The 144179-nt window shown below is 37.3% G+C and overlaps 6 protein-coding genes and 1 long non-coding RNA gene across 12 annotated transcripts in view; 3 read left to right on the top strand and 4 right to left on the bottom strand.

Annotated features, from left to right (window-relative positions):
* spg21 (SPG21 abhydrolase domain containing, maspardin) overlaps positions 1 to 1218 on the top strand; it is a 5126-nt gene extending 3908 nt beyond the window's left edge. Inside the window, exon 10 of one of the 2 annotated variants that reach the window (XM_067445161.1) lies at positions 978 to 1218. In XM_067445161.1, coding sequence (XP_067301262.1) covers positions 978 to 1195 — 218 coding nt within the window. In that variant the 3' untranslated portion in view covers positions 1196 to 1218. Of the gene's footprint in view, positions 502 to 977 lie in introns of those variants that run through there. The other variant, XM_067445162.1, reaches the window with a different exon arrangement.
* Positions 1219 to 5517: 4299 nt separating this feature from the next.
* ankdd1a (ankyrin repeat and death domain containing 1A) lies at positions 5518 to 22958 on the bottom strand. 3 transcript variants are annotated; one of them, XM_067445160.1, is made up of 15 exons: positions 22768 to 22958; positions 22139 to 22242; positions 21176 to 21274; positions 19179 to 19277; positions 18884 to 18988; positions 13565 to 13663; positions 13259 to 13357; positions 13088 to 13186; positions 12897 to 12995; positions 11693 to 11791; positions 11505 to 11603; positions 11302 to 11397; positions 10537 to 10738; positions 8839 to 8970; positions 5518 to 8500 (listed from the first exon to the last, which is right to left on the bottom strand). In XM_067445160.1, exons 1-15 carry the CDS (start codon positions 22805 to 22807, stop codon positions 8439 to 8441), a joined length of 1533 nt encoding a protein of 510 aa, XP_067301261.1. In that variant the 5' UTR covers positions 22808 to 22958; the 3' UTR covers positions 5518 to 8438. The 3 variants fall into 3 exon arrangements, with proteins under 3 accessions (XP_067301261.1, XP_067301259.1, XP_067301260.1); XM_067445158.1 differs by having other exon boundaries at positions 5518 to 8970; XM_067445159.1 differs by lacking the exons at positions 22139 to 22242; positions 22768 to 22958 and having other exon boundaries at positions 5518 to 8970; positions 21130 to 21188.
* Positions 22959 to 27146: 4188 nt separating this feature from the next.
* Positions 27147 to 44682, bottom strand: plekho2 (pleckstrin homology domain containing, family O member 2). Of its 2 annotated transcripts, XM_067445157.1 has the most exons (7): positions 44409 to 44682; positions 37889 to 38038; positions 34793 to 34915; positions 30989 to 31093; positions 30694 to 30792; positions 28404 to 29992; positions 27147 to 27192 (listed from the first exon to the last, which is right to left on the bottom strand). In XM_067445157.1, the coding sequence occupies exons 1-6, from the start codon at positions 44415 to 44417 to the stop codon at positions 28406 to 28408; spliced, it is 2073 nt and encodes a 690-aa protein (XP_067301258.1). In that variant the 5' UTR covers positions 44418 to 44682; the 3' UTR covers positions 27147 to 27192; positions 28404 to 28405. The 2 variants fall into 2 exon arrangements, with proteins under 2 accessions (XP_067301258.1, XP_067301257.1); XM_067445156.1 differs by lacking the exon at positions 27147 to 27192 and having other exon boundaries at positions 27720 to 29992; positions 44409 to 44681.
* Positions 44683 to 53487: 8805 nt separating this feature from the next.
* On the bottom strand, positions 53488 to 70199 carry arih1l (ariadne homolog, ubiquitin-conjugating enzyme E2 binding protein, 1 like). Its single transcript, XM_067445155.1, has 14 exons — positions 69760 to 70199; positions 67820 to 67887; positions 67105 to 67249; positions 62447 to 62539; positions 62293 to 62348; positions 62141 to 62207; positions 59884 to 59990; positions 59517 to 59559; positions 59345 to 59416; positions 58844 to 58974; positions 58705 to 58762; positions 56944 to 57204; positions 56622 to 56734; positions 53488 to 55701 (listed from the first exon to the last, which is right to left on the bottom strand). The coding sequence occupies exons 1-14, from the start codon at positions 70066 to 70068 to the stop codon at positions 55617 to 55619; spliced, it is 1608 nt and encodes a 535-aa protein (XP_067301256.1). The 5' UTR covers positions 70069 to 70199; the 3' UTR covers positions 53488 to 55616.
* Positions 70200 to 73017: 2818 nt separating this feature from the next.
* On the bottom strand, positions 73018 to 136489 carry dagla (diacylglycerol lipase, alpha). 2 transcript variants are annotated; one of them, XM_067445152.1, is made up of 20 exons: positions 135728 to 136467; positions 110173 to 110274; positions 107249 to 107460; positions 105944 to 106045; positions 103267 to 103405; positions 95634 to 95721; positions 95411 to 95545; positions 95245 to 95322; positions 95041 to 95165; positions 94281 to 94434; positions 94010 to 94093; positions 92986 to 93063; positions 92804 to 92884; positions 91510 to 91652; positions 89859 to 89927; positions 89714 to 89786; positions 84142 to 84350; positions 83110 to 83236; positions 76970 to 77133; positions 73018 to 76159 (listed from the first exon to the last, which is right to left on the bottom strand). In XM_067445152.1, exons 2-20 carry the CDS (start codon positions 110265 to 110267, stop codon positions 75034 to 75036), a joined length of 3282 nt encoding a protein of 1093 aa, XP_067301253.1. In that variant the 5' UTR covers positions 110268 to 110274; positions 135728 to 136467; the 3' UTR covers positions 73018 to 75033. The 2 variants fall into 2 exon arrangements, with proteins under 2 accessions (XP_067301253.1, XP_067301254.1); XM_067445153.1 differs by lacking the exons at positions 73018 to 76159; positions 76970 to 77133 and adding an exon at positions 79351 to 80773 and having other exon boundaries at positions 135728 to 136489.
* A 359-nt stretch (positions 136490 to 136848) lies between these two features.
* LOC137076275 (uncharacterized) lies at positions 136849 to 140597 on the top strand. The gene is made up of 2 exons (XR_010905262.1): positions 136849 to 137426; positions 139036 to 140597. It is a non-coding gene; the product is annotated as an uncharacterized lncRNA (long non-coding RNA).
* Positions 140598 to 142757: 2160 nt separating this feature from the next.
* Positions 142758 to 143885, top strand: polr2l (RNA polymerase II, I and III subunit L). The gene is made up of 3 exons (XM_067451946.1): positions 142758 to 142869; positions 143379 to 143490; positions 143582 to 143885. Exons 2-3 carry the CDS (start codon positions 143396 to 143398, stop codon positions 143688 to 143690), a joined length of 204 nt encoding a protein of 67 aa, XP_067308047.1. The 5' UTR covers positions 142758 to 142869; positions 143379 to 143395; the 3' UTR covers positions 143691 to 143885.
* The last annotated feature ends 294 nt before the right edge of the window (positions 143886 to 144179 follow it).

The raw sequence follows: 144179 nt of genomic DNA, 5'->3' as shown, positions 1-144179 counted from the left end.
TGATTACATAGTTAGGGCTTTCATAGAATGCCATATTTTGACCCGGCTGCCTTACACAATATACATAAAAACACACACTTCTTTGTTGAATTAAGCACTTTTTACTTCTTGAAGTTAATTTTCTGCCTTTTGTATGCTGGTGTTATATTCTGTTTTTTTTTTGTTCTTGTATGAATGTTGTCAGCGTCCTTATCTCTTTTGGTTGTTGGAGTCATGCACTGATATAAAATGAAACCCATTTCAACACCAAATTGTATAAATCTTATAAATCTTTCACCTATCAGGAGCCCTTGATTTGGAAACAAATCAAAATGTGTCATCATTTACTTTACATGATTTAAAGCTGTTTAACCACAAAAGCCAGATATTGATCATTATTATAGATTTACAACTATTTTAAAAGACTATAGGTCAGTTACAAGTATTGTGTTTGCTAAACTTATCAGTCATTTATATATTTTTTAAATGTTCTAATAATAAATTTGCATGAGCACAAATCTGCCTTTCAGTGTTTGAAGGAACATTTGTAAACCCAAGTATACAGTTATAAATCATAAATGATCCACTACTAAAGCATTACACTGTTATGGCTATACAGTATTAACTATTCAAGTCATATCAGAGATTGTTTACATGAGAATCAGATCAATGAATTGGGATTTTATGGCATGCAAACCAATTTAAGTCTATACCCCAGTAATTTAGATTCTTGATCATATTTGTACAATCATGTTTTTTGGATAATAATCATCTGAATACTCTGGTATATGAATATAGTATTCTTTTAGTACCATGATATTATCATCTGATATGTCACAATATTTGAAGCCAGCACATTAAAAGACGGTATGAAATCAAAAACAAATCTTTTTTTATGAAATATTGCAGTTTATTATAAATTATTAATCTATGCACATCATTTTTTTTGTTAATTTGCCTTCATAATCTTTAATCAAAATAACTTCTTCCTCTTACAGCGTCATCTCTTCTCTTCTCTGATGATGTGTTTACTGGCGTGAGGGCGGGACAACCTGTCACTCACATGAGATTGACCAATAGCGAACCACAACCAATCATCTCCCAATGGACAAAATCAAGTCCTGCCCTACATTTTGTCTTGTTCAAGAACCCGTTTCACTCGGATATACGTTACAATAGGGAAGGAAAGACTATTGTAACTTCCGTTTCATGCTGATTTTTACTGCAGTATATGCCATAGATAGAGCACCGTAGGCAAGTTTAATACTCATGACTAGGGGTTTGTTCAAAACCTTAATAATGAGTAATGGCTTAACAAACACCACTAATACTTCTTGGGGGAAAACTTCTAGCAGCAAAAATAAAGAAAAACAGATTTTTGTTTATTGAGACACAATTTTTTGTTTTGCTTGGACACGGTTTGCAACATCGTTCTAGAAGAAAAAAGCTGCCTGGTTTTCAAATGCAGTTGGTGTTAATTGTAGATGGAATAAGAACAGGGGTCCATTAAATTGCTTAAAGGGACAGTTCACCCAAAAATGTCAATTCTGTCATTAATTACAAACTTTATTCTAAACCCATAAAATACTTTTGTTCATCTTCGGAACACAAATGGTGATCGCTTTATATTTTGAACAGATTTAATTTTAGTCTTTTCTTGGTGAAGCTCTAAAGTGCTGCGTAACATGAGAATGAACCTCATTGGTTCTTGCTGAAGCTCAAACGTGCTGCGTAACGCGAGAATGAACCTCATTGGTTCTTGCTGAAGTTTAAACGTGCTGCGTAACATGAGAATGAACCTCATTGGTTCTTGCTGAAGCTCAAACGTGCTGCGTAACGCGAGAATGAACCTCATTGGTTCTTGCTGAAGTTTAAATGTGCTGCGTAACATGAGAATGAACCTCATTGGTTCTTGCTGAAGTTTAAACGTGCTGCGTAACATGAGAATGAACCTCATTGGTTCTTGCTGAAGTTTAAATGTGCTGCGTAACATGAGAATGAACCTCATTGGTTCTTGCTGAAGCTCAAATGTGCTGCGTAACACGAGAATGAACCTCTTTGGCTCTTGCTGAAGCTCAAACGTGCTGCGTAACATGAGAATGAACCTCATTGGTTCTTGCTGAAGTTTAAACGTGCTGCGTAACATGAGAATGAACCTCATTGGTTCTTGCTGAAGTTTAAATGTGCTGCGTAACATGAGAATGAACCTCATTGGTTCTTGCTGAAGCTCAAATGTGCTGCGTAACACGAGAATGAACCTCTTTGGCTCTTGCTGAAGCTCAAACGTGCTGCGTAACATGAGAATGAACCTAATTGGTTCTTGCTGAAGTTTAAATGTGCTGCGTAACATGAGAATGAACCTCATTGGTTCTTGCTGAAGCTCAAACGTGCTGCGTAACATGAGAATGAACCTCATTGGTTCTTGCTGAAGTTTACATGTGCTGCGTAACACGAGAAAGAACCTCATTGTTTTTTTCTAAAGCTAAAACGTGCTGCTTAACATGAGAATGAACCTCATTGGCTCTCGCTGAAGCTCAAACGTGCAGCGCAACATGAGAATGAACCTCATTGGTTCTTGCTGAAGCTCAAACGTGCTGCATAACACAAGAATGAACCTCATTGGTTCTTGCTGAAGCTCAAACGTGCAGCGCAACACGAGAATGAACCTCATTGGCTCTCGCTGAAGCTTAAATGTGCTGCGTAACACGAGAATGGACCTCATTGGTTCTTGCTGAAGCTCAAATGTGCTGCGTAACACGAGAATGAACCTCATTGGCTCTTGCTGAAGCTCAAACGTGCTGCGTAACATGAGAATGAACCTCATTGGCTCTTGCTGAAGCTCAAACGTGCTGCGTAACATGAGAATGAACCTCATTGGCTCTTGCTGAAGCTCAAACGTGCTGCGTAACATGAGAATGAACCTCATTGGCTCTTGCTGAAGCTCAAACGTGCTGCGTAACATGAGAATGAACCTCATTGGCTCTTGCTGAAGCTCAAACGTGCTGCGTAACATGAGAATGAACCTCATTGGTTCTTGCATGTCAAGCAAACATGCTTGAGCTTCCGTTTGCCACAGGGGTGTCTAAACTTGGTCCTGGAAGGCCACTGTCCTGTAGAGTTTAGCTCCAACTTGCCTCAACACAGCAGCCTGGAAGTTTCTAGTATGCATAGTAAGAGATTGGCTGGTTCAGATGTGTTTAATTGGGGTTGCAGCTAAACTCTGCAGGACAGTGACCTTCCAAGAGTATGATTGGACACCCCTGGTTTACTACAACTGATGTGTAAGTTGATCAATGTTTATGTGAATAAAAGCCTAAATTCAATCTGTTCATATTATAAAGCGATTGTCTCTTCAGAAACTTTGGACTAAATCACTCAATTTAATTTTATAATCTCTTTATGAATATTTTGAAGCATCAATCAGTTGTGTAGCTGTCAACGGAGTGACAGGAAGCTCTCAGAACACTCAGAGATTTCATCAAAAAGATCTTCATTTGTGTTCCAAAGATGAATTAAAGTCTTAAAGTTTTGGATTGGAACAACATAAGGGTGAGTAATTAATGACAGAATTTTCATTTTGGGTGAAGTGAACTAATCCTTTAATACATCTGATATAATTTGACAGATTTTAGATCTTCTAATCATGAAAACTGATCACTAGCTAAGTTGACTCTTCAAAAGAGTTTGTGGATTTTATTAAAATCTGGAAGTTACTGCACATTCTTGTGTTAATTTGAAAGGTAAGATATATCGATACTCGTAACCATGATCAACAATGCAGAGCAATGTAATAACATTAAAAAAGAACATCAAACGTCTGACGAAAAACTTGACACATTTCTGGACCTTTTTAAGAAAACAGCCAAGCGACTAAAACGACATAAAAGTTATAACAGATAAATGAAATGTGTACTACTGATTATTTCCTTTAATTCACAATTTCAGTGTTGTAATTAGCATTAATTCAAGTTATCTGCATCTTCTGTGTTGCATCAAGCCATAATAGATAATGGATAATGTAATTATTACTATTATTATTATAATAGCTGTCACTGTTCAAAATAATGCATTGCACGGCATAGGTTAACTGTACATCATGTGTGCAAGATTCTACTAAAATTATTAGGTAATTATTCTTTCATGAATAAATCTTTCAATGAGTAAAACCGACTGTGTCTATATTATGATAGACTACAACATTATAAAATAAGGTTACACTTTTATTCTGGTGACTTATTGGTTACATTGCACTTACTCAAGTAAGCACTGAGTAATATTAATTTACTACATGTCCTTACTATAGAGTTATGGTTAGGATTTTGTTTAGGTTTAGTTGCTTGTAATTTTGTGCATATCATTTGTTGTTATTACTATAGTAAGTACATGTAGCCTAGTAATTACGTCACCTTAAAATAAAGTGTTACAGAAAGTAGAATTGGCTGAGACAGACTTTAAGTATCATCTCCGCTTAAAAAGACACATTCTACTCCTGTTTGCATGAAATAAGCCTGCTCCCGAGCAGGTTTGATCTTACGGACCTCTCTTGCTATGAAAGAAACTCCAGGGTGAGCTTTGAAGAACCTAAAAATCCTGGATTGTGTCAAATCGTCAACAGTAAAATCCAGATAAAGGAGTAATCCACGTACGAAGAAAAGTGTCAGTTTTAAAACTGTTAACAGTGGTGCTTTACGACTAGGTGGTTTCTACGACACCTATCATTTGGGCTTGTGTACATAATGGCATTTGTAAAACCCGAGAACCACAGGTGTATGCAAATTTGCATCTTATCTCAAAAACATTTTCATATGTCAATATTAACTTTTATAAAGACCTGCTTTAGTTCAGCACTACATTTCCTGCTCAGTCACAATCCACTAAAATACTTTTTTAAGCCATTATACAGTATAAACAACCAAGATAACTGCCATTTACAATACAATTTTATTTTTAAAAAAAACAACGTCATGCTGCATACTGTGACTCTGCCAATACTTTAAAACAAGTACACTTACAAATCAAACAGTTTCAGTAAAACATCACAACATACACTTGCATCTCTTGCTTAGGCAGGCTGAACATATCCAGAATATTATAATGAATAATAAAACCCCACGATTTACTCACCCTCAAGTCATCCTATAGGTGTGTATGACATTCTTCTTTCAGACAAATCCAATCAGTTATATTAAAAAATGTCTTTGCTCTTCTAAGCTTTATAATGGCAGTGAATGGCTGTTTCTGTTTTGAAGTCCATAAAAGTGCTCCACACTTTATAATATAACTCCGGTTGTATTAGTCTGAAAGAAGTTTGTCACACACACCTAGGATGACTAGAGGGCGAGTAAATCATAGGCTAATTTTCATTTTTTGGTGAACTATCTCTTTAAATGAACAATTGAATACATCGGCTTTAGGGCAAGGTATTGACACAAATTTTTTACGATTCAATTCTATTTTGATTTCAGTTCGGAAGATTGTGATTGTTAATTTTCGATCTCGATTCGACATTGCGGATATCAGATATAGTAGCCCAAATCAATCTCAAATAAAACCAGTGTTCCTCAGATCCGGTCCTCGAATGCCACTGCCCTGCAGAGTTTAGTTCCAATGCTAATCAAACAGACCTGAACAAACTAGTCAAAGACTGCATCCAAAATCGCCCCCTAAACCCTCATTCACTATTCCCTATCCTAGTCCACTAATACAGTTTACTTGGAGTGAATGAAAACGAGTGAGTGCATTCAGACAGCCATTTTATGTACATTGGCTGTACACTCTTTATTGTGGAATTGAATGAGGACACTCAATAGCATCCACTATGGTTTTTGACACAACTACAAATGACTGTCCCCTCAAATAATGCCCTATTTGAGGTTATAAGGGGGCGATTTCAGGTTCAGCCATGGTCTTCAGAGTTACTAGTAAATTGCAGGTAATTGAGTTTGATCATGGTCTGAGCTAAACTCCTCAGGACATCAGGTTTATATTAATGAATGATTTGTGTAAATGTAACATTATGTGACATTATTTCCAAGCTGTTTTATTGATGTCTTTCCGCTGTTGAAACAATGATTGAGCGATTACATGAGACGTACATTTTTGTAAATTCTACTCAGGGCTGGAAATGGCCAGATATGAGATTCACTGAGGGGACTTTAGTTGGGAAGATTTTTTATTTATTTATCTTTTTTTAAAATATATTTTCAATGACTTTTCAGGTGTATTTAAATATAAAATCTTCTATAGGCCTAATCTGTATTAACATTAAACATATTTAATATGTCCTCCAAATAAAAGGTTAAAAGAATGTATGAATTTTGTGTGGCCACAAATGCTTTATTTAACAGAATCTTTTCTTGTAGAAAATGATCTGTGTTGTGTAAGAATCTGCATATGTGGTACATACAGAATTTAACAGGTCACAATAAATGATTAAATGACTCACTCAAAAAGACTGCACTTGTTTCACTACTGGATGAATCAGTAATTTTGAACAAATCTTGTGAATAAATGATTATATGACAAATACACTATTAAAAGTCACTTGCGCCCCTGTGTTACCCCCCATTTCCAGCCTTGGTTGTACTGTATCTTTCAACGTACCTTCTGATGATCGGTTCATTGCTTGACAATCTTTCATGCCACATTTAAGAGTGCCAAACAGTATCTACTGTTTGAATTTCATCAACAGTAAATAGTGCTTAAATAGACAATTTGATAGCTGAGACTTTTTGTATTAAATACAAATTGTGATCTATTGGATGTGAGGCGCGCTTCAAATTAGTGAATGGATATCAAAATGAGAATTATTAAAATCAAACCGTATAGTTAACCGAGGCATTATTTGCATTACTTCTTCTTCTCGCCACAGGAGGTCACACGCCAGTAAATAGAGAGGGTTGTGTCAGGAAGGGCATCCGACATAAGATGTTTGCCAAATTCATTATGCAAATCACGAATATGACTTCCATACCGGATCGGTTGGGTTAAGGTTAGAATCATTGGAGCAGGGTTTAAACTTTTATAATGGTGTGGACAGGAAGAAAAATGGAGTTGGAGTAATCCTGAAGGAGGAGTTTGTGAAGAATGTTCTGGAGGTAAAGAGAGTGTCAGGTTGATGAGTCTGAAGCTGGATACTGAAGGTATGATGTTGAATGTTGTTAGTGCCTATGCTCCACAAGTAGGTTGTAAGCAAGATGAGAAAGACAGATTCTGGAGCGAGTTGGAGAAAGTGATGCAGACTGTTCCCAGAGGTGAGAGAGTAGTGATAGGGGCAGATTTGAATGGACATGTTGGGGAAGGGAATAGTGGGAGACTGGCGATGAGGACGTGATGGGCAGGGTTGGTCTTCAGAAAAAGGAACCCAGAAGGACAGAGGTTCCACATTTAAACACAAAGTATGTGTGTTCCCCAGTATCATGGGCAGTGCAGCTGTGTTAGCATTAGAATTGCTTCTAGTCTTAATAAGCAACTATATTAGAAGAAAAACTTGAATCTACAAATAAATAAAAGGACAGTAAGGCATGCAGAATGAATCAGAAATTCATAAAGATTTCTTCCAGCATGACCAAAAAGTTTACATGTTACCGTTACAGTGCATGACTGTTCCTGTTTTGAAGTCTATGACAGGCAAAGGTTTTGAAGTCTATGATGTAAATGCATAAAAGTCATCATAAAAGTTCTCCAGACGGCTCTGGGGGGTAATAAAGGCTCATCTCATGAATGAGCTAACTGTTACCTGCAAACTATTTTTCTAACACAAATGCGCCACTTCACTACAGAAGGGCTTTATTAACACCCTAGAGAGAATGGAGCACTTTAATGATGGATAGATGCACTTTTACGGACTTGAAAATAAAAACAGCCATTTACTGCCATTATAAAGCTTGGAAGAGCCAGGACAAATTTTAATATAACTCTGATTATATTCATCTGAAAGAAAGATGTCATATACACCTATAGGATGACTTGAGGCTGAGTAAATCATGGCTAATTTAAATTTTTGGGTGAACTATACCTTTAAATGAATGAATAATGTATTCATTCATTCATTCATTCGAAGAAAAACTGCATCTACAAATAAATAAAAGGATAGTAAGACATGCAGAATGAATCATAAACTTTTTTTAAAAATTCTTCCAGCATGACCAAAAAATGTTACTGCTTAGTGAGTTTTCCGACTAAAAAAAGCAACAATATCTACCTGTTCTCCTAAATTTGTCATTGGATGCATTTTTAGATGCATTTTTCCATATGAATGGTTCCACAAAAGCATATAATTTTAATCCAAAATCTGGTTTGCTGTGTATAAGTGCTCTTGTTGTAACAGGCAATGTTTTTTTAGTCACATCACTGAGGTTGTATTTTAGGCAGTATTTGTGCTTCTTCAGTTCTCTCTTTCAAACGCAATCTCCTGGTTGGTTTGCACTCAATCCAGACTTATCTCAATGAATCTCCCATCACATTGCAGAGCATTTTTTAGCAGAAGACGGATCCGCATTTGCCTGCCGACGTATGCTTTCTTTTTTGGAAGAAAAGAAAGTTATAAAGGAGGGAAGGTGAAAGACAGTGAAACTTTACATCCAAGACATAATCCAAGTCAAAATGGCATGAAAAACTTTGGTTGGTCCAAATATGTCTATATTTTCCTGTCTAAGTTGTCAGTCCTTTGATAAAATAAAAATACAAATGAGGCAGATTTTGTTTAAAATGTGCATACAAATTCATTACAGTGCATTCTTGGATTGCCTTCCAAAAAGACAGAATCCTAAAAGAATCGGCAGATTGAGTCTGAAATGCACATATGATGCTTTAAAATTCTATATAGGTTATACGCATGAACTGTAATGATGAATTTACCTGCTAGATCGATCCTTGAGATTCCAATAAGACCTTCATACAAGCCCTTGATGGGGTTTTCTCCAGCGGTAATCACACCATGCAGCCAGATGAGCAGCATTCTGTGCCCGTGCTCCTTGTAGCTCTTTGTACCTTTTAAAATTCAGAGCTTGTCATCAATATGGCAGATATCTGTCACATCAGACACATTGAGGCTGCCTGCTCTATGATCCTAGAACAATGGTGGAAATTAAACTTTCTATAATCCATTTAGTCAGAGTAACAGCAGTGAGGAAGACTTTCAAGCAATGTCTATTTAAAATTCCAAACCTCATATAGTATTTAGAGACATTTTGTGCATATTTTAAAATTAAGATACTTGGCATTTTCAGTAAACCATTTGTATGCATTATTTGAGAATATGTACAGTTTGTTTTTGATTGTCAGTTTCTTCAATCCCATTATGCTATGACATTTTAATTGTATTTTTTATTTGAAGATTTATTTATTTTTCAGACACATTTTTTTATTTACTCGTCTTCAGTGTCACTTGATCTGCAGAAATCATCCTAATATGCTCATTTGGTTCTCTCAAACATTTCTTATTATTATAAATGTTGAAAAGTTGTACTGCTTAATATTTTATCAGAAATCGTGATGATTACTTTGATGATTAGAAAATTAAAAAGGCAGCTTTTATTTGAAATCAAAATCTTTTGTACCATTTTAAATGTATTTACTAGGGATGCAACAATACAGTTAGTCCACGGTTCAATACATACCTCGGTTTTTAACCATGGTTTTTAGGTTCGGTTTTTTTTTTTTTTTTGCTATTCTTAGGAGACAGAAACAGAAAAAGGTTAAGGAGAAAATGTTTTTATTGCAATACTCTTTCTTTATTTTACTTAAAAGACTTGAAAACCCTTAATTAAACTTAAAACTTTACTTAAAAACCCTTGTAAACATTTCCAGTGTATTTTATAATATAAAATAAATAAAGATTTACAGTGGCAGCTCAAAGATGTACAGTAGCATTTAAGTATGAAATTGAATGAATCAATGTAGGCTAAAATTAAACTTACATAGTCTTCAATATACAACATTGATTAAAAGCAACTATATTAAAGGTATTTTAAAACATTTTTTATTAACATCATTTTAAGGTGAATTGTCCCTTTAAGGACAAGCAGTTCACTAGGCTGCGCTGCTGTCAATTGAAGACCTGGTCACATCTCCTATATAGACGCACACGATTTTACTTTCACTTTAGATATAACCGACTGTTTTTATATATGTTAACCTTGTGTGTATTTGACAGTATTAGCGCAGTAAGACTAGTCCAATAATCACGTGTGTTTGACAGACATTTATTGCGCGCGCTCAATGCAAAACAGTGCATAGCACGCAAATGAAATGTTTAAACGGCAAGGCTTTAAAACACGGGTAAACACCCCTTAACTTTAGTGCATATGATTGGATATTTGCTCATATCAGCATGTAGACTCACAGGCACACTCGAAATAAACTGAGAGAAATATTTAAAATGGAGAGAAATGGAAATAATTAATTAAATGCAAAACCGAACCATGAATGCGGTTCCGAACGGTTCAATATTATAGAGTATTGTGGCATCCCTAGTTTTTACTGTCAAATGCATCCTTTCTGAATAAAAGCTCTAATTTACATATCAGCAGCAGATCACAGCATTAGATGGTGTACCTGTCCACTGGTGCTCTATGGCTCGAATATGTGCTTCAGAGAACTTCCAGTGCCGAGCCAGTGTTTTCCACTCGCCTGGTTTGAGATACTTGGTGGAAAGTTTCCATAGGATTGATCGGATATGTTGTGTCTCCTGTTGATGGTCTTGCTTAAAGGTAAGACTTGTTCCCACCAGAGAGTCAGAGTCACTCGTCACATTTTCCTGGAGGGCAAATTAACACATAGCACACAATCTTTAATTATGATAGATAATTAAATAAAACTAAGCTTAAAGGCATAGTTCACCCAAAAAGTACAATAACCCAGTGATTTACTCACCCTCAAGCCATCCTAGGTGTATATGATATTATTCTTTCAGATGAATACAATCAGAGTTATTAAAATATGTCCTGGCTCTTCCAAGCATTATAATGGCAGTGAATTACAGCGCAAATTTTTTATTTGAAAATTGAATACGGAAGGCGGTCCACCAGAAGCTAGATATTTTAATTTATAATGTGTTAAATATGGATACTTTTCTTACAAAAACCCATCGATTAGCTTCAGATGGCTTTTAGTAACCCTCCGGAGTCGTGTGGATTACTTTTATAATGGATGGAGACACTTTTTCGGTCTTCAAATTTTGGACTGCCATTCACTGCCACAAACAAAGCTTGGAAAATAACAAAATGTCATATACACCTAGGCTGGCTTGAGGGTGAGTAAATTATGGGATCATTTTCATTTTTTGGGTGAACTATCCCTTTAAATGTGCATTGAACATACCTTTTCCCATTTGTAAAACCTGTCAGCTTTGATAATCATGTCAACAACATTCACATGATTGCCTCGTGCTGCAACATCAAGTGATGTCTTCCCCTGCTGTAACATTTAAAGTAAACATCTTTTGTTGAATTGTTTGATCAGAATTGTATTACAATATAAAAACATATCGTCCACACCCAAGTATGATAAAAGGAAATTTGCACCTTGTCGAGTAGATTGAGATTGACTCCAGATATCAGGACCATCTCAGCAATGTTCTGCCGTCCGTGTTCTGCTGCTATGTGCAAAGCAGTTTGAAGCCGCTGTAGCGAACAGTTGTTGATTAATTAAGAAGACAATCACTGAAATCAACATTATTTGCATTTGTAAATGTGAAATGAACCACGCTCACATTGTCAAAGATGTCCAGGTCGCATCCCGCATTTATAAGATCCTTTACTATTTCTGTGGAGTTGTTGAGTACTGCCAGGTGTAGAGCTGAAGTATGTTGCTAGCAAGGAATAATCATAATGTATAGAATAATGAAGTACTATGGGAAGTACGAAGCAGAATCTTAAAGTGCAAAGTGCATTGTCTTGTCTCAAATGGCATACTTCATGAGGTCAAAAAAAAAAGTAGTTTTGTGATATCTTTTATACTTATTTGTTATGTTTTAGCACCACTAACCACAATTTGCACGGCACAATTCCTCTTTACATGCTCCACATTGTAATAACCTCACTAATCTTACTCAAATTACTTGTATCTCTGTATTTTGTCCTGAAGATAGGAGTGTCAATTGTCTGAATGTGGGGATTATGGAATATGACCTGGAATGTATTCATGTGATTTTTATGATTTTTTTTTTTTTTAAGTCAGCAGTACTTACAGCAGTACTGTTATTTTACAGAGAATTTGGCAAAAAGATCTGATTCCATAATAAAGGATCATAATGAACGCAGCAGAACAAGAAATATAGAGTTATATATGATTTAGGCATCTGCCAGATGCCCAAAGTGACTAAGGGCCTTATTTTAACGATCGAAGCGCATGGTGCAAGTGCACTTAGGGCTTATCAAAATCGGCTTTTGCTAGTGTAACAACGGGAAAAATGGTCGGCGCGCCCAGCACATGGTCTAAAAGGGTTGTCCCCATTATCTTAATGAGTAATAGGTGTGTTTTGGGCATAATGTGCAATAAACCAATCAGAGACAGTCTCATCACCCCTTTAAAAGCCAGTTGCGCTCGCACCATGGTGGAATTTGCGAGTGGAAAGAATGAATGTTTCTCCAGAGAGGATTCCTTTTATTTTTAATATTTAAAAATGTTTGCTTGCTGCAGCATGTCCCTGTGTGTGTAAGCAGGGTGCATGCGCGTTGTGGACCCACCTATAGCCACATATTACTAATATTTAAATAACACAAAAAATACTGCGCCTTTGACTTTAGACCAGGGTTTTGTGAGGTCCATGAATGTGCAAAAGTGTTAAACCATAATGAATTTGGCCCTCAAACATTCTCTCCTGCTCTCTAGTAAATGTTATACTTCTTGATAGCTTCTTGAAAAGCAAGCATGTTGTGGTGTTGGACTGTCAACTGAAGTTGTTTAGTACTCACTGTGTCTACTGAATCCAGATTGATCCCAGCCTGTACCAGCAGTCTGACCTCTCTGCCCGAGCCATGCTGGGCCACCAGATGAAGAGCCGTTCTGTTGCTCTGTAAGAAAACACATTGCCATGTGCTGTACTGAAAACAAGTTCTCATTAATTATAATGGAGACTGCTGATAATATGAAACATTGTACTCACATGAGTAAGTTCATTGACATTGCAGCCGGCCTCCAGCAACAGTCTGATACACTCGTAATGACCCCCTTCAGCTGCCAAATGTAAAGCTGTCATGCCATCCTGATAAAAGATCACAATGTGAGGCAAATAAACAACACCAAATCAAAAGAGCTCTTACAATTGGAAACATACAATGTTTCTTTCATCAATGTTCTCCCCGGTCTCCATAATCTTCTGAAGGACATCGCTGTGGCCTTGCTTAGCTGCCAAAAGGAGTGCAGTGTTCTCCTCCTGCAGTACATGAACATCATATTAACGTTGCATCACACATGGCAATGCTCATGTCTTTGACCTCATATCATCACCACAGTGTCACACAACTTAAAATGCTGTAACCTGAAAAGGGGACATTTCTTTTTTTGAGTTTAGTAGAAGAGAAAATCTAATTAGCACACACTGAGGGGTGTCTCTGCATCTGTGACTCGTGCTGGTCCTCACCTTGTCCTTGAGATCATGAGCACAGCCCATACCAATGAGAAACTCCACCACCTCCAGGTGGCCATGCTCTGCGGCTAAATGAAACGCCGTCTTACCTGACTGCAGATAGAGACACTTTAAAAAGAACATAATGTACTACTTTGCATAAACATTATACAGCTATTAACATTACATTCCAATAGGCACTTAACAAGTTTTGATAGAAAGCACACTGAAACTTCTCCAGAGTATTGATCATGTAATACTGGTATTAATGATTTAATTAGCAAAACATCTGATAGAGTACAAATCTCATCATAAACTTGTAATGAAAGAAATGCATAATTAATAACATATAAATAAATGGAAACACTTAAACCTGTTTTTAAAGACAACATGATATCAATTGACCCTGACATTCATAATAAAATGTCCCACAATCCATTTTGACTATGCAAGATTAATTTATTTTCTTTACCTCTGAAGGTTGAAATTAATTTTTCTGTAACAAAGGCCATGGAGTGAATCAATCAATATTACTGATTGATATTAGCAATCCAAACAAGCATTCAACCTACACCTAATGGATAAAATGTTGTCATGTCCTACTATTGATGAACCACACTGGACAAGAAATAATTTTTTTGTCCTTTTTGATGCTTAAAAGCTCCTGTCTGCTTTTTAAGTCAACAAACCTCTTCCTTGAGTCAATCCCTTAAAGCCTTTCCTTAAAAATGTTTAACTGATATTTGCACAATCATTGTGCAATCATCATAGTAGTTATCACTCTCAGATGAAAAACAGCTCTCTTCTACTTTCAGGACTTGAATCGATTCATAAACCTGAGCCTCAAAATACTTTTAGCACTTAAAACATAGATCAGAGAATGCTGAAAATATTTGTTTTAAACGTGCAGTCTGTAGTATTTATGAGGATCTATTGACAGAAATGCAATGTAATATACATGACTGTTTTCAGTAGAGTATAAAGACCTTACATAAGGAACTGTTATGTTTTTATTACCTTAGAATAAGCCATTTCTATCTACACACACCGTGGATCCCCTTACAGTGGAGTAATGTTTCTACAGTAGCCCTAAACGGACAAACTGCTCTACAGAGCACTAGCTACTCTCTGCTGTCTCAGACGACAATATTTTTCTTTTCTATGTGCTTCGAAAGGGAGGGGTTTAGTGGCTGCAATTCACATCCTCACTGCTAGATGCTGCTAAAATTTGCACAGTGAACCTTTAAAGGGTCTGCAAATACAGTATTTTAGAAGCAAAACCCAACATTTTGCAAAACTGATCATGTCACGTGATCAAAATATGAGAGCTTTTTTTTGGTCAAACTGAACACCTCCTTTCACACCCACAAATCTGATCTTCCACAGTCATATAAGTCAAATGCTTTTCCAAAATCGAGGGAGTGATCGAGGGTCTGGCCTAGAGATGTGTGATGTGTCACTAAACACTTGATAGTAACACGGTGTCGTGTGTTTGGATTTTTGGAGGTATCACATACCCCTAACATGCCAGGAGTGCAGTAACATTATTTGCTCACTTAACCTGGCTTTAGTGTTAATTTCGTCAGACGAAACGAGACGAAATATGTTCGTCAACAACCTTTTTTTCCATGACTAAGACAAAACGATGACGAGACTGCATCAATGTCCAAAAACGCTAAGGGTGCTTTCACACCTACATTTGGTTTGGTTGAATCATACTAGAGTTCGTTTCCCTCTTTGGTGCGGTTCGTTTGGTCAGGTCTGAAAGCAGCAATCGCACTCGGGTGCGCACCAAAAGCGGACCAAACAAGCAAACCGAGACCTCCTTGAAGAGGTGGTCTCGGTACGCTTTCAAACGAACTCTCGGGCGGTTTGTTTGTGGTGAGAACGTGATACGACCTCGAACCGAACCAACTGCAAATGTACTGATCATTTTTGGACTAAACCAGCTGCCGTAGTTAGCTGCGCTGACATTGTGTGCATGACATTATTACCTGATAGATCGTTGGAAATATTTTCGGGAAGATGAGCATGTTATTTAAGAATAATTAATGCATGCCTCCGCTTGAAGTGACGAGTGATGCTCGCTCGCTGTCTGCAGTGCATTAGAATGATGTTTTCACGTCGCATCGGCGCTTCATTATAGAAATGTATTGTTTGCATACTGTGGTAAATACACACAGTGTAATAGATTATGGCCAGGGACTGGCCCGCGCTGGCAACAATGTATAATTGTTTGCCGTTGGTTCGGACCAAATGAACCGAACTAGAGATGTGAAAGCACCCTAAGACTAAATTAACATGCATTATTGTTGACGAAAAAGGACGAGACTAAAATGTTTTGCATAAAATAAAAACTAAGATAAAATCTTACTACCTCTTACTACCTCACACTTCTTACTACCTCACACACACACAAATCTGGCAACCAACTTGACCTCATCTACATACGCAACTGCACTACAGAAAACACTTTGGTCAAACCCTTACACTTCTCGGATCACTACTTCATCACATTTAATCTACATCTCACTACTCATATGCTTCCACCTCCTCTACCTGTAACTTTCAGACGAAACCTGCATTCTCTTTCTCCCTCTCACCTCTCCTCCGTTGTGTCATCCTCTCTTCCGTCACCCACACAATTCTCCTCTATGGATGTCAACACTGCAACAGACACTTTATGTTCCGCTTTAACCACTTGTCTAGATACTATCTGCCCTCTGTCTTCTAGGCCAGCTCGCGCTACTCCCTCTAACCCTTGGTTATCTGATGTTCTTCGTGAACACCGGACCAAACTTAGGGCAGCAGAGAGAAAATGGCGCAAATCAAACGACCCATCTGACCTGAGTAAGTACCAATCTCTGCTCATTTCCTTCTCACAGGACGTCCATACAGCTAAATCCGCATATTTCCACAACAAAATCAACAGCACCTCAGACTCACGCACACTTTTCAGAACTTTCACCTCTCTCCTCTGTCCCCCTCCACCACCTCCCACCACCTCTCTTTCTGCAGACGATCTTGCCCATTTTTTCACAAACAAAACCACACTCATCAGCAGTCAGTTCACACCTCCACACACACACACTTTTGAATCAGCCACATCCACAACCAAACATCTTCTCTCCTCCTTCTCTACACTCACTGAGGACGAAGTATCTAAGCTTCTCCTCTCCAGCCATCCCACTACCTGCCCTCTAGATCCCATCCCCTCACATCTCCTACAAGCCATCTCCCCTACACTCTTACCAGCACTCACACACATCATCAACACATCTCTCTCCACCGGCATCTTCCCCACCACATTCAAGCAGGCTCGGGTAACCCCACTGCTTAAAAAACCCACATTAGACACATCACTTGTAGAGAACTACAGACCTGTTTCTCTCCTACCATTCATTGCGAAAACACTTGAAAGAGTTGTTTTCAACTAGGTCTCATCTTTCCTCTCACAGACTAATCAACTGGACGTAAACCAGTCAGGCTTCAAAAAGGGCCACTCAACTGAGACGGCATTACTGTCAGTTACTGAAGCCCTGCGGCTGGCTAAAGCTGCATCCAAATCATCAGTCCTCATCCTCCTTGATCTGTCTGCTGCCTTTGACACTGTGAATCATCAGATTCTTCTGTCCACCCTCTCATCACTGGGCATCACAGGGACTCCACTCCACTGGTTTGAGTCCTATCTCACAGGTAGGTCTTTTAAGGTTGCCTGGAGAGGAGAGGTATCCAAAACACATCAACTGACCACGGGGGTTCCTCAGGGCTCAGTGCTTGGACCTCTCCTCTTCTCCATTTACACTACATCATTGGGACCCATCATTCAGGCACATGGTCTCTCTTATCATTGCTATGCTGATGACACACAGCTCTACCTCTCATTTCAACCAGATGATCCCACAGTAGCTGCACGAATCTCAAACTGTCTGGCGGACATCTCGGCATGGATGAAAAAACATCACCTGCAGCTCAATCTAGCAAAGACTGAGCTGCTTGTTTTCCCTGCTAACCCCACCATACAACACGATTTTACCATCCAGCTAGGTTCATCTCTGATTACTCCTTCGGGGTCGGTCAGAAATCTTGGAGTAATCTTTGATGACCAGCTGTCCTTCAAAGACCACATCTCGAAGACGGCTCGGTCATGCAGGTTTGCATTGCACAATATCAGGAAAATCAGACCGTTCCTTACGGAGCATGCAACACAGCTTCTTGTCCAAGCCCTGGTCATTTCTAGACTTGACTATTGCAATGCGCTTCTGGCTGGACTTCCATCTTGTACAATCAAACCGCTGCAAATGATCCAGAACGCTGCAGCACGTCTTGTATTCAATGAGCCCAAAAGGGCTCATGTCACACCTCTATTCATCTCTCTGCATTGGCTACCACTCGCTGCCCTGATCAAATTCAAAGCCCTGACTCTTGCTTATGGATCTTCCACAAGCGCAGCACCCGCATACTTCGACTCACTCCTACGCGTCTACACACCCACCAGAAGCCTTCGCTCAGCTAATGACCGAAGGCTTGTGGTTCCATCACAGAGAGGCATGAAATCCCTCTCTCGAACTTTTTCTTTCATTGTTCCGGGTTGGTGGAACGATCTTCCGTCCTCCATACGCACAACAGAATCACTCACTTCGTTCAAAAGACAGGTAAAAACTCATCTCTTCCATGAGCACTTAATCTTACATAAAAAAAAAAAAAAGAAAAAAAATTATTTCCCCCTCTATTTCTCCTTTCTTCTTTCCTTTTCTGGTCTTTGCTACTCTGAGCAGTGTACAAATCTTAGTATTTAGGGCACTTTTTGTGTTTCGTTGCCTCTTCTTGACGGATCGCTTCCTGTTCTCCTGAGTTGTAAGTCGCTTTGGATAAAAGCGTCTGCTAAATGCATAAATGTAAATGTAAATGTAAATGTAAATGTAAAATCTCTCTTAATTTTCGTAAATTTATGTAAAATGAATTGCACTCCTGACTCTTGGTCTTCATTTTTCACTACTGGTCTTGGGTCATAATCATAAACTGTTAACCCCTAACACAACATATTATATATATATATATATATATATATATATATATATATATATATATATATATATATATATATATATATATATATATATATATATATATATATATAAACTGCAATATTCTGTAAAAAAAAAAGAAAAGAAAAAAGATTTTATGGTGACTTGTAGCAATACATTGGTAACGCAACCCATTCAGTCCCTTAACTTTGTCTGGACTCCAATGTTTGGCATATATCCGGGAATATTACAGGGAAAGACATTACACCATAAGATCATGGGTATTATTGTAAGAAAAGATTCTTACCTTGTCGACTTTATTAAGCCGTACGTTTTCCAGATCTTCCATGATATACTCCAGAACACTGATGTGACCCCTCTGGGCAGCACAGTGCAAAAGATTCAAGCCATTCTGAGGACAATAGAAATGAGACAGTTCAGTCACTGAGATGCATTGAAATCAGTGTTGATGTCTGTATCTAGGGCAGTGCACAGTACAATCCCATTTGTATCGTGAGTGAGCAGAGCACATCGAGTGAGATGCTACTACTGTCTGTATAATGTATCTGAAAATTGTCAAGGATTTTTACCAAGAGACTTACTTTGTTTTCAGAGGTCAGCTTTGCCCCGGTTGAGACAAGAATCTTTAGGATTGAAAGGTGACCAAACCATGCCGCCAAGAGCAGAGCATTCATACCAAACTGAAAAACAAGTAAGAATATCTATATGGTCACATGACTTTTGAAAAATGAAAAGTAGCCTAAAGCAGGGTTATTATTACGTAAATCTAATACCATAAAAAAAACATTTCCATTCCTTGAAATAAAATACTATTAACCAAAATAAAATAACTTATTTAAGTTTATAGTTGGAAAAAATATTAAAATAACAAACTAAATAATCTCAAAGTTAATAAAAAAACTATAGAAATATTTAAAAAATATATAAAAAAATATATTTATAGTAAATTACTAAAACTAAAGTAAAAGTAAAAAGAAAGCAGAAAATAAGCAAAATCTAATACGAGATATTAACTAAAACCATAAACCATAAAAAAGATTAAAGATTAAATCTTTAAGATTAAATTTGCATACTTTACCTTAAAGGTGCAGTAAGCAATTTCTGAAAATCATTGTTGAACAATTGATATTTGAAATCAATCAACACAAACACATCCCTCCCTTCACTACACCACCCCCAAAATACACAAATGCACAATGCAAGAGTCAATGTCTCTTTATCATAGCTGAAGCGAAGCTAAATAAAGCTTGATGAAAAATATTTATATTCATTTTATTTTCAAATAAAAACAGCATGCATTATAATTAAATTAATAAAGACCTCATATTACTTAAAAGGGGTGGTAAAACACGATTTCACTTTTCTAACAAAGTGACTTTAAAGCAAAGCGAGATATTTGCTTTTAAAGAAATCAATTTTTAAGGACTACAGCAGGCTGGTTGGGAACTACAGCCTTTTCCTCCAGACTTGCTGACATCAGCGGGTTCAGTATTTACATAAACGCCGAGAATATTAAATAAGGGGGGGCGAGGTCATTTTTTTTGCTGTGGAAAAGAGTAGGCTGGAGTGTGCTAGGCGGTTAGCAAATCACAACACAGCTGGGCCAGCGAACCAAACTAAGCCCATTGTGTATTTTTGAGGGGCCGGCTTCATAGAACCAGGAAGAATTATCAGACCATTTTTACAAGGAGAGACAGAGCACAATAAAGGTAAAATGTATGAAAAATAATGCTATTTCTTTTTAAAACGGAGCATGAACACATTACAGTGCACCCCGCAAACACAATCAAGCCTTCGAAGGGGTGTTTTACCACCCCTTTAAGGGAAAAATTGTACTTATGTACTTAAATGAATGTCACTCCAGTCCAGACTATTTATGTGTACTGCAAAAACAAAAGGTGATTCTTTTTTTTGTGGAATATTTAGAGCAACAAACTGCTCTAAATTAACTGGCCAGTTGATGTGATATGTTAAAATTTATCTAAATTATTTTTTATTTGTAAACATCACTTTTCAGATAATTTAAAGTTCCCTTTCTAATTTTATAGAATAATTTAATTATTCTGCACACAGTTATGACCTCCTAGTACATGGGCAATTTTTACTATAAAAATAAATTAATTGTCACCGTCAGGACTATTTATGTGTGCATCAAAAAAAAGGTTATATAAAAACGTTGACCAATTACAGCATCTAATCACTTTCTATACACTATCACTTTACATTGAATATACATTTTCATCTAAACATTTTTATGTATTTTTATGGGGAAAAATCCCCATCACTCACCAAACTACTCAATTATCTAAAAATGTTTTGACTTGCATTTCATGGCCACTATTTGTCTCTTGAATTATTGTTGTTGGTGCAACAATCTCATAGCCTCCAGTAATTTACAGGCCACATGGTGAATGAACAGCAGCCCATTAAATATTTACCAAGTGGGGCAGTATTCCTCTTATTTGTGCTCATACAGTAAACTAACATGAAACTTTATAAAATATTCAGCCTAAAATATAACTGAATTTGAACCTGTTACAGTTTGGCAGCATACAGACGGAATGCTTTTGACACGTACACTGTCCATGTCATCCAAATCCATGTCGTGGTCTAGCAGCAGACGCAGTGCCTGTTCACTGCCAGCTCCAGCTGCCCAGTGCAGGGCCTTACGGTCCATCTGTAAAATAACACAAATCTTTTATTAAATAAAAAAACACTCACACTAACTCGCGAGCCAAGCTTAGCCTTAGTTTTGGGTGGTAAATAATACTGTTGTCTGGGGTAAAATAAGGGTCATATCCTGTGCTGAGGAACACAACATGTGTGTTTCCGACACTCTGGAGTATATCTGGGAAAAACAAAACATTCCAGCCGGAGAAATTGGCATGGTGAATGGCAACATGACTTCCTCCCAAACAGCTTCCTGTACAATTTGTTCAACGTGATTTGCTGTGTCACCATGTTCAGAAGTGCACACCATCGTTTATTTTTTTCATTTGTATGAGCATGTTTATCTTATTTTGGCCAAATCTTGTTAGGAGCACACATCATGAGGCATTTATAAACATCTTTTATAGAAGTAAATACATTATATTGCCAAAGTTTTGGTACGTCTGCCTTTAAATGCACATGAGCTTTAATGACATCCCATTCTTAATCTGTAGAGTTTAAAATGGAGTTGGATTGCCAGTCAAAGAAGCATGATTGGTCACTCCAGAGAACACGTCTCCACTGCTCTAGAGTCCAATGGTGGCGTGCTTTACACCACTGCATCCAACACTTTTCATTGCACTTGGTGATGTAAGGCTTGGATGAGCGTCTCGACCATGGAAACCCATTCCATATAGTTCTCATTGTTCTTCTTGAGCTAATCTGAAGGTCACAAAAAGTTTGGAGGACTGTAACTATTGACTGAATGTTGACGGCTTCAATAGTGCATAATGCACAAAAACAACTATGCATGTGTCAGTCCTCAACCAGTTCCTGTAGATTTGCAATGTTTATGTATGTTTCTATTGGTTAAATATTGGCAACATCTCACCTTATTTTTGACTTTTATGTCCACCCCTCTTTTTATCAGCTCCTGCATTCTGTCAGTGTCATTTTTCTTCGCAGCATCATGAAACTCCTTCTCTGAGCGAAGCACTAGAGCGAAAATGAAAGTGGAAGGTGACAGGAGTTATAGGTGTATGATGTATACATTACCAGTACAAACATTATCAGCATACATTATGTCCACATGCATTAAGACAATTCATATCTCATATTTCTGTTCATTTTCATCTCTAGCTATTAGAAATTATGTTAATTTTAAACATAAGTAGAGCTATGTGCTTATTGAATCACTCAACTATCATCCAAGCGGGGAATGGATTCATTGTAAAGGTTTAAAAAAAAACGGTCACAAAATATTCATATTACATTTTATGAATACTATTAGAAAATAACCCGGTTGTAATTAACAGATCAGCTCAGCCCTACTAATTCTCATTTGTATATTATAGTAACATTTAATTAGTAACTATTTAGTAGCCACAGTTAGTTTTATAATACATTGAGATGATACATTTTTAGCCACTGAATATTATTTAACGTTAGCTCACTTGCCCCAGTTTGTGTCTGTACCGCACTACAAACACTGTCACTATTCTTTCAGTTTTTAACACTCACATATATCGTCTTCGGACACCAGTCCGTCTTCCATCGTCATCGATTGATGGTGTGTTATGTCTCCAATGTGGCCATCTTCTGATATATGTCTACATTTTCATATTTTGATGTGATGTTCGTCTGTGTTTCTGTGTGATCCTCACTCAGCCAAGCTCAAGCCTGCCGCTTTGGGAAATGACGAATCCTGCTGAAGCGAACGAAGGCTCATGAATATTAAATACGACATGCTGACGTTTCTTCGCGTCCCTCCTATGGCGGAGGCTGGGATTGTGAGTATAAATATTAATTACATTGTGTACAAGTTAGTTAGAATTGTTAGGTAATGAATATTAAATAAGTTGCGTAGACGTTGCTCTGTGACGTTCCAAAGACAAAATGTTAGTTAGTTACACAGAGAAAAAAATGTGTCAAGATCGTAGGCTAGGCCTACCTAGGAGTAGGCTATGGCACAGCTTGTCAGTAACCTTCAAGGGCATCTTTGTACCTTTTTTTGTTTTCTTTGTAGGCCTACCTCCTTAAAGGTGCACATTAGGCGATTACCTTAGACTACAGTATAAATACGTACTTTAAGGGACAGTTCACCCAGAAATTAAAATTATGTCATTATTTAGCCGCACTCAGGTTGTTTCAAACCTTTAACTACAAATGCCGTGCTATAGCATTTTTATAGGCTCTTACTCTTATACTTTATTGTATTATTCATTTATGAGATCTCATCTTTTCATTTTCTGTTCTTCTCCACATAATTAAACCCAGAACATTACTCACAGAGTCTTTTCATTGAGAGCTGATTCTTCATTTATGACGCATCTATTTTACTATCCGATTTAATCTTTGTTCAGCTACAATAGGCAATTGAGCTTTTTTGTCTCCCTATTGGCTTTGGGTAAACTAACATGAATGCTGGACAAATGTTGACCCGTTTTAACACAAAGAGCTGAGACATTATCGTGAGAAACCTCCACTAGAGAGAGCTGCAGACTCACAGCTTTGTGTGTCATGACAGGTTTCTAGCTAGCTTTACTTTCAAAACTCGTTTCTGGCCAATTTCATTTTCCATGCACAGCTGTTGGGGCTACTTGTGGGTCACAAGTAGAGAAGCGTCCAATGTGGACAAAGGGCAAGTGGGAATGCAGTCATCAAGGTTTTGTTTAGTGATTCAAGGTAAAATATTTACAAATATTTAACATTTGAGTTTTATATGTTGCAAATAATAATAAAATGTTGTCTTACTTATAGCAACACTGTCCATAATACACATTTAAAAAGCTTTTAAAAAATAGATTGTCAAACAGTTTGCATGCAGCATTTAATAGCCTATAAGCATGATGTACGCATTCAGTTATCATCTCAAAAACATCAATGCTTTTTGCTTATATTTATATATATACACATGTATGTATGCATTATGTATGCATATATATATATATATATATATATATATATATATATATATTATTATTATTATTATTTTTTTATTTTTTTTTTTACAAAAAATAAAAAGGTATGACAGTATGATGTTGTGTACATTGTATTGTGCCAAAATGTCACTAGGGAAACAAAACAGACTTTGTTCCAAAAAACAACTCCTATCATGCCAGCAGAGGGAGATGAGTGAAACTCAAAGGCCCAGTTTCACACACAGGGCTTAGATTAAGACAGTATTAGGCCTTAGTTCAATTAGGGCATTTATAAATGTGCCTTAGAAAAAAACATTACTGGTGTGCAACTTGACACAAAACAATGGCACTGACCTATTTTAATTCAGTTAAACCCTTGTCTGTGAAACTGGGGGTTAAATAGCTGTTTAAACGTCCCTTCGAAAAATGACCTTTACTTATGTACATCTCGAGACAAAACAATGGCACTGACATATCTTTAAATATGCCTTCAGATTAGCTTTTCAAGTTGCTTTCAGTTAAAACTGGCCAAAGGCCTGCTATCTACACGGCATTTTGATACCATAAAAGGAAAAGGACAAATACAGATCACTTCTATAAATGGAGGAAATAGAACATGCTAATATGTATAACAAAACATTATACCAGCTTGAATTAAAGTTTCTGGATAAAGTGCAGGATCATATTGGTCAACAGACCTACATGCTCCTTATTTCTTAATGTTACAGTTTCAGACTTTTGACATTGCAAAGCAACATTAAAGCGTCACCTTAGAGCTGTTTTAATGTGTGAAAAAGGGTAGTTTTAGTCTGTGTAGTTGTGGTATAAGTGGGCAGCGTTATGTTGACCAGTTCCACATTTTGAAATTTTAAAGCATGATGCGGAACTGATTCTTTATAGGCTAAAAAACGGAAACCCTACCCATGTCTACATACACGCCAGACTAATTCTTATGCACATTTACTATATTTATGTAATCCATTTAATGACATCACACACAAAAAGAACCCATAAAAGCTAAAAGTTCTGTATATAAAACACTTCCTGTTTTAATCAATTTTAAACAGACCAAGTATTTGTTTCTGTAAATGTATTCAGCTCGACCACTGCATTAGTATTTCCTATGTTGCAACTCAGTTGATTTCATTAGAAATAGCAACGCACTAACATTCAAAACAGTGTTTATAAAGAAAGAAATATAAAAATCTGTTGTATTAGAAAATCAAACATTTGGAGAAACAGAATATATCATTGCTTTGAAACATTTTTTTATTAATTTAATGCAAGTGATAAAAGTACCAATTTCTTTCAAATACATGACAAACTTTTCAACGGTACTGCATATAACATTCAATATATAAAAACAGACGGATAAAGCCACAAAGACTCCGACAACATGGTGAATATTAAAGACACTCTGTCTTTATTTAGACATGCTTTGCAAAGCAACTATTTCCCATTTTTGCACATTTAATATGCATTTAGATAAAAACATTAGTCCAGTTAGTGAATGCAATTAACAGATACTGTAAGACAATACAAACATCATCAGCCTTCAAAATTCAATAGTAAACATTTAACAGTAAACAGTAATTCTAAATTTGTTCTTAAGCTTTGTTTTAGACAGAAAATAAACATGAATATGTCAGAACATTAATAACTTAAATATTAAGCATTTCACTGGCAGCAGTGTTATTTACAACAATGTTCAAATATTCACCAAGCATTAAAAAATGATACAGCTCGAAACGTCAGAGGGAAATTAGGAAAATAAACGGCAAAATAAATGTACTGCGCAAAGGACAAAGAACTAAGATGAATCTCATTATCAAAGACTATTTACTTTATATCAAGGACTATTTACATGTAAGATTATATCTTACAAAATGGTACCATAAAAACACTTTTCATCGATTCTGTTAGGCCTGGAATAAGTTGAAGTATAGCTAACTTAAAGGTTATCATCTCCTACACAGACACTAAGTAACCGTTTACCCATGTCAACCAAATTTATTTATGTTGTGCTAGCTCTTTCTGTGTAAAAACACTAAAGGTGACATGCAGATTCGGCCCGGCAACAGGAAGCTATCTGTAGATTATTAATAGACTGTGTGAAGAGTGAACCGCTCTGGTCACACAGCATCAGTATGACAAAGATACACAAGGGACAGACTATATACCAACAGTGTTTGCATGAGTATGTGTCTTTTCACAGTGCTACATGTGCAAACACTTTGGTGAAGCTTCAACACCGTTACAATTTAAAGTTGTAACTCCTTCACTACTTATTAAAAAGTCTGGGGTCAGAAATGAATGCTTTTAATTGGCAATGACGCATTAAATTGATCAAAAGTCAAAGACATTTATAATGGTACAAAAGATTTCTATTTCAAAGCACTTCTGAACTTTTAATCAACGAATCCTGAAAAATAAAATCTATGACGACTTTAACATTGTACAACTGTTTTTTTTTTTTTACATTGATAATGTCACATAATATCCATCACAAGAAAAAAAATAGAAAAGTTATTTTACATTGTAATAATATAATAGTAATAATGAATAATATTTTTAAACAATATTACTGTTTTCACTCTATTTTGATCAAAGAAATGCAGTCTTGGTGTACCAATACCAAACTTTAGAATGTTACTGTATTGGTGAACATTTTTTTATAGTAATGTAATATTCTTTAGATTAGGTAGTCCTTAGATCATGGTAAAATGGTTATTCTTTAACAATGCCGTGATTATTTACTTTTACTACGATGCATTTAAAATATCACTGAATCAGTCAGAACTGAATATTCTTCATGTTAACACAAAACTGTAAACTCTGGCCTGCACTTTCCACAACAGACATGGACCAGGACCTTTTCATATGCTATATATTTTGTTTTATACTGTGATTAACTATTATTTATTATAAAGGTATTTTATGATTAACAAGGTTAAAAGGTGCTGTATTTTTTCTCTCTTTCTGAAATGGGTCTCTCAAGAAACACACTTGTCTCTTTGTCTTGGCTCTGTAAACAGCAAAAAAATAAATAAAATATTTGTCAGGGGAGCAGCCAATAAGAGAAATAGCCAGACAAAAAAAATCTCCCTGTGCACATTCGGGTTGGCTGAGAAGGCTTTAAAGGGCGGAGTTTTGGAGAGAGGCCGTGTTGTTAAAGGGACGGGTGGTCGAATTCATTTTAGTTAGCAAAATGGCTGCAATAGCTTATAGTAAGTGGGAAATTAGGGCTTGTGAACAGTACATACAAGTACAACTTTAAAAAGCACTTCAGTATCTCTCCTTATTGATTTACATATATTTTTTAACTAACTTGGGACCAGATTTACTAACAGCTTGCGCCAATGTAAACTCTCTTTTGCCATTAAAAAACTACTGTCAGGATTTACTAAAGACACGCAGTGATAAATTAGTGCTGAAAAGGCACAGACAGAGTTATTTTTGCGGCTGATCTTATTCTATTTGCATTTGTATGCATATCCAGATGTTAATTTGCACATAGATTGCATTAGCCATTATGGAAATGATACAGCTACGTCAATAGATCATGCGGCGAACTTTCCACTCCCATCTGCGCTTTTTTGGAATAACGCTCGCTCTCACACTATTTTCCCCCTTTTAGTAAATCTGGTCCTTAATGCCTGTCACTACACGCATAATTTTAAACTCCTTTTTAACACAGGAGTTACAGTGCAAAGTTCCAAATACAACATAAACCTTTCAACAAACATGTTAGCGTAAAAAGCTAGCTTCCTAATAATGGTTATGTGCACGTCATTTATGGGGGTTTGTCATCTGACACAGAAGTCACACATTTTGTGTACAACAAATCTTCAAATCTACAGAGCAAAGTCCAAAATCATTAGGAATTTATAGAATAAAAAAAAGTGAGACTGAAGCAAGCTAAAAACAAACTTGACATTACAGCAGGTGAGCTAACTGACTGTTTCTCCATCAAATAAAATGTACAAATTTAGCTCAGAATTTTTACTTATTTTGGAGAGAAAATTGTTTGTCAGCTTAGCAACAATACACAGGCCTGCAGTATCATCATCTAGTGGCTTTGTAGCTACATTAACAAAACTGTAAGGCATCTTAGCCATGCAAGGTTTAAATAGTAGCATGGCGATTTGAAAATGGGCGGGGGAATAATTACATTTGATCATTTGAATACATTTTCAGCATAGATCATCCCTATAGGTTCTTTCCACCAACACTTACCATTACCAACTTAATCTGTTGATTTTGTTACGATCTTTAAGACTTCTGGCTTCCCGTAAGAACTCATCAGCTTGCCTGAGCTTCTCCATTGCAGCAGTGAGCAAGATCTCTGGTCTCGCTTCCACCTTCATTTCTGCCTCTCCACTCTGTCCAGTTGCGATAGAATTCAGCAGCTCTCCTGTAGCTTCTATCTCTAGAGACACTTTACTTTGCAAGTCCTTCATGTCACTTTGATGCCGTTTAATTTGTTCCTCTTTTCCCTTGCTTTCCACCTTCTCTGCGTTCTCCACAAGGAGGTCTCCTAAGGATGCGGAGCGAGCCTTGGAAGAATGCTTGAGAGGCACAGTGGGGTAGATGGACTTGTTGGCACAATGGCTTGGGGTTGGATTTGCTTTGAGAGCTGAGGTCTCTGGGGTGGTGGACGGGGTTTTTAACGATGGCTCCTTCAAACTCTCGGCTTTGCTGTCGGATGGTTCTAGATCATCCTCGCTGATCTCTAAATCTAGTACCTGGGAGCTTCCTTTGAGCTTTGCAGAGGATGGCGTAACTTGGTCACCAGACTCAGACTCTTCCCCTGAGTGTTGACCACTGTCTAAAGACTTCTCTTCCAAATCTTCGATTGACACATCACCAACAGGCTCAGTTTTGGGTTCTGTAATCATCAATTTGATGTCATGCTCCAAGACCTTTTCCGAAGATAAAATGGCAGTGTCCGTAAGGACTAATGGGTCTTCCTTTTTGCCAGGTGTCTTCAACGGCTTCTTTTTGGGTGGAGCAGGGGGACCAGGACTCTTTTTTACAGATTCAGGGGTCGAAAGTGGAGTAAGACTAAGTTGGTGAGGTTCTACTGAGGTTGCCACTTCTCCAGTGGTATCTGAGGCTTTCTTTGATTTTTTCACTTCTTGTTCAACACTAGGGTCTTTTGATGGCGAATCCCACATCACTACTTGGGGTTTCAATACCTTTTTGGATACAGCAAAGGTTTCTACCTCCTCTGACTCGTTCTGGCCTTCCTTCTCATTTGAAGCTCCATCCACTTTGGTACCTTCACCATTAACCTCCTCATTTTTCTCTTGAGGATTTTTTCCTTCTGTTGTGACTGTGGCTGGTGTTACCGGTTGGTTGGGTTTTAAAATTTTGGATGGAGGAGTAGGGGGTTGGACACTCTTGGTGGAAGGGGTTTGTTCAGAAGAGTCATCTGCTTTAACCTCCCCTTTACTGTCTGAGATATTCTCCTCAACAGCAGCTCCATCAACAGATATGCAAGGCTTCAATTCTTTTGATGGAGGCATTGGTGGCGTAAGAATCGTCTTTTGTGGTGCAGCTTCCTCATTTTCGGGCTCATCCTCTTTATGGATTTCACTGGGTTTGCCGTCTTTTGATGGTGGCATGGGAGGTTTTATAACTTTCTTCTGGGGTGTGGATTCTTCACTGATGTCCTCCTCTGCAATACTGTTCATTGTCACAGTTGGCTTAGAAGTTTCAGTTTGTTTATCCCCTTCTGTATTCAAGCAATGAGTTCCATTCTGCATGGCAACGTCACCATCAAGGTCCAGTCTCAAAATTCCATCACTTGAGACATTTGCAGCCTGTAAGAACAGACAGAATAGTATATTTATATTTATTATGGTTCTCAGGGATAAACATACACTACCATTCAAAATTTTGGGATCAGTATGTTTAAAAATAAAATAAATGAACACTTATTTGGCAAGGATGCATTAAGGTGAATAAAAAAATTACAGTAAAGACATTTATAATGCATTCATATAGATTAAGATTTCAAGTAAATGCTATTCTTTTGAACTTTCTAGTCACCACAGAATCAGTTTCCAAAAAAAAAAAAAAATGAAACAGCAACTGATTTCAACATTGAAAATAACGAGTAATAATGAGTAATAATGTGAAAATTCAGCTTTGAATCTCAGGGGAAAATGCATTTTAATATATAACACAATAGAAAATAATATATTTGAAAAATACAGTTATAATATTTCTAATATATGTTCATTGTTCAAATAAATGTAGCCTTGGTGAAAATAAGAGATTTCTTCAAACACATTAAACAAATTTCAATATCGCATATTTAATTGTGCATGCTCATTTCATTTATTACCTTATATTGCATTATGATGTTGTGATGCCCAAATTAACTTAAAATGCATTTATTAATTTATCAAAAGCATTTATTTTAATTATCAGTATTTTTAAAAATAGTCAAATTATGCAAATTATGTAAATATTTATGCATCCCTAATTATTCTCCAACAGGGAAACAATTATATCATACCTCCTTCATGTGTATCCTTGTTGGTGGTCTTCTTCCACGGTTCCCCTTAGGTCGGGTCCGTGTAACATGTTCTAATGAGCAGCTTTCATCAACTTTTACCTGAGATATAAAACATAAAAAATAAGTAGCTAGCTTGATATAAGTAATTGTAATTATGGCCATTCATGCAACACAATGTAAGGATTAGTACATTTCTGTTTTTTGTTTTTGTTTTTTTGGCATGGTATAGTTTTATTCATACAGAAATGTCTTCAAATATCACAGTAAAATTCAACGGCTGAACAATGAACAGTACCTCATCAAAAATTTTGTTCTTTGCCTTATTGATCCCTTCACTGAGTGCCTTGATCCAGGCTTCTTTCTCCTCAGGAGTTTGTGCCTGAAGTTTGACATCTTGGACCTAAAATGAACAACAAATTTACATTAAAGGGGTGGTAAAACACAATTTCACTTTTGTAACTTTAGCTAGTTTAAAAGTTTAAAGCAAAGTGAGATATTTGCTTTTACAAATATATATTTCTAAGGACTACAGCAAACGGCCGGTAGGGACTACAGACTTTCCTCTAGGGTTGCTGACATCACCAGCCCCAATATTTACATAATATGTCTCCTCCGAGAATATTAAATTATGGGGGCGAGGCCATTTTTTTTATTGCTGTGGAGAAGAATTAGTAGGCTGGAGTATTGTTGCCACAATGGTGATGAAACGCTGTTATTTTCATCCCGATTGCAGGGGGCTGCACTTTTTTCAGCCTTCATAGGGACAGGGGAGTTAGGAATCAATGGTTAAAATTTAAAACTCGGTCCTTCATAATTATTACCCAAATCTCGCTCTTTGTGCTGCATATAAATCTTCAATGCAAATTCAATCAGGACAAAATTCAATGCAGGATTTGCACAATGACTTGTTCTGAAAAATGGAGCAGTTCCAACTTTAAAAACAGACCACAACCCTGTAAGTATGATTTATTTTTCGTCTTTGTTTTCCTGTAATAGTTTGTATTGTTAAGTGTACGTTGTAGCAAGGAAGTAAACAAATGACAACGCTGTTTGGCTCTGCAAACCAGTTTTTTAAATCCATACTTGCAGTTTTTTAATCCATACCATACTTAAAGCTCATTCATACTTAAGGTTGTCCGCCATTCAGTAGCGATCACTAGATCCGCAGTCTTTACAGACTACCGGTAAAGGTAAGGGTTTTCCGAAAAACGTGCACTAGGCGGTTAGCAAATCGCAACACACTGGGCCAGCTAACCAATCTGAGCCCATTGCGTATTTTTGAGGGGACTGGCTTCATAGAACCAGGAAACCATCAGACCGTTTTTACAAGGAGGAACAGAGTAGTGTACAATAAAGGTAAATTATATGAAAAATAATGCAAATTTTAAAAAACAAAGCATGAACACGTTACAGTGCACCACACAAACACAATCAAGCCTTCGAAAGAATGTGTTTTACCACCACTTTAAGTCATAAAAAGTAGTATATGCACGCACATGAATGGAACATTGAAAAGCTTCATTTGCACATGGTATTCCTATTTTACTTTCTAAAATACCCCTAGCTGGATTCAATGTCTACCCGCAGATCACATTTTAACAAATACATTCAGTACTTTATAAAGGTTTTTATCAAATATTCAGTTTCTGTTTCAAAATGAACATCCCTAAATACTGGAAAAATGAAACAGGAAAATACAAAGTGATTTGTCCGTAGGATGTTTGTTTTAACGTCTCATTGTTGAGCTGTGTTAGCTTTATATGAAGTGTGTATAGCATCCTGTATTTTGCCAGGCTCAGCATGAGCCTCCGAAGTGCACTTCACCCTTAAGAAAAAATACAAATGAAAAGTTTTATGTTCTTAGAGTAGGGTGTGCCTAAAATATTCATAAAAAAGTGTAACAGGAGGGTTTGGAATCTCTCAAATCTTTAAACTCTTTTCAAGAACTACAGTATGTGAGGTTTAATTATAAAATAAAACACTAGGCTGTGGTGTCTGACTCATTCAGCTGGCTGGTCACAGTATTCAGGAGAGGAAAAAGTGACATGCTGGTCTGGCTGTTCTTTAAACACACGCGCACACACACACACACATTTTCTCTTCTAGAGAAGTCTCTTGACATCTGCTGAGCTCTTTGCAGTTCGCCAACGCTTCACTCTCATCATCTGTTAGTAATAAAGCATATTTCGCCTGTTAGGTATCTTCCGCATTTCTGAAGTCCTCTCCGCACCTCCAAGGCTCCCTGGATTCAGTGCACACGGATTGACGTATAGTAAACACTGACTATACAGAATATGCTAAAGAATTATACCAATATTTACAAAACAGATTCAATCTTTTTGTAACAGATATGAGCTCATAGACCAGTAGGACACATAATGTGTGTCCAAACGTTATGACATATCATGTGCCTTTCACTCCCTTTAGGATGAAGTCATCATTTACCATAATGTGCCAGGAAACAACAGTCTGACACACAGAAACACAATCCAGCAGTCTATAAAGCATAAAGGGAAATCTAATCTAATCTAATTAAAAACAATCCTATTTTTCTGTCAAAACAAAAAGTCTCTGAATGCTTAAGCATTTTTTAAAACATTAAATGCCCTTAAAATTATATCTGGGTAAATTACGTGACATTCTTTTTCACGCGTCTATTAATTGATTAAAAAAATAGATTAATAATGCAAATCATACAATTTCAGAATTAAAATGCATTTCTGTGGGACTTAACTTTAAATTATAAATTGGTAAAATCATCTGGAATACATTGTAAAATAATTATTTACATTATTTACTATATTTACAATTATGTACATATTTAGAAAAGTTTTACTAAACAAAGCAGAATAAAATATAAATACAGTATTAAGTCAAAACTTTAAATGTAAAAATAGAAACATTCTCAACTAACTGAAAAATAAATAAATACATTAATTAATTAATAATACAAGTACTAAAATGATTGAAACAAATAAAAAATAAAGATAAACACAATTTTTTTTTTAAAATAACAAAAAGCACAAAATTACTAAAATTAAAAATATGTAAATAAATGCTAATTCCAAATATTAATAAATACTTTAAAATGATATGAATAATATCAATGTTATTTAAAGTGTAAGAAAAATTACATTACATATTTCATTTGCCATTTTGAGATATTAAATCATAACTTTTTTGAAAATGGTTAAAGTAAAGTTTCAAAACCTAACATGAACACGGAGATTACTTTTCAACAAACTTTATTATAGCACACATTTAAAGATTGAGATTTCATCAAATCCATCTCACATCTCATCTGTATACAGCCTATGAAGGAAAATCCACTTTTCACTAGAAAGTGAAAAAAGATGGTTTGCGGCTGTTTTGATATACCACAAGTATTTGCAAGGTTATACAGGAAATCTTACCTCTGCCTTTTGAATACATAAAAACTTTGACAGGAAATGATGCTCTGTTAAAGGACTAGCTTTTCACAAGATGACTGGGTAACTTTCTTTAAACCGGAGTTAAAAAGACTTTAAACAAAGAGTTAGAAATTTGTGGAAACTTGAGCCATGAAACTTTTGTGGTGCTAATCGTAAAGTACAGTGCCAAAAAACATACTGTACAAATTGCTAACCCACCCAAGGTAAAATCTGAAGCATGGAACAAGATAACCCTGGGTGAAGTCCTGTACCACAGGATGTTTATCATTTTTTATCTTACATTTTATAAAAGTGTTGCAATATTTGACACCAAGCACAGGGACAAGCTCCGCTCAGCTATTTTGAACATTTCACATATAATTTCCGCCGTTATTTACAGTAACTTTGAAACCAGTGAAGTGACACTCAAGCATGAGGCATGAGTAACTGGCTCATCAGTGGTCATGTGTCCGTTCAGATATGTGTCTGTTACATTAGACTCAGTACAATGACCTATTGTGCCTCTAGTGCATGCCATATTGAACTACTGACGTCACGACTGCAAGCCAGCCATCGACGACTGTGTATTGCATTGTCATCCTAATGTGAGCAAGTCTTTATATCACATACAAAAGGAATGGTAGACTGATGTATTTGACATGGTACTGTGCTGAAATGTTAATTATTACCTTGTTACCGCTCTTGGGGCTTCGTATTAGTACCAGTCTGTGTTTCTTCTTGAAAGGACTCTTTAACTCGTGACAAGTTACGTAGTTGTCCAAGTCCAGTTTCTCCAAGCATGTGGTTAATTCCTGCACGAGAGGAAAAGTGTTTTTATTTGCAGGGTCGGATTTATGCATTGGCATTCTTGGACATCCAGGGGGTCCAATTACAATGAGGAGGATTTAAAAAATAATTATTTTTTTGTTCATAAATCATTACTATTGGTCACCCTTTACATCTGTGTGACTAAACCTCGTAACTCTATTGGGTCCTCAAACTGTCGGTCACCTGTATTGTGAATGAAATGCTGCACACAATTTGGACCGTCTCTGCTCGTTTGCAATGCAAGAACTGGTTCTTTGAATAAGTTGAATAAGAATTTTCTTTACTGAAAAAAACTCTCTATATATATAATGGCTAATGTTTTATATCTTTGAGAAGTTGAGTCATAGCCAATAAAGTCTTAAATAGCCTGTGTGAACCACTCTTTATTAACATGAGATTCTGGCCAGACAGAAGAAGAAAAACACTTAGCACCCACATAGCTACAGTCAACTTTATAATCTGTAAGTTGATGAAACAATGGAATGACTGCCTCCAATGCAAAAAAAACTTAATTTAAGTTTGATTTTGGGAAAATGTTAATGCTATACGACCCCCTTTCGCCTTCAGAACTGCCTTAAAGGGATACTTCATTGCCTTTTCATATTAAACTATGTTATTCCCTTAACTAAAACGAGTTGATACATACCTCTCTCGTCTCAGTGCGTGCACTTAATCTCTCTGACGCGTGGTGACGATCTGATAGCATTTAGCTTAGCTCCCTAAGCCCAGTTCATTCACTATGGAACCAAACAGAGATCAAGTTAGAAGTACCAAACACCTCCACGTTTCCCCTATTTAAATACAGTTACACGAGAAGTTGAACGATCAAGTATGGTGACAAAATAAAACGTGGCGCGTTTCTAATCGGATTAAAAAGGAGAACTATAATGTATGGCGGAATAGCACTTCTGAGAGTACTTCGGCTCGGCGCAGTAAAAAGTCCCGGCCGAAACATCTTCCCTCACATCTCCCTATTGACAGAAATGAGAGAGTGAGGGGGAGGTGTGAGGGAAGATGTTTCGGCCAGGACTTTTTACTGCACCGAGCCGAAGTACTCTCAGAAGTGCTAATCCACCATACATTATAGTTCTCCTTTTTAATCCGATTAGAGAAGTACCACGTTTTATTTTGTCACCATACTTGATCGTTCAACTACTCGTGTAACTGTATTTAAATAGGGAAAAGATGGAGGTGTTTGGTACTTCTAACTTGATCTCTCTTTGGTTCCATAGTGAATGAACTGGGCTTAGTGGGCTAAGCTAAATGCTATCAGAATGTCACCGTGCTTAAGAGTGATTAAGAGCACGCACTGAGATGAGAGAGGTATGTAACAACTCGTCTTAGTTAAGGGAATAACATAGTTTAATATAAAAAAGCGGTGAAGTAACCCTTTAATTGTACGTGGCATTGATTCAACAAGGTGCCGAAAGCATTCTTTAGAAAATGTTGGCCCATATTGATTGGATAGCATCTTTCAGTTGATGGAGATTTGTGGGATGCACATCCAGGGCACGATGCTCCCGTTCCACCACATCCCAAAGATGCTCTATTGGGTTGAGATCTGGTGAATGTGGGGGCCATTTTAGTACAGTCAACTCATTTTCATGTTCAAGAAACCAATTTGAAATTATTTGTGACATGGTGCATTATCCTGCTTGAAGTAGCCATCAGAGGATGGCTCAATCACCACCAATGTGCAGTGAAGGCAGCCATATTGCACCAGAACGCCCACCACACACTGTTTGGTGGAGAGATTTACTGACCCTCATGGCGCTTCAAACCTGTATGACTGACTTTCTTCCAGAGAAAAACTGTTAGCAATTTTTACACTGCATAAAGACTAAAAATAATCATGACTCTATTTTGTGTGTGTGTGAGAGAGTTAGAAACAGATCCAAAAATCTGACCACTGTGGTCATCATTTGCTTTCACTGCATGAAAAAAAGAAGCCTAGGCAATCTGCTAAAAATAACTTGAGTGTTATACATATGAAGGAGAGTCACTCGATTTAAAAAGATGGTGGTGGGTAAATGACAGACTTTTCATGTTTTTGTCACCCCTGCATTACTTTTACATCACCTTTAACTAAAAATGAAACAATTAAAAAAAAAAAAATTCATTTAAAAAAGAGCTAATATAGTTACAAATATTTATAATAATGAAATGAAAATAACTGTGTTGCCTTGACAACTAAATTAAGTTTTAGCACTAAAATGACTAAAAAAAAATAAAAATAAATTTAACATAATTAGTTATAAATAGTCATAAATAAAATTCCTTATTGATAAAAGGTGAAGAGTATTAAAAATGGTTTGTCCCGCAAGAATAATGCGCTATAAAATTCAGTCTAAGAGAAAGAAAAAAAAGACATTTAAGTGATTCAATTAGTAATTTTGCTTTTTTTAAGGGGTGTTATTGATTCATTCTTCATGTGAAGGTAGATGTCTTAGTACACAGTTGTGGTTGATCTTTTTTCTGTGAAACTATTTCTTTCACCAAAATCAACTCAAAAACTTGGCAGAGAAAATAAATCTATTTAAATGACTTGATAAAGCATAGATGGCTAATTATGAATCTAAATTCGTCCTGCTTTGCATTTGGAATGGAAATCAGTAATGACCCATACCAAAACAAAAACTAGCTTTCTAGAAAATGAGAGCATATTATTCTTATGGGGACAAAATCAATTTCCATTTCCCATTTCCGGTGACACAGGAGGCTATTGTTAGCCAGTGTTGTGTTTAATGATAACCAACACCCAAAAAGCTACAAATAAAAAAAGTTTTAGCAAAAGAAATGGAAACTTTACAATCCAATCCTTTCTGAAAGAAGTCCCGGGCTTTTTTCTTGTGCAGTGTCACATTTTACTCTGAAATACATCACATTATGGAAGTACAACAGGGTTGTTTTTATGTTGACGTCATAGTCTAGATTTCAACATGATTTAGCAGACTTACCTCATTCTCATAGACCTCAATGACTGTTCGGTCCAGCTGAATGTACCGGTCCTTATAGCTGCTCAAAAACTTCCCTGAAGACTTCTTCAACCAACCGGCCTTTCCAGTGCTCCTCACCTCTTTGGGCTTGGCTGGCTCCTCTTTCACACCCTGTTTTCAAAAGGAAAGAGGAATCAGCATTACTTAGTGAACCAACATTTCAGTTTGACTTGGCGTGCACTGAGATCTGAGTCCAGTGAGAGCATTCCTGAAATGGGAGGACAAAGTATGTAGCAGCTTGATTATCATTTTTGGCCGGTCTGGGTTTCATGTGACCTTCAACACCTTTTCAGACTTAATAAAAGATGACGCCTTATTTCCACATCTGCTGTTTTTCATTTTTTCACAGCCTTCTTGTTACTTCAGAGGATCTTATCTGATTATATAATTCAGCATTAGGGGTGTAACAATGCGATAGATACATGAATCTTATGTCTAACGATATGATGCATCGATTTAAATATTTAAATTAAAAAAATTTTTTTTGGATGTTCCAATCAGGTGTCCCAATATCATTATCTAAAAACTATTAAAAAAATGTGTTAATTGAAATACATCTGGGAGAAAATATTAGATTAAAAACTAAATGAAGACTCATTGATCTTAATGGCTTCAAACAGTTCATGAGTAGTAGAAAAATGTCTCCCAGTTCGTTTGATTTCAATGTGAGACCAAATATTCACTATAGGGTTCAATTCTGGACCAGGCCAATGAGCCTGGTGATCTTTTTCTCAAGCCAGTTCTTGTTTGTCCTTACAATTTGGACAGGAGCGTTGTCTTGTTGACAAGACAACATCCTTTAGAATAGACAACTTTTCATTTGTGGGAAGCAAGCCATTCTTAGTTTACAGTGTTGAGTAGTGAGTTACATGTAACTAGATTATATAGTTTAAATGTAACTGTAATCAGTTAAAGTTACTGTGAAAATATGAGTAATAATTTTCTGTAAAAAGCTATATATGTTGAATAATATTCATTTGTTGTTTGCCTGTTTTTGATGTGCATAATGCCTCCTGCCATTTAAAGGCCGTTTAGTGAAGTGATGCTAATCTGATGCTTTTGATTGGTTCTTGTTTGAATTTCCAATGCACTATCTCTGCCAATTACATTAATCCACATTGCCGCTAAAAAAAGCTTTCGTCTACAACCTGTCTGAGAGTTGCCACAATGGCGAGAGATAGAAATGTGCTCCAGGGCTGATAAATAGATAAGTAATCAAATGTAATCAGTTACATTACTTTAATAAAGTCATTGATATTAGCTACTTTACTTATTACATTTTAAATAGGGTAACTTGTAATCTGTAACCTATTACATTTCCAAAGTAACCTTCCCAACACTGTTAGTTTATCAAGCAAAATCTTGTTGATTATAAGAGCAAAAAGATACAGGCAAATATAGTTGTACGCCTTTTGAATAGTTTTGCATATATTTTTAAATTAAGAAGTCAAATACACCATACTGCAGCTGTATTTGGAATTCCCATGAATTTTCATTGTGAGGAAATTCCTCAGGATGTTTCTTTTGAGCTGTTTTTCCACTTTCACTGGGCCTTTGGAAAGAGCAGCGTGTGCTATAGAAGGTACAGGTGGAGAATAATAGGAGCAGCACAGTGCCATGGGAGAGGGGGACGACTTTCTCACACTGCCCTGTCCCGGAAACCAACAGGGTCAACAGGTCACTCATGCCCTCACAGTGTCTGTGCTGAGGGAGGAGGATGGAGTGTGAGGGCGCCTCTTTGTTTCTCTCATTCTGTTTGTGTGTAAATTGGAGCAGAGCGCACGGTACATCCCATCACAACCCGCTCGCTGGAGAGAGAGAGAGTCTTTGGGTGGGACGGAAAAATCTATATTGTGAAAAAGAGTGGAGCCAATTTGGACCTACAAAGCGGAGGGTATTTGAAAACAGAGCGAGACAGAGCATACAGTGTTTTAAAGTGCACAATAAAGCACAAAATAAGCCAAGACGTTCGTTAACCACACTTCAGTCAAACAGGAACTCGCAGTACTAGATGAGATAATTTAAGAACACGAGAAGTTTCATTAGTGGTGTCTGCTGAGGCTAGCATCAGTATTGCTCATACGGGGGTTTGTTCAGATCATTAACACCCAGTTTATTTTGCAGTGTAACTTTTCCCACACATTTGTGCCAATGTGAAACATGATAAAACGGGGGCTGACAAAATTAGCCAGCCCTATCAAGGAAACAGAATATCATAGAGCCTTAGGTTTGGGCTCTTCTGACTTCTAAAAATTCGAAACACTAATCAATATGCAAATATACAGAAAACTAGACAGAAAATATGAAGAGGCATTTTATTGTGTTTGTCATGCAATGTAAAAAAATGAAATTATCAATAAGTCAACATATGGCAACATTTATTTTTACTAAAAAATATAAGCAAATTCAACTTTTTTGTTTTATAAGTTGTACAAGATTAAACTTGACTTTTAAAGTCCGTTTTAATTTAAGTTGAAATTACTTGCACAGTCAATTTGATTATTTGAATTAAAGAAGCAACAGAACTTAAGTGGAAATTTTGAGTTGAATTTTTTCACGGGTTGTTATTGTTTGCTGTTTTGAACTTGGTCATTTGTTGTGCGTTTTTCATACTCTGCTAATCTTGAACATTTCTGGCCTCCCCGATTTATATAATATAAGTAATTAATAATTAAATACTTTTATAAAGCTTCTTTAAAGGTGGATTCTCAAGGCAGTTTGCAAGTCATGATGACAAAAAAAAACAACACGCAGTATATAGTATAAAAATATAAAAGTAAAGTTATTATTATTATTTAAAAGTAGCACTTTAAAAGTAGAACACATAAGACAAATACATAAAAGCAATACATACGTGATTTTCAGATACTTTCAAAATGTCCCTAAAAGAAAAAGCTTTAAAACTGGTTTCAATTGTAGAATATGAACAATTGAAGTAGAAGTTGAATAGAAGTTCCATGCAAAAATTCATAAACTACTGCTTTGGATGATTGTATGGTGCAGCACACCTTAGCAATCATGTGTTTCATATACATACAAAAGGCCATGCATGCACAGAGCTCCATCTGGGTCAAATATCAGAGCCTTATGCTGTGCGCTGACCTGGCCAGTGTCAACTCACCGCGCGTCTAAATATGAATCATCTGTGCGGTTCTTCTCAACAAGACCTCATTGCAATCGAGACTAGAGCAACTGAAATTTTGGCGAGCATATGTCTTTCCATGGACCAGTAATAGTTGTCTAAGGACAAATGAAAATCTGTCCACACAAACAACTGTTGCAGTATCGTTGTAGCATATTTGATAAATCTCCATCAGGGAAGTGTAAAACACGAATGTCAATTAGAGAAGTATAAAAGAGGAAATAGTAACCAACGTTACAGATTTTACAGGAATAAAGTATTCTCGCTAAACTAGTTCTTACCAATAGCTTAACAAAAGGGTACAGCAGGGACAACTGTCCGTGTGAAACCAGGTCAATCCTAACTAAGAAGGAATCAATTGAAATGAGCAATTGCTTTTGCATCTTACTCCTTTTTAAGGGTGCATGGTGTGGCGTAGCGGCTCAAACTCAGGTCCAGAATGTAAAAGGCTGAAGGTTTGAGCCCTGCAAGGAAATAGCCAAGTCCTTGAGCAAGATACCAAACCGCTCTCACCTTCAGACAGTTCATTCACTGAACATCTGATGCATTTTGCACACCAACATTTAAAGGGTTTTGTTTGAAATGCATAGTAATAATATGTATATATGCAAATAAACTAGATACATGCATTAGCAGAATTGAGTATTCAAACATTATTATGGCTGAAAAAATACCATACATATAACCACAAGTTTGGAGTTGGTGACATGTTTTAATGTTTTTGAAAGAAGCCTCTTCTTATGCTCACCAAGGCTTAATTTATTTAATCAAAAATACATAAAATATAGAAATATTGTGAAATATTATTACAATTTAAAATAACTGTTTTTATACAAATATATTTAAAAATGCAATTTATTTCTATGATTTAAAGCTGAATTTCCAGTATCATTACTTATCATCTATCATATTTACCAGCCCCTAAATAGCACATAAAAATAAAACTGGTTTTGCAGCTGTGGTTGGTCCCTCTGTATAATGGTATATTGGTGGTTCAACAAGCTGCAAAGTGATGCAGACCTTATGCTGATAGTGAAAATCTAAATGGCTAATAATAATAATATGCAAGAGCTCTTTTACTGTTGCTGCTTTAAATGTATGACAAGCTGAAAAAGAAGAGGGCAGACTCATTAAGAGCTTCATTAAGAGGAAAACACTGGGTGATCTTCATAGAAAGAAAACAGTAAACAGTGAAAAGTATTTCTGAAGTATAAACCACAGATGAAGTCGCACAACAACCAAAATGTACTGTGACCACAACAGCTGGTCTTTATCTTAACATCACATTACGTTGGGAATGTTTTTCCATACTGTCATTATGTTCAGATAAATATGGCATCAACTTGGCTGTGATTTACACAAATGCCATTCAGGCTGCCGTGAAGACACAAATGGATTCCTTGACACAAACATCTGTCACTATTCATCTTGATTCACATTTCAACTTAGGACACATCTGCTCTAATAAATGATGACCAAGATGGCATACTGATGTCAAAGTAACGCTGTCTCATCTTATCAAAGCCAAATAAGGATGCAAGCTATGTCTGTGTACAATGCATATTAACAATGTGGGTTCAGCTTTGTCCTCCAGCACCACTGACCATCATGTTCCTCATTTCAGAAAACATTTCCTGAAACTACTGCTTCACATATAAGGATCTTTTGGCAGAAATCTACATTTTTGTTTCATTTATATTTAGTTTGAAACAAAATATAGACAGACAGACAGACAGACAGACAGACAGACAATAGATAGATAGATAGATAGATAGATAGATAGATAGATAGATAGATAGATAGATAGATAGATAGATAGATAGATAGATAGATGGATGGATGGATGGATGGATGGATGGATGGATGGATGGATGGATGGATGGATGGATGGATGGATGGATGAATGGATGGATAGATAGATAGATAGATAGATAGATAGTAGGGCTGTGTAATATATCGAAATAATCGAAATATTGCAAATTTAAATATCGCAATATGCATATCGCAATGGCTCGCAATATCTGAATGATTTTAATAGGCTACTTCAACATTGTGAAAAGTGTACATTTTAGGTCACACATTGGGCAGAGAATAGACCGGGTATATTACTGGTTACTTATGTGACTTGCTTGACGTTAAAAAGAGCTATTAAACACAATAATCTGCGAAAAACAAAACTTGCAGTCCCGTGCTGTTTGACACACGCACCAAAACGTGAACAATGTGTGACACAAATGTTGGCTAAAACACAGCTGGTCACTTTCAGAAGTTGTAACGATGCTTTCTTTTCCCAGAAAGAATGTGAAACACAAATGGATTCATTCTCAGTTTTTAAATATTTTTTTAAAATATAATTGAAATAGATTTTACACACTAATTGCAATATCGTATCGCATTTCGAATATTGCATTATTTAACAAGATATCGCATATTGCAGATAGATAGATAGACAGACAGACAGACAGACAGACAGACAGACAGACAGACAGACAGATAGATAGATAGATAGATAGATAGATAGATAGATAGATAGATAGATAGATAGATAGATAGATAGATAGATAGATAGATAGATAGATAGATAGACAAATGATATATAAATACACAGGCACATAGACAGACAATATAGATAGATAGATAGATAGATAGATAGATAGATAGATAGATAGATAGATAGATAGATAGATAGATAGATAGATAGATAGATAGATAGATAGATAGATAGATAGATAGATAGATAGATAGATAGATAGATAGATAGATGATAGATAGAATTGACATGTTTTTGTTATCTGTCTGTCTGTCTATCTATATGTCTGTCTGTCTGTCTGTCTGTCTGTCTGTCTGTCTGTCTGTCTCTATCTATCTATCTATCTATCTATCTATCTATCTATCTATCTATCTATCTATCTATCTATCTATCTATCTATCTATCAGCTTTGACTTAAGAGGGGCGTTGGATGCTGCTAAAGTACTTCACTTCCTGGTACCGATCTAAAGCTACATCACCTCGATCTGATGAACAGAATATTAATACTTCTTAACTGACACTGATTCTGTTAGATAATTATACAATTAGTTTTTCTCCACTGCACAAAGACGCTTCAAATAAACAAGTGATGCAACCCTCCATTTTAACACTTAGTTTCCGAGAGAGAATAACAGTATCAGCCCTATAAGTCCAAGTGAGTTTTAGCCTACTTCACGTCGCTAATAATGAGTGTTAAAAAGTTGAGACAAAGATTGTTTATTTTAAATAAAGTTTGTCATGTATTTTTAAGTTTCAATTGTAAAACACCATATGCACATCGAAAAAAGAAAGCTATATGAAATACTCACATCTTCCATGATATAAAAACAAAGATCCTGTTATGCGCAAAAGAAAACGCTCGACGCAGGACTTTATCTCGGGTTAAAACTGTTGATCTCTCTTCGTCTCAACTTTCTCACATCCAACATGACGATGAAAAACAAGGAACTGTGTATGAGGGTGAAATGTAACGGGACTCAGCTGCTCTTTTCCTCTTTCGACTTCAGCAGTTACAAGTTTGAGGCATGAAAAAAAAAGTTTGGTTTCCGGTAAGTCCCCAAAAGCCTCTGCCGCTGCCAAGAGACACCACGGCCGCGTCTCACAACACAGCGAGCTGCTTATCTAGATAGCCTTGGAACGCCAAGAATTCGATCTCTGGGCTCTTGCTCTCTTACAAAAATGTTTTGACAGACGTAGTGTGCGAAGTATAAAACGATATTTTTTGAGGTGGACAAACTTTTAAAGTTGTATTGAACTATTTCGATTCATCTCGCGCACCAATTGGCGCCACAAACAATTTTAAAGATGTTTTAAACACAACACTAAATTATTTTTTGAGCTATTCGTAATATTTAAAATTAACAATGTGATAAATAATGACAGCATTATGTTTTGTCAGTTTAATGTATACATTAGATCAGTGTAGTTCACTCCTGAAATGAAAGGCACAATATGTAAGATTTTTGTCAGGGGGGTCAGAAAACAAATGGATTCCCATAGATTTCATCAAAATATCTAGTGTTCTGAAGATGAACAAGTGTAGCCTGACAAGCCAGACCCACATCAAGATGTTTGGTCTGGGAACTCACCATTGGCAGGGCTCAATCCGAGGGGCGGGATAAACGGTTGTCTTTTAAACTCCCTCTGCATGCAATTGGACAGCGCTACAATCAACCAGAGCAACGTAAAGCGGAGCTAGCTGACTAAACATTCGCTGTATCCAGTCGACAAAACTCCGAACACATCTTCCCTTGTTAAGAATGACTTCAGTGCCGTTCTTTGTTCTTTTCTCAGAGAAAAGCTTAACTCCAAGTCTTCCAGAATCGCGGTCAACGCTGATTCAAAAGACCGCCGTTCCCAAGCTTGTTTACTAGTAGCACGCAAGCGCAACTCTGCCGTCATTATGTTAAGCCCCGCCCACCGCCTCTATACACGATGTGATTGACCTGACCAGAGTTTGGTTTTTACAGCTCAGAAGTTTACTGAGTGTTGCTAGATGATACTCGCGGCAGATCAGATTAGACCTGTGCTGTCGCTAGGGTGTGTCTAGATTTCTAGGCTAGAACCAGGGTCCTACAGGTTTGGAACGACATAAGGACGATTAATTAATGACCAAAGTTTTGGTTGAACTTATGCCGAGTTCACACTACCCGATTTTAGCCCCGATGTTGACTCGGCGACAGGTTTTGCGAAATCGCAGACAAATGCCCGAAATCATAGGCAAATAGGTGCTGGTGCATGTGAGTGACAATCACGGAGTATTATTTATCAAAGACGTGGCCAAAGAGAATCGCAGATGAGTCGCCGACACCCATGAGATATTTGGCATGCATGCTATCTGGACCTGTTGGCAATTCATAATCCTGCTGTGTGAAATGTGTTTGGACTGAAAATTACATCGTTGACGATCTAGAGCCAATGAGTGGGCAAGAAACAGGGCAGCGGGAAGTCCAGGGAGGAGTTTAAAGGGGTGGTTCTGTGGGTTTTTTTCTTGGTTGTGTTTACGGGGCACAGTATAACATGTCTTAATACTTATTTTTTATTTATTTATAATATTTTACCTTCATTCCACACCGCTGTCTCTTTACCTCACTGTAAAAAATGATATGTTCAATAAGTTATGACAACATATGTTTTTACATTGTTTTGACTCATCAAAATAAGTTAAGCAATGTTAAACTTGTTTTTATTAGTTATACAAGATGGAACTCATTTTTAAAGTCAGTTTAACATAATTTAAGTTGAAATAACTTTCAAAAGTTCAAAATTTGCCTTTTTTTTACAGTGCTGTCTCCGCTGTCCTTTGAACGGCTCGTTTGCTTCCTGCTTCTATGAAGCCCTTCCCCCTCCAAAAAACATAATGGTCTTAGATTGGTTAGATGGCCAAATGTAGTTTCCTGTATTTTTATTGGCTGAAGTGCCAAGCACAGGTTGCCTGGAAACTCCACGCCCCTTACCATTACGGGATCTGCGGTGACTAGCAAGGGTTTATGATGTCACCAACCCAGGAAGAAGCTCGCTGTAGTCCAAACCGGCCATTTTTGTAGGCAATAAACTGCCATAACTTTAAAAGACAATATCTCAGTTTGTATTGAACTTTCAGCGCTGTAACTTTGCAGACACTGTTTATGCTCGAGCAGTAACATTACACACTAACTAAAGTTAAAAAAGTGAAATTGCATGCAACCACCCCTTTAATAGATATATTTACAATTCTATCAAACAGGAACAATGCACAAACATTTGCTTGATCATCCGCAACAGCTGCACAGAACACAATCCTTGCTCCCCGCATCTCCCCGTCCATTTCCTCCTCCATAATCTTTTTTCTTTTTCTCGTTTTCGCAGCAAATCAGCACACAGACAATTTGGATCCCAAAGTTTCTGCAGTTTTTCATTTTTAATAACAATTCCAGTATGACGCACACATGATCTTGCGTTGTTTACTTGTCGCTTCTCGCTTGTGTTTGGTTCTGAAACATAGTTTGCGCACCAGGGAGAGAGTTGTCGTTGATTCTTCCTATTGTAAAGTAATGCAGTGTGAAACCTCATTTCGCTGAGCCATCATGCAGTGTGAACACAGCAGTGACTGAATGCCGCCCCAAATAGTTATGCAGCATGAAAAGAGCAGTGACCCGAAAAGTCTAAACTTAGCATAACCCTTTTAAGGTGCACTCACTGTCTTTGAGCTGCATCTAGTGGTGAGGAAGCAAATTGCAACCACTCAACGCTCACCCTCCCTTTTGGAAGCACAGAGAAGCTACGGTGGCCGACACAGGACAAAGATGTTGTCGTTCACTGTAGGGGATTGTAGTGTATGTAGAAAAAAATGGCTCATTCTAAGGTAACACAAATTAAAAAGGTTCATTATGTAAGGTCTTTATACACCACTGGAAAACATATATATATAATTGCATTTCTGTCAATAGATCATCATACATATTACACACTGCACCTTTATCAGTGGTCAGGTGGTACAGCAGCCTACATTTTTACATGAAATAAATGTGAACAATACTTTCCAATTTTATGTTTTTGACAGCTTTCGCAGACCTCAAATTAGGGCCTCCAAAATGATTTGCTAAACTATAATGCCCGAAAATGCTGTCTTTAGGAAGCATACTAACTCTAGACAAACATACAAATTTGACAAGGTCACTGGAGGAGGATATTTTTTTGTGTGTGGCTGTGTGCATGTAACAATTCATTAAATAAATATTATTGTAAATGTACATGTTTACATTTGCTTAAGCCCTTTCATTTGCAATCATACAGATTAGGGAAATATAGGATGTCTATGAATAAACTAGAGTCATAAAAAGTGCAGAGGTGGACAAAGTACACAACTTATTTACTTGAGTAAAAGTAAATGTACTACTGGTCAAATATTACTCCGTTACAAGTGAAAGTTGTAAAAATATATTTTTACTTAAGTAAAAGTACAAAAGTATTTGTTTTTAAAAGTACTTAAGTATCAAAAGTAAATTTCCTTTTTTATGTCAATGCATATTTATTATTGTTGTATAAATGCACATTATGCCATCATATTTTAAGCCAGTCAGTGATGCTCCATCCAACATACTAGCATATGACTAACTTAAACTCATTTAAATACTTGTATAAAAGTTATAAAGCCCTTTACAAAGCGCTGTCACTTTAAGGCCGAATGCACGGATCCAATACGCTGATACATTTCTGATATTCTCCAACTGTTTACTTTCACTTAAGACATAATCAACGTTGTTTCTGTGAATACTCACCGAAATGAACATTTTGACATCCGTCTTCTTCCGTTTTGCTAGAAACTACAGATCAGTGTTTAAAAAATGCTGGGAAATCATTGAACTTCACATGACCCTACAAGAGTGATACCTGATAGGCTTTCTACAAAAACCCAAACACCTTTTAAAGAAGAAAAAATTCATCCACTGACTTTCAAAGCTGCTACAGAAATGACTTTTGACTTTGAGGACCTTGATGGAAATGTAGTGGAGTAAAAAGTACGATATTTGTCTTTCAAATGTTGTGAAGTTAAAGTCATAAGTTTCCAGAAAACAGAATACTTAAGTAAAGTACAGATACTCAACAAGTGTACTTAAGTACAGTACTCAGTACTGAAATGTACTTAGTTAGTGTCCACCTCTGAACAAGTGTGACTGTTAACAAAAAAAGCTGCAAATAATACTCTCACGAAGCATAATTGTGTTTGCATGATGCAAATGCAACTGTAAACTAGCACAACTAGTAAAACTACATATGCATTTGAAATATAACTACCGGTATACTATCCAAATAAAATAAAAAAGTACAAAAACTTTTTTTATGATGCACAGACACCTTAATTTATATTTCCCCATGATTGCACAAGCAGGCCAAAGGATATATCTGCAGAAATGTTGCATTTCATGGGGGTGTGTAGCACGTCATAATGTGTCATAACTGAATAGGAAGAGGATGCAACCAGTTTCCTAATCATCACACATCGCATAACAAACACAATGACAGATGATGTGAATACTGTAAGTACCCTTTTAGGGAAAGGATGAACACTAAACACTGAACACTGAACTACAGTGAACACTGGAAATTTTCTTGTGCCAGCCAGCAATCTTTACTTGCCCACGTCTTCTGATAGTTTTAAAGATGGCCACTTAGTTTCTGTTCTGGGTACAAGGCCTGAGGTGAAAATAAAATTGTCAGATTGTTATTTCTTTGTACAAGCTGGGATATTTTTCTGCTGCTCATCAATCAGTCAGAAGTCACATTATGGTTTACAAATGTCATCAAACCACAATGGGCCTTCACTCACATAGTTTACACTTCACTCTTACAAGTCTGTTTTGTGATAGAAGTATAGCTGATAAAAGTAAAATGGTACAAGTACCATTTTGCAATATATGCAACATTCTGAATTTCAAACAGCATGGAATATTTACACCGTCTTAACTTCAATACAAAGCTTTTGTTGATTTTTATTCAATACCACGTTTTCCCTTCTGTACAGCATTGAGCCACACCACTCAAACCACACACTCTTCCCATTGAGATGAGCATTTACGCTGTTTAAAACCACAGAGCTGTTCTATAGCCTCAAGCTTTTTTTCTTGAAGTGTGTCTCTGATGGAGGGCAGGTAGGCTACTATAGGTCTTGTTTAGCCTATTCTCTCAACACTGTTTAATGCATTTGGACTGGAGTAACACAAAAGAGGAAGTAATAGCATGGTAGATTATTGTCAACTAGTGCACAGGTTGAAGTTAATATTTTAGTAACATGCTATGTGGCTTCAGTTGTGTGAAAAAGAGGAGTTCCTGTTTCACATTACAAAAACACCGCAGTAATTACCATTTTAACAACACAGTAAATGGAGTATCTTCAAAGAAGTGCTTATTATACCACACACACACACACACACACACACACACACACACACACATATATATATATATATATATATATACACACATATATATATATATATATATATATATATATATATATATATATATATATATATATATATATATATATATAGTGTGTGTGTGTGTGTGAGAGAGAGAGAGAGAGAGTGTGTGTTTTGCTTAAAGACATTTTAATATCTTTACATTATATAGCTTTTACACATTTCCCAAACTCATTGATTAACCATCCACCCTCATGAAAGAAGAATTTTTAACAGACTGTTTTTAAGTATTCCATATACGATTTGATACACTTGAACATGCATGCGTTAAAATGATCTGCGGTGAATCTTGCACTGATGTAAAGCCGCACCCATCCGCAGTGAGAGGACAGGGGAAGCAGAGAAAGACCCTCCTTTATTTTTCTGCCTCGCGTTTGTGAAGCATATTGCGCCTCCTACTGGCACTTATAATCTATGATTCAATGACCCAAAAATGAAAATTCTGTCATCATTTACTCAGCTGTTCCAAACCTGTAAGAATGGCTTTTTTCTTCTTCTCCTGAACACAAAAGAAGATATTTTGAAGAATGTCGATAACCAAACAGCTGATGTCCATAGTATTTATTATTAAAGGATGTTGTCGGTTAGCCCACACTCTAAACACCCCGACTTATTCAGAAAAAACTGAATAAGAATGGGTAGGCTACTCCCATTCTCCCGTCACCACAACACCTTCCATATTAAACTTTAACATTAATAACAGTGCCCCAACGACAAATTAATAAAATACGTCCACATCCTTATCTGCAACTCAGCTTAAACACGTGGCAGTGCTAACATGACCTAACAATGTGCAATGTTAGTGTTTATTAACCTTTGTTAATGTTAGTTAATAAAAAAATAGTAATTTATTGTCCATGTTAGTACATTAATGTTAAATTGTGCTGTATGTAATGACAGCTAGTGGTTAAAATGAGCACTGCAGTCCAAATTAAAAAATATAGATTGTCTCGCCCCTCCTCCTCCTCCTCAGACTCGACGCTCATGCAGGTTGCCAGTTTGAGGACACACAACAGTTGATGACAAGGGCGTAGGTTTGGTCTCAGCTTTGGTGGGGACATCCCACCAGGTTTGCCCAGATTATATAGTCTATTATTTATTACTGAGTATGGAAATGCACCATAGTTTAGGAATGAATACGATTATTAATTTATGAGGCTTTTCGGCCCAATCCAGTACCATAATAATAATAAAAGACAAAATACTCTTTAATTGTCAAGTTCATAAATGATTTTCAAAACTGATTTGGAAAAAAAAAACACAACATGCACACAAAATTACTTATTTTCAATATAAAAAATGATTGTGGACTGGATTTTTTTTTTTTTACCTCTTATCACATTATTGAGCATGTCAAAGATTAGTAACAACTTTAGATTTGATGCATTGTTAGTTTTTGTACAGGATCAGTTTTTGTTTTTCCCTCATTTACTGTTCGTGGCTGTTTTTGCCCCATTGACTTCCATTATAACCACATTTTTTGATTTTAAAGCCATAATGTTATATAATCATGCACAATCACTTTTTATATTGAAAATAAAAAGTTATTTTGTTTGTAAGTTTTTTTTTTTCCAAACCAGTTTTGAATCAGTATTTGAAAATCATTTATGAACTTGGCATTTAAAGAGTGATAGTAGTGATAAGAGTGACAATTAATCAAGTACAACAGCTCAACAATACACATGGAATCAAGTATGCAAACTTGCAACAGAACACATTTTATATTATTTTACATTTGATTATTTTATTTATTTCTAAAGAACTCTATAGTAGCCTATATTGGTGCACTTTAAAGGGATGGCTCACCCAAGAATAAAAATCCTGTCATCATTTACTCGCCCTCATGATGTTCCAAACCTGTATGAGTTTATTTGTTCTGCTGAACACAAAAGAAGATTTTAAAGGAAGTTTGTAACCAGGCTGCTTTGGGGGCACCATTTACTTCCATGGTAGGAATTCAACATAACAAAGAAATTTATACAGGTTTAAAAAGGAAATTGACAGATTTTTCATTTTTGGGTGCACTGTCTCTTTAAGCAGTCATTTTGAACCAGTAACCACTTTACTGAAAAAAATGTTCTGAAATTCAAACATTAAATTACATTTTCTTTATTAATTTACTATTATATATTATTATGCATATATTATTATGCAATTATTTGTCACATTTTTATCTAAATATTTTTTAAATGTCAAACTTTATATGACAGGATTATTTATTATTAATATAGCCTATAGCTAAATTATAAATTAATAACATTAATTAGGCTATAATCTATTAATTAACCGGTCTAATGTCTAGAAAAATAAGTCTGCCAAGCTTTGATAATGTATGGAATATTATATTAATATATTATCCATTAAATGGCCTACCTAGAAGCACGGATGTGTCCGTCATCGCTGCTGCTTTCAGTCAGACACTGAAATGCTTCTCTGCAAAGGTTGCAGTTTGTCTTAGGTTCATCATAAGTTACTGGACAGACTCACTGATACCTTTGTTTCTATTCAGCCCTATATCTGGAAATCCTCTTGCGTTAAAACGGTGGACGCGAGCTCGACATGTTTTTAAAAAAGCGCGCAAGTTTACAGCGCATGTTCTCGAGACTCCATCGCTATGGCAGCAAAGCCGCTATTAAAACGCAATCTTGTGCATCGCGTCCCGTATTGGTTTGATACGGCGGGACGCGTCATTTTGCTTGTAAATACGGGAAGATATGGAATCGATCCATATAGCAGCACGAAGGAGTTTGCTAAAATATTGGTGGGGACAATTTTGCCATCTTAAAATATTGATTGGGACTAGTACCTAGCGTCCCCCCCTAAACCTACGCCCATGGTTGATGAGTTGAGTTATCCACATTTTAACGAGCTTTCGCTCACAGATTTTAGATGGATTCCGAGGCTTTTTAGGTCGGGGAGAATATATGACATATGTTTGTTTTTTGGTTTTCCATGGCAGCAATACACTGTGCTTTACTTTCCCCAACTGGCAACCTGTGCTATTGAAATACTATTTTGATATAATTGGCAATTGCATTATCACACAGGACAAAACAAAATCAGACATTACCACATGCACATTCATTTCAGCCTTGTAGCCTTGTTTTTCAGATAAACGAATATGTGAACTCAAGCATGTTTCCTAAATATCTGCAAATTATGTTATTTTTATGCTTAAGAACAGTCAACGTACAACACTTTTAACAGCCACTTTTGATGTTATGCATTTTTAAATGAACATTAACTAAGATTAATAAATGCTGTTGAAGCATTAAGTTCATCCTCAGTTTGTTAAATAGTTAACTAATGAAACCTTAATGTAAAATGTTACTAAATAAATATATAAAAGTAGTAATAAATATATCATGCATGAGTTGACAAACTATTCGACAATAATAAAATTATTATAATAAAGCAATGATTCAAATTCTTTTGAATGAGATTTATTTAAATAGGACATTTTTTATAAGAATGGTTATAACACAGGAAAGCCACCGTAGATGAACGTTTCTCTAAATTAGAGACTGTTCATTTTTAATTCATATATTCACACTTTGGTGAAGAAATCTCATCTGTCAGCACAGGCCACAGGGAACATTGCTATTCCTCATTTTTCTTCCCCACAATGAGGGTTTAATAAAACATGAACACAAACTCCAGGTGCCAATTATGGAGTCCATAAAATTGACATTAGATTTAGTATATAAGCTGCTGTAAACTTCCATACAAATCGAATTCAGAAGCAAACATGTTTGATGCACTGAGAATGAATAACATGCATTCAAACGGTGTGAAGTAATGACCTAAAGGAAGTACAAAAAGTGACTTGCCGGTAAGCTCTTACAGAAAAAAAAAAGAAAAAAAAAAGACGTGTCACATCTGCTCACGTTCTGTACTGAACTTGATGCCTCTTGCCATTTCTGACATTAGTGTAAACACAGCGCTCATATTTGCCCTATAAGTTTAACAGAAAAGGCCAACTTTTTGTTCTTAACAGCCAGGCTTGACTATGCAAGGCTTCAGTCATATCTACTCCACATAGTGCTTGATATTCAGTACCTGTAAGCCTCATAATCACTTGGCAGTCATGTAAAGAAATACAACAGTGCTTTCAATATACCATCAGCCTCCTCTCACACTACAAAAGGTGCATACATTTAAAAAGAAAATGAAAACAGGTAAAAGCATTTGAGACTTTAGTTGTTAGTGAGTGAATGTCACTCAAGTTTGCTCTCATGGAACATCTGGTAGTGCGTGTGTTCGATATAACAGCTGTTTTAAAAGAGATACATGTTCAGCCAAACATTAACTAAGACGAGATAGTTCATAAAAAAGGTATGGAGTGGATGTTCCAGTCAATCTTAGCTCAAACCAAACATCTCAAATGTTCACTTCCAGAACTGCATTTAACAATGAGAGCAATTTGTTGAATCTCATGTAAACGGTCAAGAACATTTCTGGGTCATATTTCACCACAAAAACAAATGAGACTTGTACTTTTTTTTTTTGGTGAATATTAAATAATATTTTCTGCACTGACATTTATGACAATTAAACCTCAAATTTGTATTATAATGTAAAAAAATGAAAAATAGTTAAGGACAATATTAATTAGTAGCTCTGATGTTCTAAATTTTTGCGGATATTTAAAAAAATATGATGAGAATGAGAATTTGAGGTTTAATTTTCATGAATTTAATGGAGCATAATTGTTATAAAGTAAAAAAAAAAAAAATCCTACTGGTTCTAAAATTAGGTAATATTTTCTTTATGCAAAATACATATATTTTTTTCCTTTGGATTTCAGGGTTAAATATGACCCAGATATTTCTGTGTGAGATTCACCCAATTCTACTTTTTATCCATTGTATACATGGATGTGATTAAGGCTACAGTTACCCTGCTGTTACTATGCCTCCGATTTGGGTGTGCAACGTTCTGGAAAGTTGTTAACCTCCAGAAGAAAAAAAATACCACGAGGCAAAACGGTCACATGGCCTCTTCTCATGTTGTTAAACACATTCTTGAATATCTGTAAAGAATAAATATTTTTCAAAAAAAAAAAAATGCATCCCACTCCATGTTCCATGCAAAGTGTGCTATTTACAGCATGAAATACACACTTCCGCCCCAAAACACAAAGCCACCCAGCAAAGCATTTCCAAAACACCAACACACTCCGCATGGCTCAGACCTGTAAAGCTATGCTTAAGACAAGCCAATCTGAACTATAAAAACAACAAAAAGCATTTAAAAACAAAAACGGACTACTGAAGAATCTCCACGGAAAGCATGGAGAATGGAATACATTTCCGTGCCGTGTCGACAATCAACTCTTACAGACTGCAATACTGACGTAGGAGTTTTATTTGAATATTCTACCTTTTCAGTAAAATTAACTTAAATCTAAATAATGACAAAAATCCAGATGCCACATAAAAAGGATGCAACATGGAGAGGGGCTGCGGTGATGGCCGACACCAAAGCTGTGACTGGAGATCGCAGCACTTCACTGCTTTTATATGCTCCAATATGCTTGTGATGCAGCAGTTTTGCTCAGTCTTCAATGTACTCCCATAAGTCTTTCTCATAGCCCTCATGAACGTGCTGTAGTAGCACTCGTCGCCGACTCTCACAGTATCTACACACGAGGAGAAAGGCAGGAAAATCCTTAAATGTAAGAAGCTCTTAACATATTTTTGATAGGAACGCTTTAATAGCATCCCCCATTTACAATTGCTTTATAATATTTGGATTTGTAGTGGAAATCATTACAGTGAAGGCTGCCTTCTATAAGGGCATTTCACTGGAGAAGTGTGTTCAAAAGAGGTCTGTACTTGTGATACCCCAAAATTGTAGCATTTGAAAATGCCACAAAACAATTTCAGCGGAAAGAGACAATAGGCAGAAAATATAAATGGAAACTCAACAGACTGAATAACAAACTTTAAGAGTACTTTTGCATGTCCCAATTATTATTGTGCACAATTAAAAAATGATATGTGCAGTTGTCCAGATGCTCCTCTTTAAATGCTGGTTGATAAAGAGAATGTTGTGTTCTCAAACAGAGTGTGCACATGCACTACACTGACAGAGATTAACCAACATCAACATATGTTACAACGTATTACATGAGGAGGCAATAGGTACAGATGCGTTTGCATTACATATTCAGTTTGAGTTATATATAAAACATTTTTCTGTGTAAAGTCTCTAAACCACCATGTGTCCAACCATGCATTATTAACTGATACCCTCCACTCTACTGCAAATCTCAAATTTCATTTTCCAACCCACATATTTAAACGTGCTTTACATTTTTGCCTGCAATACAAGCAAGAGTCAATGGCATTTTGCCAATGACATCAAACCTGCCCAATGTGTTAAATAAAAACTTATAAATAAATTATAATAATACAAATTATTATATTTATAATATTATATATAAAAATATAAATACTAAAATAGCCCTGCACGGGTCATACAAGCAGCAGTCAACAGTGTTTGTTAAAAAACAAAAACAGACACAATATTGTGTGCATTTGGAAAAAAATGTCTCACCTATACTTATCCTGAACTTTCTGTTTGATATCTTGCAATGAATCCTGGGAGATATCTCTCTCTAGATAACCCGAAAGCACCTCTGTAGCGTTTTCCAAATCCGCCTGATTGTTCTTTACAACAACAACAAAAAGTAGTTAGACATCGATATGTTGATTTCTATAAAGTGTAAACAGTGTGATGCTATTAAAATATAGTCTGAATGTTAATCCCACCACTTGAAAGGAAGCCTGTCTGGAAACAGTCATTATTTTTATCCATCTATAAAAAGTCTACCACATGGTTTTCGTAAAATTCAAATGAAACACTATTTCCTTCTCACCTCAAAGATAATGGACTGGTTGTTCTTTTTGAGGTAGAAGGCGAAGACGTAGGTGAACATAAGCGTGGACCGACACTGGCACAGCACGTCCACAGCCTTCTTCAGGAACTGCACCTCGATCCACGACATGTTGTGTTGCTGCATCTCCTCCATCTTCTGCTTCACCTGTGCGTACAACTTGTGCTCGAAGCGCAGACTCTGCATGTGGTTCATATATCGGTTGCAGTAGAAGAGGTAGCGCTGCAGGGCTGCACGGGAACGCTGCAAAATGGATACAGATACACTCATTCCAAAAGAAAACAAGTTATATAGGTCATGGATCACTGAACAGAGATCAAACAAGCATATACACCTCACCACCACAAAATAAGTAGGGACTTTAAGCAACGGCTACAGATGGAACTGCAACGGTGACCAAAAGTAAACTGACATAGCACAAATCACTAAGCAACATTAAAGAGGAAGGCTAATTTAATAATTTAACAAATTACAAAAACATTTTTTCTTTTAAAATAAGCAAGAAAATGGATGCTTTTGTCAATAAATTATATATAGCTCAGAGCAGCACGATTCTGGATAAATTGAGAATTGCATTTTTTTTGTTTAAAATTGTGATCACAATTTTCCTACGATCCTACAAAGAAACAAAACATTAGAAGTTTTTTTTTTGCACAATTTACTTTGCATTTTGAGGTTTTGGCAAAATGTTCATTGCTTTAGTCAATTTAAAAAATACATTAATTTGAACAAAATAATGTCTCCTTCATAACCACTTGTTTTATAATCGGATAAATCAGCATTTGTGAATGAATCTCTTGAATGAATGAATAATTCAATGACAAACACTTTTTTTAAACAGTGTTTTAAAAAAAACACACTATAAAATGTATAGTGTGGGTATGAACATTGAGATCAAATTGGAGCAAATCACCTTTTTGAAACGCTTACTACTCCAGGAGGTGGCAACAAGAGTGTTGCCACCTCCTGGAGTAGTAAGCGTTTCAAAAAGGTGATTTGCTCCAATTTGATCTCAATGTTCATACCCACACTATACATTTTATCCCAGTACATATTTGTCCCCTGCTATCCAAATGTTTTTAACGCATAAATAGCTAAATGTGTGGTTGAAAAGAAGCTGCTTATCTGTACATTGACATGGCAGCTGCTCTCTCTGGATCAGCAGCAGCACGTAGATATGTTGCATTGCGATGATCGTACTTTAAAAGGGTAACCAAAGTCCCTAAAGTCTGTGGTTTAAAGCCTGTTTCACGTCACAAGTGTCAGCAGAGCGGTTGTCCATATCAATGAATGAGAGCATTCCCAAGCGTGACGACAGACTCTCATTTATTAACATGTGCAGCGGAAAAAATATGCGCTGCTCACGCTCCGCTGATGCTTGTGATGTGAAACAGCCATGGTAATAGACATAGCGGTCATTGAGAAATAAGATTGTGTAGATGTTTGATTTAAGATTGCGATATTTTAACGATTAACCGTGCAGCTCTAATACAGATACAATTAAAAAAAACACATAACTATAAAATATAACATTTACTTATCTAATCTGTCACGACTACGGGAAATCAACTACTCCCCCGTAGTAGACAGTTGCTTTAGAAAGCCGTTTCATCAGCAGCTGTTGCTTAAAGTCCCTAGTCATGCTTTCCAGCAAAAGCTAATTTTTGTCAACTAGGATTGATAAAGAATGACATCTGACTGCTGTATACTGGAGATGCTGTGTCAAATGATGACTAAAAGTACCTCCTGAGCATCTCTGGCTGCCTTTGCATCATCTTCATTGTAGCGATTGCAGTTGTACCTATAATCATTGATAATCATGTTTTTCAGTGTATCATGTTTATAAAAACATAAGCATTTATAAAAGGTGAAGTAAACTCACCAAGCAGAGCCATGGGGCTCCCAAGGGCCGAGACAAACCCAGCAGAACTCAGCTTTACAATTCTGGTTTCGACACACCATGTGATTACAGCCACCATCTTTTTCAATGGTCACATGGCATTTGGGACATTCCTAAGGAAAACGTGAATACCCAAATTAAATGAAGTAATACTGTGGGTTAAATACAACTTAGGTTTATTGACATCTTTAATGAGCATTTGTGGCATGCTGCAGATTAAAAATATACTTGCCTTGCTCTTTAAATTAATTAAACAAAAAAAGAAAATGTATTGCCAGTAGAACAGTTTTCAAATTTAAGCTTTTTTTCACTCTTTTGTCCTGTGTAGCTGTTTGTTATTGCCAGTCAAATAAATGTAAATTAATTTGTTAAACAAATGGTCAGACCTGTAAAACAGAAAGATCCTCTTCTTTTTGGGCAAAGTACAGCCTCAAAATAGTATGTAAACTTAGTATGGTAAAAACACATCAGGAGTCCTTGTACCTTGGTATTTGCTGCAATCCAGTTGGATGTTTCACTGTCATCATCGCATTTCTTTATCCACTTCCTCAACCACTTGAAGAGAAGAGCATCAATATTAATTTTTAGAAAATAAAAACCTCTCAAGAAAAATCAATAATGGAAATAATTTAACCTAATATGAGTGCTAACATACCTTGCATTTAACAGGGTCATGCCAGTTCTCTCCACAATTGAAACTAGTTATTGAAAAAAGAAAAGAAATTAAAAGGAATAGTTCACCCAAAAATTTAAATTCTGTCATTATTAACCCTCATGTTGCTTCAAAGCCATATGGTGTTATTTTTATTACATATTAAAAATAACAACAGCATACGGCAATAATGACAGAAAAGGGTGTGCAGCAGATAATTTTTTGTATACTAACATAATTGAATAAAATTGTTAAATGCTTGATCACTTATGCTATACACTATCTATATTATTGCAGCATTGACATATAAAGCCATGGAATGGTGCAAATCCACTGAAGTGCTGCATTGCATTCTGCATTAGACTCTTACCAGAACTGTCTCCCACATTTGCAGCGAACTGGTTTGGCATCAGGATACTGAACTTTGACCACATGGTGGCAGTCAGGAGCTGGACACCATTTCAACAGTCTGTTACACTGTAGAAAAGCAGACAGTCAGTGAGTCAACCAGTAAGAGAATACAGAACAGTTCAATGCAGGTAGACAGTACTGCATGCATACAGATGTCACATTCATGCCATTAGAAAGCTTAACAACAAATAAACCACATACATTTATAGATTGAGTATCAGGGTTTACCATCAGATTGGCTAATATATCATTGCTGTCAGGCGGTAACCTTGTATCTCTAGATTTTGTAATTTTTATTTTTTTCATAAATCATTACTGTCGGTCACCCTTGCGTTTTTTTTTTTTTTAATATTATGTAACGAATGAAGAGTATTAAAAAAAAACGTGACTAAACCTCTTATATCCATTGAATCCTCAAACTGTCAGTCAAAACTCTAGCTCCACCCCACCTCTATTTTAAATGAAGTGCCACACGCATTTTGGATAATCTTTTTTTTGCAATGCAACAGTAAATGAAGACTTGTTTATTTGAATAAATACAGTATTTACTTAAGCATTTATACAAACCCAATTTCAAAAAAGTTAGGGCACTGTACAAATTGTGAATAAAAAAGAATGCAATATTTACAAATCTCAAACTTATATTTTATTCAAAATAGAATATAGATAACATATCAAATGTTGAAAGGGAGACATTTTAAAATGTCATGCCAAATATTGGCTCATTTTGGATTTCATGAGAACTACACATTCAAAAAAAGTTGGGACAGTTAGCAATAAGAGGGCGGAAAAGTTAAATGTACAAGAAACAGCCTCAGGAGCAATTTGCAACTTATTAGGTCAATTGGCAACATAACTGCGTATAAAAAGAGACTCTCAGAGTGGCAGTGTCTCTCAGAAGTCAAGATGGGCAGTCTTGATCACCAATCCCCTAGCCTGACGTTGTCATACTCAACTATAGTCAGACTCATATGAGTCTGATACTGCTCCATTGGGCTTTGATTATTTGGGCGTGTTTCAACCTAACCAGGAAAGCCATCAATTGGATAGACCTACAACCAATCAGAGCAACGAAGCGACGCATAACGGTATTTGTCAAATTTCAACAGAACTCAAATGCGCTCAAATTTTCCACGGGTTTAAGCGATGTCAATTATGTGATATATATAGACCCAGGAATGCGAATTAGCATTCGCATTAGCAGGCAACCTTGCCAAAATAACACACATTTTACTCACCAAACGCCCTTGTTTTGGGCTAGTAGTTGACAGGTTTTGTTGTAAAACTGGGCAACCCTGTCTGCACGTACGCTGGAATAAACAATCTTAGCCGGTGTTGTAAAAAAACAAGAGTTTAAGGATACACTGAGTACTTACCAACATGATGATCATTTCAGGGAGAAACAGTGAAGGTGAATGCATATACAAACAAGACCTCCGTTTAGGATTTGAACAAAGTCAACCAAGCGCCTTTGATGACGTGGATGATTACGTTACTGTTTATTATCGGGCCATCATCGTCTAAAGCCCACCCTGACAATTTGATTGGTCCTAACAGTTTCTGTTCGGGCATAATGACTCCTCTATGGATCAAGTCCAGACCGAACTGCCTGAGCTCAAATGTTGTGGGCGGGGCTGAGTTCGGCTGGCATCCAGGCTTTCCCAAATGCTGTGGTGAAAAATAGTGGAGCTATATCAGAAAGGAGTTGCTTAGAGAAAAATTGCTTAAAAGCTATCATCCTCTACAGTGCATAATATCATTCAAAGATTCAGAGAATCTGGAACAATATCAGTGCGTAAGGGTCAAGGCCGGAAAACCATCCTGGATGCCTGTGATCTTCGGGCCCTTAGACGGAACTGCATCACATACAGGAATGCTACTGTAATTGAAATCACAACATAGGCCCAGGAATACTTCCAGAAAACATTGTCGGTGAACACAATCCACCGTGCCACCGACAGCAACAAAATAGCTCTGCATCACCTTCGTTGCTCTGGTTGGTTGTAGCAGTATCCTATTGCGTGCACGCCGTGCAGAGGGAGTTTGAAAGACCACCGTTTATTCTGCCCCTCAGATTGAGCCATGTCAATGGTGAGTGTCCAGACCAAACATCTTGATGTGGGTCTGGCTTGTCAGGCTAAGTATTTGGTATCTCTATCTCAGATTAGACATTTCAGACTCACAACTTTTAGCAACCAACATAAAGGACATCTTACCTCTACAAAACTATTTGTGATTAAATGCTGATACTTCAATTTCACTTTAGAATCTGTGATCAGTCGCCTACCAAAGAAGGAAACAAAAAATATTTTAAAAATCATCATTTTCAATATAAATAAATAGGCTAAATTCACATTCCAACACTCACATTACAGTGTTATCGTCAACCAAAATGTCACAGTTGTGAGCAGGACACGAGATGGTCTGGAAAAACAAAATTCCACAGAAAAAGAAAAAGAAAATTACAAAATTGTAGGATCAAATTACAACATCAGTTTACAATGAGCTGAACAGAAACCCACCTGTCCCATCCCTTCTTCAATGATTTTGGTAGTTAAATAGTCCCCCCAGCACTGCACGCAGAACTTGTGTCCGCACTCTAGACCTGTGAAATACTAGGAAAGGAAACACATTCCTAACCGAATAAGTCATCAAGTTGTGCAAGCTGAGTCACTTCAATGGACTTCACAGTTTTGATAAAATAGGCTTAAAGGTCGGATTTACACTGCAGGTCTTGATGCACAATTCCGATTTGGTGACTATATCTGATTTTTTTTATTATCATTTTTTAAAAGCGACCCATATCCGATAATTGCATTTATGCTATACACTGGCGAAACAGCCCAAGACTTTCTGACCTGGAAAAAATTAAGTAAAAGTGCGATATCCAATGGACGCCACGGATGCAGACGAAATGATTATTCAATGTAATTCAAGGTCAGCAAAACATTGCTCTCGTAAGGCTCGTAAAAAATCCTGTCCCTTGATCGCAATTCTTGAGTTCTTGTTCATCGCAATTCGTGTCCACATTAATCGCCTCTGTCCTTTTTTCAATGACATATGACTCGCATTTACTGGAGAAAATCTGATTTGACCACTTACATGGCAGACGCAAATGCACGTATCCGAATCATATCGGATTTATTACCACACACGAGTGAGGCCTGAATCCGATCTGAGGATATCGGAATTAATGCGGGTTTTTTTCCTGCTTACGTGTTCACATGTAGGGTTGGGCATCGAAAACCGGTTCTAACTCGGAACCGCTTAAAAAATAACGATGCCATTGGAGTCTTTTAGAAAATTTGTTTTCAATTCCGATCAGTGGTTCCAAACGCGCAAGTTTTGGTTTCCATAGTGGCCACCTGATTTCCGGTAGTGCTTGCCGCGTCCACTTGTTCTTGCAGCTATGGAGCAAGGTAAGCGGCGCTTTAAAGTGTGGATTTATTTCACTTTTAAAAAGCTGTTGGTACAGTGCAACAAGTGTTGTCAAAAATATTGATACTGAAATATCTGAAACGATACCATGCTCAGTTTCTACAGTATCAATACCAGCTAAGAGGAGAGCCCTCTCCTCTCTGACCAACAGCGAGTTGACACGCATATTCTCATTCTGCCCGGGTAACACTCTGAACACGGTGAACGCACGTTCTGCTGGATTTTTCCTCATGTCAGCGTGTTAGTGTTAGTGTGTGATCAGTCTGAATTTCGCACGGGATTGCACATAATTCTACCACAGATTTCGCGCTCACATCTGAAGTGCACACATATACCGTCATAAAGCCGCCTCTGACATACAAGTGCAAACATTTGCTTCTTTTTCCAGCTTATTATTGGTCAAATACACTCAACAAAATACTCAGTTCAAATCTTGAAGAGTATTAACGTAAACACAGTCCTAAACAGTTCAGAAAGATGCGTGCATTAGGACTTAAAGGGACAGCAGTTATTTGTTATTCAAGCTACAAAAAGACAAACAATCACACTGCTCTTGACTGATCAACTTTAATGGTTTCTTCTATAGGCTATTTAATTTTTAACAAAGAACATTATCCAATGCTATTTAAAAATTAATTAATTCGTTTTTTTAATTCAGTTTCTTACCTGTATGTTAGACCTACCTGAAAAAATTAAAGCAGCAGGGCTCTACATAACGCCCATTTTGGGCGCATTTACGCCTAAAAATTACTGCGTGCGACTGTGAAAAACTATTTAGGTGCACCGATGCGAGTGAGCTGCTCGATTCTCATGAATGGATGTATACAATCGGAATAAAAACTACAACACTGAGTGAATCAACACTGAGAAACTGTTAGGCTATGTTTCCTACTGCAATCAACTGCTTTTCATGCCTTCAGTCAGCAGAAGAAGTGCAAAAATGTGTGCGACAGACTACACTTCAAACAACGATTGTTTACAACGATTGAAGTGAAACGTGTGTGACGACACAGCCATGCGCACTTTACCAGACGCCTCGCGCTGTTTATTTACAGCCAAATCAAAATTAACTGGAAATACCACATTTGGATTATCATAAACAAGCCCAGAAATTAGCGGATGCCTGGGGCATAAATGCCATCAAACAATAATGTATTAATAATACATTTAAAAAGCCCTTGAATTAATCTTTATCACACATGCTGTTTAAAAAAAATACTAAATGTATATAATGAGCGAGTATATCATGAAGATTTTTTCCAAACCGAGGTTGTCTTATTCTGAATCACTGTACACACAAAATAAGTTATTCCCGCTGCGGATTAGCACAATATCTGCGTGACTCACCACAAACAGAGAGAAGTAGATCCGGCTGCAATGTTCTCCCGCGAGACGCATGTGGTTCTGTTTATGAAGCGCCAAAGCGCCAAAAGTTACAGCTTGCTATAGCTCCGAGTATTGGCATGATTGCATATGTGATACTGATCTCGTACAAAAATCTAATAGACAAGTTGATATTAAGTAACAACGTTTTAGCCACAACACTGTCTATTTGTGAAAATCAAAGCCACACCAGAACTGATTCGCATCTCCAAGCGATTCGATTCAAATGAATCTGTGTTTTGAACTATTGACTGAATGACTTGCCGCCACCTACTGGCGGTTTTTATTTTCATATTTATACTTTGCATGGACTTTTTTATTTAAAATATAAAACTTTTAAAGTTTAATTTGTACATATTTCTAAATTCAAAAACTTATATGTAAAACATTCATACAACATTAACCCATGCACTAAATGCATAGGTGTTTGATTGTATGAAGTCCAGTTCTGCTTTTGTGTGTGTGTGTGTGTGTGTGTGTGTGTGTGTATTTGTGCTGTACTCTCAGAAGTTAATGATAATATTATGTCAGAATTATGTTGAATTTAAGAAATTGACAGATGATGCATACATTTAATAAGATTAGAAAACATTGCTCTTATAATGGTAAAAATGACCCTGGACATTAAAGGACAAATATCGTCCTGTAATGGGAAAGTTATATTTGGAATGTGTTTGATGGATTAGAATGTGCTCCTAAATTTTTGACTGTGCTCCTAATTTTTTTTAATTAGGAGCACAAGTGCTCCTCAAGAAAAAAGTTAGCGTAGAGCCCTGAGCAGTATCTTTTATTCTATTGTATTTATTTGTGGTCCGTGTACGTTTTCATCATTAAATTTCCTGTTTGGAATGGAATAACGAGAACAGATAAATCGGGTGTTTATATGTTTAGTTTAAAAAACGAAAAAATTAGATTTTGGCTCGATTTTTCATGGTTCGTTTGTGGTTTATAAATCGGTTTATGGGTTCGATATTTCGTTTCCACACGTGGGCGGAGCTGAAACGCCTTTTTCATCTGATTGGTCAAACAGCTCCCCCTGCAGCGCGAGCTTTCATTCTGTCTGAGTTTGGTGAAACATTAAAGTTCTCATAATATTCATAATAAATAATAATGTTTAAATAGGTCTATATGCTGGCTCTATCAAGCAAGCATAATAAAGAAAACTCAGAGAAATATGACCCAATTCAGTATTTAATAAAATTTTATTTGTTTTATGATAAAACTAATAATATTTTAAAGGTATGTCATGCTCTTCAACCGACAAGATTTTATTAATCCCAAACCCTGCTAATTTTGTCAGTATCAATGGTTCTCTTTTCACTTTTCTGTCTCTTTCTTTTCACGTGAACTGAATAGGCTACACATGCTTACATTCATTAATATAACTATTTCTATTCAATTTTCAAAATTATTTAGGCTACATGTCACACGCCTATCTGCCTTTTGATGTAAATAAAAGATGAAAGTGGTAAATATCACAGACATATTATCATGGTACAGTTCAGCCTGTTATTTATTTTTATTTCCGTTTCCCTTTTATCCAAAGAGACGGAACTATTTGCACTGTATTTATCAATGAGAAATAGGCTATCATCTCAAATAATACTGTGGCTTACATTAATGGGGTCGCTTGCAAATCGCAACAACACGAATAACGTGACCAGCAACATATTTCTGCTTTAAATAGTGTGTGTAGTTAGCAGTGTGTGGTGTTTTCAAACATTTGTTTTATTAAATTGCATTTCTCAGTCCCGCACTCGTATTCTGCCTGACAGAATGAAAGCTCACGATTGGAGCTGTTTGACCAATCAGATGAAAGAGGCGTTTCAGCTCCGCCCACATGTGGAAACGAAATATGGAACCCATAAACCGATTTATAAACCACAAACGAACCATGAAAAATCATAGTTTTTTAAGCTAAACAAAAAAAACGAATAAACACCCGATTTATCTGTTCTCGTTATTCCATTCTAAACAGGAAATGAAATGATCAAAACGTACACGGACCATTTGTGCTATTGTTCGTAATCTGTTTATTTGCTCTCATTTTTGAGATGAGTTCTCATCCTTTTAAATTCAATTTACCATTCGAAATCAAGATTCCTTGTGCTGTGTGTAAGATATTGCAACACAATTACCCCATGGTAAAAAATACATTGAGTTAACAAATAATTGTGAGAATTTTAATAGTAATTGATTGAGCCGAAATCGAAAATAAGAATCGGAATCAGAATCGTTTAAATGAAAATGATGCCCAACCCTATTCACATGTCATATCCGATCTCTGCCACACGAGAGGGAAAATCGGAATTGGGTCACTTGAACCAAGCAGTGTAAATGAGGCCTAACTGACACTGACCGAGTTTGGATAGTTGAGATAGCAGATCTGGCAAGGCAAATCCTGACTGGAGGACCGTGTACTCATTGGTCTGGGTTTGGCCTTTTTACTGGGGTTTACGACGTGGCACTCAGTAAACAACTTGTCCAGATTTCCATCAAAGTACCTGCAACATTTAAATGTTGAGAAGAAGAACAAGAGAAGTCTTTCAAACAGCAAACAGATAAATTAAGAGTTATCATAACTAGGGATGCACTGAAATTTTGGCTACCGAAAACATTTGGCCGAATTTGTTTCTGAGGGCCAAAATCAGCGCCTGAAACAGGCGTTTAATTAGTGCTTCTCTGACGGACAGACAATATTAACTTTTTAAAATCTAAAATCATTTCGTCTGTGCTGTTTTCTGTTAATGCGAAGAAAAAACAAAACTTCACTAAACTTTCGTAGCACGCCTGTCATCCAACAAACTCAAAAAATAAAAAATGTATATAAAAACTGCCTTATGTGCCATTTAAATGAGGTTACGCAATTCAGTTTTAGCAATTCAGTTTTTAATAATTCATTGATAATTAATTTATTTTTTATTTTCGGTTTTGCATCAAGATTTTTCAGTCTCAGCCCAGAATTTATATTTCGGTGCACCCCTCATCATAATGTCATTCAACCACGCTATGCAAATTTATGACATGGTTAAAACAAATAAATATAGTAAAATAAATTAAGTAAAATGACATGCCTCTCCATAAGCTTCTCTTTGTCCCAGTTGAAGTGACTAAGGAGTATTCTGGTTATCGTAGCTGGGTTCTGAAAAAGACAATTCAGTGTGATTCACGAGTGACATACCCAGTTAAAGCAAGTCTCAGTTTAGTTGGATACGGTTATCTTTAATCTGGCAGACTTTATGCAACATTGTGGGTTTCTGCAGAGTTTTTTCCTGTTGCGATTTCAAGGTACTAACTTGCCAGTCTGTGCTTTTGAGGAAGAACTAATAAAAATATCTATCAAAGTTTAGGTTTTTGATATCAAATCATTGATAGATATTCAGAGTTTTGTAAGAGGAACTTAGTAATAAGACACCCAGATTTTTATGTACTTATTATTTTTTGCACATATTGTCAAGGGAAGCACATATTCATTGAATTTTACCTTTGTTTGGAAACAACACCATGTATTATAGAAAATTGTTTTCACCACAGAATAAAAAATAAATTAAAAAAATAGCAAGAATTAACTTTATTTTTTTCCAGTAGCAGAAACAAGCTTCCATAAAGTATCACATGTGCAGGGATTAAACAAATTATTTTCTTCTTTTCAGTTGGTTTTAAGAAAAAAAACTGTACTTTTTCATTTCGGTTACAGAATTCTGAGGTTCCTCTTGCGTTGAATTCTGATGCGTTCCTTGGCAACGCATACCAACATATTTTTTTCATACCGGGTTGATGCTAATGATTTCATTTTTAGCTGATTCCGACAAGGTGCCAGTGCCACTAATATTGTGAATCCCTATTATTTGTCTTACGGTTACGGTTTTCCGTATACAGGGAAAGAATGAGCTGCAAAATAAACTAAACTTTGTTTTTTGTTTTGTTTTTGGCTACACAAGATTAGATTTTACCCAGACATGACAATCTAAATCCAGTTTATCATTCTGAGACCGAATGGGTGCCCATCTAAAACATTGTATTTTCTCTATTGCACCATGAAGCCTTTAACAGCTCAACTTATGAGTGATATAAGAAATCGAGATGATGTGTTTTGTCCGGTTTATCCTAAACAAATCCCAATACAACACCACTAATACTTATGGTTTGTTCATAAGCTATACAAATTAATAAGTAGGCTGTCTCAACATCATCCATGTCCAATATTAAATTATTTTGAATAACAACATGTATGCCAGAAACCGATGCAGCTTTCTATTTAAATAGAAAAGCCATTAAATTTCACGAGTTTTACAAATATTGCTGGACATTATCTAAACACTTGCAAAATATACAACAGGCAACTCTGGTTGTCAACTTGTCATTCATCCATGTACAAACAAGTAATTTTTCACCAAAAGTTTTCTGATCTCCACTAAAGTTACTAGTATGCTTGATGAATGTTTAACAGATTTTGTTAACACCGACAAATCTTTTAAAGGTGTATTTGTGGTGGTGTTTGGAGAACCAAACAAATATGTTTAAAAAACGGTCCAATTTTAAACAAAAATATGACAAGTTAGCATTAGCTGAAGTGACACCGCTAAACTTGAGTCTGCTTCAAAACAACCACAAATCACATATAAACATAGTGATATTTGAGTCATAACACAATTTTTAACACGCCTTATGAAATATGATGCATTTACATATGCATAAAAGCTGCCAAATAAAGTTTAGTCTGTAAAATGGGTCAAGCTAGCAGAACCTAACTTGGCTAAATCTAGCTCATGAAAAATATATTGAATTCACACTAAAAAACAACAACAACAACAACAACAACAACAACACAAAAATACCAAAACGCAAACAATGAATGCAACCACCGAGATTGAAAAAACATTGACGCTCAATTTCGCATCATTCGGCCTCTCGAATAATTTATTGGCTAATGCTAATGCTAACAGCATCAGTCCTCCATATAAACAAACTTATAAACTCGTAGAAGAATCACAATAAAATGTTTATTATATACCTGTATGACCTCGTTGACCTCCCTGATGCACTCCACCATGTGCTGGAGGATCTGCTCGGTGGTCAGCACCTCGAAACGGTAGTCCTCGTCCTCCTGGCCGGGCCCCAGGCCGCCGCCGCCGCCGCCGGTGTCAACGCAATCGTCGGGCTCTCCTCCGGCCACGGCGGGGTCCAACAGCTCCACCTCGCCCAGGTCCAGCGTATCATCCTCGGCCTCCTCCTCGCCGCTGTCTTCGCTGCACTCCTCCTCCTCTTCCTCCTCCTCCTCTTCATCATCAAACTCATAATTGTAACCCTCGTCCGAGTCCATTTCTCAGGGTGAATATAATAAAGTGTCAGTGTGTGTGTGTCTGTGTGTGAGAGAGGAGGGTGTATTGCTGTTTGACCTGCGCTTTACTGACTGAGCGGATCCTTATTAGAGACCCGCCGCGTCATTGCTGCGTCACTCACGACGGTTTGACCGATACATGCATTGCATACTAGTTCTGAAGCTTGAGTTTTGAGTCAGGTGATTGTCTTTTCTTTCAAACGTCCCCATGTCAAATAATTTTGGTATCTATCAAAATGTCTTGCTGCAAAAATTGGATTTTGCCTTGCGTTACACAATACGTTTTGTTTTCTCTCATTGTAATTTATATATAGAAGAGGCCTATATAGGAGATCTAATAATTTTGGGGGGCAAAATATTTTATTCAGAAATACAACAATACCCAAGTTTAATAATTTCCTTCATGACTTTAATTACGATGACACTAACAATTAATAATAAACGTAGTTGTAAAATCATGTAGGCTAGTACAACTGTATTTCCATATATTTATTTGTTTTTTATGTTTATTTATATTTTGTCTTTCATACATTTGTCTTTATGCTGTCATCAATTGTTTTTTATCCTACTTTATATTCAATAATTATTTGGAATGTAGGCCTACTTGCATTATCTGATTTCTTCCAATAATATAAAAAAATAAAATGATAATAATGCATAGTCTGATTCTTTTCCTATGCCAGTGGACAGTAAATGTTTTTCTCCAAAAGGATAAAAATGACCCATTTTTTTTTGGAAAATTTCAGTTCTGTGACTAGTCTCATTTACTACAATAGTTTATTTAAAAATCTAAATTGTAGTCCTTAATGCAGCAAAATATTTTCTAACTTCTTTGCCAAATTCACACAGAAACTCAGTCATTCGTTTATTTTGGGCCTGACATATTTTGGTATAAATGTATACATTTAAAAGTATTAATGGCTTTGAAGAAAAGAGAGCCATATCGAGGATGATGCAGGCTCTTGACCTGCGGGAAAGAAAAAAAAAGATAGTGCTATCAATAGCCAAAACTATCTGATTTTGTCAGAATAGATTTATACAAGCAGAGTTAGGTAGTAAAGAAGCATTCTCAATACCAGCAGGAAATGACTGAGGTGCCCTTAAGTAAGGCACCTCCCCGAGCACCACAGCAAAAATGGCTGTCCACGGTTTGCACTGTGTCTGTTACTCACTGCTCCTAATGTGTGTTCACTAACTTGGATAGGTTAAATGAAAAAAGACAAATTCTGAGTATGGTTACCAAACTTGGTCTTCACTGAACAATAATACAGTTAAGCCAAAAATAATATTTTAACCCCATGGGAAACCCTGACGTAATGCAATATTGTGCGCACTTCGTGTTGCTGATAACAAAGCATGGAATTTCTTTCTCTTTGTATTTTTATATCAATATGGTACAAGGTTATCCTATTCAAATCAATAATAAACAAGTCAGATGAAAAGTAATCCAAAAAGTAATCAAGTAGTCCGAATACGTTAAATAAGTAATTTAGATTTCATTACAACTACAATTTTTCATGTAATTTGGAATCAGTACAATTTGTAAGTAATCGACCCAGCACTGCCTACAAAGAGGAATTTAGTTTTACTGCTATTGAGTTTTTGAAAATTAGCTCAAAAAACAATCTTTAATTTCAGCAAAACAGCTGAACTGAGAACGTGGAGGAAAGGAACCCGAGGGCTTGGAAGACAAGAGCTGGGAGTCATCAGAGTAGCAATGAAAAGGGATATCATATTTACTTAAAAATATAAGTAGTGAGTAAATAATGAATAGAAGAGGGCCCAAGACAGAACCCTAAGGAACACCAGCGGTAACTTTAGATGATTTTGATTGGAAATGTTTTAAAGTTATAGTTTTGATGTTTGTTGAAAATTTGATGTTTATCTGCTTACCCCGAGGCAGTCCAAGATAGGTGTGTTTGTTTCTTCAGTAGAACACAAATGAAGAGTTTTAAGTCCAACCGTTGCTCGTATGATCCATGTCAATGGGGTCAAATTCTAATTAGAAACAAACAGAAAAGAAACAAACACGCCTACCTCTTTGCCCTGGGGGTAAGCAGATAAACATAACATTTTCATTTTTGGGTGAACTATCCATTTAAGTTGAACGAATTGAGCGCGACCAGAGATGTGATCTAAACAAAGAAAGGGGGGTGCCAATAACAAATGGCCAGTGAAAGGAAGTGCTTAACCTACAGGATTAATCGTTTAGTAGACATTTATATTCTTACATTTCTCATAAACTCGAGAAAGAAATGACTTTCTTCACATTATGCGAAAGAGTCCAGTTGATAAGGAATATTTTTGTATTCTTTACTTACTGCATTTTTTTCTAATTAAAAATCAGAAAGTCAGCTGGGATACTGTATTTATGGCCCTTGAAATGAGTAAAACAATAATAATTGTAAATTAAACAATTTTGTATTAATTTACTGTATGAACTGTATGTAAGAAATGTATTTCAATTAATCATAAAATGGTCCTGATATGTCACTAGACATTAAGAAATCATGTTAATTTCAAATACTTATATCACTGACAACAGTAGTCCGGCCAGGATATTGTCATTTAAAAGTTGTTGTTGCAGCCCTCAACTGATGTTGATGTTGACATGTTGTGTTTTGGCCTGAAGCTCAGCCCTCCACCTATCGACCAATCACGAAGTCAGTAGTGTTTCTGCATCCGGGTTGCCAGATCTGCTCTAGTTGCCACAGCTGCGACTACAAACGCTCCTGCTGATCCTGCAGCCAATCTGGCAACCTCGAGTCTGGGGGAGGGGGAGAGGGGATACACCGCTCTACAGTCAATTGAAAGGGATTGCAGTATCAGTTTTGGCCACAATTTTACATGCACTTGCTTTAACTAGTATCAAGCACAAACTGCGTCGAGCCTCATTGACAGCTTAATAAAGAGAAACAAAGTCAGTTTGAGATCCATATGTTTTATTCTATTACAGGCAGGGCAGTGTAAGTGTGTGCATTTAAATACATTCTCATTCTTTAAAGTTAAAAGACTGGCAGGGTATAGTGACAAACATGAAAAGAGTTTTTCCTTTTCTTTTCTTTTTTTTTTAAAGAATGATGGTTCAATCTATATATTTTTTGAAGTAAACATATGGCCACAGTATCAGAGTTTTGTTCCTGAATAGTCATAATTATTCTCTATTTATAATTTTTACTATAGATATATCAATATAACTATACATTTGTGATAAAGTCATCACTATGGTACATGATAGAGCTTTTTTTATTGGTAAGTCCCATTTATTTTATATCTATTTTTTGAACACAACAACTGGAAACAAGACAGTATTTACACTCACGTGAAAAGGCAGTGCTCTACACAACTTTTTTTGTGAAAAAGTACAGCAGTCACAGTTTATAAAGTAATGAGTTATTTAGTAAAGCAGCATTTAGAGAACAGGAAAATAAGTACTGAATATGCCAGACTTTTGATAGTTTATATTACATTTACATCATAAAAAACGCAAAATTAGTAAAAAGCCAGAACTGAACCAAAAAACATGAAACTAATTATTGCATGCGATCAAAGCATGGGAATTGTGCTATAAAACATTTTTGAAACAATCAATAGCATACAAAATAAAATACTTGTCACTTAACACATTTGTGACTTGTGGAACCATTGTGACAAACCGCTGTACTTTTTCACACAACCAACCCAAAAACTCAAACACTTCATCCTGAAACGATATATAAAAAGCAAGTCTAAGTTATTAAAATATTTTGCCGTTGAGATAAACCACTATTTATTGTAATATAGCAACAACAGTAGAAATGATTTTTAAAAAAAGCAGATGAGAAGAAATCTCTCTATGCTTATTTTGCTACTGATTGCACTCCATACCCATACCAAATGATACTTTTCTCATTTGTACTTTTTTTTTTTTTTTGCACATGTACTGCATCGCAGATTCAGGCAAACCATTTAAAGGGCGCGTTTTGTGACTGGTGCACGTCCTGTACCATTCAACTCCTCCTGATGTCATTTGCATTTATGGGCAGTGGTTTGTAAAAATAAATAATAGTAATTATCATTATATATTAATTTCACAGATTCAAACATTTGACTTGTATGAAGTTAGCTTTTTGGCAATCGGGTGGAAAAAAAAATGATATAAAACTTGCATGCGTAAATTCAAGTGGATTTATGTAAATTAGAGATGACAGAAGTTAGCAAAATGAAACGTTTTACACGAGCATACAGTATTTTCTCATGCACATTGAGAACTCAAAGATGTCCACCAACCGTCAGTGCCACCAATTACACATACTCAGCAGGACATTCCACACAATCTTCAATTAAAAAAAAAAAGTACAATCCAAAAAAAAATGTATTCTCCTTTGCCCGAGACATCCCATTCTCTGTCCCATTTTTCATTCTTGAAAGTCCTGAGGAAATTTACCCCACATCACTTGTGTGCTCCCCTTCCTGTAACTTAGTCTTACCTTTTTGCCTATTTCAGCTCTTCCCTTATATGGAATTACCAACCTTTGTGATAGCTTGGTGTTCTGTGGCGTCTATGTAAACATTACCGTAACATTAGTTACAATGTGAACGTATGGTCATTGTGCAAGCTTCTTTATATGCTAGCAACATCTTTTGTGTTCAAAGGAGCCTCTCAGCACCTAATGTGTTGTAGGCAGAAAATAGGACACTTCAAAATGGTGATGAACAAGACACAATGCATTCAGCAAAGACATGTCTTACAATAGTACAAAATGAGGTCTTCTGTTCTTGATGAATCTTTAACGGTCCATAAGTCTGGAAGTCTTGGACTGGCCGCGTTGCTACGCATGCACGTTTCTACAATCGATTCAGAAAGAGCAAAGAAAGTGGTCCCACTGAGTGTCGGGAAAGGAAACCACGGGGTAACCGTAGGGTAAAATAAATAAACAGAATGCATTGAGGTTCGAGAGCAGGCCACTACACTATAGACGACAATGCAGTTTCCTTGGGGTTGGGACTAGCGACGGAAGTTCGTAGCATTGACGTATGGTTGGTGGGTAGCGCTCCATCAGCAGGAGAGAAATCGTTGAGTTCTCCGGAGGATGAGAGTGGGAATGATGGAGAAAGAGAGATGCCGGAGGAAGGGTCGGCCGAGCCGGCAAAGGTACGAGGGGGCTTGGGAACCAAGTTGGGCTCTAGAGTGGCTCTGGCCAGTAGTTGCCTGTCCTTGTCTGCATTTTTCATGTTCTGATCCGATTGGTGTCCTTCCGCCTGACTGTAAGATCCCCGTCCAGACTCGGACTCTGCATCGGACAGCTCGAGAGGTGGAGAGCTGCTGCCATCGAGCCTAAACAGAGAGTCCAGGTATTGGGCGAACTCCAAGACCGCCTGGCTGGGCGTGCCATTGGACAGTGGCGAAACTGATGGAAGAGTCTGGGACTGGCCACTCTCAAGCTCGACTTTGACTTCTTCTTCCTTAAGCTCTCTATCCTTAGGCATTTCGCTGAGCTTTTCTGGCATAGAACCAGTCCAGGGTGCTACAGTGCAGAATTCTTGACTGTTAGGAACAGCTGGTGGCTGGTAAGCCACAGGTGTTTCCGAAGACCGCCGGAAGTTCTTGCCCTGGCTGGTCGACTGATCTACGGTAATTTGTCCAAGTGAGTGTGAAGAGAAGTGCCTGCCGTTGCGGTTTTTGACAGGGAGATGATGGGCGTCATTGGAGGGTACTTCCAGTTCCGGAGGAGTAGGGCAGTATGGGCCGGCTTCCCCCAGCTCAAGGTCTACTGCGCCCTGGCTCAAGCCGTCTGCGGCCAGCAGCTCTGTGCGGGAGCTCAGCGAAGGATTCTCTTCTGGGATGGGAGCATCCAAGGGGAAAGGTAGACTCCCCAGACATGGTGAGCCCCTCAGGGCCGCAGATGATCGGCGGGAGTCCAAGCTGTAGACGGATTCAGCGTCAGATAGACTTTCCATGATGGCCAGGGGAGCTTTCCGCTCCCGCAGCTCCACAGCCAATCGCTCACGGGCTCCGGTGAGCACCACAGGCACCGGAGGAGGCGGACACTCCGAGAAGCCATCCAGTGAGATCTCAGAGCGGGCACAGGAACTACAGCAGGACAGGAAGTGGGCACGGGAGTAGAGTAGCATGTGGAGAAAATAAACAGACAGCATGGAGGGGAAAGAGAAGTTTGAAGACAAATAAAATGGGGGAATAAAAAAAGGTTTGATGGGGGAAAAAAGGAAAATAAGGAAAAAAATAATCCATAAGTAATTGTAATATTTAAAAGAAGTCATAAATAGAGGGAAAAAAAACAAGTGTTATGAAAGACAAAAAGCATAAAAATATGGATAAAAAAAATCAACATATCAAAAATTATATAAAATAACATGTAAATATTATGTATGTAATTTATATGTAAACATTATTTGGTATTATTTACATCAAATCAGTATATATATATATATATATATATAGAGAGAGAGAGAGAGAGAGAGAGAGAGAGAGAGAGAGAGAGAGAGAGAGAGAGAGAGAGAGAGTAAATAAAAATGTGTGGTGTAAAGGTAAAAATAATAATAATAGTAAGAAATATTTTTTTAGCAGAGAACAGGGGAAAGAAGGGGAGAGAAAAATAAGAAAGAGGGGAAGAAAGGGAGGATTATTGGTTAGGCAACACTAATGTGACTAACGTCTAGGCTGTGCTGTTCTACTGAACCAGAGAGGACGAGGGGGGAACTGTATACTACCATACACAGTACCTCTGCAGTCAGCATGAGTGAGAAGGACAGGCAATAGCATTAAAATCAAACGATGAGAAATGCTTAAAAACACCTAAAGAAAATCAACATCATTTATCACTCATTGGCATGGTCTGATTGGTCAGGCAGCTTGTTTCAAACTGGCCCTTGCAGAACTCACCGGACACTACTGTTTCTGCGGTGATGTGTGGCAGGCGTGGGTTGCGGTGAATTATTGGCATCGAGGAAGATCGTTTCTGGATTCAGGTCCACTTCTGTAGGACTAACCATTATCTTAGCAGCAGACAGTAAAGCTGTCTTCCCTTTATTATAGTTTTCCAGCACCTACATGACAGAGGGACAGAGAGAGATAGAATGCAAGTGTAAAGATATAAAAACACAAACAAGAATAAAAGGTACATGAATATATGAATAGACAAAAACAAGCAGGTCTCACAGCCTACTTGACACTGTGAAAAATGATATTTATATACAAGTGTGCAAGGTACAGTGTGCAAAGTGAAAAATATATTTTGATTACATATTTACAAGTTGTCATATCGACATGCAGAGTAATCATAATGTTCTTTAAATAAAACACTAGTAAAATGATTTGTACACATACTAGAAAGATTCTGTGCTGTAGATCTCCACGGCCCTTAACAGTTTTTTCACTTTTTATGCGTTTTGTTGTGAAATTGAGCCTTAAGCATGGCACAAATATCATATTTTTCCCCAAATCTAGTCGCTTTACATAATAATAGTTTCAAATCAACAAGGACAAAATTGAGTGGAAACAATCAAGGTAAAAAAGTCCAATTACACAACCACAAGTTTATGCGGATTTCTTTATTAATGTATGTAAACATATGAGTATGGATAAAGTTAGAGACAATAAATCACAAAGATATTAGTAAATGGATGCAGTGAAATGCAATGGACGAAATGGTGTAAAACAATCAATGATGTACAAGTAGCATGCAAAAAACAACAACTAATAATACAAACCATAAATGACAATAAAGTAATTACACAAATACACAAAACTATTACTTGAAATGAGCATTTATATAAACTTCAGTCAATTTGAGCCTTATAGAAGAGGCTGTTAGATACAAACGTAAGTGTTAATATATATATATATGTATGTATGTATAAAGCATCTTGAATGAACAATGAACTGCATGTTAGGTCATTTTGGCACTAAATGACTGGTTAGTAAACATGGTCTCTAGTCCAATGGTAAGCACATTTTCTGCAGTAATTCACAGATTTCCCCCAATATTAGTGCAAAAAAGTCATACCACGTTATTCTATGAAACACTAATGGAGATTTGAATCCAGGTCATACATTACAACAGTGTTCACTGTTCCTTTAAATGTACCCTCTGAGGCAAAACTACCACACCACCAACACGCAAGGTAAATAAACACTGATGCCCACCATAAGAACCGGGCTAAATCCACCTCCAAGAATAAAACACAAAGCATAAAAGACACACAACGGTTCTTTTCCAAAGCACCCAAGTGACAAACGTAAGGCACATGCAGAGGGACAGAAGCTGTAATGAAAGTCCTGCTGCAAACTGCTGAAGCTTAAACCAGACATCAAAACAGGAAGTGAAGAAAAACTGACAGAGAGACCAGGAACCTGCAGAAGGAAAGAGAATGACACCACAGATGCCCAAAAGCTCGAGCTGACGGATGTTTCTGGTAGTGAGAAACATTATTAGCTGCAAAGGAAGAAGGCACATGCATTTGATTGTACATTGTGTAAAATATAATACCAATGAAAAATGTGGGGTTGTAAGCATTTATGAATGTTTTTCAAATAAGTCTCTTATGCTCAGCAAGGAAGCATTTATTTAATTGAAAATACAGTAAAAAGTAGACTGGGTAAACCCAGCCCGATCTGTCGATTATTTGATTTCGCCCTGCAGCTCGGGCTGGAAACCTGTACATATTTCTATCCTGCTTCTATTACAAATTTGTCTTTCCTGTAGCTCAATGAGTAGAGCATGGCGCTAGCAACGCCAAGGTCATGGGTTCGAACCTTGGAAAGCAAGAATTGACAAAAATGTAAAATGTGTACCTTGAATGCAATGTAAGTCGCTTTGGATAAAAGCGTCTGCCAAATGCATAGATGTAAATGTAAATTTGCAGGGACCAATCACAATCCACCTGGCTCACTCTTTGTGGGTTTAACACAATGACGGATAAAGAGCCAATGGATTGTTTGTCTGATGGGTTGAAGGACTCATTTGAACTATGCCTGTTGATCAAGACTTCTCAGACCAAAGTTTGTCTTAAAAGATTAAGCTTGGTCTGGTGATAGCCAAAGTAACAAGAGTAATATTATGAATATAATACATAATTACATTTAAAATAACATTTTAATTGAATAATATAAAAATGTGATTTAATCCTGCGACACAAAATTTTCAGCATCATACTCTAGTCTTCAGTTTCGCATGATCCTTCAGAAATCATTCTGATATGCTAATTCAATAAACATTCCTTATTATGATCAATGTTGAATACAGTTTTTTTTTTTTTTTTTTTTTTTGTGTGAAAACTGATGCATTTTTTTTTGTCTGGCCATCACCAGACCACCAGACTCAATTTAAGATTGAACATTGGTCTGGGGAGTCTGCTCTGTATTTTCTACTGCACTAGAGGCGTGATAACTGAGCATTATTCAAATGACTCTGTATGCAATTGGATAGTCCTTCAACCAATCAGACCACAAGAGGTGTAATCAACAGGCAACGACCCATCGCTTCTCTATCCGTCATCGTGTAAAACCTGCCAAATAGTGAGCCAGGTGGATAAGCCAGTCTGTGATTGGTTTTTCGCAAAAGTGTAACAGAAGCAGTAGAAAAGAATGTACGGGTTTCCAGACTCAGTTGTCGGGCGAAATCAAATCGCCAGCAGATCAGGCTGGGTTTACCCAGTATAGCATTTTTTTTATACAATAGTTAGAACAGTAGAATAGAAAGTACAAAAGGGTAGAATTAATTAAAAATATAAATCTTTTATAACAAATGTCTTTACTGTCCCCTTTGATCAATTTAATGTGCCTGTGCTATATAAAAGTAATAATTTCTTTCTTAATAAATCTTACTGACCCCAAACTTTTGAGTGGTAGTGTATATCAAAGGCTTGAGACATAACATGTGGCACTAGAAGTGGTCTCTTTAGATTGGGCAGTAGAGGAACTCAATCTGTCCTGGGGAGAAGTAAAAGGTGTGTTATCAAAGATTGAGAGTTCGGCTGATGTGGCTTCACCCATTAGACTGGTATTTAATAGGAACTCTTGTGAAGAAGTACAATCTGAAGAGTTTGGGAATAGAGTGCTACTTGTGGAAGCTATCTTGTGGAATTGAGAGTGGCACTCAGGAACAGACACATCAGGGGAGGTATCTGACATTTTGGAAGATAAAGAGCCATCAAAGGGGATGGTTGAGTCTTGGACAGATGAGGGTATTTCTAATGTTGGCAAGTCCAACTTCATTGAAGTCAATGTAATGTTTGGGGCAATGTTTGTAGGATCACATGCAACCATTGAAGATTCAGGCTGAGATGTTGATGTTTGTTCAAGGGCAAAGGAAATGTCTCCTGGCTTTGTATCTGACCTAATGGAAGACATTGTAGGTGATGGGATTGGAATGGGAGTTTCTGTATTTTGAGTTGTTGATGTCTCAACAGCACTGCTGGAAGTTGCCGTTAAAAGACAGACAGTATTATAAAGTGATAAACCGTTCCTGTGAGTATCTGAACCTTGTGGCTGGACACAAACCGTTTCACTGGTCTTTTGAGAAACAGAGTATGTTTCTGGAAGTATAAAACATTCCTCTGAACTGAGAGGCGTAAGAGAGAGATCTGGGAGGGCATTAGGGACAGATACATGTGTTAGGATGCTAGCGCTCTGGCTTCCAAACTGTGCAGCAATCAGTTCTGAAATTAAATATGGGGTTTCCAGCACCTGTGAAAACAAACCAACACATTACCATACAACAGACTTTCAATATGAACAAAAGAACATTCATTGAAGAAAACAAGACAAGACAAGACAGAATGACAGCACAGTTTAAGAGCAACTACACTCTTAAAAGGTTCCACTTCCAACATTTTTTTTTTTAGTTCCCCAAAAGAACCATTCGTCTCAATGTGAAGAACTTAATCATCTGAAGAACCATTTTCCAATATAAAGAAGCTTTTGAAAAGTTTTCAAGGATGTTTAAGGTTATGTTTCATTGAACCATTGGTGGCAATAAAGAATCTTTATTTTTAAGAGTGTAGATTTGATGTAATGATTTGAGATATTATTCCACTGTAGCAGTTATGCACCCAAAGTTTAATACTTAGGGTCAGGGACCAAACTGCCTTAGCAAGCACCACAAAGAAAAAGAAACAGCTATGCCGGAAATGCACATGTAATTCCGATGACGACAGTTTCAAGGGGACAAATACAAATACAGACCTTTACGTACAGAAAAAAAACCAGACAGAAGACACATTATGGCTTAGATGTTGCAACAGACCTGGAACACATATACCTGAAGTCCACTGAAGCATTACAAAAGCATTATAAGCCATTGATTCTTGAGCCAGTAGTCACAAACCCAAAAGCCATTACAATAACCATGGCAGATCTGAGCACACCAGAATCCTTTGGTACTTATGTTATGCATTATGTTACAGGGCTGGGCAATATACATTTAAAAAAAAAATCTTTTTTGGAAAGAAAGTAATAGATTTATTCAGCAAGGATGCAATGAACTGATCAAAAATGACAACTGATCATCTGACACTGACGACTGGAGTAATGATGCTCAAAATTCATCCATCACAGAATTACATAACATTTGTAAATGCTCTTATTTTAGTTTAGAGAGCTTTGAGTGATGCAAATGAATCACTGAATCAGAGTTATGAATAAAGGACTAAAACGGAACAGTCTAATTCACGAAAGACAATCCAACTTATCTACATTATTAAAATATCTTGGTCTTAAGGTTCTTGTGATCACAAGTGTAAGACAAGGAAGTATTGTGAAACTAGTCTATTAAGCTTTATGGAAAATGAATGGCCAAATAAAAAGTACCCAATACACAATATTTATGACTGTGTATTTTTATATTACCAGAAAATCATTGCATATATATTACAAATATTCAAAATATTGTCCAGCCCTAGTGGGACATTCATGGTTGTTCTTAAAATTGCACTATTTTATGTATAGATGCTGGATCCAGTGTTAAGGACAGTTCACACCAAGGATCACAACTATAACGATAACTATAACAATAACTATATTAGCTCCACCTATTCGCTCTGTTCATTTAAAGCGAGCACTGGAGTAACATCATCTGCTGCTTTGAAGGGGGTCTTATAATGCCCCTTTTTACAAGATGTAAAATAAGTCTATGATATCCCCAGAGTGTACATGTGAAGTTTTAGCTCAAAAGACCCCACAGTTCAGTGGAGTGTACAGACCTCCGCGCGGGGGCAGAGGCACGTCCCCTCGGTAAGAATCACGTTCCAGGGGTTTTGGTTAGATCAACTCCAGTAGAAATTAGAAATCCCGTGGAAATCCCGTGGCACTGGGGTGCGATCAAAAAGGGCACTTTAACGATTAAAGGGGAAGGTGCTCAAGCCCCAGTTATAACTGATGTTGTCATCTTGCTTTTATGACGTGCTACTGCATTTGTGTTACGTGCTGTATTGTAATAAATGTAACAAAAAAATATGGATGTGAGTGACAGCTTGAGCAGACTACTAAATGTGCTCTACTATAACAACTCTTCCTCTTCTCAACATGGCCTCACCTCCTTTGTTCCAAGTTTCCTGGGGCAGGTTTTATGTAAATTGTATGTAAATTTTAGGGTGTCACTAACCCGTGAATAAGCTTGTTGTAGTCCCTACCAGCCATTTGTTGTAGTCCTTGAAAAGTTATTTAAAAAAAAGAAAATATCTCCCTTTGCTTTGAACTTTGTGTTGAGCCATTATCAGCTGTGGTGTGGGCTCTGCTATTCTTTATTACTTATGATTTTTAGAACTATATTTTTAATGTTATAGTTATCATCCTTGGTGTGAACAGGTCTTTACTCAGATTTGCCCAGAATGGAATTTCATCTGCCAACTGCATTTTGAAAGAGTTAGACAGAAGCGCACACACACACACGCACGCACGCACGCACGCACGCACGCACGCACGCACGCACACACACACACACACACACACACACACACGCACACACACGCACACGCACACGCACGCGCACGCACGCGCACGCACGCGCACACACAAACACACACCTTGTTGAGGCCATCCATCACCACATGGGGCATGTGTTCATTCAGCATGGCTGGAGAAATGATGACCTCATCAAAGGCCTTGTTATCCCCCCACAGAGCAGAGTAAGTGGGCTCTTCCTGACCACAACTACAGACAAGGTGAGAGAAAGATGGTAAGAGAAATCTCAGACTTAAATTAACTCTGTACAGACACTTGCATAACTTTGACTCACATTCAAATTTCATTATTGAAAAAACAACATATTCAAAATCCAAAATAAAAAAATCCCAGATTTCATAGAGGCACAAAATAAAATTGCAAAATGTCAAAGAATATATGACAAATAAATGAAGACATTGGATTAAATTTTTATAAAACGTCTTTGTAAAGGACAATACTTTTTTTTGTAAACTGCAAATTAAACGTTTTACAAATTGAGGAAATATGGATCATTTAATTGTCAGGTTTCCCACTCTTTTTCAGAGATCATTTTCCACCAAATTTCAAATAAAAAACACGGATCATAGATTCATGACCTAAAGTAAAATATTCCTCTTTCCAAAAGTCTTAAAAACCTATATAGTTTGTTTTAATTTAGTTTTTATTTACTATATTATTGACAGTGACTTTCTTGTCTTTTCCTTTTTGTAAAGAACACTTTCTATATTAATCTTAAATTATGTTATGATGTATTCATAATGCATTAATAAACAATTGCACTACTATTTAAAAGTTTGAGCTCAGTAAGATTTAAAAAAAATAAAAATAATAATAATTTTATTCAGGTACTGAAATATTGTATTCGAAGGAAAGACAATGTTACAAAATATATCAAAGAACCATGAAAAATGTAGCAGTCAACATTGTTAATAATAAGAAATGTTTCTATTTCAGCAAATCAGCATATTAGAATGATTTCTGAAGACTGGAGTAATGATGCTGAAAATTCAGCTTTGCCATCACAAGAATAAATTACATTATATTAATATTTAAAGCGCAGATGCCCATTGCCTTAATCCATTAATCCATTCAATTGAATTCCTCCTACTTACCACATTTCGGGCGGGTGGTTGTGCACCACATGAATGACTCGTCCCGGTGGATACAGCGGTGTGGAGGCTGACAGGGCGATGCTCAGATCACTGGGGTGCAGCCACAGGCGAGAGTTTGAGGGGGTCACGCCCTGAGAAACAGGGGCTTCGTCATCCAGAGGCAGCTCTGATTTAGGGATGCACTTTGTACCCCCAGCAATGATCCGCCACTGATGGAAAAAGAAAGAGAGAAACATACAGGCTCTGTTCCAAAAACCTAGTGAGCTGCCTACGCAGGCAGCATTTCAAATCATCAATTCCTGCTGAGAGCAGCTAACCACTAAAGCAGGCAGTGTGATTATGCTTATTAACAAGCCAACTGTGCTGGCGGTACTTCATATTCAGGCCAAAACTAATCAGAGGCTGTCAAAAGTGAGACATGAGACACGGCTCATGATGCAAGCAGCGTTAATCTGACAATGAAGGTGTCCACACTTCATTTCATTCATGCATTATCTCAGCTGCACAATGCAGGGTTACACTTCATTTTGACAGTTCACTTTGGACATACAGTACTCTAACTTTGTCATCTAACTCTCATTAATATGAAACTGAATGTCAACCGACTCTCATGAGAGGACTAGTAGACTGTTAGGTTAGGGTTCGGGCTAGTAGAATAAGTTGACATGTTCTTGCAAAGCTACTTATAGTCAGTAGAATAGTCTGTTGGGGAAGCATCAAAATAAAGTGACAGTCTACTAATTAACGACTAATAGTTGACAACATGTAGTTGCAAAGTTACTTGCAGTTAGTAGAACGTCTCAAGTGGATAATCAAAATAAAATGTTACCCAGTGCAGTAGTGGATTTTGAATGGGTTGCGGTGAACAAGTTGTGCAGTAAACATTGATTAGGTTTCCGGATTTTGATTTCAACATTTACTAATACATTAATGAAATTAAAAGTTGTATCTGTTAATATTACGTAAGAGACCAGAGCTAACCTGAACTAAAAATAACCAGTATTTTTTTCATCAACTACTGTTTACAAAGATGAATAAATACTGGAACAAATGTATAATTAGAAATTAGAAATCACATTGATGGGGGCACTGCGGTAGGATTGAAAAGGGCACTTTCACTTTCACGATTAAAGGGGCAAATGAGCTGCTGCTCACGGCTCCCTTTCAAGAAGAGGACGGAGCTTCAAGAGCTCATGTTCAGCCTTTTATGTTCAAACTCAAGTTTGACAATAATGGAGAGACTCAATAAGAAGTGACAGCATGTAGAAAGCAACAGGATGTTTCTCAATGGTTAGTTAATTAATTTATGTAGCTGATGTGGCGTGAACTATATTCAAGTCATTGAGTAGCATATTCTGTATAGCATGTAAATGTATTGCTAATTGTTTATTAATGTAAACTGCTGTTAACTATCGAGACATTATTGTAAAGTGTTACCAGTAAAGCCATGCAAGCACTAATAGAGAGTGCACTTCCATTAAAACATTTGGGGTCAGTAAGAAAAAAAAGTTATTATTTTATCAAGGGTACATTCAATTGATCAAAAGTGACAGTTAAGACATTTGTAATAATATATTTATTATGTGAAAGGAAAGATGTGATGTGAATTAAAACTAGCACAGCCATGCAGGAAATAATTTGTATATATATATTTTTTTTAAATGCTATTTTTTTGAATTTTCTATTCATCAAATAATTCTAAATAAAATGTACCATTCAAAGCAGCACAGCCATTTTTAAAATTAATATTAAGAAATGTCTCGAGCAGCAAATCATATTATAGCGATTTCTGTAGCATCACGTGACACTAAAGACTGGGGTAAAATTATGCTAAAAATATCAGCATTGATTATAGGAATAAATCAGATTTTAAAATATATTAAACTAGATACAAGTTATTTTAAATTGTAATATTTCACAATATCACAGTTTTTACTGTATTTTTGATTGAATAAATGCAGGCTTGACGAACATAAGAAACTTCTTTCAAAGAAATTTGATCAATCCTAAACATCTGAACAGTAGTGTATTTTAACAGCAGAAAGTAAACACCAAATGTGAGGTTCAAAGCCACAACCTTGAGAATAAAAGTTCCACTAACTGAACTAGAATAGATTCATTGCATAAACCCCCCATAGCTGCGGTTATAATTAGTAACATAACAATTTATCCTTTACTTTGTTTTCCCAGAGGAAAAAGGCATGGGCACAGTACAACGTGACAGATATAATGAGGGCAGTTAATTACTGGCACAATTCAATAATAACAAATGCTACTGCTCCAGCACCCACATGAATGAACTGTCTAGAATGCTTGATTCTGATTGGTAAGTCTACATTCTGCAGCCAAATGTTATTTTAGAATGACGATAAACTGCATAATCCACCGCTGTCACAGGCAAATTATTTCCTGCATGGCTGTGCTAGTTTTAATTCACTTCACATCTTTCCTTTCACATAATAAATTCATTTAAACTCAAATAAGCTTACATTTATTTAAGAGCTGGTCAAAATAAACCACTTGTTAGGGTTGTGATCTTGTTTATTTTGTAATAATAATTTTAATCATAATCTCCACCAGAGGGCACTCCTCCCGACTCCATCTCATCATGAACTTCAATTCCCATAACCCATTGCCTGGATTTTTTATGTTGCGATTAGTTTTAACTGTTTGTCATTAACTTTTTAAGCCCTGTGTTTTCACTCTCTTTTTGCAAAGTCTTGTTTGTGTCACCACTGCATTTCTGATTCCTCAGTGTAATGGTTCTAACTTTCTGATCCCCTAGATGTTCCCCTTGTGCTCTCTGCCCTGTGGTTTTGACCCCTCACTAGCGATGGGAGAAATGAAGGATTCAAAACTTTACACGCTGGTGACGCCTACTGGTCAAAACAGTGTAAATGCAACACTAAGGCCAAACATGCATAAAATAACCTTTTACAACCCCATTGCAAATGTTTTATTGAAAGTAAAATCTATAAAATATAATTAAATTAAATATCAAGTATTGGTGCAATGTGTTTTTTCATCAATAACTATACAAATGTCTCATTTAAACAATTAATCAGAGAACAGGTAAAAACCACAGACACTCCCCAGTTGTAAACCATTTAAGGGATATTTCACCTAAAAATTAAAATTAGTCCATGATTTACTCACCCTCAAGTCATCCTATAGGTGTATATGACATTCTTCTTTCAGATAAATACAATCAGAGTTTTTTTTTTAAAAATGTGCTGGCTCTTCCAAGCTTTATAAAACAGTTTCTGTTTTGAAGTCCATTAAAGTGCATCTATCCATCATAAAACTGCTTCACAGCGCACAGGGTTAATAAAGGTCTTCTGAACCAAAGTGGTGTGTTTGTGTGAGACAAATATCCATATTTAAAACTTTATAAACTAAAATAACTAGTTTCTCTTTAAAAAGTCTCGTTTTAGACTTATAATTCATGACCTGTGTAGTTTTGCTTTATCCTCTGTGCTTCTGCATTCGTGAATATGCATGCTTCAAGGGTCAAGGGTAGGGCTGGGATAAACGATTATTTTTTAAACGATTAATCTAGCGATTATTTTTTCGGTGCATCGATTAATCTAACGATTAATTTTTCCTGTCCGATTCGGTTACGATTCGATTACCGATTATCTCCCCATTAATTGCCTAATAGCAATTTATACATGTTGATTTAATTATCTGAATGAAAAAACGAATTCCTTAACATTGCAATATATGTTTATTGCTCTTAAAATTCCAAAGTAAGACTATACAAGAGCAATGCATTCAATAAAACCTTGAAAACATAAAGTAGGCTACACACACACACACACACACACACACACACACACACACACACACACACACACACACACACACACACACACACACACACACACACACACACACACACAAATAAATAAGTATAAACCTACAACAAAGAAACATATTATACGATTTTTCTATGTATGCAACTCAGCCTACAGGCTATGCCCATCGATTAAATATCAACAAGTTGGTTAATCAAATCCAGGGACACACTGCAAGCGTGAGCGTCTCGGCTGCGTGGCGTGTCCGTTTTTGTTTCGGCTCACATGTTAACAGGTTGGCGTTTGCACACTGCCTGTGACGCGCGGAAAACGCGTGCATGCTAGAAATAGAAGAGCGCCTATTTTTCACGCGTGTTGGGAGCGTCTCCAGGCAAAATAGAATAGAAAAAAGATGTTTATATATCATTTTGACACGAATACATATTATTAAATTACATTTTCATGTTTGAAAGTCTGTAGGTTTACATAAATGCAGATATAGGCCTAATTGTAATAATAAAAAACGTCAATTATCGATTTTGAAATATTGCAACTATCAATACAGAACGAAATATTCTGTAGCCTATTTTGCCGTCAATACCAGATATGTGGCTACTGCCGACGTTTTCTTTGCTGTATCAGTAGGCTATTTATGTTTAACATTAGGAATAGGGCTTCCCTCCGCATCAATAGCAGCAGCAGCGCCGCGTCAGACACGCTTCTAGTGTGCAAAGGCAGAGAAAACGCCACGCAGCCCCGTGGCTGACCCGCAACAAGAAACGGCACGCGCATCCGCGGCATGACAGTGAAACCATGTGGAGTGCATTATGGGTGCCAATATTCCGTTTAAAACCGGAATAGTCCTGGGATGAAACTGCTCACTTAGAGGATGGATACCCTCGGTCACATCAGCGCGATTAGACATTGAACATTTTAAATTTAAAACAGCTTATTATGTAGGTAGCCAATGTGTCCGATGCTTTCACTTGATGCAAACGTTTGTTTTTGTGATTAAAATACATCAAATATTACCAAAACATCTGTCTTCCTGTGTGCAGAAATTTGTTTATGTAGCCGTGACAACAAAACGCGTGCGCGCACGGAGCAAGCGCTCTTAACACAGACGCGCATGCCTGTGATGCTCCGTGCGCACCGCGCGCCAACCCCATAGACTGGCCAACCCGCAAGCCTTGCACTTCTGAAAGTCTGAGGAGCCACTCATGTTGCTACCATAGATATACATAATAAATAATATACTTAATTACATAATATACTTTATTATGTACATCTATGGTTGCTACTACTCTCCGGCGCCGCCATCTTTATTTTGAGTCTGACGAATCGACGCGCATATTTTGCGTCAACGTATTTTTTGCGTCGACGGCATCGATGACGTCGACACGTTGTCCCAGCCCTAGTCAAGGGTTACCCTTTTACGCCGTAAATTGATATGTAAGGTGGTCTGCTGGAAGTTAGTTATTTTAGTTTATATAATTTTAAATCCGTAAATTTGTCTTACAAAAATGCATCGCTTCAATTCAGAAGGCCTTTATTATGGATAAATGCACTTTTATGGACTTCAAAACAGTCCTTCCCTTTCACTGCCATTATAATGCTTGGAAGAGCCAGGAGCCAGTTACATACTGTGTACAAAACTTGTCAGAAAGTGAATCAATGTAATATTGTTAGTAAACAGTAAACGGTTCATTTCAACGATGCTGATGATGGCACATTGAGACTGTTGTGACTCAGGGAATCAAGTAAAAGCAGCTCACCTTTGGTTTTTCACTCTTCTGTAAGACTTCAAGTAGGTGTCGACGGAAACCCTCGAGCTGAGAGAGGCCAATCCTGAATGAACATAAAAGTATCAGATAAACGTTCATCTGCTTAGACTTACAAATATATACAACACTCATTTACCTGGGGACCAGATCTTTTCCCAAAACGACTGAGGTGACGAACTCTTTCGAGTACTCCATTGCATCCTCACTGTGAATTAAACAGAAACAGAAATTAGTGAACACATTCTATAAACGTCAACATAAAGAGTGTCCAAAACCGGTTTTCAGATTGAAATGTGATATTCAACAATTGATCTTCGCGTTCTAATCTTTTCATGCCAAAACAAAACAAACTCCGCCAACAGTGTTAAGTATATTTCAAGAATGGCAGGCAAGAATTTCTCTCATCCGTAACTGACATCATGAATGGCACAAACATGAAAGAGTAGTTGTGAGACACGTTACGTACTGAATTAAACCAATAACTCTGTATTTTAAAAAAAAGGCTTTGGGGCGAATCTCAATTCAAATAACATCCTTCAAGAAGATTAGTGCATCTGGTAGATTTGTGCATTCATGTTTTTAGACTAATATTTCCCACAACCTCTTGCATTACAGAGGAGAACTGAAGTTTGTGTCCAATCTCTTGATAGTTTTTTTAAATGTATGAAGCTGAAAGTTACATTACCATTGAAATATTTGGTAAAGTTACGATTTTATTAATGTTTTTGATATATAAATGGTCATGGAAAAAGATTACATGAATGAATGAAGCAACACACTAATGTGAGTAAAAATGTTTTTTATGTGTGACAGTACTGCATTGTTACAGATCGTTTGACATCTATTGATTATGTGTAAGTGTCTAACAGAACATAACTTGGCACGCTGTAAAAGGCTGAAGAATCCTTTATTTGTGGTGTTGTTGGTTTATGGCGATTGTATGGGCCAGGGCTCATAAAGTCTAACATCACGGGGCTATGTGTTTTTTTGTGCGAGTATGTGTATGTGTGTGCAGTTCGCAGTTATATCCACCAATCAGGCAGGCCAAGTAATAAAAAAATAACATTCCAATCAATCGCGGGTGGATGAGAGATAAATTATTGTGTTTGTTTAATAAAGCCCTGTGGGCGATTCATTCCGGTTGCCGTTTTCCCACAAGCTTTCAAAACAATCCCTCATGTACTGACAGGGTAGCTAAAGCTCATTAAATATGCAAATCTTATCCAATCCTATCAGTGGGCGTTTACTTCCAAGTCTTCAGTGCGGCACACCCATAAAAACCGAGTGTTGCAGGAGAGAGGCTAAAAATCAGGGTAGAAAATCGCCTATTACTTATTAATTATGATGTTATTGAATGTAAAAAACACTCAAACGTCATAAATTCACCTTAGACAACAGTATAAAAAAATTAATAGCCAGTTTGTGACACCATTAAAGGAACATAAGAATATGAAAAATGTGTTGTTCCTCATATAAATGTATAATTGAACTATGGCATCCAAAGAATGGTGCTTTTTAAAATCCCTTATAATTTTGGAAAAACATGAGGTTGAAAAATAATGACAAAATGTTCTTTCTTTTTTTGAGCGAACTAATCCTTTAACACCAAATTAATCTCTGCACATGAGTCTGATCTAATGTCATCATGCCTCAGGGACTGCTAAACACACTCTTACTCTCAGACGAGATCAGTTTTCAGCTTTCTCTATAAATGTAGCGCAAAAAAAGATACTGCACTACACTGATACTACCCAGTAAAACTGCGACAATGGCAAGGTCACACTGACCTGAGGAGGCCGCCAGGAGGGGAGTAGGAATAGCAATGCAGTGAAGGATACTGCGGCCGGAGGAGGAAGGACAGGATGGCGGCCGTACCCGCACCCAGAGAGTGACCCACAATCACCAGCCCGTAGTGCATCGTCCCTTTACCCTGAAACATGGACATACACAAACACAGAAATCAAGATCTTTTTGTGACACATGATAGCATGCATAATGAAATTTTTTGCGTGCAACATGCAAGTGTTGTCTGAAGATACTGAATAGAATCACTAAACAGTTGTCACATTGCCATGCTCAGGCTATTGGTTATTAAAATCAATTTTAAGACTCGCACAAATAACATTTATCTCAAATTATTTTACTTAATTAAACAGTCACACATTCAAAATACTTAAGAAAAGTTTTAATAAATAAATACATGTATTGAAGTTGGTTTATGTACTGATTTATTTATTAAAACAATAATATTCAATTTTGCTCACACGACAATGCGTTTAAAGATCCTTGAGCATGACTGATAAAATCTATATACTAAATGCATACTGAATGTTTACTGTGTTTCTGTATGCAGTTTAATGTGTAACCAAAATACAAATAACATCCCAGATAAAGGATTTTATGCATAATGCAGACATTTATTATAAGCAAGCGTGTAAAATGCATATGCTTCTGCTACAGCCATATTCTAATGACAGATGCAATTTGCACTCTTACAGCCCTCTACATATTTCGATATAAATACCATAAGGTAAACATAATTCCTCAAATGATATCATAAGTAATTGCTTGGTATAAATAGTATTCACTGATTGTGAACTGCTTTGAAAGCGTCAGCCTGTAAAATGAGTTTTGACTTTGAATGTGCTGCACTCACATTTATTTAATTCAAATCATAACCTTTGAATTTAAATAATAACATTATATCATATCACAATTCCTGTGTTTCTGTTTTCAAATTTAAGACCGAATGAAAATTAAGTGTTTTTTTGTACCATTTAATATATTTAAGACTTTCTGAATGACCCAAAGGAACCTTGATGTGGTATTCAATATCCTGTATCTTAAGTTGCCAACACATTAGAGCTGCATCAGACATTATTTTATTGGGGACTGTGTGTTGCACGCACATAGAGAAAAAAAGCGTTTGTGAAAGTGATGCTCCATCATGTCAGCAAAAGTTATGGAAAACTGGGTGGGAAAACTAATGAACTAATGTTAAAGCTTTTGTAATGTATAAAATATTAATGGCATAAAGGATAGAATCAATGTGTTTAAAACATGACAAATGTTTATACTTACCAAATCCCTCCCAAAGGCTTGAGAGAGAATCATTTCTTGCTCTAGTTTCTTTTTAATGTATTCAGCTGAATAAACCATTCCCTAAATAAAGGATTCGCAAAAAAGAATGAGTGAGTTCATATTGGACAATATGTATCTTGTTTGCGAGTGTTTGTGTCTATATGCATGCGTTTATGTAAAACCTTGTGTCCTAGCCATGTGCCGTGCTGCTCCTCTAGAGGCAGACGCTCAGAATCGCCTGTGAGATCTGTTAAAGCGTCCTGAGAAAGAGGGAGAAATATAAACTTGTTAAATGGTAAACCATAAACTCATGTAAGGGATGATGTACAGTAAGCCAGCCATTATCGCAAAAAAACTATTGGGTTTATTTTGCATTGCTGACTGTTGAACGTTGGCTCTCTATACATTAGCCCACTAATTACAAAGCTACATGGCTACTAATAAATAAATAAATAAATGAATGGACATGAAATATTGATTAGAGTCTAAGTTGTTCTATTATGTGAAAAGAAAGAGACAATGGAGTGATACAAGAAACATGAAACTAGCAGCGCTTTGTATGAAATCAATAGCCTGGTGCTATAGTCAGATGTACAGTTCAGTATTATTTTATAAGGGCTTACTGATTCCAGATCATTAATACATTCATTAATTTTGTCCTTAAAATTCTCTTGTTTGGGTAAAGTCCTTTCTTATATCATAGCTTAAACATAGTGCTTAGAAACATCCTATATTTTAATGTATATTCAGTTTTTATTTTAGTTATATTATAGTTTTTTTAAAGTACACCTATTATGGTATTTTAAAGGCTCCTAATTTAGTGTGGGAGGTCTCCTACAATAGGTTAACACGCATCTAGCATTCATCAATAAAGGATTCCGTCTCTAAACCCCTCCTTTCTTAATGCCTACTCTGCCCTGCTCTGTTGTGATTGGACTACTATACTACCGTATATTGGTTATAGCATTTGCCAGAAACAAAAAGGTCATTACAATATCAGATTTTTAGTTCAAGATATTCCTCAGCACTTGCATACACCGATACAAACAGTAACGACAGCACCGATTTTGCCGCATCAATTAGAGTCCTTATCCTTTCAAAGTGCATTCAAAGTGGATTTGATTTCCCAGCGCAGACATGAACATACACATAAGCACATGAGGATGATTTCACTGTAATAAAGAGAAAGAGCTGTGGTTGACTCACTTTAGGGGACAATGTCCCTCTGATGCTGATCACAACTTTTTTCTTTGCATGGTCCACTGCTACAAAGAAGGGTGTCTCATAAACCTACAAATCACATCCAAAAAATTGACAATAATTTGTCTTGATCACACATTTCACACATCACATCAGTGATATGTGAAATATTTCTCAAATATTTTAGTCAGGCAATGACTCACTGATGTGAACAGACATTTATCACACAAGACATTGCATTTCAGGGGAGTTAAAGAGTTATTTTAAGATGCTGTACCGCGTCATGGCAGGATGTGTAGACAATCTGGACTTCTTTAAGGTCTCGGTCCAGGAATTGCCGTCGAATGGCAAGAACGTTACAGCCACAGCAGTTATCCTCCTCAACGGTGACAGACTGAGAGAGACGAGAACTTGAAACTGAAGTATTACAGCTGACAAGAAAGAAGAAAGGAACAGACACAAAAAGGGAAAAATTAAAGGCATTCAATTTCATCCCTGTTTCCTAAATAGACATTTATTAACAATGAGAAAATGCAAAAAGAAAGGCAGTATATATATATATATATATAAACACACGTTTTCTTTCTTTCTTTCTTTCTTTCTTTCTTTCTTTCTTTCTTTCTTTCTTTCTTTCTTTTAGTTTTAAAATCTTTGGCTTTGCCATCATAGTAATAAATTAAATTTTAAACTATATTTAAACAGAAAACAATTCTTTTACATTACTATTTCACTGTATTTTTGATCAAATAAATGCAACCTTCCTCTCTCAAAAACATAAAAGAACCAGCTTTTGACCAGCAGTATAACTGAAATGTTCTCCTTGGATTACAACGTTGTTGATTTGGCATTTATACATGGTATTTTTACATGGTATTCACAGTTAAATTTTGGATGCTACTCACACTTGGTAGAAACTGAAGAGGCAAGTTTACCAAAACCTGATGGTAGGAAACTACATCACTTTAGAAGCCTCTCTTATTTGCTCTCATCTCGCTTTTTGCCACTTGTGTGGAACGTTCACATCCGTTTTTACTTACGAGCAGGTGCCGATGAGTCTGCAGAGTCCACACGCTGGCTTTCTTAAAAGATATACGGGCCAGCCATACGCCGCCATGGCAAACAGCATGTAGTAACACACTTCTTTATACATGGCCATCTCAGACTGTAAACAGAAGGGGAACATTATAAATAAAAAACATATAACAACACAAGCACACACCTTTACTGTATTCTTGAAATACCGAGTTTTTGAGGTCCAAGTATTTAGTGTTGCGAGTTACAGGCATCCCTGACAGAAAAGCTAAAACGTCATTGTTTGCCTACAAACAAACAGAAAAACAAACATTTTGAATATCTGTCCAATCAAGAGTAATGTTACTGATAAGGTAATGCCATGATTCTGCAAACCTGATCCAAGATGGCTGATCTCTTAGCTCGTTGCCTCTGTCGGAGAAGCACCAAGCCAGCGATGATGTCACTCGGCACAATGTCCAGATCCCGGAAAAACTCGGCAAACAAGCTGGCCACCTCAGAGTAAGCGTCCTGAGAGAGAAAATCTTCTACTGAGAATGCTGTTCGCGCGCTCACAGTAACTGGCATGTGTGTGTTTGAGTTAAAGCTTGAGACTTACAGATTGTGTATCTTTTGCTCTAGTGCAGCACATGAAGAATTTGAGTCTCCTGCTCCAGCTGCTGGCTTGACCTTCTTCTAGCCTGTGTCTGAAAGAGGCAGATGCAACCCAACTGAGCAAATATCATGAGAAGATTTGGGAATTATAGGCCAAGAGATACTGGAATGGCAATGACGCAAGTACAATAGAAGGGGGTGTCAAAATTATACCAGCGAGCAAAACAAAAATCTGTGCAAATGTTGTGTTGCATACCCTGATAGGAACCAAAATAGTTATGCCTACATTATGAAGAAAAATAAAATAAAAAATTATATATATATATATATATATATATATATATTTTTGTAAGGCCGCCCAAATCGTCCCAATGAAGGCTAACGATCGGCGGGTGAAGTTCGCTGCGCGTTCGTCTTTTCAGCGGGGAAAAGGGGATTTTATTCCAATTCCTCTTAATCTGACTCCATATTTAATGATAATTTAGAATTTGGGTTAGAATGCCAATTGGTTATTTGGTCATTCATTTTTAATAGTTTAAGTACACATTTAATTATTCCGTTTAACCCATTGTTGAAATTATACCCAACCTGAATAATTCCAGAGCAAGTCAGAATCAATCAAAGTATAACAATTTTATTTAACAGTCAGGTAAATGTATAAAGCCAATTACATAGTCAATTCAAAGGTAATCCATATATAACATCAAATAGTCTGAAGTAAAGAATGAAATGTATACCTGACTTCTGAAAACTACATAATGCTGGCTATTTTGAGACATCCAACATTACGGGCTGACCGGTTTAAAGTGTCAAGCCCTGAGCTCTTTGCAACATTTCCTTAAATACCCAGAAACAAATGCACAAACTCTTTCAAGTGTAAACACGAGTGCACAATGGGAATTTGCATTGATCAAGACTTGTATTGATGTAAAGGCCAAATGGCTGAAAGCCACACCCACCAAACTAAGACAAGATATCTTTAAACTCTTAAAACATTGATTATCTTTTGGTTAACTTCTGTGGAGTTGAGATATTTGTACCAGTCGCACTGAGACATTTCAAATGATATCAAACACATATGATACTCGATCGTGTGGATTGACATTGTAATATAGAGATTCTGGATGCATTTTCAGTGATCTCAGCATGAGAGAGGGAATGAATTGGGGGAGAGGGAGTCAATAGGGAAAGATGTAGATTAGCTGATAGTGAGGTGAGACTTGCGTCTCCAGTGGTGTGTGAGGGACAGTTCAGATGTTAATTTCCTTATTTTCTCAGAGAGTCTTTGTTCTTCATTCAGACATTTCGGCATATACTAGTTTTTTCAGTCTTACAGTTCCACCTCTTGATCCCAATGGGTCAAACTCTGGTGGTCCTATGGGATCACTGTTAGACGTTGGTTAGACGTTGGTTCAATCCTTGAGATGAGGAAATTGTCTTAGCAGCTGCAGAGCCCTTCGGAAGGCTCTTTGTTCACCTGCAGGACACCGTCTCGCCAGGTTTGTGTAGCTTGAGTTTCAGCTGGTGGGTGAATGTGTTCAGGTGTTCTACCTGTGGTTCAGCACAGCATGTTCATAGAGTCAGTCTCGGACCTTGGTGAATGTTCAGTTAACGTGTCACTTCTTCATGGGGAAGCTTCTGCTTCTGCACCTTCCCGATAATCTGACTCTCCTTGTGTAATCCTCACACCTCCAATGGTGTGGTTCACTGGGTAGATTTCAATAGGTGGAAGGCTTCTCCGTAGTTGACACCTGAAAAGAGTCTTAATGTCCACTTAACGACTGAACACTGATGAACTTAAAGCCATAGAGAAATGCATAAGAACATACAATGCAAGAAAACAAAAATAAAAAACAATGTGGGTTCACGTCAGCAGTGCGATTGGTACACCTTCTCTCAAGTGTTTTTTTAAGGTCATAATTGGTGGGGTGGATTAAATATATTTAATCACCTAATTCTTCACTATCACTGTGATAAAGTGACAGCGGAATTTAAGTATTCTTGGTCTGGATTACCTAAGGAAATGTAGCAAAAATCAGTGCAGTTTATATATTTAAATAGATGATATGCATATAATAATAACATCATCAATTAATATTCAATATTCAATCACAATTATGAAGATATACATATATATATAATAACCACTGTGTGTGTTCAGGAATCTTCCAATGCAATTAAGGCAGATCTAAATATGTTTAGTCATTCAATAATGGAGATTGTGTATTCCTTGTCACAGTGTGTGTGTGTGTGTGTGTGTGTGTGTGTGTGTGTGTGTGTGTGTGTGTGTGTGTGTGTGTGTGTGTGTGTGAGAGTGAGTGTGAGTGAGTGTGAGTGTGAGTGTGTGTGTGTGTGTGTGTGTGTGTGTGTGTGTGTGTGTGTGTGTGTGTGTGTGTGTGTGTGTGTGTGAGTGTGAGTGTGAGTGTGAGTGTGAGTGTGAGTGTGAGTGTGTGAGTGCAGCAGGCAGGCTACATCAAAATCGATTACAGGATCAAATTTTAATTTTTGTAAATTGATTGAAGTGCTCACACTTCAGCTTTATCTACTTTGATAATATTTCTGTTATTAGTGATGTGTTGACAAATCAGGGGCCCTCTGACTTTCCAACCACATCAATAACAATCAGAAAGTTTAAAAATTTTGAATTTCCATAGCAGGTCTGTCTTTCTGCTTTAGAATTTGCCTCATCAATTTGTGATTAGCCTTGCACATGTGTAATACAGTGTTTTCCCATGAGGATGTTGTGAATAGCGTTTGCTATGTGTGTCTTTGTGATACTGTCATCATGTGACCAACTCTACTATCCTGTGTGTGTGAAGCTATTTGGATCTGTTGTTGTGAAAAGATGGACAATAGATCTTTAGTGAGGTAACACTTTTGGACTCTATGCCATCTTTTATGTGTAGTGTACAACCTGGATAGATTTGATCTGTTTCAGGTGATATGAGGGTGTAGTGAAGGAGGTGTGTGTTCTGTGAGGAGATGGGTGGAGTCTTATCAATAACAATCTGTGTTGCAAAATTTAGTTCCAGTGCTACACTGGGAGATCATGTATACATTTTGTGAAGTGTGAATGACCCCATCAAGTGTATTCGCACCCATCTCCCTCATTTCAAGTTGCTCTGACAATTCCATTGTTGAGTTTGCCCACTTTGGGGTGTTAGCCCCTTTCCAGCGTCCGTTCTCCAAGGAATTGCAGTTGTAAACCTGAGACAAAAATAATGCAAAGAGAATCACAGTTAATTCTGACATTATCAACAGCTTCAGTCAGATGTGGACTTATTTGAATGGCACTATTATGCCTGTTGCAATTTTCATCCTGGCTGTCACATGAAACAGCGTTTCATCGGCCAGGTCTGAATTGTTGCTGTTGTTTTAGTAAAGTGTGTGACACCTTAAAACTGTTCTTACAGTCGAGCCTTCACAGTCTGCTGTGAGCATTAGAAACCCCAGTTCTGCTGGAGAATTTTTCTGGATTAATCAGAGCTTTTATCGCTCATACTGTCATGAATTCCGATGGGTTGGTTCCCATGGCTTTATTTCCAGTTGCTCTCTTTACAGTCAGATCTGTGGGCAGAAATTGATTCACCTGTTTTGGTGTTGTCTGTTTTGAATTTTGTTTTACGGTGTCGCACACACATTTGATTATTTGAGGTCTCTGTGACCTGTAAAAAAATTGAGGTACTTCTGTGGTGAAGGGTGAATTGGTTTGCTATTATCAGTGCCACACATATAGCTGTGTTCTTGTAAAGGCAAAAGATAACAGCACAACCCCTCCCTTTTGGCACTGGGAATTAACCCAATGCAACACAAGATTAAAATCCAATACATTTCTTTATGCATTACCTCAATATTTCATCTGACTCCATAAACTTAAAGGTTTTCAAAGATTTTTAATAATTTATAAATTTGAGTACGTGTTCGATTAATCTATTTAACTCTTTTCTCTTATTGGACTTGTTTATTCGGTTCTCATCGTCGCTTAGGGTCCTCGCACTGGCCATTTATTATGCGGGCCCACGATCACAAACTCGCCAGTCTTAGTCATGTAGACAGAGGTAATTGACTATACTATTTAGAGGGTTGCCCACATGCTCACTCATTCTAAAAGTATTTTGTTTAGTCCCCATAGACTGTGTACACTTAAATTAAAGCAATGTTATCTCTAGTCAGAGGTCACGACCACTACTATAGCTATAAGTCGACCGATACTTTCTCTAATAGTAGTTTTGGTATGATCGTGCCATGGTTTCCCATGTACACTTAGCTAGAGTAACTTTACTTTAAACAGAGGTAAGGCTCACCCTATTTAGGTTGGTCGAGCAACATTGTTGTCCTAAACGGAAATTCCCTTTTTAGCCTTCACAATCTAAGTACACTTGAACTAATGCTAAGCGTTAGACGGAGCTCTAAAATCTCAATTGGCGTGCCCCAATGCTCCACTCAAAAGTAGTTTTAGTCCGTTTCTAACCTGACGCAGATTTGCGGTAACGAATGGATACAACGTAATCTACTAAAGTCCATAATTTCAGATTAAATTAGAATGAAATCAAATGTAACAATCCATACATAATTTGATCTTTCTCCTAATGCCCTGCTTGGCAATTATAATACAATGTATATTATGTTTTGATTTATAATACAATTATATTATATTAAAAACAATATAAATTAAATAATATTATTTCTGGTTCCTGAAGAGTCTGTGGAACAGCTCATTTGTGTTCTTTTCTTCAAAAGGCAATCATCTGCACCATCATGTTCACCACGTGCACAACAATGGTCAGGCTTAAAGCCAATGGGCGACTCTGTTGTTGTTAACACAGAACGAACATGCTGAGTGTATCGCCAAATCTCTGTTTGAATTCTGAAGTTTCAGATTGCATCGCGTCAATACATTTGAATATGAAAAAGACTGTGGTTCAGGCTGATGCAAGCACATTCACTCATCTTTTGAGATTACAAATGCCTATTTGCTTGATTTAGTCTATTTAAAGACTAATCTGCATGGCGGCACAATGGTAATTTTAACTGTATTCACAAAATGTGATAGATTTAGTTTGTTACTTATTGGGCGAAATGCTCCCATTGAACAGGGAGAGAAAGTCTGTTCTCCGAGTGGGCGTGGTACACCCCGTGGGCTCGCTGAGCCACTCAGAACATTAACATGCGGTTTCTTAACAAAAATACAGTTACAACATCACTATTATTCTGTATATCAGTCTCTTAGATTTAAATTCTTACCACCTCTTAATCATTTCTAGTCACGAGTAATTTGCTGCGTAGCAATAATATTTATAGCCAATTCTGATCAAACAAAAAGTTCTTAACTTTAAAATGTTACATCAGCCTGTTTTCCTACTTTGCTTTTCATAAACAAATATAAACATTGCTATTTATCAAATCACAAATGTATTCCAGTTGTTTACATGCTTAGAGTTCTCATTCTATTGTTTGCTCGTTCTCACCGTGCGTTGCTAGTTTGTTGCAACAAAGCTAATAAAACAATAGAGAAAGCATTTAGCTGATTTAAAAAACGTTCTAATTTACAAATGTTTATCGAGTCCCAGGAAATAGTTTGGAAGATATTTTTCCAATTTAGGTTTAATCTCTTGATGCGTACGGAAATATTTTAAAATCCATAACACGAGTTTTAATTCCTCTACTGCGCTTTCGCTATCATGTCCCTGATATGTGATTGTATCTAAATTCTTAAACCCCACCGGATTGCGGTTCCGGTCTAACATTGGGTATTCCGACCCATTCTATTCATGTGTCTATATGGGATGCGTCTGTTTTTCCCTAAACATTTCTAAAAAGGCAAAAAGAATTTTACTTACCAGAACAGCTGAAGAAAGAGAAGCTCAAACCTCTTGTTGATTTTAAAATCGAATACTTCGCTGAAAAGACGTTGCTCGTAAGAGAGTTGCAACATCACGGAGGCTGGTCACCATTTTTGTAAGGCCGCCCAAATCGTCCCAATGGAGGCTAACGATCGGCGGGTGAAGTTCGCTGCGCGTTCGTCTTTTCAGCGGGGAAAAGGGGATTTTATTCCAATTCCTCGTTATCTGACTCCATTTAATCATAATTTAGAATTTGGGTTAGAATGCCAATTGGTTATTTGGTCATTCATTTTTAATAGTTTACGTACACATTTAATTATTCCGTTTAACCCTTTGTTGAAATTATGTCCGTTCATAACCTGAATAATTCCAGAGCAAGTCAGAATCAATCAAAGTATAACAATTTATTAACAATCAGGTAAATGTATAACGCCAATTACATAATCAATTCAAAGGTATACTTCACATCAAATACCCTAAAGTAAAGAATGAGATGTATACCGGACTTATCAAGGTTACATAATGCTGCATGGGTTAAAACGTCCAGCATTACGGGCTGACCTGAGTACAGTATCGAGCCCTGAGCTCTTTGCAACATTCCCTTAAATACCCAGAAACAAATGCACAAACTCTTTCAAGTGTAAAAATGAGTTCACAATGAGAATTTGCATTGATCAAGACTTGTATTGATGCAAAGGCCAAATGGCTGAAAGCCACACCCACCATACACCAAGGAAAGATATCTTTAAACTCTTAAAACATTGATTATCTTTCGGTTAACTTCTGTGGAGTTGAGATATTTGTACCAGTCGCACTGAGACATTTCAAACGATATCAAACACATATAATACTCGATCGTGTGGATTGACATTGTAATATAGAGATTTTGTGTGTATTTTCAGGTGATCTCAGCATGAGACAGGGAAGGAATTGGGGGAGACGGGGTATATAGGGAAAGATGTAGATTAGCTGATAGTGAGGTGAGACTTGCGTCTCCAGTGGTGTGTGAGGGACAGTTCAGATGTTAATTTCCTTTATTTTCTCAGAGAGTCCTTGTTCTTCATTCAGACATTTCGGCATATGCTAGTTTTTTCAGTCTTACATATATATATATATATATATATATATATATATATATATATATATATATATATATATTTCAGTTAGTTAAGGTTTTCAGCTAATTTTTATATTTTATTTTAATTGAGAAAAAAACGTTTTTAAAAGTTTTTAAACTGAGATTAAACATTTTTTAAACATTTTAACCTAAATGTTAAAATTTAAATTATTATATTCTATAAGATTTCTTTTTCCATCATGTATATATTTTTATGTATATATACACTGTTTTATTGTATTATTATGGGGTTTTGTTAGTCAGGGTGATTGGTAAAATGAGTACTATACTCTTATTAGTTGCTGAAAGCATAGAAAGTCTGCATATTTTTATCATTCCATCACTAAAGCACTTGATTTTTCATGATATAACTAAAAATGCAGTTTAATACACTCAGATTAAGATTGAATTCATCAACTAATGGGTGTATCAAAATAAGCTACACTTTTATAAATAAAGGTTCATAAAGGAGATTTTTTTCTCCCCAGCAACGCCATAGAAAAGCCATTTTGTGAACTATTAAGTGAATAGTTCTTAAAATAACCTTTATCACTATAAAGAATCTTTTGTGCAATGGAAACATTCCATAGATGTTAAAGGTTCTTCATGGAACCATTGATGCAAACAAAGTATGTTCACTTTTAAGAGTGTAGCGAGAAAACAATAAAGAGCTGTACCTGAGGGTGTATGTAGTGAGGTTACGCTGACGGCGGCGAGTTGCTTTTAGCTTTACAAAGGTCCGTCCGGTGGGGTCAAAGGTACACATCATGGTGAAACACACGCTGAAGATGACCAACCAGTTACACGCCACAATTCCTGTTAAAAATAAACAAATACACTTCTACAAATATACGGTATTTTAAATGTGCTGAAGACATCTTCACTTGTTTTAGACAGTTCAACAGGAAGCTATTCACTGTAAAACAAACCAACTGTCTCTTTGTCAGTACGTGTCTTATATAGACAGATGATCAGTATGGAAGTGAAGTGTGCTATTATGGAACGGGGGAGGACAATGAGCGACACTGATTCATGGTCAGCACAGACTTTGAAAGCTACACTAGGCGTATTGTTAGAAAGTGTGCGTTGAGATTCCAGGGCATAATAGCTATAAATTGCTTTCTAATTCACAAGAATCTGCTGAGATTAACAAGGGGAGGTTTCATGAGATTTGAACATGGCTGGACTGTCTCCTGCTGCAAGGACATCACACTCTGTTTTTGATCTTGGTGCTGACAGTGGTGTTATGGCTGTATGTGCAACAGTAGAAATGTGGAGATTTTCTTATACAGTGGTAGATATGCTTGTATTACTATTAGCACACAGATCTGCTGTTCCATATTAACACATAGGACTGACAGGTAAGGGTAGCATGAAAATGTATAGCAGGTCATGTCCCAGTCAGTTTTTACGGTTGCCGATTAATGATAAAATTTGCTAGCCTGACATGGTCTTACTCAATTCTAGTCAGAGTCTGATACTGCTCCATTGGGCTGTGATTATGGGGCGTGTTTCAACCGAACCAGGAAAGACCTCAAATGGATAGACCTACAACCAATCAGAGCAATGAAGCGATGTCAAATGTCAACAGAGCTCAACTTCACTGTGTTGCCAAGTCTGCGTTTTTCCCCGCAGTTTGTTTTCCATGTCCGCTTGTTGAAGCGACAATTATGATAAATAGACCCATTAATGCAAATTTTAGCAGGCAACCTTGCCAAAATAACACACATTTTACCCCCCCAAACGGCATTACTAAGTAATTAGTGACTGTAACTTAATTACTTTTCCCTTGAAAAAGTAAAGCAAGGGATGACTCTTAGTTTTTGTGTAATTTAATTACAGTTACTTCACATGTAATTGAACTAAATACGGTGTATAGACTGTGGAACAATTATACATAATACAATAGTGGAAAATCAAAACTTTCAAATACATGTTTTTATCTATCCTTCTGAAGTGTAAAACTTTGGTCAGTTAATAAGAATAACCGATGTATATTTTGCATTTAAATGAATTAAAAGAGCCGTTTCATGTCTATCCTTGAATCACTTAACTAGTCAATGTTGATTTAGGATTTAGAAAGTAATTAGTAATAAGTAATTAAATACTTTTTGGAGAGAGTAATATGTACAGTAACCTAATTATACTATAGAAGATGTAATTAGTAACTAGTAATTAATTACTTTTTTGGAGTAACTTACCCAACACTGCCGACCACCCCTCAGCCCTCCCTTTCGAGGCACATAGAGAAGCTACGGTGGCTGACACTGTAGTGATGGGAAGTCTGGTTCCGCAAACTGGTTCTTTCAGACAGTTCATTTCAATGAACCGAGTTTGATTGAGTAACGTTGATCAGCGCTGACTCGAGACCTGATTCATTATGGTAAGCCTATTATATTTATATTTTAGACCGGGTAGGATGGTTTTCGTGGGAAATTACATACATGCATCGCCCATGGTCTCATCATATCTGTAAATAAAGTAAAATTGCTCAGGCTACTTTAATGCATGGATGGTGTGGGAGTGGCATAGCTGTCACAACAATGAGCAAGAAAGGTTGACATGGATCACACTAAATCTTGAAACTCTGGGGAATCACCCGTAAAAAAAAAAAAAAACACTGAACGGAGGAAAGTCTGCTGGCAAAAAGAGAACGCGTCAGAGCTTTTAATGAAACAAGAATCAACATTGGCTTTTCAGAGAATGCGAGAATTGAGAGATTTGAAATATTGTAAAAGCGCCGCGGAGATGGCAATTTTAGTATTCAACAGGTGAGTAAGGTATTTTACTCAACAGATCAATTGCAATATGTAGCTCTCTAACAGAGTTCATTGTAAAGCATTATCTTTTGCGAAGGTAAGGGTCATTTCATTATTGATAATTTCATTATATTGCTGTGCTGGAATTTTTCAAGTACGTACCGTGTCTATTAATGGGTATGGCCACAGTAACATCTTCAGCTAGTCAGCTTGAGATCTTTTCCATTTAATAGTAGTTAGTAATGAATGTTTTATGAGCAGTAGAATAATCTCTCTCTCTCTTTTTAGTTTTAGGAAAGAAACATTTTTATCCACACAGACACAGAGCAGGAGTACAACCAAAACAAAGTTCTTCCACAAAATGCAAGGAGTTTTGTTTTTAACTGCTAGAGGGCCAAAAGTTACATGGAATACCTTTGAATTTACTGGATTAAATAAAAAATAGGCACTACCACGCATTAAAATAAAAACAAATTATTCATTTAATTTACAGAAAATCAAACTATATTGTGGTATATAACATTACAATAAAATTAAATTACTCATAACGTCAAAATGCATTTCACACCCCAACATGTTTTTACTACTGTCTTACCCAGAGCGAGGTTTTTGGCAGTGATGTCGGGGCAGGGCTGGTAGTACTGCACCAACCAGGCGATGCCCACCACCGCGTACACCAGCTCCACCACCAGGATGGCTGCAGAGAGGAGGAGCAATTAATGCAAAGTGTTGATTTAAAGCTACACTGTGTGATATTTTCCCCCATCTAGCGGTGAAAAGGTATATGATCATCCAGTGAATAATAGTTTCTGTTCCTCTCAATTCTGATTTCGTTTTAACTCCTACGGTGGCCGATTTAGTCCAAGATTAACATGGCAATCCCCCTCTTCACATTCAACACGGTGCCATCGAGTGTTAAAACGTGAAAGGCGAAGCTTGATTTAACGGGTATGTCCCTCTTTGGCTAATGTACTTTCAAGATGGAGGGGCAACATGGCGACCGGCATTCGAACCCCTCACCCGTATGTATTTTCAATGGCATATTATAAACTTACAAGAATACTTTACTACTTGAAAGAAGTAAATAAACACTAATGAGCACATATATTTTTGAAAGAACTAAGTGTTTTTAGCTAAGAATAAACTAAAAAAGTTACACAGTGTAGCTTTAAGGCCTAATCACATGGAGTATGAGTTTTCATTTTCAGATCAATAGGCTTTTACAACAAAACAATGCAACTACTCAAAACAATCTTATGTCAAGCATCAGTATTATTATACTTCATAATTTTCAAACCTATAATCCTTCACAGTTAAACCATGTGTGTATCAGAAAAAGAGCAAATGTACATTTATAAAACAGGATTTTATGAGATTGCTTTCTCCACAAAGGATATATGCAATGTCACCTTAAAATTTTGAATAGCATTTGGTTCAGAAGGAATTAATGTGGAATTCAGAATGTTGCAAATGCAAATTAAGTAAAAATAAAAAATTGGGATGGGGGGGATATTGCATTATTTAGCATAAACGATTTATCGGTGTACATCTCTTTTTTTTCATTTAATGTGCCCTCATAATTTTTTATCAAAATAACTTTCACTCCCTCTTGCAGCAACATCTATTCTCTTCTCTGATGATGTGTTTACTGGCATGAGATTGACCAATAGCAAACCAATACCATCCAATCAATTCCCCATGGACAAAATCAAGTCCCACCCTACATTTTTTCTTGTTTGAGAAGCCCTTTGAGTTCACAATAGGGAAGAAAAGATAGCGTAACTTTCCATTTCATGCCGACTTCAACAGAGCTGACATATCAGAGCCAATGTACTGAGAGAACTAATGGAAGTTTTTTTTGTGGTCGTCTTTATGGTAAAAGTGCAAGTGTGTGTCTTACCCAGCCGTATATAGAGCACGTACTGTACCGCCTCTCTGGGTTGTGTGTACAGAATGCTGCCTCTCATGCTCAGCCACATGATGGCGCTCTCGCAGATCAGACAGCTGACCAGGATGCCAAGGTAACCACGACCGTGATCCACCAGCGTGACCGAGCATGACTGCTCTGAACTGTACGGCAGCCCAAAGAGAACCATGGACAGAACCACCAGCCTGCCGAAAGACCACAGCCACAACATCACATAAACATACAAATGACCCCGCACACTTCAGAAATGTGATCTTTATGATGACATCATGTAATATTATAAGTTTCCTGCATGAATTTCTTTCTTCTGCTGAAAACAAAACAACATAGTTGTTTTAGAAGAATAAAGAAGAATGTCAGTAACCAAACAGTTGATGAGCCCCATTGACTTCCATAGCATGGAAAAAAGAAGTCAATGGGGCCCATCAACTGTTTGGTTATTACATTTTCTTTTTTGGGTAAACTAACCGTTTAAAGTAATTTTTAGAATAATGCTCAACATGCTGAACATAAACAATAGTTTATTTAGTTCATTCTTGGGATTTAAGATATCTGTCCATAAAAATGAAAAATCAATATTTTTTTACCCAGCCCTCAAATGAAGTCTGTTCCACCAAAACAAGCAAAAATAGTGTCATTTTATAGCAAGCTTTATCATTATTATTTTATTAACACAATAACAATTCATGCACAAAATGTGTATGAAATAAAAAGTACTGTCAATAACAATTACAACTTTATTGTTCAGTACCAAAAAAAAAAAAAAAAAAACGACAACTCAGGAATGTCAGGGCTTCAATAAAAATATAGGCCCGGTTTCACAGACAGGGCTTTGATTAGGTAGGCCTTAATTCAATTATAAACGTACCTCTCATGTTTTAGGATATGTCAGAGCAAGCTGCTTTTAGTTAAAACAGTGATGCATTTGTGTATGAAAAGAATCCATACATAACATGTTATAAAGTAAAATATAATGCTTCACCCAGACTGCCTTCTGTATTCAACTGACACGGCATATGACATCGGACGCAACGCAAGCGTTTTGAACTCTGAGAGACGTAACAATTTCATTGCAAGTTGAATGTGGAAGGCGGTCTGGCGGAAGCTAGATATTTTACTTTATACATTTTTAAATATGGATATTTTTCTTACACAACAACTAGGGATGTCAGCGATTAATCGATTATCGATTAATTGTCGATAAGCCATTTGATCGATAAGACTTATCGATCATCGATTAAGCAGGGTCATGCGCGTGCGTGCGGCTCAACCGCAAAACGGGAGGAAAAATGATACGAGCGTGCCCGAGTTCTGTTTGGGACCATTTTACAGCTGGAGTTACACCTTCATTATGACTGCAAGCTTGCATGTGCATTCGCAGCCTTTTGTTTTGTGCAAATGTAAGTTGTAATATTGTGTTTATTTTGTGCAGGCCTATCTATAGCTGATTTATCTCATAAGGATGCATTTGGTTAATAATTAACGTTAGAGGTGAGCGGTAGTAAAAGATTGGCGGTGATCAGCTTCAGCGTGCAGCTCCAACAGCACTAATAATGACTATGATTGGGACTGTCATATTACACAACATTAATGAGAACACTATTGTATTAAAACATTGTGATTGTTAATTATTTGGGTTTATTTGCCGTGTGTTTTATTGCGTTGATCCAGGAAGAGCGCATGCACAACATCACGCATTCTGACTCGCGCATGTAACTTGTTCAAGTTCACTTGTGCATTCGCATCAGATTGTGCTGAAGTAATTTAATATTACATTTATTTTGTAACGTTATATATGTGATCAATCATATAGGATGCGTTTCTTTTAGCGAAATAAAACGCACTAACAAATGGCTACCGGTTTTCATTCAGTGCTTCGGCTTTAGCGCATACAGAGCAATGCATAGTAACGATGATTGGGAGTCGGGAGAGTCATATTATATAACAGAAATGAGAACACTATTTTAATAAATGGTTGTAAAGTCATTGGGTTTAGGTGCCGTGTTCAGAGCGTTGTTCCAGGAAGAGCGCGTGTACGCGTCTCCCATTCTAAATATGAATATCAGCAACTCAATTCAAGTTCACTTGTGCACAGTGTAACTTACCAGTGTTGATTCAGCGCATCCGCTTCAGCTCGCGCATTTCAAACAGCAACGCACGACTAATAATAACTATGATTGTGACTGTCACATTACAAATATTAATGAAAACAATATTTTAATAAATCGTTTTGAATTAATTGTGTTTAGGTGACGTTTCAGCACGTTGTTCTTGCAAGTGCGTCCACACATTCTGAATAACAGATCTGAAATAACATATTTCAGTATTATGGTTAACGATGAATCGATTAATTGATTGCTAATTTAAACGACGATTGATCATGGGAATTTGTGAAAATTGACATCCCTAACAACAACCCATCGATTCGCTTTAGAAGGCCTTCATTAACCCACTGGAGCCATATGGAGTACGTTTATGATGCATTTTGCATTTTCGGCTTCAAATTTTTGGATGCCATTCACTGCCATTATAAAGCTTGGATTATTCAGGAAATTTATTAATATAACTCTGATTGTATTTGTCTGAAAGAAGAATGTCATATAAACCTATAGGGTGGCTAGAGAGCGGGTAAATCATGGGTTGTGGAGTGAACTATCCCTTTAACATTACTTAAAATTTTGGTGTACTTCTTCAAAAAAATAAGTTACATCATAATACAACTCATAAAAATGTTCAGAAAACTGCTGTAATATTGCATGACTGAATCTCTGAATTTACCTCTTAAGACTTCTATTGACATCAGGTCTGGTTATAAGAGCTGATTTTCATACTGATTTGCTTGTTTCATTTATGCACAAATGTAGAAGAACAATCTGTGGAGACAAACACAGACTAACCATATGCAGTGTAGTAAGAACAGGAAGAAAGCCGGCAGCACCAGGTCATCACTGCCCACTGACCAGCGTCGCCGAAACAGTACCATGCCCGGCATCACTGCCCTGAAACACACATAAACACACTCCAGTTACAGACTGCCTGACACAAGCACAGAAAGACTTCTCATTCACCACTTCTTCCTTTCTACATTAAAGACAAGAAAAACAAGGCCAAATGAGAAGAAAACAACACATGCACACACTACAGCTGTTGTAGTCCTCAGCTTTGCCTTGCATTGAAAAAAAAAAACAGAACAGCTCTTCTTCACAGATCAGGACAATATTCCTGTAATCAGTCAGTGACTTTAAATAAATGGGAGAAAAAAAAGGATAATTCTGCCATTTACTCACTCTCACCATCAATACAAGTATTATAAAGTAGTTAATTTTGGGTTAACTATTTCTATAATTGTGCATCAGAGATTGAAACTGCTTCTGGTCTGATAGAAATAAGACACTAGAAAGATACTGAGAGTGGTTAACATTATTAAAGAGAAAAAGAAATGCAAAGAGGAAGTGACCAAGGAGAATGTTAACAGGAAAAGAAACCAATATTTGGTAAGCGCATCCTAAAACATACGTGCCTACTATTTGTTTTTGTTTTTTACTGTTGAGTGTTGTTTTGGACGCATTGTTCAAAAACTGTATACATTTTTTTTTTTACTTTTTTTTAATCAAAGTTATAAATAAAAAAAAGATGATGATGTTTAGGTGGTTGCCAGGGATTTGATATGCTGTTGCTAGGATGTACTTTGTGGTCAGTGCATTGCTATACATTTGCTAGATTGTTTAGGTGTTTGTCTGGTTGCTAGGCGTTTAGGGTGGTTTTCAGGTTAATGCTATGCAGTTGCTAGGGTGTGTGTGGTTGCTTAGTGCTTGCGTATAGGGTTGCAAATAACAAATATTTGGATAATCGATTAATCTGTTGATTATTTCCTATTTTTATTTTTGCTTTGAATAAGCTATATAACAATCAAAAGAAGAGGTCTACATTTTAAAACATGTACATACTACATACTTAAAATGTAGACCTCTTCTATTATTAATTGCTATCAAGAGTGTTTAAAAGTGTTTATAAAACAAAATGCCTACCCTACCTTTAAGGATTTCTTAAAATCTCAAACCTTGTGTGGGCAATTGCAGTAATGCTTGCCTCAGCAATCACCATTAACTACAAGACAATAACAAACAGAGTGAGTGCTACTGATGGTTTCCATGGATACCACTTCCAGTCCAGACACTGCAAACTTTCATTGTGTGGCAAAATTGCTCAATGTTCAACGCAAATCTCACTCAAAACATTTTATCGATCAACCGGTACTTTCAGAGTACACAGATAATGTCCTTGTTTGACTGTGTTGTGGAGACAAAACTAGATGGCTGATGTATGACAATAATACAGGATGTGACCGCCATGTGTTTTGTTGATCTTTTTATGGATCGGGGGAAAAGGAATACGCCCTGCAAAGCAGTTCCCCAAAGCGTTTGTGCTTTTATCCTAGGTGGTGTGGAGTAGAGATTAAAGTCAACATGAAATCAACATTTACTTGACATTTACATTGGTTATTATCATACAAGTTTATAAACCCCAAGTATGCACAATAGTAACAATGATGCTTTGGCCACTGATAATGATCATTTAAACAGGTTTACCAATAACTTTCATCATAATTTGTTTAAACAAATAGTTACACCCCAAACTCCAGAAGTTGACATGGCAAACCCCTTAAACAAATACAGCAATAATTAGAAAGCTCTCTTTTGGAAAATCAACATGGATAGCAGACTTTTTGACATAAATTACACTTTAGCCGTAAACCAGAAACCTTAAAGGCACAATATGCTTTAAAAGATTTTTGGATTAAAATATCCAGCAACCACTAGAACAATGTTGTTTATTGCTGACTTGTGTACTTACATTATCCTAAATGTTTCCAAGAATGTTTAAATCCTAAGAAATAACAAAGCCATTTTAACCAGGACATGGACCATCAATTATTGATATCGCACACAGTTAATTTTATTGTTTAAATCTCATTTTCCTGATTTACCATGAGTACCATGTTTACCATGCCTAATATCAATAAAGCTTACTACAGAAAGTGCAACAAGCGTCTCATAACAGCCACAAAGCAAATGCACAGAGTAGCATTACAACAGCTTAGATGTACCAAATATGATGAAAACAGCACTGTGTTACCCCAAGCGGCAACCCCCGCTTGAAGCCAACATGGAAGTGACTTAAAAGGCATCTATTATGCCCCTTTTTACAAGATGTAATTTAAGTCTCAGGTGTCCCCAGTGTGTCTGTGAAGTTTCAGATCAAAATTCATTTTGAAAATGCCAACTTTGAGCTTTGAGATAAATGAGCTGTTTTCTTTGTTATGTTCTGTGTTTCCTTTAAATGCAAATGAGCAGCTGCTCCCGGACCCCAGAGGGCAAAGCCTTCACAGCGTGAACATGCAAATGAAAACTGAAACATGATACATACAGGTCCTTCTCAAAAGATGAGCATATTGTGACAGCATATAAGTTCATTATTTTCCATAATGTAATGATAAAATTAAACTTTCATATATTTTAGATTCATTCCACACCAACTGAAATATTTCAGGTCTTTTACTGTTTTAATACCGATGATTTTGGCATGCATCTAAAAAAATTAGCATATTTCATCCGACCAATAAAAGAAAAGTGTTTTTAATACAAAAAAAGTCAACCTTCAAATAATTATGTTCAGTTATGCACCCAATACTTGGTCGGGAATCCTTTTGCAGAAATGATTGCTTCAGTGCGGCGTGGCATGGAGGCGATCAGCCTGTGGCACTGCTGAGGTGTTATGGAGGCCCAGGATGCTTCGATAGCGGCCTTAAGCTCATCCAGAGTGTTGGGTCTTGCGTCTCTCAACTTTCTCTTCACAATATCCCACAGATTCTCTATGGGGTTCAGGTCAGGAGAGTTGGCAGGCCAATTGAGCACAGTGATACCATTGTCAGAAAACCATTTACCAGTGGTTTTGGCACTATGAGCAGGTGCCAGGTCGTGCTGAAAAACGAAATCTTCATCTCCATAAAGCTTTTCAGCAGATGGAAGCATGAAGTGCTCCAATATCTCCTGATAGCTAGCTGCATTGACCCTGCCATGGTGTGAATTTTTCAACTCATGACGCTGCTGACGTTTTATATGCTGCGCGCAAGCTTCGTTTATAGTCTGATGGAGACTGCGTAGTCGTGAACGTGGATTGGAAACAAACCCTGAAGAGAAGACAATGCTGAATAAAGTAATAGTTTTAGATGATGTCTTTATTACCTTTCTGGTCCTTCTGGAAAGGGACAGTATACTGCGCATACGGCATTAAATGGAGAGACCGAAAGCTCTTGGACTAAATAGAAAATATCTTAAACTGTGTTCCGAAGATGAACGGAGGTCTTATGGGTGTGGAACGACATTAGGGTGAGTAATTAGGGACATAATTTTTATTTTTGGGTGAACTAACCCTTTGATCCTTAAAGTTCTGCATAATTAAGGGTGTGGCAAATTTGAATGACAGGTGAAGTGCCATTTGTCTGCTGTCTGTTAGTCATCACGTCACCTCAGCTCCACCCACGTCCCGCCTCTTTGCCCATTTTCTGTTATCAGGGAGTGATGCATCGCCAAGATGGCAACGGCTGACTTTAAGCTTTAAAAACACTCTTCAGAAACCTACTGGTGACCTCTTGGAGACTACATCCATATTTTTTCACAGTCTATGGTTACCCCACATACTCATGAACAGAAGAAGCGGAAGTGGTCTGCGGCAGAATAAAAGTTTCCCGAAACCAAGATGCCTTTGTTTTGAATAAGTGTCCTCTAGTGGCGAAAAATTACATATTGTGGCTATAAGATACTAGTTAATCATTCTCCTTCCCAACAAACCTGCCTGGTAAATCAACAGACTGCAAATGGTTTCACAGCAGCTGTACAAAAACACAAGCAGTCTATGACCGTTAGCTGTTCATCAGCTCTCAATCTTCCTATTTCTCTTCACACCTGCGTCTCTCGGTTTCTCTCTTTCCTACCACCCATCTATCCATGGAGACATATCCCTAAAACCAAACACAAATATTAAGTCAGTCTGGAGGACAACACAGATGGCTATAACACTGTTAACTTTAAGTAAATATATAAAAAAAAAATCTCATATTATAAACATCCTGTTCACATCCTCAGGAAGGTAAGAATAAACCCATGGGGAAACAGAGATCTTGTATTCTGCTACAGAAGTCTGAGCACATGCTGCAGTTCGTCTTCTGCTTTAAATGCTTGAGGCACAAGCTCTTAAAAGCAGGTTGGATTCTTATTGGCCGTCAATGTTTTTATCGTTCATCAGCTAAAACAAAAAAAAACACTCTGAAAGTAATTTCAAAGATTTTGTTATCGATATAATTGTGGTGTGGTGTGGCTATTCTTAGACAGATTTCTAGAACTGTATCTTTATATATGTAGTTATAGTCCTTGGTGGGAATGGGCCTTAAAGCTACACTGTGTTACTTTTTTAGTTTATTCTTAGCTAAAAACACTTAGTTCTTTCAAAAATATATGTGCTCATTAATGTATATTTACTTCTTTCAAGTAATAAAGTATTCTCGTAAGTTTACAAAATGCCATTGAAAATACATACGGGTGAGGGGTTCGAATGCTGGTCGCCATGTTGCCCCTCCATCTTGAAAGTAGATTAGCCAAAGAGGGACATACCCATAAATTCAAGCTTCGCCTTTCACGTTTTAACACTCGATGGCACCTGTTGAATGTGAAGACGGGGATTGCCATGTTAATCTTGGACTAAATCGGCCACCGTAGGAGTTAAAACGAAATCAGAATTGAGAGGAACAGAAACTATTATTCACTGGATGGTCATATACCTTTTCACCGCTAGATAGGGGGAAAATATCACACAGTGTAGCTTTAAAGGTGTCATGAACTGGCTTTTTTTATACTGTTGTCTGAGGTCAACTAATGACGTTTGTGTGGTTTTAACATTCAACAACATCATTACTATTAAGTAATAGGCTATTTTCTTCACTAGTTTTGAGCCTCTTTCCTGAACGCTGGGTTTTGATAGACGTGCTGCACTGGAGACTTTGAAGTAAACACCCACGGCTAGGATTGGATAAGATTTGCATATTGAATGAGCTTCAGCTCCCCTTGTCAGTTCACATGAGGGAGGGATTGTTTTGAAAGTGGCAAGTGGAATGATTCTCTCGATCACAGGGCTCGTAAACATCTTCATCAAACAAACACAATAATTTATTTCTCATCCACCCACGATTGATTGGAATATTATTTTTGTATTACTTGGCCTGCTCAATCGGTGGATATAAGCACTAACTGCAAGTGCACAGCACAGATCAAAAAAGGAATATTATTTCACTATTTGAGATTCACTGGCCCGTGACATTGGGCTTTGTGAGCCCTGGCCCATACATGTCCAAGTCCAGCGTGCTAAAGGTGTGTTCCCATTCAGTCGGTTCACTCGGTACAACACATGACAATGGGATATCGCGCTCTAGCGCCATCTGCTGAAGACACCTTTATTCACGCCTGAAAGGCCAATGACGCATGACGGCGTGGGTGGGGTTACCTGGCCACAGCATATAAATGCGGTCATATGCGTCATCCCCTTTATTCATCAGCTCTTCACCGTGCTGCTAGAACACCATCACGCCACATTTTCGCAAGGGAAGCCCACAGTGGGGATTCTTGACGAAATGAAGGTCTAAGAGAAAGCTTTTTAGCAACAAGTTTAGCTATGCTAACTAAAGGCTAATACGTTTTTCTTAAAACAAAATGTTCAAACTTAAGCCACATTTACACGATGACCCTCAGTGGTGATTCTTCTTGAAGGAAAGGCATACAAGATAAGTGTTTAGCTTGAGCTTAGTACAACTAACAAATGGCTAATAAACTTTTTTTTAGAAGAAATATCTGGATACCTGCCCCTGTCCTATGACATGTGGGTGTTTAGGGTATACTCATGTTTACATCACACTGTCTAGTGTGTTTGGAATTGTCCGCGCTAGGCGGCTAGGCTAGATCTCGCCAACCACAGTGCATGCTGCGCTCTACCGGCAGCTCTATCGTTCCGCTTAGCGGGGCAGTGGCCAAGCAAGGCCCGCTCCTGTCTTCAGGTCCTGACCCAGAGGCAGTGATCACCGGTTTCGGAGACCACTAAAAGTTGGGACGATCGAGTGTAGACCGAGGAATGTCGGTGTAGCGTTCACAGGGTGATTCAGTCTCGCTGGACGTGGGCGAAAAAATGCTCTGACGCTATAAATATTCAAGCAGGGTAGATCTGTCAGATCAGAATGCACTGAAGCAGCTAACCTCATATTCTGTACTAACAGAGGAGGAAAATGCAAGGTCATGCATTTTGCAGCGGTGTCCACAGGTGCCATCCAGCCTGTCGGGAGCAGCTGGGGTTAGGTGTTTTGCTCATGGACACCTCGACACTTGGTCAGGTGGACCCAAGGATTGAACTGCCAACCTTCCGGTTTATAGACAACCTACATGAACCACTGAGCCACTGCTGCCCGAGAGAAACATGTACAGTATAGTTTTGGGCCATGCAACAGGGCATCCACCTCCTGGGGGTGCTCCTGTCTATTGAGAAGAACAGCGGGCAGCACGTGTTATTTGTGGACGCAAACAAAAATCTTCCTTGGCCCTGCTGAACCGATCACAGATCTGCGCCACTATTCGAGGGTGCAGGCGCCACTCTCTGACTCGTGGTCCCCCTTATTCATACGGCCCGGGACCTACACTGTCCGGAGTACCGTTAAATGCTCGCTGGCCCATATCAGGAGCGTCCGTGTCAGTTGCAACAGAGGAAGAGAGCGAGTACCTCCCTGTCTGTTTCTATACGACATTAGTCGTGTTGTCCATTCTGACTAACACATATCTGCTCTTTAAGTGCTGAGCAAAGTGTTTTAGTGCCAGAAAAACCACCTGCAACATCATTTATGTGGTACTCTTTCCAGCTGCCAGCCACTCTCCTTACAGAGTTGCCCTGGCACAGAGCTCCCCATCCCTGTAGTGACGCATCCGTCATCACCACTATACGTGATGTAGCTCTCCCTAGAGGAACCCCATCTGTCAACAGACCCGGGGATGCCCAGGGGATCAGAGCTTGAACGCACAACGGGATTATTGTCCGTCTGTTGAAATGTCACGCGGCATTCAGACCAGTGCTCAGCGCCCATCTCTGGAACGCATGGATAAAGAGGAGACAAAGCCGGATGACTGCTATCATCAAGGCCATGAGCCCTAGCAGTCTGAACCTTGTACGAAAACACACTTGCATGCCCTACTGAAACCGACTCAGGCAGCTGTAAATATTTTCGACCCTTTGTATTGACAGCATAGCTACATTCTGTACTAAATCTATCTCTAACCCGAGATATGCCATCCAGAGTGTCACATACATGATGTTGCAGGTGGTTTTTCTGGCACTAAAACACTTTGCTCAGCACTTAAAGAGCAGACATGTGTTAGTCAGAATGGACAACACCACAGTAATGTCATATAGAAACAGACAGGGAGGTACTCGCTCTCTTCCTCTGTTGCAACTGACACGGACGCTCCTGATATGGGCCAGCGAACATTTAACGGGACTCCGGGCAGTGTAGGTCCCGGGCCATATGAATAAGGGGGACCACGAGTCAGAGAGTGGCGCCTGCACCCTCGAATAGTGGCGCAGATCTGGGCTCGGTTCAGCAGGGCCGAGGTAGATTTTTGTTTGCGTCCACGAATAACATGCGCTGCCCGCTGTTCTTCTCAATAGACAGGAGCACCCCCAGGGGGTGGATTCCCTGTTGCATGTCCCAAAACTATACTGTACATGTTTCTCTCGGGCAGCAGTGGCTCAGTGGTTCATGTAGGTTGTCTACAAACCGGAAGTTTGGCAGTTCACTCCTTGGGTCCACCTGACCAAGTGTCGAGGTGTCCATGAGCAAAACCCTTAACCTCAGCTGCTCCCGACGGGCTGAATGGCACCTTACATGGCTGACATCACCTTTGGTGTATGGATGGTTGAATGTGAGGCAACATGTAAAGTGCTTTGGATGGCCATACGGTCTGTTGAAAGTGCTAAATGCAGTCCATTTACCATACATAGTCTCTCCAAGCTTGGAGCTGATTAAGCTACAGTTCTAACCAAGACATACTGACAGCCTACTCTAGACAGAGTGGTTCAGGAGGGTCTGACACTGATTGTTGTGGCCCCTCGCTGGCCGGCAAAGACAGGGTACGCGAAAAACGCGAGTATCAATTCACTGCTGAACACCATGGTGTCTTCCCCTACGCAGGGACCAGCTGTCCCTGGCAGGACACAGATTCTGTACCCTTTAACGGGAACTGTGGTTTCCAGGACCTACATGTTGAGAGAAGGAGAATCTGATTATAGCGACAAAACAGGGCGCTTACATTTTTGAAGCGCACCATGTTATGTCAAAGTAGTGCTTGTTTGAAGTTTGGTGCAGGTGAAGATCTGTATTACCGTATCAGTGCCTGATTGAGGGGATACTGGTTTCTTCTCCGAAGGAAATCACCCCCATTCCATACTGGAAGTTTATTGGGTGACTTGGTTTTCACGAGGACATTAATGGTGCTGCGCTTAAGCGTGCATATTTGGTTCCTTAAAAGGTACGGGCATACTACATATTTCACTCCGTTTCGAGCACAGTCGAGAGCGTGAGTTTTCAAAGTATACTTTATTGGCCACATTAGTGGAAAGATGCTTTTGACACTCCTCTCCACCTCTAGCTGGTGGGGGGTGAGCGCACAATGGTGCCATTGTACTGTGGCTGCCATCGCATCAACCACGATGATGCTGTACACTGCTGGTGGTTGAGGAGAGATCCCGGAAATAAGCGTAAAGTGATTTGAGTGCACGATAGTACATAGGAAACGTGCTACATAATTCATGTCACTCGCATGTGTGTGGTTGTGTGTGCACCTCTTCTGATGTTGATAATTACTTCACACAGACAGTTCATGGACTGCTGGGGAGCTCTTGCTTTCCACTCCATCTCGCACACATTTGAGAGTGTGAGCTTTTCAAAAATATACTCTTTTGGCCATGAAGGCCCGGGTATAATTCATTTTCCACATCCAGACGTGTCTCACGCACAAATCGAATGAACACAGATGGCCGAGTTCAATACACGTGCAGTATAATATTTGTGACTCTTCTGTCACCTCTGTTGTTCTTGCACATGCACTGTTGTATGCGCATTGTCCGTCCAAGTCTGCATGCTGACGGGATGTTTTCGGCTTGAGTACAGATACGTTCGGAATGCGTGTTTCTAAGTGAACTTTGTGCAAGTCACTCATAAGCTGTGGTATGCGCACTGTAGACCCTCCTGTTGACAATAATTTCATCACGCGGATGGTACACAGAACGCAGACATCCAAAGTATACCTGGAGCTTGGGTCTGCGTTTTTAGGCTCGTTACAAACTGTAATGTTGCCGTCATGACCTGATCGTCACGCTCAGGACCTGCTATCTAAGCGATGTCTTTCACGTGGGATTATACAAAGCTATTTCTATAGCATGTAAGGAGATGGTTCTGCCTGGAAGGGTGTGAGCACTCTACGAGGACATTGACATTTTAGGGGCTTGGTTTGAGATTTTGTGCGGATGCCAGCTAGGCATTACTGCGCACGTTTTGTCCGGTTTACCCGGCGTTAACTACAGGCCGTTTTTTCCCTGGGAAAAGGGATATGTGGCGGTGCTGGTCCCTTATGTTTAGTTCAGCAACTTCGTGGGGCGCTTATATATGTCCGATAGTCATGTGTTGAACCGAGTGAACCGACTGAATGGGAAAGTTGAGTTATGCATATAACCACTATTCCCAGAAGGAGGGAAACGAGGTACAGGACCTCTGGGCCCCGCACAGTCGGAGGCCCGGTGAAGAGCTGAACTGTACAAAACGCATCCGACCGCATTTATATGCTGTGGGCAGGTGACCCCGCCCACGTCGTTATGCGTCATTGGCCTTTCAGGCATGAATACAGGTGTCTTCAGCAGATGGCGCTAGAGCGCGATATCCCATAGTCATGTGTTGTACCTCGTTTCCCTCCTTCTGGGAACAGTAGTTATATGAATAACTCAACATTCTTTTAGACATACACATAATCAAAACAATCTACAATGCAATACTATTATCACATATAATTTTTATTTTCACTCAAATAAGTGTGTTTCACCATTTCAGTCGGATCCAATATAGAAGGCACAGCATTGTGTTTTAATCTCAACATGTCTGTAAATCCAGCTCGACCTGAGTCTTGTTTACATACGCTTCTGCTGTGATATGAAGCAAACACACGTTATTTTTTGTTGTCTTTCATCACCACTTTAAGACACTCCTATTAGAGTCAACAAACATTTGGTGCCCCATTTCTATTTTTTTCTATTTCTATAACTACTGCAGTCACTGTTTTTCCAACTTTTATTTCCATCTATCCTGTGTTCCTTTATTACAATGAACTGCATTTCTTATATATTTAAATTGATTAATCTACATAGTGTTCTTCTACTGTTAAACTTGGGGACAGTCATTTATTTATTTTAAAAGAAACCAATACTTTTATTCAGCATAGATGGATTACAGTGACAAACAGGAACAGGAAATTTCTATTTTGAATAAATACTGATACTGATTTTTTTTCTTTAAAGAATCATGTGGGGGATAGTGGTTTTCACCACAATATACAGTCCCTGACAAAAGTCTTGTCGCTTGTGTACAAACTGACCTAAAGTGGCGCTGAAATATATTTCTAATCAAGATTTTTTTTACAAGAAATGGCTCATTTTAATCCCACCAGCATTTGTGATAATGTTTCAGTGAAAAACTAAACTTTCAAAAAGTATTCTAATATTCACAGCTTGGTAAAGCCCATTGAGTCAATTTTTGCAAAGACATAAGTGTTGTCACCTTGTCATATGAGCTTCCCCTGTGACTAATAATGGATCAATTAGTAGAGCCCTGCAAGGGCCTCAAATCTAGGCCCTAGCCCGGCCCGGGCCCAAGACGCTGAGGCCCTAGCCCGGCCCGTGTCCGACAGCTTATCAAAATTCTCGGCCCGAGTCCGACTAGAGCCCGTTTTTTTTTTTTTTTTTTTTTTTTTTTTACATTGTTGCAGCCATTAAAATAGTTCTGTTTTGTTTTTAATGTCAAAGTAGTTATTTTTCGTTTCGTTTCTTTAGTACGTTAATGATCAAAAATGTTTAGAGCATTTTTTTGTTTGTTAAATGAAAGTTTTAATTTTTTTAAGTGACGACCAAAAGCGGCCAGCGGCCGACAGTGAGTTAACCGCATATTTAATTAATTTAGTCTCTCAAATCAACTCTTGACTTGTCTTGCCTATAATAAAATCCATAAAACACTTCAAGCATCACAATGTTAGTTAATTTCGCCAACTATTACCACCAGTAGCCTAAAAGGCATTTTTGACGAGCTGAGGCAGGCTGATTCTGCTCGCGGCTCTCGCAAACGGAGCTAAACAAATAAAATAAAAAAAGCACATGCAGGTTGTCTTATAGCCTACCTTACACCTACGCAAATGAATATAAATCCCATCTTCAATTCCCGGGGTATATGCTCATTTAACGGAGTTTACAGCAACGGAAGCAAAAGATTAAGATGCATTTTATTCAGCAGCTTATTTCAGATTCAAATACCACATAAGAGAGCGCGACGCACTGGTAAGATAATGATCTCATTCATCTCATTCATTTTTATTGAAGATGATGGTGTTTTTGACTATCTTAGACTTATTTTAAGTTTCATTTACGGCCATTTGCGTTGGCTTGCATTAGTCATTTGCGGCGATGCGTGTTGCAGCACCATCATATCTATCTGACTACAACATATAGCCCATAAAACATTGTGACACATAATGACATAATGTTTGAAAGTCTGTAGGTTAACATAAATGCAGATAGGCCTAATTGTAATAATAAAAGACAACATAGCCTAATTATCGATTTTGAAATATTAAACCAGTCAATACAGAACGAATTATTCTGTAGCCTTTTGCCGTCAATACCATGGATATGGCATGGGCCGGCTACTGCCGAAGTTGTCTTTGCTGTATCAATAGGCAATATATTTATATTTAACATGAAGTATAGGGCTACCCTGTACATTAATAGCACCAGACGCCCCGCGGATGACACGCAACAGAAACGCTACGCTCACACCATGCTTGCAGTGTGTCTCCGTGCTGAAGAAACGCGCGCTGCTGCTGGCGCGGACTCTGAACCTATGCTCTGAACACTGTGCGAGCCATCTTGACAGTCGCGTTAGCTATTATGGTCTCGTGTTGTTTCCACCAGCGCAGAACTCATTGTTCCTTTTAATTGATAAAATAAATATAAAACGAAGGAGAAGCCTATAAAAAGGCCCGAAGCCCGGCCCGCGTTTTAGGTATGACATGAAAATTGGCCCGAAGCCCGGCCCGAGGGGCGTAAAAAAGTCGGGGCCCGTCGGGCTCGGGCATAAATGCAGGGCTTTATCAATTAGGTCCCAAGTGTGTATAAAAAGAACCCCAGTACGCTAGACCTTCACATCAACTGCAACTAGACCTCTGCAAACATGCCTAAGATTCACCCAGAGACTAAAGTTTTGATTATCAAGAGGCTGAAGACCAGATCCACTGCTGATGTGGCAAATACCTTCAATGTGTCTCAGCGTCAAGTACAGAGGATAAAAAAAAGATTTGAAGAGACTGGAGACGTTTTTGACAAGCCCAGGTCAGGCAGACCCCGCAAGACAACTGCTCGAGAGGACCGTTTGTTGGCTCGAAAATCCAAGGCCAGCCAATTTTCCACTGCAGCAGAGCTCCACGAGACCTGGTCACCTGAAGTCCCTGTGTCAACCAGAACAGTTTGTCGGATTCTGTCTCGAAATGGCCTCCATGGTCGAATCAGTGCCCGGAAGCCAGCACTAAACAAAAGACAATTGAAAAACCGTGTGGCATTTGCCAAGACCCACAGCCTGCTAAAAGGATGGACGCAGGAAAAGTGGCAGAAGGTGGATTTTTCAGATGAATCTTCTGTTGAAACCACAGTCACCACAAATATTGCAGGAGACCTACTGGTGCCCGAATGGATCCGAGATTCACCCAGAAAACAGTGAAGTTTGGTGGCGGAAAAATCATGGTCTGGGGTTACATCCAGTATGGGGGTGTGCGAGAGATCTGCAGGGTGGAAGGCAACATCAATAGTCTAAAATACCAAGAAATCTTAGCTACCTCTTATATTCCCAACCATAAAAGAGGCCAAATTCTGTAGCAGGACGGTGCTCCATCGCATACTTCCATCTCCACATCAAAGTTCCTCAAGGCGAAGAAGATCAACATGCTCCAGGATTGGCCAGCCCAGTCACCAGAAATGAACATCATTGAGCATATGTGGGGTAGGATGAAAGAGGACGCATGGAAGACGAAACCAAAGAATATTGATGAACTCTGGGAGGCATGCAAGACTGCTTTCTTAGCTATTCCTGATGACTTAATCAATAAATTGTATGAATCCTTGCCAAACCGCATGGATGCAGTCCTTCAAGCTCATGGAAGTCATACAAGATATTAAATTTGGATCTCACAGCACCACAACTTAATTTGCTGACATATTTTTGTATTTGCAGTAAATTTGTTCAATTTCTGTATAGGCGACAAAACTTTTGTCTTGCCAAAATTTGACCTTTCTGTCTTGATTAAATGATAAATATTTTTTCTGTGAAAATTATTTATTTGAGTGCATTAAACATCATTTGGAAGGGTTTTAGCTTTTCATATGAGCTATTTCTAACACCAATAAATTAATTAAAAGTAAGGTTAATATCAGGTATTTCTAGAAAATAGATAAGCGACAAGACTTTTGTCAGGGACTGTAGTAGCACAACTGTTTTCAACATTAGTAATAAAAAATGTTTATTTGACACCGAATCAACATTAGAATGTTTTTTGAGTGATCATGTGACACTGAAGACTTGAATAATAATGCTGAAAATTCTACTTTTCCAACAATGAACTACATGTAAAAATATATGATATGTTATGTTAAAATTCAATATTTTAGAATATAGCTGTTTTTATTCTATTTTGATCAAAATAAATGGAGCCTTGGTAACCTGTGTAAAAGTATTTAAAATGTCTTTCTACTGCAGGAAAATTAACCAAGATACATTACTGATGACATCAAGTTCTTTTGGTCCAATGACATGCTCTCTAGAACATTAAATGTCCCTCCTCCTACAACCACCAGCCAGAGCCTAACAAATGCAAATAGTTAAACTTAGGGTGCGCCTCAATCCGCTCCCTTAGTTTTGTCAGACTGTGACATAAAATAAAGCCTATTGAAAAATGGGGACCTTTGGCATGTCCTGGCACTATTTCTTGCTTCAATTCAAAATACAATACAATCTGTTAATCATTTCATTTTGATTGGTCCTCTAAAGAGAATGGCTCTGATTATTATTTGTGTAAACTAAGACATCATCTAATAGACACAGGCAATAAAGAGAAATATCTTAAACCACAAAGACTATGCAGTTTTTATGCCCATTTAAAGTCTTTCAGAATTTGCAGAAAGTTTATTTTAAGGGTAAGGGTAACACATTTTACAATTGTAAATCCATTTAGCAGATTTCACCCCAAAATCAGCATAGAAAAGAGTTACATGTCATATCCATTTCAGAAAAGAAAAAAAACTGCGTGTTCACACTTACTCATACACACACATTCGAAGCAGACATAAATCCACAAACACAAACACACACACACACACTGCAGGTGGAGCTGGAAGATGTTGAAAGGACCGAGTGGGAGGCAGTGAAAGTGAAACATGATGAAGATGCAGGGAAAAGAAGGACTAGCATGAAAATTAGGAGGGAAAAAAGACAGAAGGCAAGAGAGAGCAAGGGTGAGTGAAGGAGGAAGAGAGAGAGAAAGAGAGAGAAGGAGGGAAGGAAGAATCTGGAGCAAGAGATGAGAGGAGAGGCAGGGGAGAGTGGGTGTGTGTAGCACATGGTCCTCAATCTAAAAAAAGGATAAGAGCGGTAGAAGCTAAACTCGGAGTATGGATGAGCGAGATGAAAAGGAGAAAAGACAGAGAAAAAGAGCTGCGGCTATAGAGGTGGTGAAAACAGCAAGGACATTTCACTGGAGAAATGAAAGGGAAAGAAAATGAGTCAAGTAGGGATGAATCCCGGTGATATTTAAATATGGTCGATATTACAAATCAGATGGTAACCTTTGCCGTCTTCACATTAAAGCTCTGATCTCAAAATTTATAAGGCTGGATACTGACACAGATTCCGATTCACAAGCTTTTGATTTGATATCAATTCAATTTAGAATTATTACAGATACCTTACATGGAGATATTTCTTAAGGAAAGAAATTAAGCTAATGCTGTAAACTAAAAGGGGAACCTTCTCACTAGGCACATAATATAATATTAAAATGGTCACATTAACAATTAAATGGTTAAAAATTATTAAATAAATTGCTAATTATTTTTTAGATATAATAATAAAAAAGAAAAAAAACAACTTTGCAATGATATAACAGGGCCTAAAATTAACACTCGCTAAGCGGCAAATTGCGAGTAAAAGTCAGTGTTGGCGAGTATGTGAAACAGTGTCAATCACCAACTGGTAATATTTTTATGAATTCTAGTAATTTAATGCTGTGAGAACATGAACGTGAAAAAACGTGAATGCCGCTCTGGACAGTTGACGGGCCAGTGCTGCATCGCCACGAAAGTTTAAGTCTTGCAAATTTAAAGGTCCCGTTCTTCATGTGTTTTCGAAGCTTTGATTATGTTTACAGTGTGCAATATAACATGAGTTCATGTTTCGCGTGTAAAAAAACACGGTATTTTTCACACAATTTACTTATCTGTACAGCGCTGCGGAGGGTTAGTCAACAAACGGTTCTAGTGACGTCATTCCTGAAGGAAGTGCAGGGGTGTAGTTCAAACCGGCCGTTCGCTGTAGGCTTTGAAAGGGAACTTCTGTTAAATAAAATATCTCGCTTGGCATTGTACATAATTTTACAGGTATTATTTATGCTCTAACAGCAACATTACACACTAACTAAAGTTTGAAAGATGGAATCGTGAAGAACGGGACCTTTAAATATTCAAGCTCAAGAAGACGAGAAAGAGAGCTCAGTTAATTACTCGCTGTGTGGAAAGTTTTCTGTCCGCATCCAAAGCGCGCACCCAGAAATCTCAGACAGTGTGCTCATACTGAATTGAACTCTATTTTTAACGTCGTCTTTTTAACTCTCTTTTTTGCTGCTGTCTTTGTCCATAATGTTAATGAAAAAATACTTTTGGCTCTTGACTGAATAACTTTTGCAACCTTAATCTTTGCAAACCTTAATTAATATGTTTAATTTATGCAATGAAGACTACGCAGTGCTATTTTATGTTTGATTACTTTATTAAATTTCTATATTTGAAAAGTGAATTTTCACTGGTATCTAAAATGTTGGTGTCATAACTTCCTGTTTTTGCAACAAAACAAAAAAAACAGTTCATGGCTGAAAAAAATTATAATGTCCAGATATAAGAAGGTTTTTACTCAAAATCACTGTTGAAATATAAACAATTAAACAGTGGCTGTCATAAATCAAATTGTAAGAATGGTGTAAGTGGGATCAACAACTCAAAAAAAATGTTAAAACATCTGTTCTGACTCTGGAAAATGCCTGTGCCATCAGAAATGTATCTTAGAAGCAAAGGTTATGAAGAATAAAATCATTGGTTGTGATTAACTAAATGAAGGTCAATGTAATTTATAAGGGGAAAGACTACATGCAAAACACTATTAGAACTAAGAGGCAGGTGAGGACAAAAATGGACATAGGGTCGAATCTGGTCAATAATTCATGCTGGGCGCAAACAAAAACAGTCAGGGAAGATGGTTATAAAGTGGAAACACATTCAGCATTTGGCCTTCAAATGCATCAAATTAAGTGTTGACTTCATAATGGAAAAGAGGGATTATGTATTGGCATGCTGAGGAATGAGTAGGGGTGGAACACAGCGTGTTGAAAAATAAATAGGGCATGACAGGGGAAAAAAAGTGTTGAGCATGTTGCAGGGAGAACAGAAAGATAGCACAGAGCAGTATATATAGTCAGATGCTCTCATGCTGGTTCCTTGTATCAACACTGTAGGGCTGAACATTTGCATTTGTGTATGAGACATTCACACGGGACACGTTCTGTCTGAGCTATTTTGCAAACGTCTTCGGCTGTTTTTTCAATGTCTCCCAACATAAGCACATCACATCAATTTAAAAATACTTAAACTTGGGACAACCAGAACATTATTTAAATTTGGGGCACGCCCATGGGGCGTGATAAATGTCTCCATGCATGTATGCATGTATGTATGTATGTATGTATGTATGTATGTATGTATGTATGTATGTATGTATATATATATATATATATATATATATATATATATATATATATATATATATATATATATATATACACACACACACATACATACATGCACATATTTTATATATATATATATATATATATATATATATATATATATATATATATATATATATATATATACATATATATTATCAGTGGTCATAAGTCATTATAGTCAAGTAAAGTAAAGTAAAGTATAGTTAAAGTAAAGTATAGTTAAAGTAAAGTAAAGTAAAGTAAAGTAAAGTAAAGTAAAGTAAAGTAAAGTAAAGTAAAGTAAAGTAAAGTAAAGTAAAGTAAAGTAAAGTAAAGTAAAGTAAAGTAAAGTAAAGTATAGTATAGTATAGTATAGTATAGTATAGTATAGTATAGTAAAGTAAAGTAAAGTAAAGTAAAGTAAAGTATAGTATAGTATAGTATAGTAAAGTAAAGTAAAGTAAAGTAAAGTATAGTATAGTATAGTATAGGGGTGGCAAACTCCGGTCCTGGAGAGTCTCAGTCCTGCAGTTCAGCTCAAACCCTGATAAAACCTACCTGCCTGTAGCTTTCTACTAACCCTTCAGACCTTGATTAACTTGTTCAGGTTTGATTCAGGGTTGAAGCAAAACTCTGCTGGACTGTGGCTCTCCAGGACCGGGCCCCTGGTATATTCAAAGACTTTCCCTGCGTCCCAATTCGCAAACTATCCATACTAAATAGTATTCGAAATAAGAATAAGTATGTCCGAAATCGTAGTGTGCTGAAAAGAGTATTCCAAAGATACCCGGATGGTTTACTATTTCCGGTCAGAATTCGAAGTGAGGATCAATGCGCACTCTAACGCCTGATATTACCCACAACCCATTGCGAGTTCGATGAGGATTTGACTAGAACTACAAACGTGGATAAAAAGTGATAGAAAACTACAAACATGACGGATGTGCGAGTCCGACGGTTAAGTTGAGAGGTTTAGATAAAGGTTTGAGTGATCAACTATCAGTATTTAACCTGACGAATATATATTTATTCAGTGCTTTCCACATTATATTTCACCCGCAGCAGCATTGTGAACTTTTGTAATGATATGTTTGGCCATTTACTTTTAAATGCATCATTATATTTAAATTGCAAACACATGAGGAGAGTCTCTGCATTAAAGACCCACAAAGGGCAAGTCAACGTGCGGCTACATTCATCTCCGATATTGTAGGAAATTTAACTGAATGTGGACGATTTTAACTGTGCCGAATCTAACGATGATTGACAGGGCAGTTGATTTAATGCACGTAACTAAGTGACAGAGTCCGTTAAAGATGACAAGGTACGTCCCAAAGCTTGCATACTTTTCAGCTACACACTCAAAAGTATGTACTTTTTCTTCACAAAAAGAGTACATACTTTTAGGACGTAATATAAGTAGGCGAATTGTGATGCAGCACTAATATAGGAAAACGGTGCACACTGAATACTTATGAATGGGGGAAAGTGCAACGCCCAATATGGCAAATAAGCTACGCCTTCTAAATGAAAAAGCCAACTGTTGATTAGTAAAGTCACTGCGTCACTCTAGTTGCTATAGAAACAGGCAGTGTTCTGAGACGCACACTTAGGACTGCGAAAGTGCACTAGCTTGGTCCAGCTTGAAAAGTTCAGGTTTGTGTCATGATTTAAGTGTTTAGAAGTGTTGAGACAGTTGTTGTCAGGAATCATTGAGGATTTCAAATATGAAATTTAAACATATGTTTGGAGAAACGTTTCAGAGAATTTCATGTTTCCCCATTCAAAGAGATAGCCAAGGGAAATTACCTGTCTTAAAGGGACTTTGGTATGGTATGGTATGGTATGGTATGGTATGGTATGGTATGGTATGGTATGGTGTAGTATAGTATAGTATAGTGGGCCTATATCACACATCATAGTGCAGTTCCAGTTTCAATTAGGTCTACGTCATTAAATGCTTTATGGGATTACCTCACTTAAGTGCACATACCTTACTAATGTAGCTTTGTCTTTTGTCACAATTTCAAACATGATCAAGCTTGAATACTTTTGCTTAAAATGAAAGGTTGTAACATTATGATTTATTGCCATGCTAGCTGGTTGGGTTAGAAATTCCTATGAAGAAGAAAAAAAGGGAACTATATTTCTAGAAGCAAAGCACCAAAAAGCGGGCGGCCACTGCTGCGCTCTAGTGAGTGTATAAACTGCCAAGTGTGTAACTTTGTCTTGTGGCCTGTCAGTTACCTTCAGACTGCTACGCCTCAAAAAAGATTTGCCTCATGACCACGCCATCATCAAATCATCTACTGCTACTGTGGTTTAACTTCACTTATGATTAGAAAATCTCATGAATAGCTTCTTTAGCCAGACGACACATTTAACACAACCGTCCTGTTGTACGATGATGACTTCAATGTCATGCAGTTCTGATGAAGCTTTAGTTAGGTACTGGTGGGATATCATGACGCCCACTTACAGAGGCCCTGAAAAGTACTTGAGCCACACTTGAAAACTTGAATGTCATTGCTTTGGATAGCAAAATAATAGCTTAAAAATGCTTGTAGAAGTACATGCAGCCTCATTTAGTGGCCTTATCAATATGAATGATATGCAAATGCTTGTATTATGAGATTGTACATCCATAACACCTCATCCTAATGAGTCATAAATGAAAGCAGCCTGGAGTGAAGAGAAAATATTTTACTTTTTTTTCCTCTGGTAGCAGTTAAAGAGATGACAGATAAATATCAGGCATTGCATTATGACCACTATCCTAATATTGTGTTGCTGCCCCTTTTGCTGCCAAAACAGCCCTGACCCATCAAGGCATGCCATGGACTCCACTAGACCCCTGAAGGTGTGCAGTGGTCCTGGCAACAATATGTTAGCAGCAGATCCTTTAAATCCCGTAAACTGCAATATGTTTGTTCAGCACATCCCACAGACACTCGATTGGATTGAGATCTGAGGAATTTGGAGGCCAAGTCAACACCTCAAACTAATTGTTGTGCTCTTCAAACCATTCCTGAGCCATTTTTGTTTTGTGGCAGGCAAATTATCCTACTGAAAGAGGGCACAGCCACCAGGAAATACCGTTTCCATGAAAGAGTGTACATGGTCTGAAACAGTGCTTAGGTAGGTGGTACATGTCAAAGTAACATCCACATGGATGGCAGGATCCAATGTTTCCCAGAATAACACTGACCAAAGTATCACACTTTGTCCATTGGCTCATGGCATAGTGCATCCTGATGCCATGTGTTCCCCAGGTAGGTCACCTAGGGCACACCCACCCGGCCATCCATGTGATGTAAAAGAAAACATGATTCATCAGACCAGGCCACCTTCTTCCATTGCTCCTTGGTCCAGTTCTAATGCTCACGTGCCCGCAGTTGGCACTTTTGGGGGTGTACAGGGGTCAGCATGGGCATGTGTTCCCCAGGAATCATTGATGCACACTTCCCATGTGCATCAATGAGTCATGGAAGGAAATGACCCTGTCGCTGCTTACTTTTTTGGACCACTTTTGATAGATACTGACCACTGCAGACTGGGAACACCCCACAAGAGCTGTAGTTTTGGAGATGCTCTTACCCAGTCGTCTAGCCATCACAATTTGGCTCTTGTCAAACTCACTCAAATCGTTCTCACTCGTTCTGTATTGACAGGTTTAATATTTAAAACAATAATTATGTTGTTTTTTATTATTACAATTAGGCCTATATCTGCAATTATGTTAACCTACAGACTTTCAAAGATGAAAATGTCATTTATTAATATGTATTCGTGTCAAAATGGCATATAAATATCTTGTCCTATTCTATTTTGCCTGGAAACGCTTCCAACACGCTCGCGTCGTGTGAAAAATAAGCGTCTCTTCTATTTGAAGCATGCATGCGTTTTCCGCGCGGCTCGATGCAGGCAGTGTGCAAGCTCTAACCGGTTAACATGGGAGCCAAAATAAAAACGGACACGCCACACAGCCGAGACGCTTGCAGTGTGTCCCCAGCCTAATATATCCGTCCCACTGACATGTCTCATGATGAAGAGATAATCAGTGTCATTCACTTCACCTGTCATGTTATGCCTGATCGGTATATATTTAAAAAGAATACAATAAATATAATAATAATAACAACACATACATATATATATTTGTACATACATATATATTTGTCCGACATGTATATAAACAAAATATTGCAAACAATTAAAAAAGTAGTGCAGACAGAATGCAAAACCGCATGGTCTCTTGTTCTACTCATTGCACAAGAATATTTTTTCAACTATTATTAGAAGCTTTATTGATCATGAATGCACTGACATGCATGACGACGATAGCACCAAAGAAAACGTCAATCAATGGACTGATTCATACATGAATCACTTTATAACTCAAGACATTGACTGAAAAGCCTGACCAGAGATGGAAGAGCCAGCACAGATGGGAATCCAAAATAATCTGAGTCCATTATAATCAATGTGAAGTGATGATTAACTCCCAGAGTGAATTAGTTTAACATAAAACACAAATTTGGACAGGAACTATGTGCTCAAACAGAACGATTTTTCAACTTGTTGAACAGAAGACAATGACCCACTTAAAGGACCCATATCGGTCAGTCAACCACTGGAAGGAATATAGGATGCAATCAATTATATTAATAAACCTAGTTGTTTTTAGCTCTTTATCAGACAACTTTTGCATAATAAAAAGTTTTGCAAGTTTTTAAAAAGGCACATTTTTCACAGTGCTATAAACGAAGAAAAGGAAGATCTGTGATTTTTTTTTTTTTGTGACAGATTGCAGAAGTTGCAGGGACAATGTCCCTGTTGTTCTCACAGAGAGCTGTATTTTAAAGAACATTTGCCTGCATTTCTATAGCAGACTGGATATCATTTACACGCAACAGATTCTGTTCTATCAATGTTTCGTCAGAAAACAATTATTTTTGACACAAAATACAAGCAAAAATACAATACTGCAAATGCGGAACCGATTGTAAACAGTTAAAATGAAGATTAAACACTGACATTGGATCTCATTCATGAAACTTCAGCCAAACAAATTTATGTATGAATTGCTCATAAACTATTCTCATAATAAAAGTCCTGTTGCTTGCGAGGTGAGTGTTGCTCAACAATCACTCCAGTGGCCTTGCTCAGCTCCGCAACATTCGGTCCTGCTCTGCTTCATACTACAGTAATGTTAATAACTGCATCCATGAACCTGATTTCTGCCCGAGTCCTATCCCGATTCTTTTCCACCGGCTGTGAGGTGAAGACCACATGTTCCAAGATTCTGCGCTCAAACCTGGCATCAGCAAACTAGTAAACTACGCCTTTGTTTTGAATAGGCGCCCTCTAGCGGACGAAAAAATTGCATAGTCCAGCTTTAAATAAAAACATGATATGGCTAAATAATAAGCCTTTGTAACTAAGGACCAGTATAATGACTTGATTAGTTGACTGTTATAAAATTTCACTACATAAGTAAAGACATTCTGCCCTCACAAGTATAGTTAAAAAAGTACACCTCACAACACTCAACAGTTAGACTTACGGTAAAAAAAATAAAATGTATTGCCTTAATTGCTATTTCGACAAATCACCAGAGGAAGTGCACTGCAATCTTTTATCAAGTCTGTCTGTTGCCTCACTGCGAGCAAAGACTGGAAAGACTCAAAATGAATTGTATTATCCCCCAAAGGACATCTGATTTGGATGAATATTCATGCTGTGAGAGGTGTATGCCCCAATGTTGGGGATTACATTAGAGGTATGCCTGCTTTAAAAGGTCAAATGAAGCCTCCAGGCCATTCCAAGACCCCAACGACGACACCTCAACATACAACACAAGACATTCAGCATCTGACTGAGAATAGTGTTATTTTGGTTTTTTTAAGTCAAGGAAGATGGCAAAAAAGTGTTTTCACAATAACTGTTACAACAATCTCAGTCTAGAAGACTCAGGTAAAATGAAGCCTTGGGTTTTGGTACATGAAAAAATGTTCAAAAAACATTTTCTTGCAGAATGTGATTTGTGTGAGTGAAACAACAACAACAACAACAAACAATATGGTCAGATATGATTTTATCCATCAGGCATGGGTGTTTCATATCAGAATGGACACATGAAAGAAAAAGAAAAGAAAAAGAAAAGAAATACTTTTTGGAATTTTGCAAAGGTGCATGCACAATAAGAACAGGAATGTGTATTAAAAATGTAAGGTCAAATTTGATTACCTGTTGACTTTAAATGCAAATTAGTACAGTGATAGAACCATATATCTGTCCGGCAGATTAATCATCTGATATTTGGCCATATATGCATTGGTCAATAACATAAATCCAATAATCAATCTGCACAGTTCCAACAGGTGTCTTAATTATCAATAGTCATAGTTCATCATCTTTTTTCAAATATTTCTAAGTTCTTATTTGTAACTTATTTCTCACTTCTCATTATCGGTCATCAGCCACCCTGCACAATAATGACATCAACCACTAAGGATCCCATAACGGTCGATAATCAGCTAAAACAATCAAATGATCTTAAAACCATCCTCTTTGTCCATATACTAAAAGCTGCACTTCATAATTAACAGCAATTTCCTCTTGCATTTGCTGGCCCCTTCAAACCACTGATGGGCTTGAAGATTGAAGATGCAACCTCTCCATTAAGAATTAAAAGCCTCTGGTCCTGAACTTCAGTCTTTCACACTAAGTGTGTGTGCTGTAGACAAAAATATCTGCATTAATGCTGTCATATATATATATATATATATATATAAATATATATATATATATATATATATATATATATATATATATATATATATATATATATATATATATATATATATATATACAAAAGAAGCTCAGATATCCACACAAATGTGTGTGCTGTAGACAAAAATATCTGCATTAATGCTGTCATATATATATATATATATATATATATAAATATATATATATATATATATATATATATATATATATATATATATATATATATATATATATATATATATATATATATATATATATATACAAAAGAAGCTCAGATATCCTTAACAAATGTCACAATGATATACACCGGAAATGAAGTAACATCCTTTACACCACACACAGTATACTGTCACTTGGGCATGTACCAGAAATGATGGGTGTGCTCACATGCCTGCAGTAATGCAAAACTAGCTTCATAACGCACTGTTATTCATACAGGTTGTAAAAGGTATGACCTTAAAAATGTACAACGGTTACCATAGGTCATAAAAGCCATATCTACAAACATTAATATTAATATATAATTCAAATAATTAATGTACAACGGTTACCATAGATCATACCAAAATGCCATCTACAAACATTAATATTAATATAATTCAAAGAATTCATCAGTACTCAAAGAAAACCTCGGAGCAGCTACGGAACCATGTTCAAATAACCTTGGGATACTATGGTGGCCTACAGTTTGTGCAGCAACTGCAATAGAAATGATATATGGTGGAAAAACAGTAAAAGTTTCATTAATGGTTACTATTTTCAGGCATTATTTAAGATTTCAATGTACTTCCTAGAATACCATGGTAGTACCAGGGCACATGTATAAAAATGGTTATACCTTGATACTCTGACTGACACGACTCAAAATTACTGTGCCATACGTAACTTTTTGGAAGTGAAATATCATGATACAGAATGACTACCATATTTGCAGTACTTAAAATAATACCATAGTGCTAATGCCATATGTGCAAAACATGATACTTTTGTATTTTGTAATAATGGTATTCTGTGGTCAAATGTAAAAAAAAAAAAAAAAAAAAAAAAAAACTTGATGGCAATATCACGATATTGAATGTGCTTAGATGTACTTTTAAAAAACACAATAAATGTACCATAATCACACACAAAAAAAATGTTTTTATCGTTAGCGCACTAAGGTTTTGTGGCGGAAACTGCGGTTACCATGGTAAATTTTCATATGGGTCGCCCGTACAGAGAGAGCCTCACTCACCTGTAGTATGTACGCGTCTTCCCGAGACCTTCTTCTGCATGGACTCTCTTAAATCTCCCATCCTCCGCAAATACACGCACACAGAACCGCAGAACCAACAGACCGACCCAGATTACGGTTCTGAACCAGCCACAGGTCTCAGAACAGCAACAGTTCGGTTAATGCGGCGTCCCGTTTGCATTCACATGCACATGTAGGAGTGAATATGTGTTTGATTCGGGCTGCTCCCGCGGTCCAGAAACGGATTTTTTATTTGTTATCGATCGCCTCAGTTTCATTGACACTCCGCCGTAACGTCACTGATATTTTTCACGCCTTTCCAAGCGCGCGTCGCGTTGCGTTAGAAGCCGCTCCATATTCCGCAAAATATTCAAGTACGTTACACACGAATCTAACATTTACTCCCCAGGCTTGGTCGTGACATTCCCTCTCGGCGTAGTAAAATCGTGCGGTAATTCCAGATCCCTCACTGTCCGCAGCAGGTCCCAGTCAGATTGATTGCTGTATATCTTCCCTTCGATTTTTTTCCATATAAGCAACGTCGTTGCGATTCTCAATCCCAGTTGCGCAGGTTGACGCCGCATCCCATTTCCCGCTTGCGCTCCTGGCGTGCCTCACGTCATCCATTGATTGTCGTAAGAGGCGCTGCGCCACTGACGTACGACGCTGCAATTTTCCGCTGCTTAGGAACCACTGGCACACTGCTGGGACGGGTTTAGTGAATACAGAGAGGAGATTCCGAAATAGTATGCTGGGCGTGGACTGGGACCACGTCATTTCCTGAATTTCTGAAGCCTTTGTAACAGTAGGGAGCTATGGTAGGGAGTGCCAATGGACGAGAACAAATCAATTAATCACTAACCGTTTTAAAACATTTCGTTGCATATTATAGCTTTATAGGCCATAGATAGATAGATAGATAGATAGATAGATAGATAGATAGATAGATAGATAGATAGATAGATAGATAGATAGATAGATAGATAGATAGATAGATAGATAGATAGATAGACAGACAAATAGATAGATAGGCCTACTGTTAATAGCCATAGATAGATATTGAGAGATAGATCTATAGGCCTATAGATCTATACCAAAATTCTTTGAGGTGTGTGTGAATTTGACAATTGACATAATGCATCTGGATTCTGGACTGACAGGAATTTGACGTAATGCATCTGGACTGACGGGAATTTGACCTAATGCATCTGGACTGACAGGAATTTGACGTAATGCAAGAATTCTGACATTGCAATGCAACAGAGCTGAAGTTTTGCAGAAACCTGTTCTGGCACGCCCAAAAATACACCATCTGTTTTGTTATTCGAATGATTGCCCCAGGATAATAACTGTCTATATTTTTTGCTCTAGACTGTATAGCACCTAAGATGTTAATGAAATGAAACGTCAGTGCCACAACCATTACACCAATTCAAGCTGAACGAAAGCACACCCACCCTAACTGCACAAAGCCCCCCTGTTTTCACAGATGGAGTGGTACATCCCAGTGCCTCTCCTCCTCCTCCTCCTCCTCTTGCTGCTGTGTCCTCCATCACTCCATTTCCTTTGATTCTATTTCTCCTTGAGGACGGATTCAGGCCTTCTTGCAGAGAGTATCTCTTGGTCTCTCATCCTCCGTCTCTCCACCCTTCTTTAAAAAGAAGAAGAGGTGAGGAAGGATTACAAGGCAACTAAGAAGGTAAGTGATCTTTCTGAGTAGATACATCCATCAAAACTGGGAGAGAATGTGATGCGCTGCTTTGGCCTGTGCAGCCACCATAACTGCATCACTACACACATCACATCCTTTATATGCTTTAAAAACCCACTTTCCGTCCGTCTTTCAAGGTTATACATTCTCTGCATGACGTAGTCAGTTTCAGACCTCTTTAAAGCTTTCATTTATTTTTAATGTACATTGCTCCCCTCCCCTGCATGACTCATGCAGATTCACAGGGATATTTCTGCATGCAGATTAACTAGCACATGTCATTCTGATGTTTAATGCCTCGGAAACATTGCTCATTGTGGTTGGTAGGGTGCAAGGATGATGCTTGACTGATGTTAAGAGTTACTTGTCACTTTTGTCTCAGATACTAATAAAAGAGCTTTTACACACACTAGAGTTGCATGCTTTTTAAGGAAGCACCGACTAATGGAGGATGCTGCCCTTTGGCTGTCTAATACAAGCAATTATAGCATGTGACAGACTCAGTCAGTTAGGCCACTGCATATAATGTCATTGCCATATCAAGGTCAAAGATTCAAATGTGTCATGAGATGGAATTATGTTTGGGCGACAAAAATAAAACAAATAGTTCATCCAAAATATAACAGTTCTTTCACTATTATTACATTCCAAACCCAATAGAGTATTGACTGTTTTTTAAAATAGTCGCCCCCACCCCCCGTCCCCAATATAATGACAGTTCCTCTAATAAATAATCAAATAAGTAAAATATATAATGAAAACTAATGAGTATTAATATAAATATATAATGAAACTATAATTATCTTTTTTTTCTTTTTTTTTTGTGTGCAAGAAACAGTTAATATCTTCCTCACCAGAGCTCTTAAATTTAATTTACAAATTAGATTAGGGTCAGTAAAATAATAATAAAAAGAAATTAATACTTTTATTCAGCAAGGATGCATTGAATTGATCAGAAGTGACAGAAAATATCATTATAATGATACAAAATATTAATATTTCAAACACATGCTGTATTTCTATTCATTATTCTGAAAAAAGTATCACAATTTCAACAAAAATATTACGCATCACCACCATTTTTATCATTGTTAATAGTAGTAGCAGTAATAACAATAATAAGACATTTCTTGAGCAGCAAATCATCATATAGAATAATTTCTAAAGGATCATGTGAAACTGATGACCAGAGTAATGATGCTTAAAATTCAGCTTTGACATTACAGGAATAAATTATATTCAAATAGAAACCTGATATTTTAAATTGAAATAATATTATTAATGTTTTTACTGTATTTTTAATCAAATAAACGCAGACTTGGTGAGAATTTTTGGTGACATGTATTTCAAAAACATAAAAAAAATATTACAAACCCCAAACTTTTGTACGGTAGTGTACAAAATGTCAAACCTAAATCTCTCTCTCTCTCTCTCTCTCTCTCTCTCTCTCTCTCTCTCTCTCTCTCTCTCTCTCTCTCTCTCTCTCTCTCTCTCTCTCTCTCATTCTCTCTCTCTCTCTCTCTCTCTCTCTCTCTCTCTCTCTCTCTCTCTCTCTCTCTCTCTCTCTCTCTCTCTCATATAATTGCATTCCTAATAGAAAGCCCAAGAAAACCTGCCGGATTCCTTGATCCCACTCCCACATGGAAGCAAAAGCTAAAGGAGTGCCGAAGTCTGCCTCCAAAGCAGAGAAGAAGGAGGCAGCCCCACCGCCAAAGCCAGACCCCGTCTCTGCTGAACCCGCGGAACCTGAGAAGCCAGTGGAAGATGGAGCCACCGACCAACAGGGGGCGGCAGAGTCTGCGGGGAGTAGCTGTGAAACCTTAGAAAGTTTGAAGCCTTTCCTGATTGGAGGAGCTGTTATCGCCCTTGGAGCTGTATTGGTGGGCGTAATCTTATTAGCCAAGAAAAACTGACCCTAGGCCTGTGATTGGTTGTTAAACAGTGGAGCTGATTAGTTCACAGACTATTCAAGTTTATATAAGGAGGAGGGTGGGGAGTCACTAGGCGTCTTAATTTTATGCTACACTTTAATTTCAGTGCTTGTGGTGACATTCCCGCCAGCTATTAAAGCAAGCAAGAGATGCATTTAAGCCAAACACTTTGCATATCCACACCTCAACTTTCCTAGTCACTTTGCCTGCTGGTTCAATGCTCAAAGTAAATCATCACCCATGCCATAATCCTGATGTGAATACAATTATCCCAACATTTTTGGAGTTTTTCCAAGCTGGTCTTAAACCCATAACTGCCAATTGTAAGATAAGACAATATCAAAATGCATGATTCATTTAACAATACAGCAGTCTTCTGGAGCTACTCATTCATGGAAATTAAATACTATTTATACAAAGCGATTGATTTCATATTCAAATACTAATGCAAATCCATATTTACAAATACATGGCTCTGACATCTATTGTGGTTAGGCCTGTATTGTTGAGAAATGGTGTAGAAATGTAAAGAAAAGTTGTAATATTATCTGTGTTCAATTTGTATTTGTCATCACCTGTCATCATCCCCAAACCGAAAATAAGTCATTCAATAATTCAGTTACCTTGCCTGTGAATTGCATAGTGCCATTTGAAAATCTTAGTTTCTTTTGTTTGAATGATGTTGACGATTTTCTGAAGTGGGCCCATGGAAATAGATGTGTGATGCAATATAGTTGCAACGTAGATTATGACGGCTCTCGGCAAACAGCTTCAATTTCACAGTAACACTACGACGAGCGCCTTACACCCCAGAAACAATCCCTAAATGCATGCAGACACAAACAATATACACTCACACGTCACATAACATACTGTTAGAGAAAAGTACATTTTCTTTAAAGTGCGTATATAATGCAATAATTCAAATAGAACTCTGTATTTAAAAGAAAGAAGACCATTTATTAGTTGTGATACTGATGGTAATGATGTTGGTTATGATGCGGCAACATGGTGGTTGTCTTGGTGGTGGTGATGATGATGATGAATGATTATGATTTTATTTGTAGCTTCTGATGAAGTTTATCTTTCCCTCTAATGTGTCCCTTTCCTCCTGCCATATGTAATTTACACACACCCTCGCCCGCTTCCTTTCTGCTGTTCCTCGTGTGAAATAAAATAAGATGCTCCCTTGTGACTCGATGGCCTTATTAAAGGACAATGAACTATATTTTCCCAGACTCAGTGTGTTTTTTCCCCTCCCGTTAGTTATTTTTGTTCATTTCTTAAGGCTGAATTCATTACTTAAAGCCTTTTTTTCATTCTGCCGGAGGATTTCTTTGCTATTTTTAGCAGTGACTTTTAAAAGGGAATTGGTAAATCTGGTAATGTAGAAGTATCTATCTCTGGAAAAAATCAAACAAAACAATTTCAAAAACATTCAAAGGTTAGGGTGATGCTAAAATATTTAATAAAAAAGTTAACAATTAATAGGCTAAATCAAAGGAAAAAAATATAAAGGGGTCTGAAGAATGATTTTGACAGCTGTGGTGCTGCAAATTCTTTTACTTTTTCAAGTAAAGTTAGTATTCACTGAATTGTTCATTATTACTGATTCATCTACTTTCTAAAATTATGAAATGATTTGTGATTATTTTATTCTATTAACAGACATAGTTTTTAAAGTGTTAGTTCACCCAAAAATGAAAATTACTCATCCTCATGTCGTTCCAAACCTGTAAGACCTTTGTTCATCTTCAGAACACAAATTCAGATATTTTTGATAAAACCCAAGCAACACAATGACAACTTTCTATTGCCAGAAAGGTAGTAAAGACATTGAAAAAATAGAACGTGATAGTCCATGTGACTGTAGGGGTTCAACCTTAACGTTATGAAGCGACGAGAATGGTTTTTGTGCGCAAAAACCCCCAAACAAAAATAAAAATTGTATTTAACAATGTCTTCTCTTCCCTGTCGCCATTCATGTTGTTGAGCTATTCACCGTGTAGCGCTTCCGGGTTCTACAGCAGAATTTACACAATTTACTATTGGCTGAGCACCACATGCATGCGTTGTGGTGCTTGCATGAATCACATTGGACATGAAAGAAAATAGATTGTTGAATTTTTTTTTAGCTATTTTTGTTTGTTTTTTGCACACACAAATTCTTGTTCTATTCTTGTTGCTTCATAACATTGAGGTTGAATCACTGTAGTCAGATGGACTATTTTAACTGTCTTTACTGACTTTACCTTTCTGGCCCTTGAAGGTGGCTATTGTTTTGCAGTTTTGCAGAAAGCTCTCAGAATTCATCAAAAATATGATGAATATCCGAAGATGAACGAATGTCTTAAGGGTTTGGAACGATGAGGGTGAGTAAATAATGACAGAATTTGAATTTTTTTGTGAAATATCCCTTTAACAGTAAAACACAATTACTACTTCCACTACAAGTAATAGTTATAACAATGTATTTATTTTGAAGTGTCCTATGAAGGTTGCATCATATTGATCATATTTGAGGGTGGCCTTATATTATGTAAGATAGTTTTGATGTATTTGACATTTTTGGGAATTACATATTCTCATACATTAATTTGTGTTATTTCAGAGATTTGGTGACTTTAATTTACACACATTTTTTGGAGTTTGACTGGAAAAAATAACAAATTGACGTAAATATTTTGTTAGAGAGAGCATAATATGGAGGGCAAAAAAACATTGGGGAAAGGCAACAGTAGTGGGGCTGGGAGACTAAAGGGAGAGATATATATCACATTCAAAATAAATGTGGTGCCATGAAGAAAAAGGGAGGGACTGGAAAAGAAAGAATTATAAATGTTAGTTATTTGAGTAGTATAGGCCTACTATACATTAAAGGGGAAGTGCCTAACTGGTTTTTGTGATTATTGTCAGGTGCACGTGCTTATGATTTTCAGACTATATGAAGAATAAAGGAAAAACAAGGCAGAAAATGCATTTGCAAGGTTTTATTTTTTACAAGGACAGGTCTTATGAGGAGAATATGATGTAATAGACATTACTGAAAAATAAATTTGGAAGATTTACACCTCTTCTTTTGTGTCACCGTATCGTCTTTTGTGTCACCGTGTCTTTTATAATAAATGGTCTTAAATATAAACCAGTATAAGGACGTCAATATCTCCAATAAACACGCTGTCTTCAACATACTATTGCCTCGGAGCTTAGGCTACAAACCATATGGCATCTTTTATACCTTTTTTTATAGCTTCATAACTTTTATAGTAGTGCAACACTTCTGGATGCAAGCTGCTGTTAAACCACGAAGAAGAATAACAAGGACAAGGAGTGTTCTAGGTTTGCTCACTTGTTATAGTTTTAGAAGGGAACGGAATGCATCTCATAAATTTGTTTCCGCCCGTGCGTATTTGACAAACGCAACGCGGAAATTACGCATTTGAAATGCGTTTGTTTTAAGCGGCGCAAGAGGAACGTGTGTGGCGTGTGAGATTGTTTTGGTAATATTTCTTACATTTTCATCAATCTTTAATAATAACAACAGAAACTAAATGTAAAGGTTTAGGTGTGGGGGTTTCAATCATTTAATTTCAATTAAATTATCTCGAGCTGAACCTCGCTATTATATATTTTTTCTAAGGATGACTGTAACTTTACTGATTTTATTTTATTTAATGCTTGTATTAGTAGACATCACGTTTATATCTCAGCATGCATTACTGTCTGTGATACATGTTTATCTGGGCAGTTCTGTATTTCCTTTAGAAGAGAGAGAGAGAGAGAGAGAGAGAGTGTGTGTGTGTGTGTATACATATATATATATATATATATATATATATATATATATATATATATATATATGCGCGCCATAATGACTTATGATTTACAAAAGCATGTTTGTTTTTCTTTTCTTATGTGGTATAAACTGGATTACATCATAGAAAATCAAGGTCTTAGAACAGAGGAAACCCTGTGTGTGTTTTCTAATGAACTTACTTTTTCTTCTCAGGCCTCTCGTCCTTCACCATGATCATACCTGTTCGCTGCTTCACCTGTGGGAAAATCGTTGGGAACAAATGGGAGGCGTATTTAGGTCTTCTTCAAGCAGAGTATACAGAGGGGTGAGGGCATGACATTTCCATCACTGTTTGATTTCTCTGCATATCTCACAGTGGGGTTGAACTGAATCTCACTCTCTGCTCATTTTCACAGTGATGCTCTTGATGCTCTGGGTTTGAAGAGATACTGCTGTCGCCGGATGCTTCTGGCCCACGTGGATCTTATTGAGAAGTTGTTGAATTATGCACCACTGGAGAAATGAGCAGCTTCCTGAGCAATTGAAGATGAAAATCTTGCTCGGCCTCTCATATTTTCAAAGACTTGATCCTAATGGAAGGGATACAGATGTGGGCTTTTACATAAACACGGCTGGTTCATTAGACTACATCTGAAGAAGCTTATGATGTTTATCAGCATTTTGTTTACTTGCATTTTGTTAAATAAAGATTGAAATATATCTGTTGTGCAGTTCATTACATTTCAAACGAAGAAAAAAAAAGTTGTCATTATTTAACCTAACCAGTGTTAGGGGTAATGATTATTACAAGTAACTCGAGTTATGTAATCAAGTTTACTTTTTCAAGTAACTAGTGAAGTAACGCATTCTTGTTCTTCTTTCGGCTGTTCCCTTCAGGGGTTGCCACAGCGAATCATCTGCCTCCATCTATTTCTATCCTCTGTATCCTCTTCTCTCAGACCGACTACCTTCATGTCCTCCTTCACTACATCCATAAACCTCCTCTTTGGTCTT

Source organism: Pseudorasbora parva, chromosome 1 (genome assembly GCF_024679245.1).
Source record: "Pseudorasbora parva isolate DD20220531a chromosome 1, ASM2467924v1, whole genome shotgun sequence".
NCBI lineage: Eukaryota > Metazoa > Chordata > Actinopteri > Cypriniformes > Gobionidae > Pseudorasbora > Pseudorasbora parva.
This window is presented reverse-complemented; position numbering and strand designations above follow the sequence as displayed.

Coding starts and splice junctions, on each gene's coding strand:
- arih1l (XM_067445155.1), bottom strand. CDS start 70,068: ATGGACTCGGACGAGGGTTACAATTATGAGTTTGATGATGAAGAGGAG. Junction 67,250..67,819: donor AAAGAGAAGCTTATGGAGAG/GCATGTCATTTT, acceptor TAAATGTTGCAG/GTACTTTGATGGAAATCTGG. Junction 62,540..67,104: donor ATCTCAACTATCCAAACTCG/GTCAGTGTCAGT, acceptor TTCCTTTCCTAG/TATTTCACAGGTCTAGAGTG.
- polr2l (XM_067451946.1), top strand. CDS start 143,396: ATGATCATACCTGTTCGCTGCTTCACCTGTGGGAAAATCGTTGGGAAC. Junction 143,491..143,581: donor CAAGCAGAGTATACAGAGGG/GTGAGGGCATGA, acceptor TCATTTTCACAG/TGATGCTCTTGATGCTCTGG.
- ankdd1a (XM_067445158.1), bottom strand. CDS start 22,807: ATGACGATGGAAGACGGACTGGTGTCCGAAGACGATATAT. Junction 13,187..13,258: donor ACATTGATGAAAGAAACATT/GTATGTTTCCAA, acceptor ATCTTTTATCAG/GATGGCATGACAGCTTTACA. Junction 8,971..10,536: donor CATAGAGCACCAGTGGACAG/GTACACCATCTA, acceptor GAATTTTAAAAG/GTACAAAGAGCTACAAGGAG.
- plekho2 (XM_067445157.1), bottom strand. Junction 30,793..30,988: donor AGAACAAAATTTTTGATGAG/GTACTGTTCATT, acceptor TTTATATCTCAG/GTAAAAGTTGATGAAAGCTG. Junction 29,993..30,693: donor CAAGGATACACATGAAGGAG/GTATGATATAAT, acceptor CTGTTCTTACAG/GCTGCAAATGTCTCAAGTGA.
- dagla (XM_067445152.1), bottom strand. CDS start 110,267: ATGCCGGGCATGGTACTGTTTCGGCGACGCTGGTCAGTGGGCAGTGAT. Junction 103,406..105,943: donor TGCCAAAAACCTCGCTCTGG/GTAAGACAGTAG, acceptor TATTTTTAACAG/GAATTGTGGCGTGTAACTGG. Junction 76,160..76,969: donor CGCAGAAACAGTAGTGTCCG/GTGAGTTCTGCA, acceptor GTCCTGCTGTAG/TTCCTGTGCCCGCTCTGAGA.